The sequence below is a fragment of the Bombyx mori genome, chromosome 17, assembly GCF_030269925.1.
Source record: "Bombyx mori chromosome 17, ASM3026992v2".
Lineage (NCBI taxonomy): Eukaryota > Metazoa > Arthropoda > Insecta > Lepidoptera > Bombycidae > Bombyx > Bombyx mori.
Window position 1 is genome coordinate 9586970 of NC_085123.1, and position 144179 is coordinate 9731148.

The 144179-nt window shown below is 39.2% G+C and overlaps 1 protein-coding gene across 2 annotated transcripts; it reads left to right on the top strand.

Annotated features, from left to right (window-relative positions):
- The first annotated feature begins 13006 nt into the window (after positions 1–13006).
- Positions 13007–60906, top strand: LOC105842483 (uncharacterized). 2 transcript variants are annotated; one of them, XM_012695843.4, is made up of 6 exons: positions 13007–13422; positions 49745–49911; positions 51965–52148; positions 54336–54475; positions 57645–57867; positions 58409–60906. In XM_012695843.4, the coding sequence occupies exons 1-6, from the start codon at positions 13374–13376 to the stop codon at positions 58489–58491; spliced, it is 846 nt and encodes a 281-aa protein (XP_012551297.1). In that variant the 5' UTR covers positions 13007–13373; the 3' UTR covers positions 58492–60906. The 2 variants fall into 2 exon arrangements, with proteins under 2 accessions (XP_012551297.1, XP_012551298.1); XM_012695844.4 differs by having other exon boundaries at positions 57645–57863.
- Positions 60907–144179: the final 83273 nt, after the last annotated feature.

Sequence of the window (144179 nt, forward strand, 5' to 3'; positions counted from 1 at the left end):
TGAAGGATGAATTGAGAGCGCAGATGAGTGAATTCACGCCCTACCTCATATTAGTGATCACCAGAGCCAATAGAAATAACAATGTAAATGCCACATTCCACATTAAGATATGACATAGTATTGTAGAACGGTTGTATCAGCCTTTAAATAATATAGAAATAGGCAGAATGTTGGTAACCGTAATCCCTGTAATTATACATTTTTTTAATAAAACTACAAACTACTGACTGAATTATATTTTTATGAAGCCGATTTTCACTTGTATTGAATTAATGGACGGGTCTGAAATTTACCCTATCACTAGTACTTAAGGCAAGATCAAGGGACATAGTACCTCCCTTATACTTCGTAACCTGGAGGTCTCATGAGATATAACGGTATTCGGCTTAAAAAAGTAATGCAAATCGAGATGGACGACTGGGAAATAATAGCAAATAAGGCGAGGAGAGTGAATTCGCATATCGATTCAACTAGTTCGCTTCTATCTAGTTTTTAAAAATGCTGTTATTTAGATTCTTTGACGTCATTATAAGAGAGAGAAAGAGACAGAATACACTTTATTGTACACCAAAACACAATTTACATTCAAAAAACAATCAAAAAAGCAGATACATTTGTACAATAAGCGGTCTTATCGCTAAAAGCGATCCCTTCCAGACAACCGTTTAATTTACAGAAATTCTGGAAAATATAAAAATATAGCAGGTATGTTGCGGTGTACTATATATAGATAATACATTATTATAGAAAATATATACATACAATCAACAAAAGGCTTTGATAGGCTTTATATAAGGATATAAGGCTTTGATGGAATGATTGATTTTATATATCAACAGGTTTTATTAATTCCTCATGCGTGGTAGACATAATCGTTGCCGAATTAAAAATAACACAAATCAAGAAACTACTCACTTTTCAGCAATTTAACTTCAGAGTAAGGCGGATTAAGAAAGTAAGTATCGATTAACCCGGACGGCCTATTTGTATCGAATAAATCGAGCACGATTAATCCGAGCCAGTCCCACGAAATAGCTTGTATTCCTAATGAGGGAAAATTTTAATCGCCCGGCTTTGGATGGAGCATGAAGAGATTACTGATGGTCCTAACGCATTTAAAGTTAACGCCCGGGAATATAACATTAGATCAAAGGGCCAAAATTAAATTCGTGCCATTGCCTGAGATAGCGAGCGTTTATTTAGTTCACGCGTGAATATAAATTATACTGGTCTTGCTATGGACAGTGGAATACTGAATTGATTGAAGCAGCTGTTTCGCTAGTAGGGTCCAATTTATAAAATATGCAACTTATATAATAATATAAATTATCAAAACTTACAACAACAAATGTGCATGACTATGGTGGTTAAAATTCTCTTGAATATTATATAAAGGCGAAATTGTTGGAAACATCTAAATATAATATTGAAAACCGAAATAAAATGTGTAATGTTGAATATACGCAAGTTTTAAATTATCAATCTGATTAAGGGCGGTAGGAAAGCGCGATATAGAAGCAAGTGATAAATGAAGATTCCGTTCTTGTTGTTCGATAGGCTTCCGATGACCATATTATTTCGCTTCGCCTAATCCGAAACATGCCCTGATCCCAGCGACTGTAATTTCACGTCTGGAATGTTCCTTTCTCTTTACGTTTGGAATGTAAATTTTCCTTGTCCGAACAAGAACTTTGTTCAAACTCCTTTTGTCTTGATACAAGGTAAGATAACAAGAGATTCAATATAAACAGTGCCAATGTACTTAAACAGCGCCTAATTCCAATTTGGTTATTTCTCGGTTCAATTCATGATTACACAGAAGGTTCATGATACGTCCTTTATGATGTTAGGATATTTCCAAGAACAACTGAGAGAACCTTCAATTAAGGTGTGACAAACCAATTACTCGGGTTTTGCGTATTGGAAATCGTAATACTAATCAACGAAGAAAATTAAATTTTAGTAACACGACAATCGCTCATCTAGAATGGCCACTGCCAATATGTCATATTTTAAAAATACTGTGTTAATGCTTCTAGTGTTCCAGAATTGTATTTATCGTATGCCAATAAGAGCTGAAGCCAGTAATGACGATTTGAAGAAAATGTTTAATTATTTCAAAGAAAAGCACAATAAGGTGTACAAGGATAGCGAAAGTGAACAACAAGCAATGAAAAATTTTGTTGACAACATCCATATGATTGATCAACTTAATGAAAATACTTTAGATAAAGATGTAGTGTATGCTGTCAATCAATATGCTGACATCAATACCGATGAATTTCAGAAACGTTATGCTTTGACTTTAAGACCATGTAAGATAAAAAGTAATTTAGTAATTATTCATATTAATAATATCAAAACCTCTTTAATAGTATTATCAAGGTATTTTTTTCTATTTGGAACGTGTCGCGTAAAACACTAAATTTCTAACTTCACTGTTCTAAAAATGATATCCAACTGCTTGCCAAACTTAATTCTAAGTATAGCGCGGATGTCTTGCCGACAGCCGGAGTTTCTTTCGTAAAATGCAGTTTTCAAATGTAAGTCATAGTAGATTCGACAATTTTATTTACCAATAAAACTCAATGGTAATTGTTTTTATTTTTATTATACAGATTTAAACCTAAGGAACCACGAAGAGTCGTTAAGAAATAAAATTCAAGATAAAGTGACAGTTGATTTAAATAACTTGTATGATCTAGACGAATCCGAAGATTTATATGAGGAATACAAGAAAAAGTTTAATAAAACGTATTCTAAAAAAAGAGACAAATTACATTATTACAGATTCGTTAAGACTTTGGTGGAAATCAATAAAAAACGTTTCACGGGAGATCGTAGCACGATTTTAGATGAAAATGCAGACATTTTGAAAGAACCAAACAAATACGTTTTTTAAAAAAAATAAAAAAAAACTTTGGCATTATATTACTACAAAATGGTATTTCATTTAAAAAGTTTGAGTAAATTGTCTTTTCAAACGTTGTGAATTACGAACAGCAAAAATATACGATAAGTCTTTTTGGAATTCACGGAGGGCGCTCAAGACAATTTATACGTAACATACAGCAAGCTGTTTGCGGGAAGAATTATAAGGAGTGTTTTGTTGTAAAACGAAATAAGAAACCGGTCCGCGATATGTCTACTAGCGTTTTCTTAGACTGCGGATTTACAAGGATGCATAAACAAAGACACGCTTGGCTCTTCAAACCTTTTAAAACTAAATTCAGAGACGTTAAAATAAAGTTTCGTGAATTAAGCTGTCATGTTATTTAGGTCAAAAACATCCTATCCGTCACAGAAGCTATATCACTGGCAGCGTTCCAGTTAGCATTTAGATTGGGTGAAGGATAACATTCAACGAGAGTTGTGGATATTAATGTTGCATGTACCCACATATTTCAACCCCAAAACTATCTAAATTAGCCAAATTAGACAACTGTATGTTTACAGTTTTATCGTGAAGTCATCATTAGCTTTTTAATATTCCATGATTAATATAAATAGTTGTGGATATTAATGTTGCATGTACCCATGTATTTCAACCCCAAAACTATCTAAACATATTAGACAAGTTTACAGTTTTATCGTGAAGTCATCATTAGATTTTTAACATTCCATGATCAATATAAACGAATAAAATGCTATTAAAATTCTAGGTATAAAACTGAGGCAATGAAATTCAGATTGCTATTCTAAAATTAAAATTCAGCTCTTGTCCACGTACAGATTACGGCTATAAAAACGTTATGTCCTCTAGTTTCTAAAAAGCGTGCAGCAGTTATGCCTGATCCCACTCAAGTGGGCGCTGGATTGAAAGCTTTACATCGAACGTTATTCAGCCACTACGGAATTTCTCTTGGGATGAATCTATGTTTTAGATAGCTCGAACAACGTACAAACGTCGTTACGTTTAGTATCTTCACCGTTTTTCGGTATCGCTCCTTCGAAATATCTAACGGTCGTGCCCTGGATCCTTATGAATATGCGCTCGGAGGGAACCAAGCTTTCGCAAATATAAACATGTCTATTCAATTTCGTTTTTCAATTCGTTTTATGTTATTTGGTTTTTTACTTACACTCGAGCACTTTCGATTTTTACAAATGTTTTTTTCCAGTTTTATATTTCGATGCCTCCAATGAACACTACATAGGCGGCACTGAAAATTTCGGGAATTAACGAAGTGACACAACATTACTATTTAAAAATGTATTTATTGCTTTTCGAAGTATTCTCCGCGAAATTTGACACATTTTTCCATACGATGGAACCAATCATTGAAGCAACCATTCCATTCGGAAGTTGGGGTCTCCAAAATGGCCGTTTTGTAGGCGTCCACAGCTTCTTCAGGTGATGAAAATCTCTGTCCACGCAATTCATTCTTTATTTTAGGGAAAGTATAGAAATCATTAGGGCTTAGGTCGGGGCTGTACGGCGGATGGTCTAATAATTCTATGTTTTCTTGATCTAAAAACTCTTTTGTTCTGTGCGCGGTGTGAGAACTCGCATTGTCGTGATGGAGGATGATGCGGCGGTTGCATTCTCTTTACGGAGTTCAGAAACGACCTGTGGCAAACAAATGCTAGCATACCATTCTGCATTAACCGTTCTTTGTCCCTCAAGAGGAATAGTCGTAACATGGCCGGTTTTGGAGACAAACGTGGCCACCATTTTTTTTGCAACACTCTGTGAACGAACAATTTTTGTTGGCTATAACTCATTTTCGAACACCTAAACTCGTGACTGGTTTTTTGTTTCGGGTTCGTACGCATATATCCAGGATTCGTCACCTGATACAATGTTGTATACAGCATTTGAGGATCCTGCGTGGAATCTTTCGAGAGTTCTGACGCACCAAGTAACGCGAGCCGCTTTTTGCTCTTCACAGAGCGAATGCGGTATCCATCGGGAAAACAACTTTTTTACACCTAATTGTTCATGCAAGATTATTTGTATTTGACTCATGCCAATGTCTAAAGTTGCCTGAATTTCGCGGTATGTCACATGTCGATCTTCCTCAATCAGCTTACGCACAGCATCAACGTTTTCTTGGGTGACTGCAGTTTTTGGACGACCTTGACGGGGATCATCACTGAGCTTGACACGTCCACGTTGAAACTCAGCAAACCAGCGATAAATTGTGGTTTTGGATGGGGCTTCATCACCAAATGCAGAAATCATCCGGTCAACACGCTGTTTTTGTGTTATACCACTTCGAAAGTCATAATAAATCATCGCTCTTGAATTTTCTCGAGTCAATTCCATTTTCTCATCGACTAAACAAGTTTGACAAAACCTCGTGACAAGACCGAGAATCTTTTTTGAAATAAATAAATGGTATTCGATTTTTAAAACCAAGGAGTTTTCAATTAAAAAGATTTTAATATGACAGGAACAGTGGAAATATTCCATTCCCGATACTTTTAGTGCAGCCTTCGTACTCTACCTCAACATTTTGAAATTTTCGTTTTTCACGCAAATCGCTTCACTATGTTAAAAGTATTACAATTAATCATTATTGATGGGGTTCGAAGCAAGAGTAAATCAGCTAGTTACACAAAAAAAACCATCAATATATCTGCAATAATAAAGATTTTATCAACTTTTTTCGTTTAAACGCTCCTCCTGTAAACCTAAGAATTTTTGGAGTTAGCGTAGTGTTCATTGAAGGCATCGATTTCATTTACGAGACATTTATTAACAGTAATCCGCACTAGATATTAAAAAATTTGAACTTTTTGTTTTATTACACCTGAAACTAGATTACAAACTCAGATCGCTTTATTGGCCGATCTTTGACTTGAGTTTGATTAAATAGCCATATCCGGATTCTATAGGGAATATAGTACATAATTATCTACATATATACGCAGATTGAGCATGCTGCATTCCATTCCCTTCTGGCACGTTATTAATTTATTTCTTATGTTACACGTAAATTTCCACGTTTTTTTTTATTGCCCTTGTAGGCAGACGAGCATACAGCCCACCTGATAGTGAGTGGCTACCGTTGCCCATGGACTTCAGCAATGCCAGAGGCAGAGCCAAGCCGCTGCCTACCGCAAAGCCTACGTCTGGCAAGCGTATGCACGATATTTAATACGACGAAGTAAAACTTACTACAGTATCGATGAAATAACATATCTATCGGTATATACCTAGTTTACAGTATCAATCAACATCAAACAAGATAAATTGGAGTTCAGCATCGAGTTTTAGTATCAATTCGATTTTGAAATTTCTAGTTCAACTACAATAAAAGTTTGAAGACGCCGTACACCGAAATCTAAAGTTTTACTTGGTTTTATCGTATGACCCGACGTGGTCGGATCGCAAACTAAGTTAGAGGGTTCAATAATATTGAAATTCAGTGGCCTTACACCGTACGCAGTCTGAGAAGGTTACTTCAAGACATATTTTTCTATTTTTTTATCACTTAGCTGGGTGGACGAGCTCACAGCCCACTTGGTGTTAAGTGGTTACCGGAGCCAATAGACATTTATAACGCAAATGCACCACCCACCTTGAGGTATAAGTTCTAAGGTCTTAAGTGTAGTTACCACGGCTGCCCCACTCTTCAAACCGAAACGCATTACTGCTTTACGGCAGAAATAGGTGGTGGTACCTACCCGTGCGGAACACAAGAGGTCCTACCACACCTACCTCGCAAATTGTAATTTTGCGGGTTTCATTTTTAATACACGATGTTATTCCTTCGCTGTGGAAGTCAATCGTGAACATTTGTTGAGTACGTATTTCATTAGAAAAATTAGTACCCACCCGCCTGGGATTCGAACACTCTATTTGTATCCATACCAGTGTCATAAGTTTATTACTTACAGAAGAAACCAATTCAACAATTAATAGATTTTAACAAGTTGATGGAGTTTTTTTTTACTTCATGAGTAGCATTGATTTCGGCAAGAACTTCTCTCCACAGAGTTCCTTGAGCGCTATGATATGTCATTTTCAAACGAGATTTGAAGGGATTCCTTAGCGATTTGCAGCGGCTCGGCTGTGCCCTTGACATTGCCGACATCCATGAGCAACGTTCACCACTTACTGCATTCTCGTCTGCCTACAAAGAAAGTTTTTACTTTCCTGCCCCTTTTTGGAAATATAAAAATATAGACGGTGTGAAAATATGAGTTTAGTTCAAGATTTTCAAAACATAGGAATAAACTTGTAATATAGTATTTCTTTTGGTTTTCGCAAGCCGCAGACTTAATTAAAACTATAATAGTTTTACGGCTTAATCTTGGCGACTGAACATCGTCTGTGTCCAGGATAGCTGTGAAGTATTCGAAAGTAATATAATTACAATAAATGCGAGATTAGATCGTAAAAGGTCTTAGGTTTTAAATTTAATTAAAGTTGGCGCATTTACGTTGTAGATGTCTATGGGCTCCAGTAACCACTTAACACCGGGTGGGCTGTGAGCAACCATCTAAAAAAAAAGAAAAAAAAGTTTAACTATCCGTTAGTTGTAATTCGTAGTAGCTACCTATTGGAGCCAGTAAATAATCTCGCATATTTGACTCGTGTAGAGATTTTCTTAAGATTAAATCTGTTTTCAAATCGATTTAGTTTGTGTCTGACGACATTGTGAATTGTATAAAGTTTAGAACTAGTTTCACTAATGATCTAAGTTAGGTATCTCCTATTCAGTGACTTTGAAATAAAATCTTACCATGTAATCGTATTGAAACTAATTATGTTCAGAATTCGAGGACATTTTGAAGTTTAGATACTTGATACTGTTTTAAAAAATAAAAAAGATTATTGGAGTAAATTATTATTTGTTATTTTAGTTTATGATGATCAATTTGAAGAAACCGTTGTAGAAGAAAATGTTAAATATGGAATTAATAAGGCACAAATGGCTGAAGAAAAAAGATTCAAAACATCAAACAATCAGTTAATAGCAAATAGTACAAAGAAAACATTAACGTAAATATGCTATCTCAATTTTTGTTTGAGTTTGTGTGTTATTTGTGCAAGTGATGAATTTTATATAATGTCATGAAGAGGTCAACAGTCTAGACAGTCTAGCGTTTAGAAATATTTTTAAAGAGAGTTTCATGCTATTTCCGGGGGAACTTTTTATTTCACAGCGTAGATGTTGTCTGTACCCTTTATTAGTCAACATAATGTCGAAGTCTAAATTTTATTGTATTATTGACTGTCCGCTCTTCAAGCTGGAGCGCTTGACTGCTAAACGCAAAAGAAAAAAACAGTAGAAACTCTACTTGTGCGGGTTTACGCCTTAGCACCAGTAATTGTTGGATCTCGTTAATGTTTTTTATTTGAAATGCACCATGCTTATCGGAAATTGAGGTTACTTTTCCGGAAACCGGTCCTAGCGTGACAACAAAAGAGTACGGAGTTTAACTCAATTAAGGAAGAAAACGTAAACATCATAAATTCTGGACTCTTGACATTATTTAAATGTGAATAATATGTTGAAAGTTTGTTGAAATCAATAGGTTCCAGAATGGTTGTGGTCAACGGACACCCAATTTATACTATACTATACTATATAATTTCATTTGATGATATTTTAAAACACTTTTTCTTTAAATACATAACTTGAACCTAATTTCCCAATTTAAACATATAAATTAGTGCAGCGACGCATGGTCAAGCCGTGTTGAAAATGTCACATAGATTGCTCTAAGCGTCTTCTTTTTTCCCTATCTATTAGCTTATATACCCTTTCCTTTTTGGGGGCAGTAGACGAACCTCATGCGAAGTATCTGCGCCTGAGGGATGTGCGTGGTATGTGGGACTTGATAGACTGCAGATGTTGGGAGCAGAGCGCCCGGGCCCAAATATATTTTGAAGCCCTATCCACCAAACGACTCCCCTTGCATTCTCTCACCCGACGTCCGATCTCAGTCCGGGGTCAGAACTCGGGAAGAGTAGGGGTGTTCTCGCAGTCAACACTACAACCAGACTTACGGCGGCACCCCTAGAATGCCCCACCGACGGGTCGTCGAGGCGATAGTCGGTGCGGTATCCACAGATCGCCCTGACAGCAATAGCACACTGCGCGCGTCGCCAAATCCTGTTCCTGCGAGTCAGGACGTGGCACCATACAGGGAACCCTACAGTGCCATGGACCTCACTACAATGCGCCGGTAGCCTATGAGGCTATTCCAGCAACGCCCAGACGGATAGGTGGAAATCAACCTTAGGAAATTTGCACAACACTAAGCCTAGCAAGATCCTCGCCGAATCTAACACTGTATCGGAATCGCGACCCATTTATAAGATCAAAACGCTGCCTCCGGTACTTGTATTTATTTAGAAGTCGCCGTGCATTTGGGATTTTATGAGTACTAACATTCGTATAAAGTACAGTCACATAAAACAGCTAAAGCCTCCTTTCCACACATACCAATGATACGAACCGAGCTCCGAATAAATCCCTTTTTTCTTTCGCCCGATCAAGAGGTCAAAGTGCTAACTTTTTGTTATTTGACACGTATGAAATTTCAGTGTTATATAGGTGCGTAAAGTAGACGTAAGTTTACGAGGGCCCGCGGCTTGCAAATATGACGTACGACGAATAAATTACTTTTACTCCTTTTTTTTTGTTTTGGATGTTTGTCTCCGCGAAGTTTCAACGGCGACAATTTTTTTTATCTGTTTCTGTATTGTTTGTTTGAGTTCTGAAAGGAAATATTGCAGTTTGATACGTTTTACCACTCAGTTATATTGGGCTTTTAACGACTTGATATCGGTCGAGATTAAAGGTATTACTTCGGTTTTGGCTTAGGATCCGAAATGCCTTTTTTCGGATCGGATATTAAAGGCTAAATGTTAGCTTTTGCATATCTTACAATGTATTTTATATATGTTTTGTAAGATGTTCTTATATGTTGTTTTAAAATATTGCTAGTTACAAGGAGCCGTAGTATTAAGAAGAACCGGTGGAATCGCCTTACGCGGCATTTTATATTTTTGATGGTGTAGACAAACAGATGTTTTAGAATCCGCCTGTTGTTTAGTTGTTATATTATACCATACACTATGTATATAGTTTATAGACTAATACAATGTATTAAAGCAATTCATAATGATATGATATAACCATGTTTCATCATGTTATGTTCATATTCAATATTCACCATGTGAATTCTATAATAAACAATTTTTTTATCTAAGTAAATTCAATGTTTATGTGTGCAGATTTTTAGCCAGTTGTGTAAATATAATAAAATAAAATAAAAAATTATGCTCGAAGTCCCATTAATAAAATCTAACCTTAAAGCCCCCCTTGATAAAGAGTTGTCCGGCCAATCATATATTATATTCTAAAAACAGCACATCGCTACACAGAAGTGAGATAATGAAAAGTTCACAAAAACAAAATTTTACGAATACACAAAACATCGGCTAATTATTAATTAAAATACACAAAGTAATAATGTTACTCTAAGGCTTGTTTGATACGACTCAAGCGAGGAGCTTGAATGCTATTTTATAACGACTTTTTAGCTGATAGCACATTCAAGATTCGAACTACTTGAACAAGAATAGAGTTGGCAAACAAACCAGATTATGAACTGTACTGAGATTTTTCAACTGCCCGCATTGTCTTTGATACAAAACCATGCAGACTTACACTCACTAGTATATTATTAATTGGCGTAGTATTTGGCGTAATTGTGTTGATGATTTAGCTGTGTTTACAGATACCAATTTTCTAAGCAAAAACTTTGCTATTATAGAAATTAACGCAAAAATCCTTAAATTATTTAAAATTCCAGAATCCCTAGTAAGGCATAGAGTGAATACGCACCGCCATCTGTCTATTTTTGCCGCGAAGCAGTGGTGCTTTCGATTTGAAGAGTAAAAGAGCTAGGTGTCTCAAGGTGGTTGGCGGTATTCATGTTATGAGGTCTATGGGCTCCAGTAAACCATTAACTGAAAGCGGGTCATGGCCTTCCCATATAGTTATTGGAGCCCATAAATACCTTGAGAGATGAGGTCGAAATTGTTTGCTTCTCTGTGTTTAATTTCAAGAAATCATTATTAATCAGGTTATTCCAATGTAAAAATACTTACTATAATGACAGTTGTTTTTGTAAACGCTTGGGAAATTCCTTTATATGCAATAATTGATGCACACGTTAGATGAACCTAGTATAAACCTCTACTACTACTACTTTTCGCTCACGGTGAGTAATGAAATTTCGTAAAACCAACAACACATTTCGTAACGTTCACTTTTCCTGTGAAGAATGTTCCAACATCGTAATGAATAGATCGAATAATGACAAGGGTTTGACAGTCAAATTTGGTACAGGATAATAACATGGATGAAAAATTTGACATTTCCATAATTTGGTCAGGAATCCTTGGTTTTCTTAGGCATTGTAATAAGGTGTCAGCCTATATCCGCCGCTGGACCTCTGCCAAGAACCAAGCAACGGAATGTTTTAAATCTAAATGAGTTTGCTATTTTGTATAAATACGGAATTTCGTCGTCGGCTGATTCATAAGTTTGCTTCAATTCTGTACCGTGATTTACCTAAAAAACGATACAAGAAAAACAGAATTGTACTGGAGTGTAATGTTTATGATATGCTATAACACGTGTATCGGAATTTAGCTATGTATCGAATTCTATTATACTGAAGGAGGTAATATAATATCATCGATGATATATTTAGCGTCGATAATGTACAAAATGCATCGAAAACCTGCTTTTTTTTTTTTTCCACAGGAGAAAATCGCCGGATTCCCACACGCACGGCAGGTGGGGTATGTGGGAGTCGAACCTCACCAAAAACTCCTGCCGCTCACAGCCGGCGCCCTACCCCGGACCGGGCGGGAACCCAGTCGGAGCTATTGAGACGGCGGGACAGGGTTTACGCAGAGCATATATCGAAAACCTGTTGCCTAACACTGAGAATTCTTAGCAAGTATTACTGGTGGTGGGATGTCTTATGAGCTCCCACGGGTAGGTACCTCCATCCTTTCTATATTTCTGCAGTGAAGCAGTAATGCGTTTCGGTCTGAGGGGTCTGGCAGTCATTGTACTGTAAAAAACAAAGATTTCGAAGTGATGTCTTAAGGTATCTGGCAGCATGTGCATTATTGATATTTACGGATTACGCTTAGCATCAGATCGGCCGTAAGCTTGTTCATCAATCTAAGCAATAAAAAATAATAACTTGAACGATGACATAGTACTCGTTAAGCACCGAGAATAAAGCAGGCAATATGATGAATAGTATGTGGCAGAAAACCATCTCTGAAATAGCACAATAGTTAATCAATCGCAGTAGCCAATCAGAGTTGACCTCGGCTTTAAATAATTCTCTTGCATTAATTCCTCGGAGCACCACCAATGCCAAAGGATAAGACGTCCGGTGCATTCGTATTTAGCGATGCAACGGTGTTCGCATCCCGCAGGCGGGTACCAATTTTTCTAATGAAATGCGTACTTAACAAAATGTTCACGATTGACTTCCACGATGAAGGAATAACATCGTGTAATAAAAATCAAACCCGCAAAATTATAAGTTGCGTAATTACTGGTTATAGGACCTCTTGTGAGTCCGCACGGGTAGGTACCACCACCCTGCCTATTTCTGCCGTGAAGCAGTAATGCTTTTCAGTTTGAAGGGTGGGGCAGCTTTTGTAACTATACTGAGATCTTAGAATTTATATCTAAAGGTGGGTGGCGCATTTACGTTGTAGATGCCTATGGGCTCCAGTAGTCACTTTACACCAGATGGGCTGTGAGCTCGTCCACCCATCTAAGCAATAAAAAAAAAAAAGCCAATACGACACTATTAAGAAATAAATAAAATAAGAAAACGCGTTTATTGTCCACAGAAATGCCTTTAACAACTTTTCACTTTAGATTTACCCAAATAAACTGGATCTCATTTTATCAATTGTCAAAGTTTAAAAAACTTAATCCACTTAAGGACCCTTAAAGGGGAGTGCACACTGCGCATGACTTTACCCTAGCGGGAAAACCAAGGACATTACGCGGGCAGACAGAGCGGTGTTCGAACGCTCCCTCATCGTATCATTCAAACATGAAACGCGAAAGCGGCGACTTACGTCCGATAACAGACAACTTTTAAATTTCGAACATAAAACTTGTGACTAAAAGTGCCAGTGTGTTAAATTACAAACTCTTTGTTGAAGTGCCAAATATGTGAGAGACTAGTTTTGTTAGAATCGTTTTTGGAGCAAATTTAAAATCTTATCTTTTGCGGGGTTGATGACTTTTTGAACTCATTAACGTAAAATTTAAATAACAATGTTCTCGATTTAAAGAAATCATTCTCATTCTATTAAATTAAGTATTTAAGAAGATAAAATTCGTTATGTGAAAGAGGAAATGATGGAAATCATCAAAATGAAGTTCTCCGCGTTGATTGCATTGTGCGGTAAGTGAGATTTTTTTATAGATTAATTTTAATAATATTGTAAAATTATAGGGAACGATACTCAATGACTGACATGATTGCTATTAATACTTAAATTATGAAATTTAATTAAACAAATTATTACATTGTTTTACACGTTTTTATATTTCTTTGTTTTGTTTTTTTGTGTTCAAGAAGTTTTTATTATTTTGTATAAAAATATTCACATTTTCTGTGATTGTACTTAAGGTGATTTAAAAATGTTAAATCCCATAATTTATCTATTCAAATTATTTAAACACACACACGCATACAAAATAAACAAAATTACAATCTCATTAACAACTGGTCATTTGCAATAATGACTGAAATAAAATGAAAGTTGAGTAAAGTACTCATTTAATTAAATCTACCAGAAACTTTTACGACAATGCCTTAAATTCTACAAACAAATTCAAAGTCGGCGAACAAAAAAAATAACTTTTCTTTTTTTAAGTCTTCATAATTACACGGTTCCATGACCTTTCTCCCTTCCCTATAATGTGGCGTGAGATTTATGGTTATGTCCACAATAAATGGTCCGAAGTTATTGTAGGGGCTGCTATGACTGGGCAGCTGGATTGTGACGTCATACCTTTACTAATCCGAGCTCGTTAATACACGGGACGAGAGTATCGGCCGGCCTAAAGATACAATCTCCGAGCGCTGTACCGGAATAGCTCCAAAGTTCGGAATTTTGATGTTGAACAGAATTCAAATTTGCTTTTACTAAAGTACACAAACTAAAATCTTGATTTTTGATTATCATAACAAGCTAACGAAAAATATTGTAATGACTGATAGATAGAATTGAGTTCAAAATATGTTTTTTGGGTTTTTTTATTTAATACTAGCTGACCCGACAGACTTCGTAGTGCCTCAATCGATAAATAAGAGACCAAAACTTTTGTATAAAATACACTTAAAACAAACAAAATGAATCCGTCCGACGGGGGACACATCAAAGGAAAAACAAAATTGTTATTTTTATTTAATTTCGAGCATTTTCATATTTATATACCTTTTAAACCTTCTCTGGACTTCCACAAATAATTCAAGACTAAAATTAGCCAAATCGGTCCAGCCGTTCTCGAGTTTTAGCGAGACTGATGAACAGCAATTCGTTTTTACATATATAGAAGATAGAAGATTAGCAGCTTGAATTTCATTTTGCTAATAGCATACAATTTTAAATTAAAAAAAAAAAAAATATATTGAACGTTTGTATATATTTATTATAAAAATTATATTTATTATTATTACACAATTATATTTTATTATCGCTATTTTATATTAGCTAACAAATGAAGTAGCTATGTTTATTTTTATATTTCTATATCCAAAATTGTGTACGTAGAACTAAGGCCCACATAAAGCGTATTCCGAGTAAACATTATTCATGAAATTTAAATACGCACTTCGACGAATATAATTTCCGTAACGTAAATCGATAAAACAAAAATTTATGTTAATGGAGGACCAGCCGTATCTTCGCCCATCTATATTTACCCTTGAAATAAAAATAAAAATCTATACGTCTTTATTCGAGTGGAACGATTTCTGGGTAACGCTGCGTATTCTATAAATACTAGAGGTCCCGCAGTAGTCGAAATTCGACTATAATTAATTGGAATTGTAAGTTTTTTCACTATTATGATTGTATTTTATACTTCTATAATCACAAATTTCGCCAAGACTACACTTTAAAAAATATTAACAAAGACAAACAATATTTAATCTATTCTCAATTTGACAACAGACGTCAAAAACAAAAGTTTGACAATAAATAGTTTGCATGCGTGTGTGCGTTAAATACATGGTATGTAGTGTGCGTAATATTTCCTTTATTGATTTAATGTATCTTTTATGCATTATTTTAAGAAAATATTAGCATTGTGCACTTCTTCTCTGTATTCTCTATAAGTGTGGAAGATTTCATACTCCTCAGTCCGCGCAATTTTCCTAAAAAGGGATACAAAGTTTCTGCTTCACGTATTAATATATAGAATAGTTTAGTGCGGTCGAGGACCTCTCTGTTCAACCCTCCTAGTGTTGTCTGTTCGGTCGAATTTATCCTAAAAAGGTTAGTGCCTATAAAATCTCGGCTAATAATTTAGATTCGGCTTCGCCTTACCTTCCCTCGTGAATCGTTACTTTATGCATGTACTAAATTTTACGTTAACAGTATTCGGTGTCAACGTTTTGTGAGCGATTGCTATTTATTAGGGATCGCAGGTGGTTAGAATTTTGGGTCCGCGAACGAAATCAGTTTTGCGTAAGCTGAATAATGTTTGGTTTAGACGACTTAACTCAATATTATAATAGTTCTGATGTGATCTCAGTACTAGTGTTCAATACCGGAAACTTGCCCTTGTAGGCAGACGAGCATACCTGGTGGTGAGTGGTTACCGTCGCCCATGGACTTCAGCAATGCCGCTACCTACCGTTAAGAACTCTCCACAAGCCACCACAAGGCTTTTTGAAGTAACATAAAATGGAAATTTGGTTTCTTCTAATTAATCTTTTTTATTGCTTAAATGGATGGACAAGCTCATGGCCCACCTGATGTAAAGTGGTTACCGGAGCTCAGAGACATCAACAACGTAAATGCCGCAATCCACCTTGAGACATCAGTTCGAAGGTCTCAGTTTGAACAGTACAACATCTGCGCCCACCCTTCAAGCCGAAACGCATTACTGATTCACTGCAGAAATAGGGAGGGTAGTGGTACCGACCCGTGTGGACTCATAAGATGTCCTACCACCATAATACCTTGGTTTTAATGTTTAATGCTCAATGTTATGGATATTCATATTTCATTTATAATATATTCACGTCGTTCGATTTTCCTCTGACATGTTATATACGACAATGAAAAAATACATTTAATACGGTATATTATCTACGATAATACTTTAGAGTGGCTTTAGGGTTATAACTTTTCCTCCCCACCCGTTTTGTATTCCCCGAGATATTTCATTAAATTCGGTTGGTTCGATCCGAACCCAGCGCCTTCGTGGCAGCCTAGGGCTGCGGAAACCAGCACGAGGTATCCGTCGAACATGTGCCGCGATTCGCGGCGCCCGGAATGGGTAAGGATTAGTGATAATGCAAATCGTTAGCGTAGACCGTCACATATGAGGGTATCGTCCCGTTCGAGAAGCAACCAAAAGTGACAGATGTCAAGTCGCGAAGGCACCGTCAAATCGCGATCCGTGTTGCCATGGTAAAAATTCAAATACCCACGGATTGGTTTCGAACACGGTTAATAATGTGAATCCAGGAAGAGTTGTTTAGTTCTCCGAAATTCGGTCGGTCGTTCTATGATATGTACGGTAAGCTTTGTCACGGCGCGATGGGCACCTTAATCTACTTTATCTGTGTACTTATACTAACAGAAATAAGTGAGGTAAAAAAAGGCTTTACAAATAAGCACTTTCAATTTACTAGCATTAAATTTACTAAATTTACATATTTAAAGTATTCGACGAACGAAAACGTTCGCAAATTCTTTTAATACACCTTGTGGCGAAGAAATAAAATCTTTTTTTTTAATAATCTTATTATTCTTTCCAAATTTTGTTTATTACATAAGAATATTGCATTTTGTAAATATTCTTACGGATTCGACATTAGCATTCGAAGTCACGGGTGAGAATATGGCTACTGTATAAAAAAAGAACATATTCTCTGTAAATTCTAATCAATGTCGGCTGGAGATAAAATTATTTAAATTTCAGTTAATATTAAAGTGTTCGTTAACACGTAATAGATAATTCTGCATAATTCCTTTAAAATATTGGCGCCTGCTAACGAGGTTTCAAAACCGGCATAGTCGTATCGCTTAACATAAGCTTAATATGCTTTCTATCTTTTATAGGTCACAGCGACTTCATAGAATTCATATTAAGAAATGTTTTATAATATTGACAATAATATTCCGTAGGGTTTTCTATAGAATTAAATATGGGGAAGTGCTTTGAGGAATTATTCGAGATGATCCCTCCATCTCCTTTTTACCATTATACCTAAGGCACCGGAGCAGAGTTTATCCATGCTATCTGGAATCGCTGCGTTCGTTGACAGTGCGTTTCCAGAAATCTTTTCTGCCACCTACCATTCGGTTCTGGAATGAACTCCCCTCCACGGTGTTTCCCGAGCGCTATGACATATTCTTCTTCGAACGAGGCTCGCGGAGGGTACTCAATAGTAAGCAGCGATTTGGGTGTGCCCCTGGCATTGCTGACTTCCATGAGCGACGGTAACCACTTACCTTCAGGTAGGCCGTATGCTCTTTTTTTTCCTACCTATGCTGATAGCCTTGAGAGGCTATTTCAGCTTCACCCTAACGTGTGTAGGTGAGCTCGCGGGGCTCAAACCGGAGTGTTGCTAACACTGACCCTAGCAAGAGTTCGCGGAATCTACCTCCGGATCGGAATCGCGACCCACTGAGAAGATCCGGCGAGAAACTCAGTGGGCTGTGTCTATGGGTTAATTCGCTTGTCGAGCCCTTCGTCGCAAGCGACGGGTTCGACGAGGACGGTGACCGGTGCTTGTGGTGCCTAAAAGCACCGTTAATGGATCGGGAGGACATGCTCGTCTGCCTAAAAGGACAATACGAAAAAAAGAATTCAATATTCGTAGAGTCGAATTTTGAAAGATCATTTAGAAAATTGATACACACATTTATTATATCACGTACCACCACACCACGTACTTGGACAAAATGAGAGAGCGAAAGATACAGTAGTAAGTTAACTGACAATTGAGTCAAATAATATTTTTTTAAATAGGTGAAATTGATTACAAGCATGTTTCATATATATTTCAAAACCTTATTATAACAAAAAAAAACCTTATCGTAATTATCAGTTTGGAAAGCACTAAACGTAATAATATATTATGTTACAGTATCCCCATGATGATCTGTTTGTGACGTTTGGCAATGGCTGAACGTCGCGAGAGATAACGAAGGTTTGGACGGCAGCCATAATTCACACCCACCAACTATTTTATCACCTATTATCCGAATTAAGAGAATACTGTTTGATTTGAGAGATTGGGTACCCCAATGTTGGGATGCCAATGAATGATATGTCGTAGTGATAGTTTATCACCCAATAATATAGTTATAAAGAGACATTCAATACATGTATACACGTGCTTAATGAAGATAAGAACAGATAAGAATAACGTATAACGAATTAGACGAAGCCAAAGCAACAAAATAGTGACGGGATTCAGTAAAATCAAATTTACAATAAGCCTAGTTGGATAGTGAATACAACAAAATCAATTAAAATAACTTTCTTGTCTCAAATCCCATGGATATTACAGTATAGAAATAGAGACAACAAGTTTCCGATACCAAGTTTGCTCTCGTTGGCTCAGAGGTATTTATAAGTTTCAACTTAGGGTTTTCGCGTACAATATAAATTTGGACCAACAATTTTATTAGCTGTTTTTATTGGCGTACTGTATACGTAAATAAGAACTGATAACTCGACAAATTCGATGATTATATCCTATAAATAAACTTGATATCGTACAATACCTACATGGGCTTTTTATCAATTTTGAGATAGATGAATTATAAAAAAAAACTAATCGAATAACTAAACTAAATAACGTGCAAACTTCATATGGCATTCCTAATAATATTGAATGAATTGAATTAAAACCTTCGTTTTCTATATAATGTGTAGTTAGTTTTAAATCAGTTCCAGTTGCAATCTATTAATAAAATCACGATCTATGTCACAGAGTCTCGAATTGCAAACTTTGACTTTTGAATTAGCTATAAGCTTGAAGTTTTCGAGTCCTTTCGAGCAGAGCGGGTAGCGCAGTTCATCATTATTCTTATTCAGAATTTAAATTTTCTGAACTGCTGCGACATAAAATATGTAATGTAGTTTTCTACATGATTCTGCATAGTTCTATTTGTTTTCTGTTACAAAGATTTTGTCACGGTTTTGTGAACAGTTCATTTGTCCGAATACATGTTAGCATGGTTCGGTTCGATTAATAGTTTTTAGCGGTTGTTGACATCTTAAATATTTTTTATTTTTTACTAAGTACATACAAATAACCTAAATAACTAAGAATCCTAACCGTACTTTTTATGTTTTGAAAGAGTTTAATTGAAATTTTTAAAATTTTTTTGAAATTTTTAAGAGTAAATAATTGGTTGTAAGCAATCAACTAATAGACAAAGGTTGAAAGAAATTCTTATGAAGGCGGGTACCAATTTTTCTAATGAAATACGTACTCGACAAATGTTCACGATTGACTTCCACGGTGAAGGAATAACATCGTGTAGTAAAAATCAAACCTGCAAAATTATAATTTGTGTAATTACTGGTGGTAGGACCTCTTGTGAGTCCGCGCGGATAGGTGCCACCACCACCTTGCCTATTGCTGCCGTGAAGCAGTAATGCGTTTCGGTTTGAAGGGTGGGGCAGCCGTTGTAACTATACTGAGATCTTAGAACTTATATCTCACGGTGGGTAGCGCATTTACGTTGTAGATGTCTATGGGCTCTTGTAACCACTTAACACCAGGTGGGCTGTGAGCTCGTCCACCCACCTAAGCAATAAAAAAAATAAAATAAAAACTAATTTAACACTATTAATATCTACCACACAGAATCTACTCATCAGTCTCTGATTTTGTTCTTATTTTCGCTCAGCGTTTCTCTGGAACAGATCGTTTTAACCGATATGACCGCCCATTGTGCTTCTTTATTTTAATCCTGTTAATGTGTTTTCTTCTCTTGGTCTATAATAGACTGCTATAGGTTAGCAAAATCATTACCAAACTTAAGTTAATTTTTTAAAAACAGAGAATATACTTTATAGCACACCAAAATAAAATTAGCATTGAGCACCAGTCGTTAACAGGCATAATTGTGCAATAGGAGATGTTATTGCTAGAGGCAATCTCTTCCAGTCAACCGTTTTTATCAAGAAAATTTCTAAAGTGATTATACTTACCCTTACATAATTATACATAGCAGATATAACAGGGATATTGCAGTGTACTATTATTGACAACATTCAGAGCGATCGATCAAAATACACCGAAATTTTATATTTTATTTTTTCTATTACGCGGAAAGTCTCATACACGAAGGTGTGTGTTGTAGTGAATTGTCATTATAATAAAGTGAAAATTTTGAAAACTTGATATTGTTGTTTTCAAGGTTCGTAGACATGTTTAAAAATCTATTTATTTAAGTTTACTAATATCAATCTATCTATATGTATAAAAATGAATTGCTGTTCGTTAGTCTCACTAAAACTCGAGAACGGCTTGACCGATTTGGCTAATTTTGGTCTTGAATTATTTGTGGAAGTCCAGGAAGGTTTAAAAGGTAAATAAATATGAAAATGCTCGGAATTAAATAAAAATAACAATTTTGTTTTCCCTTTTATGACTCCCCGTCGGACGGATTCCTTTTGTTTGTTTTAAGTTTATTTTACACAAAAGCTTAGATCTTGTATTTAGTCTTGTCTTGTGGATTGAGGCAGTACGAAGTCTGCCGGGTCAGCTAGTATTAAATAATTCTTCAATGACTATTTTTATCATTTCGTGAATCAATTTCTTTTGACTAAGTTACAATATTTGAAGTTGTAAAACAAATAACTAAAAGAAATATACATAGTAAGTAAGCGTCTACTGGACTTTAGTGTAATTAAATTAAGATAGCGTTTAATTATTATAAAAAAAGTTCTCAAAACATTAAAAAACTTTACATTACACTGAGCATTTAATTTTATCATCCGGGTTATTATTTTAAATATTTTGAATATAAATTGTCTTCGATTTCAATACCATTAGACTAGCACACTAGAGACATTCATCGGCTCCGACAGAGTTCTCGAAAATTGCTACCACAATTTTAATATAGCATTGAATGTTAAAGACAATCCACAATAGTTTAGCTTCTTTGTTTTGTGAACAATAGGAGTCGATAGCCGAAAATCAATCAAAACTATTCATCCAACATGCGAACCGATTCTTAGACTATGACTAAAACATATTCTGAATGAGAATCTAACGAGGGATTTGAGTACAACCTAAATAACAGATCTCGAGTCTAGTCTAGATGCCGCAATGTAGTTCATACGGACGAAAGCGGCAGATGAAATTGCGCGGACAAATCTACGTCGTCAGAATTTATTCAAGCGTATAACACGATAAAGCTAACCAAATAAAAAAATATTTTGGCGTATTAGCAAAATTGAGGGATTATCGAAGTATATATTTACAATACACAATAACCACAATCGGCTTAGATATAGTGATGTAATTACAAATTTAATCTCGAATCGCGAACTCGAAACAACATCCGTTGGTTGACAAGTTCGTAAACGTCTTCAAATTAATTTCCCATTAAAATTTGTCGATTGTCGTAGAAATTAAACGAAGTTTGTCGTTTCTTGACAACGCGAGATGGCTGGCTCTCGGCCAACTGTTATTTTATCTTGACTTCGTTCTTTATGTAGCGAACGAGTAACAATTTGCTCTAACAAAACAGCGCCACCAAACGTAATAGTTATTTATCGTGAAATTAATTAAGCGCTGCCCGATCTTATGTTTACCGAAGGCAAATTCCAATTGTTTTATTGAGCGTCTATTATTGCTGTCGTAATGGGTGATATCTTAATAAACTAATTCACAATTAAATAAAGGTATTTCCAGCATGATTTTAAATAATTTCGAATTCTCCGTTCTTATTAGAGTTGGGCTGTATTGTTATGTATTCAAAAAGGTCGCTGAAGATAATATTGCTTGTTAAGTACAAAATTGAGTTGAATTGTTTTAACTTATCTTGTGATATTAGAGCCCGCAATTGTTTGATTGAATAAGCCGTGAAGAGCGATGATCATATTATCATGAGCTTCCGCTATTGTTTCATTGAATAAACGGTGAATAAAGTTTGTAGCGGTTTTGGTTGCAGCATTGTTATGTATAATATTGTTTTTGTCTCTTCAAAACTCTTCGAATACTATATATATATATTTTATCGCTTAGATGCGTGGACGAGCTCACAGCCCACCTGGTGTTAAGTGGTTATTGGAGTCATAGACATCTATGACGTAAATGCGCCATCCACCTTGAGATATAAGTTCTAAGGTCTCAAGTATAGTTACAACAGCTGCCCCACCCTTCAAACCGAAACGAATTATTGCTTCATGGCAGAAATAAGCGGGCGCGGACTCACAAGAGGCCCTACCACCAGTTGTTCACAGTTAGTGATCACAAATGACTGAGGTATTATTTTTCGATTTTTGTGCTGACCACAATTATTATTAACGAAGACAAGCGAAAAACGATTAAAATTATTGTAACACGCTAAACACTGCAGACCGTTCAAAATAAAAATAACGATACAAAAGAATTGACGCCAACATTTCTGTTATTTAGCTCGTTTTCGTAGATGGGTAGGAATTGTTAATTCCGTTGAAGCGAATCACATAGGAAGCCACGGTCGCGTATAGACAAACGCCGAGACGTTTTGGCATTCTTCCAGGCTACAATTGTTCTTTACAACGGCCATCCACCACAATTATTTTTGCTAGTGCACCATCAGAAACTCCGGCCACGGATGAATAGACGTGAATAGCGTGCAACTGACGTACGCATGTAACGAGGGTCGATTCTTTTGCTGAAGTCATTTGGAAATTTTGAAGTACGGTTCACTATATTTGCCATTCTGTCACCAGATTCATGCCTGTCGCATAGCATCCGTGAAATTAAGATTCTAATACATATATTTGTAGTAAATATTAAATATTCAAGTACTATTTTTTGTTTAAAGTATTTATGTAATATTTAAATAAGTAAATAGAAACTACACCTGGATGTAGTTAAAGTGTTTATTTGTAAATAATGGGAAGTTATGTTACTGATGTCGAGATGCAATTATAATTTGAGTGACTTAGTAAAAAAATGTAGTTATCTTTTTAATAAAACAACTGAATTAAAAACTTGTTAATGTTTTGTAGAACAAAGCACCAATGTTCGAATTTGAATACTTAACATTCGCTTCAATATTATCAAGTAATAAATCACAACAAAAACTTGTTTACTTAGCTTAAAAGTAAAAAAATTAATGCTACAGATGTTTGAAGTAAAAATCCTCGCAGCGTATGAATTGTGTTTATTCACGGAAACGTTCGTAGTGCTTACATCACCATAACAAAGGAGCATGTGTATGGCATCGCAAGACGCGGTAGCGAGCGCCCGCTGCTTTGTGCAAAAACCCGATGATGGATCGGGCCATACAATCTTATTATATGTGTATCTTTTGTGCATGCGTTAATACAGTTTAGTTCATTCAGCTACGTAAGTAGTAAGTACATAATAATATGCATCAGAGTTCTTAAGCTATTGCATAGATTTTATCGCGGGCCTTGAGCGCGGCCTAAGAGCCGAATCACGAAATTCCGTAACGAAAAAACCTTCTAACACATTCACACGTTGCGCTTGTGTAGCGTTTAAAGTGAGAAGTCTAAACACCGATATATTATGTACTATCAAAATATGTGATATAATTTCGTGGGTAACACAACGATAGTGCGATTCAGCTTTTGCGTCAAGCGACATCTATCGGTGACAAACGGAATTGTAAAATAGAAAATTATATCTTATTAGAAGGCGTTGGGCGTGCCATTTTCTATCGCTTAGTCGAAGAATTTTATTACTACCGTTGATTCTGGGCGAATGAGAGTTAGAACTAGCATCCAAAAGCGTGTCTCTATCCCATGTAGCGCCCTCTAGTGAGTGCGCGGTCAAAATGGAATACTCACAATGTAGCAGATTCCTTAAAAGTTAGCCCACTGAGTTTCTCGCCGGATCTTATTTTATTGTTGTTTTAATATTAAATTATTATTGTCGATTTATAATTGCATAAGTTGATAAAAATGCTATAACACGTCTTTTTTTTGTTTGACCATCTATAGCTAGCCACCTCAAGGGGTTCTCTTCTCCGAATCTGTAGGTGAGCTTTCGGAGTTTGGTCTGAGACTTTGCTAACATCAGTCCTAGAAACAGCAGTGCTTCGCTGAATCTACCACCAGATCGGAATCGCGGCTCACTGATAAGATTCGGCAAGAAATTCAGTGGGCTGTGTCTGCGAGTTCAGAGTAATAAAAATAGAATAGCAGAGAATACTTGCGAACAGAAAGGCCTTTAATGTCAATAAAACCAATCCTGTTCTAATAAGTACTGTACTCATATCCAGAGATGCGACTATGCCAAGTATTAAAACTATTACCAATTTTTCGAAGTTAAGACGTACCTAAAACGTATGGACCAACGACTTTCATGATTAAGGATTTCATGTAACAAAAACGAAGCCTGCAAAATATTTAACTATTGCGCTGTTGTATTCTGAGCCCCTTTTTTTTTTTTTTTACGCTGGGGAATCCATTTACGGATACCCGGTCGAGAGGGGTAACGGACCGGGTTATGTCGGACTCCGGCGCCTCCTGAGAGGAAGAAGGGGAGAAGAGAAGGACCGAGGTCCTTCACCTCCCCCAATTTCTCACAGGAGACTACGCCTTGAAAAGGCGCGCGAAGCACTTGCCCCGCAGAACGACTACCGACTAAACCCCATCGAGCCCCACCACTCCGACTCCACGAAACCCACGGTACCGCACAGTGCGTGCCGAAGGCTCACCGTCGCCGGTACCCATCCTGTTAATAGGACGGCACTCCATCCCCGGGAAAATCCCGCAGGACGTCATCTCGGAGACACACCGTGAGCGGTGCACAGGAGCCGCCACCTTGCGCCGCCTCACCACCGGACCAACAGCCGAGTACCGGGCACCCCCGCACCCGGCACCTAACGGCCCCTACAGGAGATGAACGGGAGCTTCGCGCCCGTGCCGCCCACTCCGCCTTCTTCGCTGAGAAGCCGAAGAGGGATCCCACTCCCTTTCGCGCTCCTCAGCCTCACGGAACGCCATGACCAGGTCGCAAAACCTGGTCATGGCCTCCCAAGAATTCTGGTCCTCTAGCATGCGGGCGATGACAGCCCGCAAGGAGAGGTCTCTCCCCAGCACCGCGATAAGGTCTCGCCGCGAGCGCCCCCAACGCGGGCACGCTTCGAGTGCGTGCTGAGCGTCATCGTCCGGATACCCACACTGGTGGCAACCCGAATGTGGCTCTCTCCTGCAGACCTTCCACAGGTACCTCCCGAAGCAACCATGCCCCGAGAGGACCTGCGTTAGGTGGAAGGAGAGGACGCCGTGTCGTCTATCTGACCATGCCTCCAGCACGGGCACCAGGGCCTCGAGGGTGCGTCGGCGAGTGACTGAAGTTTGGCCAAGCTCCTCCAGCAACCGCTCCCTCCACTTGGCATACGCCAGATGACGCGCAGCACGCCTCCACCGACCGTATTCTGAGCCCCTACTGATAAGTACAATACAATAATCTGGGCTGAATCATGAGTTGTGATTCGATATGCTGGATAACCGTTACATATTACTTATGAGACTTCAACCATAATATGGTATGTCTTAAGATGGGTGCAATGATTCAACATTTAGAGAAAAATAAGCCCATATTTAAATTTCGATCATACTATATGCTTCGTGAAGTTTCTATAAGTTCCTAAAACCAAGTTCATGAATTCGAATTCGTTGTTATTTCGAGATCACAGTAAATAGAACGAATCTTCTCTTGTGTTTTTTTTTTACTTTAATGAAAATGAAAATTTTATTTCATACACTTCAGTCGATTAAGTTCAATATAATAGTTAAAGTCGTAACTTAAATTATCAAGTGGTAATAGCAGTCTTTAGGTATTAAACGTGAGTGCAGTTTCCTATTATGCGATGGAAGGCCGAAATCTCAATGGTTGTTATCAACTAGCTTTGGATTATTGATAAGTTACTATTATTCCCTACGACGTTCCCATGGTTCCCATTAGATTAAAACCAATTTAAATTAAATTTTAATTGATTTTAGAACATGGCGTCTTCCTTCATCATGGAGTTGTTTAAGACCTCGCACTTGTCGTAAGATTCAATCCATGAAATGTCGCATAGCTTGATACATATACATCGAGTCTTTGTGATACAAGACCACGGATCGACATAAAACTCTTTCATCGAAATTCCCAATCAACCTGTATTTGTTAATTAATGGCGCCCTACTAATACACCTTCAACATGCCAAATCGGGGGCGGAAATTCTTCTTAGAGCACATCAGTCGGCATCAATCTAACCTTTCGAAACCCTTCACGATCATCCCGACCATTAGTCTGTCGTAATTACTTCGGCCCTTGTAAAATACTGATGCTATTCACTCGATGAAGTCAGCCACACCGCATAGGAATTGTCAATTTCGCTTAATGGAACGATAAGTGCACCTGTCTATGGCGCTGTAATTGGTTTTTATTTGCATTTAATTAATTACTTATTAATCGCTTTGGCCGACCTACAGTTGCTAATGATCTTTACGCCCAATGGTAAAATTACCTGTTAATGAGATGTTGTTTGACATAGAAAGGGATCGGAATGTTAACTTTATGCAGCGCGTTGCAACTTTATCCTTTTTACCAACGAGTACATCTCGTTTGAACAAGCTTGGGATTGGGAATCGAGTAGGTATGTTTTAAGTTTTATCGAAATTCGTCAAGTGAGCTCGAGAACTTAGGAGTCTACGGTTAGCGTGATCTTGTTAGCTATGTATAAATTAACATTAATAATGGTAGGGTTGACGGTTGTGATTAAATTTAATTAGCTATACCCCGAGTCTTAGAGTCTTTCACGCGACAGAAAAATGCAGTTGAGTGTGCGTTGCTCTAATTTGCTAATATAGTCACCTACCCTAGAGGATAACTCGCTCGGTATATTTCTTCCGTATATTTGTGTTGAGCGATATATTTATACTGGTGTTCAAATCTCGCAAGCAGGCACTAATCGCGACATGAAAAAATTATAAACTTGCACAAGTACAGGTGACTTGTCATATTGTTCATACGGGTAGATACTATGATCCTGCCTATATCGCAGCCTCTCTATTTTGCAGCAAAGTACGCGTGTGCTCACAGGACGCCTCTTGCAGGGGTCCAAGTTGAGTAAAAGCCATACTTGGCTTCACTTCTCCAGCGATAGCCAATCGATGCGGAGAGGGATGAGCTCTCCCTTTCTCGTACTGCTGCCTCCTTCTGCAATTGTGGATGGACTCAAAGAAGTCGAGCATAGCCTTCTATTCTTTATTATCTATTCTTATACTTCAGTATATATAATAATTCTAGAACTCGTTGCTGCCCAGTATTGTAGCCACCTACTATTTGCGCGACGTTGCGTACTTTCTTGAGGAGAAATATATCATATTATCTGGAACCGCTGCATTCATTTACAATGCGTTTCCAGAGATATTTCTCACCACGTGTCATTCGGCCCAGTAATGAACTTCCATCCACGGTGTTTCTGGAATACTCTCGCTATAACATGTCCTTTTTTTAAATAAAGCTTTAAAAGAGTCTTCAGTAGTAAGCAACGGCTTGACTGTTTCCCTGATATTGCTGATATATAAACACGACCGTGACTATTTAGTCTCAGGTAAGCCGTATAATCTTCTGCCTACAAGGCAACAAAATTATTAACTTTAGCGTATTCAACTAATTTTCACTATCACTACATAGTATAAAACAAAGTCGCTTTCTCTGTCCCTATATCCCTATCTATGCTTAAATCTTTAAAACTACGCAACGGATTTTGATGCGGTTTTTTTTAATAGATAGAGTGATTAAAGAGGAAGGTTTATATGTATAATAAAATCCATTAAATAGTGGAGAAATCAATAATAAATTCCATTTTCCGAAGCAAAGCGAGGGCGGGTCGCTAGTTCTATTATAATCTGTTTTCAGGATCAAAATACTATAATCAAAATAATCACCCACAAATCAGTTCGATATTAACTGAATGTTTCAATAATTACGGAAATTCTTTACTGCTTTCCAATTAAGTTGTAACATAACTTAATAATCATTGAAGCTTAAATTATTGACCTCAAAATTTCAATCACGTACCTACTTTTTGTAATTTACATCCAACAGGATATTGAAGAGTCATGTAACCGGACCGGTTCTTTTTCAAAAATCAATGCTTCGGCAATGAATGAATTCGTCACGAACCATTAGCATTCGTTTCATTATTAATTTATTTTTCCTCGTTCCGATAAATATTGAATATTCCGTAGATTAAAAGCCAGGATGTGATTGATGTTTGAATGTTCGTTTTTTAAAACGTATTGCATATTTAGATTATTTGTAGGTATGAAAGTTGATAAGAAGCGTTTCCTTAACGATTAGAAATTTTGAAAATAGGTCATTTTTGGAAAAACTAATGTGATTGTATATTAGACACATTAAGCATTCTGCTTACGCGTATCAAACTACGATTCAATATTCAACCGGATTATTTTCAGCTCATGCGTCACAATATTATAAACGTATCAACATTTTTTTTGCGACTGGTGTTTTCGTTAGAGTTTTAAGAAGCTTCTATTTATTATGTTACGTTAATTTTATCATTTTATGTACTTAAAATGAGACAAGCACACTCTCTAGGCTTCGACGCAGGAGCTCTGCTCTAAGATATCTCCATAAGGTCTGATCATAAGTTCTTCAGTCCTCCACACAACTTCAACTTTACACCTGAAACTACAACCTAGTTTTTTTTTATTGCTTAGATCGATGGATGAGCTTACAGCCCACCTGGTGTTAAGTGGTTACTGGAGCCCATAGACATCTACAACGTAAATGCGCTACCCACCTTGAGATACAAGCTCTAAGATCTCAGTATAGTCAACGGCTGCCCCACCTTTCAAACCGAAACGAATTATTACTTCACGGCAGAAATAGGCAGGGCGGTGGTACCTACCCGTGCGGACTTAAGAGGTCCTATCACTAGTAATTACGCAAATTATAACTTTGCAGGTTTGATTTTTATTACACGATGTTATTCCTTCATCGTGAAAGTCAATCATCAACATTTCTTAAGTTCGTATTCCATTACAAAAAATGTACCTGCCTGCGGGATTCGAACACCGGTACTGCGCCAGATACGAATGCTTCGGATGTTTTAACCCTTAGGCCACGACCACTTCAAAAGTGGGACAGGGAGCTCAAATCTCAGATATAGAGGGGTTGCTTGGGTTTGGTGCTAGCAGGGGTACACGACGACACAGCGGGTCATCTGATTTAGTGGTTCATGTGATTTACTAGCGTTCCTCTGCTTTCTTGTCCAAAGCGTCCGAGAAAAGATCAGTCATGCGCAAAAGAAAATTATTTATAAATCACCAACACACACATTTCCGGATATTTAGACCCATGTATACAGATTCACACATTACCACCGCTATACTCGTAGGTACAGTAAAAATAGCCAACCTCGTCAAAAAATAAACATTTGGAATCAAAAACATATATCTTTTCAATGTGAATCCAGACAGACACATTTAATGGTCGTATGTGTAAGGGCTAGCAATATTTTCCCACTTTCTGCCATAAATAATTCGAAAATTTAATTTACTATAACGTGAAGTTGTACGCGACTTTGTTTGTTTAATCTTCGGGACGAAACGTTTTAACCCAATGTTAATGGATTCAGCAGTCATTTTATCGAGGTAAATAAAATAGTAATTCAAACGTATACAAGACTCGAGTCAGATTAAAAGTTTCTCTGATAAAAAACGGTGCACGTGCAACTTGGTGCATGTGAAAGATGTGAAAACTCTTTTGTGGTTTTTTTCATTTTTGATCCTTAAATCAAATGTCTCTTGTAATAGGGAATGATGTCTATAAGAGAAATGATCTAGCTCGGTTTGTCCTTTCCCTCTCTCCACGGTCGAGTGGTTCGCGAGACGCTCTGTCTATTTTCTCACACTCGCTTTTCCTAAATTGTATCCTTTCTCTCTAGCCGTAACGAATCTCTCGCGAATTAAATTTTACTCTCAGCGCTCCGAAAAAAGATTCACTGCAATAAATGTAGGTTAGTGGCCAAATTTAAAACAACAGTAGAATAAGAATATTGTTACTTGAGAGTCAGTGATGACAACACTCTCAAAAAAAAGGACGTGTGGCACTCGGGGACTGCCGCGGTAAAGCTATTGCAAAGCATTTTTTATCAACTTATGCAATTACAATTAGACAATAATAATTTAATATTAAAACAATAATAAAAAGAAGACCACGCTATTTATAAATATTAACAAAAGCAAAACATTAACTGTCCCCTTCACACTCATAAGCTAGACCGCGTGAGAGAGAGATGGGCAGACTTTTCATGGTGCTCATGCAGTGCGACGTCACGCTGCGCGCTTATTCACAAACACTACACCAGCGCAACGTGTGAATGTGTTGAACGCGAGCTACATAGTAGGCGTTGTGGGGGTGTCAGGTTATTTTCGTTACGGAATTTCTTGATTCAGTCGCCGCGCTCAAGGTCCGCTATAGAAGCTATGCAATAGCTTAAAAACCTCGTAACCGAAATTTAGTTTTAGTAATAGCAAAACTACAGACTTCACAGTGTGCCACCTCGAAGACTTATTTGTACTCGTATAACATCTGTCAAACAGGAGGGGATAACTGCTTCGCTGTCTAAACAGGCAATATGGCGTGTGGGCTTAGAATGTGCCCTACCACAAGTAAAACGTTAGCTATTTCATGTCAAATGTATTCACGAGTGTTCATAAATTATAAAAATTCAAATTGACATTAAGCACGATTATGCTTACGATAAATTGCGTAGTCAGTTTGCCAATTTATAAAATTATTTACATTATCAAAAATATGGGAAGAGCAAAGGGATTTCTGATTAAGACCCTCCCACGTAGTCGGTTACTAGATGTCACAAACGCCCCCGCGTTTTCATTGTTTGAACAATGCTTTGAATAATGAAATGGTGTTCTAGTGTTAAGGCTTTAATTAAGACATTCGAATATTGTTGTATATTTATTTATGGTGACCTATATTTTTTGTACAATCTCGCATTCTTTTTTGTCACTAAATTATTCCAGACGTTTCAAACACTACAATTTACGTAGTCACTAATTACTCTTGTAATAATACTTATAATAATAAAAAAAACTCAAGATTAAGGGTGCATTTTCAGTGCTCGAGAGAATCGTCGCGGCCCGCATCGTCCGACACCTGACCGAGATGGGTCCCGTTCTTTCGGCGGAACAATACGGCTTCAGAGAGGGCCGCTCGACGATAGACGCAATTCTGCGCGTGCGTGCCCTCTCCGACGAAGCCGTATCCCGGGGCGGGGTGGCGGTGGCGTTATCCTTAGATGTAAGGAACGCCTTCAGCACCCTGCCCTGGTCGGTGATCGCGAGGGTGCTGGAGTATCAAGGCGTCCCCGCATACCTCCGCCGACTGATCGGCTCCTATCTTGAGGGCAGGTCGATCCAGTGCATCGGACACGGTGGGGCGATGTACCGCTTCCCCGTCCAGCGCGGTGTTCCGCAGGGGTCTGTCCTGGGCCCCCTGCTGTGGAACATCGGCTACGACTAGGTCCTGCGGGGCGTCGTACGGGGTCCCCTCCCCGGGCTGAGCGTAATCTGTTACGCCGACGACACGTTGGCCGTGGCTTTGGGGAGGGACTACCGGGAGTCTGCCCGTCTGGCGTACGCAGGCGTGGTACATGTCGTCACAAGGATCCGACGGTTGGGACTCGAGGTGGCGCTCGACAAAACCCAGGCCCTGTTGTTTCATGGGCCGGGACGAGCGCCGCCTCTGGGTGCCCACCTCGTGATCGGAGGCGTCCGCGTCGGGGTCGGGGTGACCGGTCTTCGGTACCTCGGCCTCGAACTGGACGGTCGGTGGAGCTTCCGCGCTCACTTTGAAAAATTGGGCCCTCGACTGATGGCGACGGCCGGCTCTTTGAGCCGGCTCCTTTCAAACGTCGGGGGTCCCATCAGGTGGCGCGCCGCCATATGCTTCTTGTCAAATCTCGTATCTACAACATTATGGACACACAAGATACCGTTATTATGCTAGGAAGACAAATTACTGTAACACTGGAGGAAAACCGAAGATTTTGTTTTGCTCTGGCTTCAACATCATTGAAGGATGAGCTCACTAGGCTCATTTGCCCTAGCAAGAGCAGTGCTTCGATAAATCTACTACCGGATCGGAATCACGACCCACTGAGTAGATCCGACGTGAACTCAGTAGGTTGTATCATATGGGCTTAGTTGCACATCGACTTCTTCATTGCAATTGCCGAGCTGGACGAGACCGATAACAGGTGCTTGGAATGTTTTAAGCCACTGAGAGCGGATTGAAAGTATCAGAGAGAGCATTTTTGGGGCGACGGCTGTTGTTTGCTGTCCCGTCATCTGGGTCAAGGGTATAATTTACAACGGCCACGATAAGAGGGTTATCGTGTCTTGTCACTTTTTCGGAGAAGTGTTCTGACGCTGTCTTCGGATATGTACTTACGGATCGATTTTAAATCCAAGTCTTCCCGAATATTTATATTTCCATGAAGCTCCTAAGGCTATCCGGCAGAAACGAGATGGTATTGTAAATTGAAGAGAAGGTAAGGAAATTATATGAAGGAAAACAACATCAAAAATTTTGGTGTTAATAAAAAGATGACGGGGCTTAGAGGCGTGGCAGGAAAATGCCAAATAGATTTAAGGAAGAAAAAACGGCACAAATAATCACGTTCGTGTGATGTTTCTCTAAATCCAAATCAGCTTTTTTTATAGTAGAAATTTCTGTAACTCTATAGACTCTTACACTTACTTACTTACTAATTACAGTAATAAAAAAAAAAACTGTTTGTTCGAATAAGAAAACAAATAGAATGTAGAATTGCCTTGTATCTACAAAATTCATTTAGTGTGCCTTTAGTTAAAATTCGATTCCTCGATAAAATTGTAAATGCGAAGTTGCCACCTCTTTCTTAGTTGTTGTGTGGTATTTATTATGGTTTAGATTGGTGAACGAGATCTACCCAGTATTAAGCGATTACCGGAGTCAACAGGCATTATAACGTTGAAAATGCAGTTATATTAGTGCTGCTTCTAACTGAAGCAGCACTAATATAACTGCAATATAACTCCGGAAGGAGGGACGCCCTGCGGACTCACCTGCGGGGTATCGTCCCATCGTGTTGCTGGACGAGGCGGGAAAACTGCTCGAGCGGGTGGTGGCCGCCCGCATCGTCCAGCATCTGACGGGGGTGGGTCCCGATCTGTCAGCGGAGCAGTTTGGATTCAGGGAGGGCCGCTCGACCATCGACGCGGTGATGCGCGTGCGTGCCCTCTCTGATGAGGCTGTCGGCCGGGGCGGGGTTGCACTGGCGGTGTCTCTTGACATCGCCAACGCGTTCAACACCTTGCCCTGGTCGGTGATCGCAGGGGCGCTGGAGTATCACGGCGTCCCTGCGTATCTCCGTCGGCTGATCGGGTCCTACCTCGAGGACAGGTCGGTCGTGTGCACCGGGCACGGTGGGGCGGTGCTCCGCTTCCCCGTCCAGCGCGGTGTTCCACAGGGGTCGGTCCTTGGCCCTCTCTTGTGGAACATCGGCTACGACTGGGTCTTGCGTGGCGCCCTAAGCACTCCTCTCCCGGGTCTGAGCGTAGTTTGCTACGCGGACGACACTTTGGTCGTGGCCCGGGGGAGGGACTTGCGAGAGTCTGCCCGTCTTTCCTGCGCGGGGGTGGCCTTCGTCATCGGCAGGATCCGAAGGCTGGGTCTGGAGGTGGCGCTCGATAAATCCCAGGCCCTGTTGTTTCACGGGGCCCGGAGAGCGCCGCCTCAGGGGGCCCACCTCGTGATCGGAGGCGTTCGCGTCGAGATCGAGGCGACCGGGTTGCGGTACCTCGGTCTCGTACTGGACGGTCGTTGGAGCTTCCGCGCTCACTTTGAGAGATTAGGTCCCCGACTGATGGCGGCCGCCGGCTCGCTGAGTCGGCTGTTGCCGAACGTCGGGGGGCCTGACGTGGTGGTGCGCCGCCTCTACACGGGGGTGGTGCGGTCGATGGCACTGTACGGGGCTCCCGTGTGGTGCCACGCCCTGACCCGCGACAACGTTGCGGCGTTGCGACGTCCGCAGCGCGCGATTGCGGTCAGGGCGGTTCGTGGATACCGCACCGTCTCGTTCGAGGCGGCGTGCGTACTAGCTGGGACGCCTCCCTGGGACCTGGAAGCGGAGGCGCTCGCTGCGGATTACGCGTGGCGATGCGATCTCCGCTCCAGGGGGGAGCCGCGTCCTGGCGCGGCGGAAGTTCGAGCGCGGAAGCTTCAATCTCGGCGTTCCGTGCTCGAGGCGTGGTCTCGCCGCCTGGCGGACCCCGCCTACGGGCGACGGACCGTCGAGGCGATCCGCCCGGTCCTCTCGGACTGGGTGAATCGCGACCGAGGACGTCTCACCTTCCGAGCGACGCAGGTGCTCACGGGACACGGCTGTTTCGGTCGCTACCTGCACCTCGTCGCCCGGAGGGAGCCGACTCCGAAGTGCCACCACTGCAGTGGCTGCAACGAGGACACGGCGGAGCACACGCTCGCGTACTGCCCCGCTTTCGCGGAGCAGCGCCGCGTCCTCGTTGCAAAAATAGGACCGGACTTGTCGCTTCCGACCGTCGTGGCTACGATGCTCGGCAGCGACGAGTCCTGGCAGGCGATGCTCGACTTCTGCGAGTCCACCATCTCGCAGAAGGAGGCGGCGGAACGGGAGAGGGAGAGCTCTTCTTCCCTCTCGGCGCCGTGCCGCCGCCGTCGGGCCGGGGGCCGGAGGAGGGCGTTTGTCCAGCTCCAGCCCCTATGAGGAGGCAGTCTCCTCCCGGTGATGGTCACGGGGCGACCTAAGGGGGTTGAGGCTGCGCCGCACGCTACCGTCACTCTAGCGCGCTGGCACCAGGAGGACGGGACGGCGCGTCGGCGGCTGCGGACTGCGATGCGGTCCGCATTTTCGTCGTCGCTGTCGTCGCCGAACATACTGTTGAAGAGCAACCCGGTCGGCGGTGTATCGCGTTCCGACCCGGCAGGCTGGTTCTGGCCCAGCGGGGTATCCCGGAACACCAGCGGCACTGCCCGGGCGGCCTGGTAGGGCCGCCGTACCGCGGAGACTGACGTCGTTGGTCGTCGACTATCGCCTCGACGACCCGTCAGTCGGGCGTCCTCGGGGTGGCGCCGCGTGTCTGGTTGTAGTGTTGACCGCGGGAACCCCCCTACTCTGAACGGGTTCTGACCCCGGACGGAGATCGGACGTCGGGTGTAAGAGTGCAGGGGAGTCGTTTAGTGGGTGGGCCCTAAAATCCTTGGGCCCGCGATCTGCTCTCAATACCTGCAGATCGTTGAGTCTCACATACCCCGCGCGCCCCCTAGGCGCGGGGACCTCGTAGGAGGTTCGGCCCCCGGCCCGAAAAAAAAAAAAAAAAAAAAGTGCTGCTTCTAACTGTGTTAGGTAGGCGCTGACACGAAGGATGTTTTACACAGAGAGTATAAATATGTACTGCTTTGAATGGTTTATTGAAGATAAGTATGTACACAAACAAACAAGAGACGTACGTAACAAGAGTGGTACGGTAAAGAATTAACATATAGGAGTAGCAAAGCACTGACACGAACGATGGGTAGCACAGCGAATATCGATGTGTACTGCCCTCAGTTTCTTAAGATTCCGAAATGTTGAACACTAATAGATGATTGCCTGAATTCATAAGCGACAGCGATTTTGTTGAATTGTAAGGCGGTTGCCCAAGTAGTGGCGAGTAAGTGAGTCGCCACAACGTGAATGTTTACTTGCTTGCATAAAATCGTATTATACAATGACTATCCTACTCTTCAAACCAAAATGCCTGAATAGTTGGCGGCAGAAGTAGACCGAATAGTGGTACCCTATCCTACCCTTGCAGGCTTACACTACATCCCAGTAAGTCTAATTACGCAAATTTGTACATTTTCTTGATTAACTTCTCATTACACGATGTTACACCTTCATTGTGCTTAGTACACATAATGTACTTTGAAAAATAATACTTCAATACTTCTTTTATTGATTATACTCGCGCATCATCCATTGCAAAATAAAGGCAATTTATATAAAAACTTTTACGATAGTCCTATTAATATTTTTATAAAGTTTTAATTCAACTGAATGAATCGTGCCTGATAAACAAAGGGTTATAGGTTAAGAGTGCAAAAGATAAACTCAAGATGATAGACTTATTTCTTATAATTTATTTCTCCGAGCACAAATTTGATTTCTTAGGTCCGAATAGTCTGGCGAATGGAAGAAAAACGGATTGCTTAGCGGCCAGTTGCCGTGTTTATTGAAAAAAAAAAGGTTTAAAACAAACAGGTGCTATAACTATGAATATTGAAAATAAATAGTTAAAATTTTAAATTTTATTAATCTTTAAGAATACTTCTTTTATTTTTAATAATATTAGCTATTGCTCAATGCCATCGTTCATATATTATATATTTGTGGTATGTGGAAATAAAAAGGTTAGAAGATAAAACTATTTATGCTGCAAAATAAAACAAAAATGTCTACAGATAATTGCGGCAGAATTGAGTGCATTTATGCTCTCTATATTAAGTACTCTTAGATCTTATCGCAGTGGACTTCTCGAATAGCAAGTAACAAAAATAATGTTCTCTTTGTAAATATATGTGTGTGAATTGGTCCGTAAAAATTTGTGTGAACGCCGATAATGTATTATATGTGAGGCGAAAAAATCAAAGGCCGTATCGATGATCGCTCCAAGAAGGGAGATTTTTTTTTTTCTTTCTTGTGTTCAATTATTATTAGTGTATTTTTATCGAGATTATTTCTTATTCGACATTTATGTTCTCGAGTTCTATATAAGCTTAAATTTTTTGAAAAATAGTAAACAAGACTCAGTTTTGAATAGCTATAAAATCGTGCTATAAAAAACAAAACTTCACCGAAAACTAGCTCAATGTTTATGACATTACACTACTACACTACGTAAATAGTAAGCCAAAAAAATCGCTTCCTAAAAACAAAATAAGTGCGAAGCAGAGAAAATTACTGCACTGTACAAAACTGTTGTCTTCGCTTTTTGTGTTATGAATACAGCGTAATACCGACAACAAGGGCGTATAAAACGTTATATAACAGTAGTGCAGAGTTGGATCGAAGCCAGCCTCTGCTACAATACTCCTATCTTTTCGCTGTCGATATCATTTGAAATAGTCATAAAATTTTTCACCTACAAACGTTACGATGGAAAAAGGAGGAAAAAAAAAAGCATTCGGATATCGCTCCGTGAAAAATATGACTGGCGAATTTTGACGATTTACATATTTCACATACGGATGAATGCGTACGTTTTATCTGTTTTTTTTCTCCGCGATCGAAAATCAATCGATGGAAACACCCTCGGAACGTAACTATCAATGAGATTAGATTTTTTTAACAACGTCTTAAGCATAACAGTAAAAACGTCTTAAATATGGCTACCTCAAAGTGTAATTTTTTGTTGTTTCCGAAAACAACATATCCCAACTGACAGAAGGAGGTCACAGACACCCAAGATTTCAGCAAACCAGGCCCAAAACCAAGCCAGCGTCTAGAAATTTGATTGTTACTGGAGTTCATAGACATCACAAGATAAATATCGCCACCCACTTTAATATTTATGTATTATACTAATGTATAGTATATGTACCTTATTTTAATATGTCTAAATACCATCGTGAATTTTTAAATTGATAATCAGCTGAACAAGCTCACGTCCCACCGGGTGTTAAGTGGTAAGCGGAGCCAATAGACATACGTGAATTCCACCGCCCACCTTGAGACAAGTACCATAAGTCTCAATTGTGTAGGAAAACGGAGTTCCTACTCTTTAAATTAGAATGCCTCACTTCTTCACGGCATGATCGTACCTACTCATGCGGACTCATAAGACACCTTACCTACCAGCAATGGAATAAGATCTATCTTTCGTCGTTTCAACAAACACCAAATTCATTTTATAAATTTGGATTTTATTGCCCAAAAAAGTAATAAACTTGAAAGTCACTAAAATATGTACCGCATGTGACTCGCCAAGACCATTGTTCCGTCTGAATCATTCATTTGACACGACTAATAAAAGTTAAACAGCCTTGTTCTAATTAATAGCCGTGACCAGCAATTATTATGACAGATCAACATTTATTTTTATTTAGTGTCATGTTCGCAAATTCAGCTATTATTGTGACTGTCACTAAGCGTAAGATTCAATATAGAACAACTTTAGGTATATGGACTAATAATTTTTAATATTGTTTGATCTTTTGTACAATGTCTTACCCTAAGAAAAACCGCTATAAATTTGTGTTGGAATTGGAAAGTGTCCCGGCTCCCCCCAAATCTACAGTAGCAAATTGAACTAACTACGACTATTAATTATTAAAACGAGATAAAAAAAATGAAATTAATTTCACATAAATCAATTTGATATTAGTGCGGAGTTATAAAATTATTTTGATTTCATCGGTCCTTGGTTAAAGGCGGTGTAAATAACCTTCAGAGATTCCATTACATACAAATAAACATGTTTAATGAATAGTAAACCAAGCTAACTTGAAGTCGTCGTGGCCTAAAGGAAAGACGCCTGGGGCTATCGTGTCGAGCGATGCAACGGTGTTCGAATCTCGCAGGCAGATACCAATTTTTCTAAATACATACTTATTTAACAAATGTTTACGATTGACTTCCACGATGAAGGAATAACATCGTGTAATAAAAATCAAATCCGCAAAATTATAATTTGCGTAATTATTGGTGGTAGGACGTCTTGTGAGTCCGAACTGGTAGGTACCACCACTTGACCTATTTTTGCCGTGAAGCAGTAATGCGTTTCGGTTTGAAGGGTGGGACAGCCTTTATACTGTAAAAACTGAGACCTTAGAATTCATATCTCTAGGTGGGTGGCGGCATTTACGTTGTAGATGTCTATGGGCTCCGCTAACCATTTAACACCAGGTGTGCCTTGAGCTCGTGCAAACATCAAAGCCATAAAAGTATATAATATATTAACGCGTGTCAAAAATGATGAAAGTAAACCTGAAATCACTCTCAAGCTTCACGGAATTTTCGATCGAAAAAGTGTCCTACCTAATGTGTCATTAATTCGATGTGTTGTCAAAAATAAATTAAAAAATTCGGTCCATTATGGACCCAAAATACGTAAGCGTACTGATCAGTCTTTTAAAATATTGCTGGTGCTGTAAATGAGAGTGTCGCCGAAAATGACAATTCGCAATCGTTCTCAGTAATAAAACACAAAAAAAATACACTAAAGGGGATTGCCCACTCTCCATAGTGTGCTAGGCCCAAGATGGACATCAAATATTACTATAAAAATGTACTGATTCAAATTCTTAAATGTATTTGATATCTAAAAAATATATTGAAATTGACGCCACTATTATAAAAAATATAATAAAAATAAAAACTCGTTTTGAGGTTAATTTTCTATATAAATAAGTGTCGGATTGTGAGATACTTCAAGAACTTTTCTTTTCTTAATGTTTAAGATGTTCCTAATGTATTTTTATCCAATAGGGTATAAAAACACACTTAATTCTTTAAATATCTATATTTTCTTCATCTTCATACACAATTAGTATCATCTAAAAATAGCAAAGGAGAGTATATACACGGTTTTAAATCTCGGTCAGGGTAAAACCACAATTCACACAATGTTTTTTAGTCGTAGTATGAAACGTTATTGATAAAAGTAAAATAAATCGAAGAAAAATCAAAACACATCCATTTTGTACGCAAGCACAACACCACAAGCAGCAAGCGAAGTATCAGTCAGTCAGATTAAATTCAGTGTTGTCAGTATAAAGAAAAATAATTACATGAAATTCATATATCATTTATTTTTTTAAATAACCGATAATTGATTTATATCTTAATCTTTTTTTTACGAGTACACATTATTTTTTATGTTTTTGTTTTAGTTGTACATATTTAAATAACAATACTAGTAAAGTTTTTTTTATTGCTTAGATGGGTGGGGGGCGAGCTCACAGCCACCCTGGTGTTGCTAAGTGGTTACTCGAGCCCATATACATCTACAACGTAAATGCGCCACCCACCTTGAGATATAAGTTCTAAGGTCTCAAGTATAGTTACAAGTTAAAGTCCAATGGGTATGTCTTCGATGTTATTTTATGTGCATAAAATCCATTAAAATCGTTTGATTAATGATAATACTTAAAATGATTTATTTATATGTTTTATTTATATACTCAAAATATTTACTTCATACGTAAAAGGATTTGAAGCTGGCAATATTTTTCCCGCAAAAATAAAAATCCTTGTTTTTTCAATAGAGTTACTTTTTTTAAACTACTTATTGTAAACTATAGTGGCGCTTATTTGCAAGAAAGTAAATGCATATTTATTTATGACAAAATTAATGCACTAAGTATTTTTTCTATAATCTATTGTCCGCTTTGGGCCTAAAATGGGCCATCCCCTTTAAATAGTACTCTTATACAGATTTTGGGCGTCCTTCGCGAGATTTCTCACTAACACTAGTATGTCCACGCTGGAATTCTAAATACCAAATTATAATATGCGTAATTACTGGTGGTAGGACCTCTTATGAGTCCGCGCGGGTAGGTACCACCACCCTGCCTATTTCAGCCGTGAAGCAGTAATGCGTTTCGATTTGAAGGGCAGGGCAACCGTTGTAACTATACTTGAGACCTTAGAACTTAAATATAACTTAAATATAACTTAACTTAGAATCTCAAGGTGGGTGGCGCATTTACGCTGTAGATGTCTATGGGCTCCAGTAATCACTTAACACCAGGTGGGCTGTGAGCTCGTCCACCCATCTAAGCAATAAAAAAAGGCCTCTTCTAAAGTTGTAGAAAATTATTGCACGAACATTTTCCTTAGAAAGATTCATTTTCGTACGTAACCTGACAGATTCCGATCGACGCTGTGACTAAACAATAGCATTAATCCTAATACTGTCGACTGTTTTGAGACTCAACATTTAAACGCATTCGAATATAGAACAGTTCCAAGTTCAAAATTTCCGGGAAATATGGAAACGACAGAACTTAAAAAACATGCCTAGTTTTGAGACATTCTATAACAAATTAAAATTATTTCTGTCGAAGCTTTTTTTATTTTTTTTTTATTGCTTAGATGTGTGGACGAGTTCACAGCCCACCTGGTTGTTAAGTGGTTACTGGAGCCCATAGACTTCTACAACTTAAATGCGCCACACACCAGCTATGCGTGAAAAACGAACAATAAACATATATTACTATATATCCCTATATTACTATATACCCCTATAGGGACATATAGGGATGTGAGCGTTATAATTCCTTATATATGACATTATTAACTATTATTAAATGCTATATTAATATATTCATGCATGAACGCAAATTAAAAAAATATCTTAAACGGTAATGCGTTTGTATGAGCCAGTTTACCATCTTAAGTAATTTAGAGGAATACATCAAATGATTTGAAATGCGTTGGTAGAGTGGTAGGGTTGTTATTAAAAATCTCACTAAGTTTCTCGCCGGATCTTCTCAGTGAGTTGCGATTCCAATCCGGTGGTAGATTCTGCGAAGCACTACTCTTGCTAGGGTTAGTGTTAGCAAATTCTCTTTAGTTGAGACCGTGAGCTCACCTATCCTTCCGGGCGTAGCTGGATTAGCCTCTTGGGCTGCCAGAGAATAGGTAGGAAAAAAAATACAAAAAAAATGAAAACAGTTTTATTTTGAATATTCACCCCAACTACGGAACCACTAATAATTAACTTAAATTCTTTTTGCATTAATTAGCTATTTCAGTTAACGAGACTAACAATTTACCTAAATTAAATAATTAATGTATGTATGTAATCCAGTTAATTATAAACGTAATTTAAAAACTTTGTGTAAAATGAAACCGATAAATATCAAACATACTTATCTGATGTACAAACACGACTTCAATTAGGTTAATTACGTATACATATTATAGCAAATTTTATCGATAAAATACAAACTGTACCGTTGGTTAGTTGTCGCAAAATTAGTTTATCAGCCAACTCCCTTAGGATTGTACCTAGTCCGTAACACACGCTAACACGTGCATTCTAAACTGTCACCTAGGACACAGCCATACAGATCGAATTGCCTTGGTAGTGTAACTGTGTCGGACTGCATTTGCCTTTTCTGGAAATGCGAACCGTCCACAAACCTAAATTACGTCAGTGTGGAACTTTCTCACCGAATGTCGTATTACGAAGGGTAGATAACAATTCTTGTTGTTTTGTTTTGTAATAATATTTTTGAGTTGATAATTTTGGTTCTTAGCGACTTAATTGCATTATTTTTAGAAATATAGTCACGTTTCACTGTGACAATCACTTAATCAACGAAAAGCTCATGGGAAATAACAACGTAGCAATTTTTGTGTAAAACAAGTTTGTAATTAATAATATTCTCGAATCGCTTAGATCTAATAAGGTAAGAAAATATTCTCAAACATTAATTTCGTGCTCAGAATATCATGTAAAAGCTGAAATATGTAGACATCGTACACATTCCTGAATGCCCTTCAATTGTATTTTTTTTTATTGCTTATGTGTATGGACGAGCTCACAGCCCACCTGATGTTAAGTGGTTACTGGAGCCCATAGACATCTACAACGTAAATGCGCCACATACCTATATCGGCTAATTCTAACGAAACATTTCTACGTCATCATTCAACCCTTTAAAATTGTAATTTAATATTTAACTAGAGCAGGTATAACAACAATATTATAAATAGCCTTGTTAATAATTGTCTCTGTGGATTAATAAAAGTCATTCGAATTAATGAAACTGTTACTAACAATGAATATTCAAGAGTCGGTGACTTCGAAACTTCTCGATATTTCGAATGCGGAACATCAAGCTCGATGATCGCTGGCAGTGCTCATCGTGAAGTAACTTAACCGAATTACTTAAAGGGGACCTTCCATAATTATTATTCAACCTTTATCCAAAGCAAATCAAGTAAATTTGTTCCGAAATTACTTTTATTAAAACGTTTCTTTTCCTTCGCGGGGAAGCAAAGTGCTAAAGTAGAGTAAATGGACCGGAATTTCCGTTTCACGAATAAATTATATAAGGATATTATAGTAAATAACTCTTTGACGAGGCTGCGGTACGAATTCTCGGGATATAGAAAGAAATGGTCGATAAAATGATAAAATTTTGTAAATAGGGAAGGTTGTAAAGTGCTTTTCGTTATGAAGGGAGTAATTACAACAAACCAAGATTATTTTGTCAAGTTAAGCTTGTCAGTGAAGTCGGAAACTTTGTTAGGACGGCCCGACCCTTCGAACTTTCCAGTTTTGGATGTACTTACACAGTAACTTACTATAACAACAGTTGCGATTGACTTTTGGTTAGGCGACTTTATGATTTTATCATTTTTAGTACATGCCCACTTGTTGAAGATAAGACTTGAATTTAACTAGATAATATTTAACTTAGTATTATCTTCTAAAAATGGATTCGTTTATTCGACTTATTATATTTGACTGGTGGTAGGACCTCTTGGGAGTCCGCACGGGTAGGTACCACCAACTTGCCTATTTCCGCCGTGAAGCAGTAATGCGTTTCGGTTCGAAGAGTGGGGTAGCCGTTGTAACTATACTGAGACCTTAGAACTTATATCTCAAGATGGGTGGCGCATTTACGTTGTAGATGTCTATGGGCTCCAGTAACTTCTTAACATCAAGTGGGCTGTGAGCTCGTCCATCCATCTAAGCAATAAAAAAAAAACGAAATTTTGCTAACGAAAATGAAGATGCTTCGCAGCAAGAAAAGGCAGGCTGGTGGTACCTACTTGTGCGAGTATACAATACGACTATTAGTTTAACGGTAAGTAGCGACTTGGCCAGGGATCATTGCTGATGTCCATGGGCGACGGTACCCACTCATCATCAGGTAGGCCGTATGCTCGTCTGCCTAAAAGGGCAATAAAAAAAACACGCATGATTAATTATTCATTTTCCGACTATGATTTTTCTTCAACGGTGCCATCCCTTATCGGTAAGGTTTGTGAAGTTCTTATACATAAGTACATGTTTTCTGTGAAAAAATTATATGTACACCGGGCATTATATTCTTTAAGAAACGACATCTACGCAGTTATGGCAACTGAAGAATTATTAACAGGAAATAACACAAGTGTTTCATATCCGATTAGTTATAATATTAATACTACTTTTTTGTTGTTGTTGGCTGTATAGACAGATAATGTTTTTAGGTAGTAAATGTATATGAAACCTGTATCGGTGGCGGGTAGTGTCATGGTAAAATATTGTACCGAAATAATCTTAAATGGGGTTTTTTCCTTTGGTCTAAATTAAGAAATTCTGCTTAGATCTACTGAACTTCAATCATTTTTTTTTACTAACAATCACGCCACGTTAACTGGTCCCGTGATAAGTTCGTAAAGAACTTGTGTTACAGGTACCAGATAACGGAAATAAATGTAAGATTTTTTATTATACACATACATATATTTAATACTAGCGACCCGCCCTCGCTTCGCTTCGGAAACATTGAAACACACATGAAACCAAAAAAAAAAAAAAAATTAAAAAAAGTAGCCTATGTTCATCAGGGACAATGTCGGCTTCTAATGGAAAAAGAATTTTTCAAATCGGTCCAGTAGTTTCGGAGCCTATTCGAAACAAACAAACAAACAAATCTTTCCTCTTTATAATATTAGTATAGATACATCCATAACCCTGGAAAAGACATTTATATGTACCATACAAATATCTTCCCTTGGCGGGATTCGAACCCGCGAACACCTTGTGTAGTGACCATGTCACTTACCACTACACCAGACGGCCGTCATTGAGAATAGTTTGTCGTAATTGTTTCAAATAGCAACAAAACCAGCTTGTTCACAGTCATTGCTTATTTTTACTGTTCCTCTTCTTACTTCTAAACGTTTTCTCTGGAAATAGCACGTGTGTGTAAATGAGTTCGTTTCTCTGATCGTAAAAAGTTATTACACGCTTTCTTGAACCTCACTTCCAATTAAATATTACTGAATCGCTCGAAAGGAATGTGTGAAACATAGAATTCAGGACAATACCTAATGTTCTGCGAGAAGATTCAGGCATAATAAAAAAAGAAATAAAAGGAATTGTAAATGAATAATAATATCGGTGTATTTAATTTTATTACTTACGCTTTTGGATGAGAGCCGTTGGCTATATGTTAGAAGGCGATTAGGCATTTTAATCGTTTCAAAATAATGCTTTGTGATACAATTAATATAAATATTTGTTCAGAAATCGTGTAATAATTTTTAGGTTAAAGTGTGAACTCCTCTTTCGAAAGCGAAGCGGTCTCTTTAAAACTAAAGAAATAATAGTGGTGAGCATCTGTTGGTTACGCCTCTGATGTTGTCCACAAGCGACAATGACTACTTAAAGTCAGTGAAGCTGATATTTTAGTTGTCTTGGCAATAATAGAAGAATCTGCGTCACTCGAAATTCGAACACCAATCAAGTGATTTATAGCAAAATTATTACAAAGGCTTAATTTTATTTGCTATGTTTTCTTTATAGACCCTTTTTTGTTATTATTCTATTATTATTAATATTAGCCTCAAATAATAAATAGTCCACCTATTTTCGATGAGAACCTAGCTAATCTTTTGTGATGTAATGATGTCGTCGTCGATGAATGAAGTCGTCGTGGCCTAAAGGATAAGACGCCTGGTGTATTCGTATGTAGCGATGCGACTGTGATGGTGTTCGAATTCCGCAAAAATGATAACTTGCGTATTTACTAGTGGTGGGACGTATTGTCAACTCGCATGGGTACGCACTGTCTTGTTCTGCCGTGAAGCAGTAATGCGTTTCGGTTTTAAGGGAGGGGCAGCCGTTGTACTGTAAAACTGAGACCTAGAACTTATGTCTCAAGGTGGGGGCAGCATTGTTGATATTTATGGGCCGCGGTAACCACTTAACACACAAAATAAAATATAATTATTTAGGAGTATGAATAATGTCGTTTTCAATTCTATTTTCAAATTAACTTCACGTATGAACTTTTCGACAAAAACAGTTTTAATTTTCACTGAACGCAATAAATTGTTCAGAAATGTTTTATTCCGCACCTAATGTATTACTTGTTGGGTCTATTGTACTGAGCCTTTTGTATTCAAAATAGTCTAAGTACGGTATTCATGTAAATTTATAACAGCAAGCCACACACACGTACATACATGCGTGTATTATATATTAGTGATTTGGTCGAAATTAATAAGGAAACTTTAACTGACTTAGACGATTAGATGCTTAATAGCATTTTTAACAATAAAACAACGGTACGGTCGTCTGGTGTAGTGGTAAGTGACATGGTCACTACACAAGGGGGTCGTGGGTTCGAATCCCGCCAAGGGAAGATATTTGTATGATAAATATAAATGTCTTTTCCAGGGTTACGGATGTATATTAAATATATGTATGTGTATAATAAAAAATCTTACATTTATTTCCGTTATCTGGTACCTGTAACATAAGTTCTTTACGAACTTATCACGGGACCAGTTAACGTGGCGTGATTGTTAGTAAATATTTATATTTATTTATTTATTGATGAACCAGAAGACTGGGAGGTCCACCCACTGTTATGTGGCTCTACCTAGAGATACGAGGTTGAAGTTACGAAAGTGTTATCTATACTAATATTATAAATAGGAAAGATTTGTTTGTTTGTTTATATTGCATTGGCTCTGAAACTACTGAACCGATTTAAAAAAATCTTTCACTGTTGGAATGAATGCCACGTACGCTATCCCCGGTTGACATACGCTATATTTATTATATTTTCAAAAAAATTAATGATCCTTACTGAAACTCCAATAATGTAACTCAATGTGTAAAAGAATTACCTAAAATTCTTTACATCACGTGCACTACTAACCAAGCGAAGCCGAAGCGGGCCGCTCGTACTTTATAATAAGAGCTCCAATAGTTCTTAATTTTGAAAGGTGGATTTTCTCTTCAAGCATATCTCGACTGTTTTTCTGCAGAAACTGGTAGAATAACTGTACTAGCGCTGGTCATAAATATATCCTACTGCAAGTATAAATTCTAATATCTGTATAAATTCCGCACGTTTGATTTTTATAACTGAAATTTATTAATCGTGGGAGTATTTCCTGAATACATGTTACGTGTGTGTTTTAATAGGTAAAATCGCTACCAGCATCAAGATTAGAGCAATGGTATAGTCGCAGAGCGAGATATGAGTGACCCGATCATCTAAACTGCCAGCATGCGGTTGTTTCTTTCAAGATTATTAAGTATAATCCACACGGGCGTCATTGAATTCCATCATTATATAATGATATGTTAATGAACATTAAAACAGATTTAATTCAAAAAATCCCCTTTAAAAACGGACCACAATAATAAATTCATATTTGTTATAACGTATTTTTGACGTGATATTGACCTTAATTAAGATACACTCGAGCTGAACGTCAGATGTAAATTTTGAAATGTTACATTTGGGAATATTTTTCAGAATACAACGTTGATTACTTGACAAAGTGCGGCTCTGTGTGTTTAGGTTCTTGTTCGGTTGTTTTACAGAATAATATGATTCGATCGAATGTTTGCGTTATAGTAATAATAATAATAATAACCCTTCCCAGTCTTCCCAGGCGTGGCAGTGTTTAATACATAATAATAATATAACTCTTTATTAAACACCACATGTACAGAGTAAGCATATAAAACAATAATAGTCGGTGACATAAATTAGCGGCCTTATCGCTGAAAGCGATCTTTTCCAGGCAACCTTGCAGGGAGAGGAATAAGTAAGCTGGACGGTGCTATATGTTACTAAGCTTACATAAAAATAAATACTTATATACACAACATAAATACTATACAAGATAGACTTACATACGATTAAATAAATACTAAAAATATGCAAGTAAATACAAAATAAGGAGCAACTTGTACGAGTCATATTATTGTGCAAGATAGTGCGGTGTTAATTTGAACTTGCAAATTTCCGGCGAGGACGATTGTTTGATGCTTAAGGGTAGTGCATTCCATAAACGGATTGCTTCAACCGTAAAGGAATGGTCATAAAATTTAATGACGTCCCGTGAGCCGATAACTTCAGTATTGTGTGCTTGAAGTTTTACAAGAATAAATACGTAGCCGTTATATGATTATTTTGTACGTCTCTTCGCTTGTCGGTTCTGTCAAGACCCTTTTCTCAGTCAGACGTGTTAAAATCGACGCTTCTAACTTAACTTCACGGAAATATACTTTCGTTTATATCACTTATTTTGATTCCGCAGAGCAACAATCGGTCAATAGTAGTATAACCAGTACTGATTATATAGCAAGATTATATAGCAGTTGAAATAGCAAAATAATAAAATAATTTCTTTGTCTGGTAGTAGGATAACCTCTTGTGAGTCCGCGCGGGTGGGTACCACCACCCCGCCTATTTCTGCCGAAGCAATAATGCGTTTCGATTTGAAGGATGGGGCAGCCGTTGTAACTATACTGAGACCTTAGAACTTATATCTCAAGGTGGGTGGCGCATTTACGTTGTAGATGTCTATGGGCTCTAGTAACCACTTAACACCAGGTAGGCTGTGAGCTCGTCCACCAATTTAAGCAATAAAAAAAATCTTGATCCTGTTTCGTTTTAGCTGTGTGTTATTCAGTAAGCCCGCAACGTAAATTGAACAAGACTCGTGGCTAACAAACTCGCTTTAGTTCAAAACTATATTTGACGCAAGCTTATAAGCTTTACCTAAAATTGTATTTGACATAAGTCTGTAAGCTGCACCTAGAATTGTTTTGACACATGTTTAGTTATAACTTAGTAGGCAATGGAATATACACAAATGCGCGCAGATGTCGCGGTCGCAATTTTATATGTATTTATTGATGGTTTTTGAGCAATAAATAATACCTACTCAATATCCGATCAGTTAGATCTTAGACTAAAAAATAAAACTCTTTTTGGTGTGGTAAATGACGTAATTAAAAACTGTGAGGAGGTAAATGATATTTATTTCTTTAGGTTCTGATTTTTTTGTTTTCCTACGATACCTACACTATTTGTTGTATGAATTTTCAGACTGTCATTTTGTTCTTGGACGACGAACGCGCATGCTCGGGCACTTGTAACAGACATTAATGTCTCATTATAATATTTCAAACCTAGGCCACTACACTCACAATGCCGCTAGTGTTAAATTGAATCATGTTTTGTTCACAGCAATAACATCGGCGTACGACATCACACAGCTGAAGGTGCCGCTGTATGCAGATCCCCGACGTGCGGCCGAACTGAGCTGCCATTTTCAAATGGACGACGAAAAACTCCACTCCGTCAAGTGGTACCGGGATATGAACGAGATTTTCCGGTACAATCCGTCTCAGAAGGTGCGTTAAATTTAATTGAATATGCAATTTCGAAAAGGGCACATCTCTGAAAATGTAAACTGTTTAGGACATGAAAAAAAACTGTAATTATTTTCTAAAGCAGTGTAAAATTTAAAATATTAATTTTGAGATATATTTTAGTGTTAATTAGCAATTGAAAATTACTGGAATTATTATAAAATGGGTAAGCCTCAAAATTACATGTATATGAAAAAACGTATTTGACAAAATATGCGACATGTGCCCTTTTCGATATTGCATATTCAATTAGCCTTGTCACATGACTGTCAGTACAGTTTCAACGCACCGAAACTGATATTGTGATTCTGCGCATCGCTTGCTGTCTACTGAAAATGTATTCTGCAATGCCTTTTGGATAATTTTACGTTTAATTGCGTAAAGTTTTTGGAACGAAGTTCTTTATCGGACGATGTGGAGGGGTACCCTAATCGGGAAAAAACGTCCGTAACGTAAGATTTTTATTAGTAATGCATACAGTGTACGACTTAACTTTGTAATAACGTACAAAAAATAACATATTTTTTTATCATTCATTGATCACGATCTCAGAGCGTTCGTTTGCGCAATACACTAACTCTTATGCAAACATCCGTGAATGAATTGTACCACAATAAGTTCGCACGTTACTGAATGACCGTGGGTTGTTGCGAAATCTCCAGTTTTATTTTCTTTATACCTCGAATAGAACTTAAAATGAATATTTTTATAATAAGGAACTTCGTTCCTATCCAGTGTCCCACGACACCACACATCTTTTTTTTTATTCCTACCAACATTTGGGTTTTTTTATATTAAAATAAATACGGCTTAATGTAGTGAATCTATGTCCAAGGTTAAATCTGGGTTGGTTTGAAGTTAGCATCGGGCAGCCCGAAAGCTCTTCGAGAGTTCGCGTAATTCAAATTGTGACCTTTAAAAATGGCGACATCAAAACTTTACTAAAATTTGGTCAATTTTTTTTAGAAGATTTAGATCAAGAAAATTCTTATTTTATTTAACAATGAATTTTCTAAGTTTTTTAAGAGATGTTGTAATTATGGTGCTTATGAAAATCATTTGAAACACTTGTATTTATTAACTTATTACTAAATTCGAATGATTAATACCACTAGATAATCAGAGTAGCGCACGGCCTAACTGGTTTTAATTTATTACCAGAGCACTGAGGCGCGCAGGCTAGGTAATAGCAATTTTTTAATCCGTATTAGCCAACACAGATTAAAAACAAGCAACAAAAAAAAAGGTTTTTTTAATTGAAATTTCAGCTTGAACATATTTTATGTCCAACCTAAATTACAGTAAAAGTCTGGCCTTGAGAAACGAAATAAGTAGCTCTTTCCGTTTGGAATTTCGAAGTATTTCTATTACACCAACTCCAGTGGAAAAGGGGTAAAGTTGAAAAGTATAAAATAGTTGGAAATTCACACCATTCAGCTGAAGAAATTTACAGTCTGCAATAATTGTGACGATCTACGCTTTATACGTGATTGTGGTCTGGAAAATTCCTTTATTAAACTACAAAAAGCGTAGTTATGTTTTTATTATCTGTGCTTCTATTCCTTTATCTATTTATCACTACATAGTATAAAACAAAGTCGCTTTCTCTGTCCCTATATCCCTATGTATGCTTAAATCTTTAAAACTACGCAACGGATTTTGATGCGGTTTTTTTTAATAGATAGATTAATTGAAGAGAAAGGTTTCTATGTATAATATGATCCATTAAATAGTAGAGAAATAAATAACTTAATAATAAATAAATAAATTTAATAATCACAATAATTTAATAATAATTAATAAACCAATAACAATTTCTGAAGCGAAGCAAGGGCGGGTCGCTAGTAATGAAATAAACTAAGTTTTTCTATTGGCTGGCAATGGATTCGTAAGGAACTAGGATTTTTTTCTAATTGTATTTTATTTCATGCATGTGTTTTTGTAACTAATACACAGTTTTGCATTTTTACAACCTTTAATCTTTTGTTCTATAGCAGCAGTTTTAAAATGACTGAGTATTATTCATTGTTCTCAGCCGCCAATACGACTGTTCAATATAACGGACATCATGGTACAAGGCGGAAAATGTGAGGTAGACTCTTGCATGGTCCGAGTTATGCCTCCACCCATAGCTACGAGAGCCGCATACACTTGTGAAGTATCAACGGAAGGGCCAAAGTTCTTTATTGCGAGAAAGACAAAACATATGACTGTTGTTGGTGAGTCGTTTTTATTTGGTTATAAAATTTAGTCATTTTATATTTTTAGATAAAAAAAAATTATGGCTTAGAACGGTGGACGAGCTCACAGCCCACCTGGCATTAAGTGGTTACTGGAGCCCATAGACATCTACGACGTAAATGCGCCACCCACCTTGAGATAATAATAATATAAGTTCTAAGGTCTCAGTATAGTTACAACGGCTGCCCCACCCTTCTACTATCCTCCTAATGCTAAGTCATTATCGAACGTTAAAGACATTGCATAATTTGAATTTTTATCTATCGCACCCTTCCGACCGGAATACATAATTGTTTCTGCCGAAATAAGTCGCATGCTTGCTGATAACCATGCTAATCATCTAATAAAAAACTGGTTTTTAAATAAAAATTACTAATAACGTTCAGGAAAATTTAACCTCGTAAAATTACTTTTGATTATAAAATAAGCACCCAGTCGAACCAATGTTTGAATACAACCACTACTTCTTATAAATAAAAGAAAAAGAAAAATATAACGATTTATCAACAGTTTATTTGATTTTCTGCCATGTCCTCGAAAAGTTTTATGATTGTGTTTACCCTACTAACAAACGTAGAACACAATAAACAAAACTCTATTGTTATCTAAAATATTTCCCTAACAATATGTCCTAATATTATAACTATGTCTCACATAGTCCCATGTATAGCAAAGTTCTACACAAAGGACATTATATCTCGATTTCTATTATTAAAGCATCCGTTGGGCTATTAGTACACAATACTGTCGAACGGTCACTGAATGACCCTATCCACATTATTTCCCGGTCCAAGAGGCTGTTTAGATTAAATCAGCGACGTTTGCATTCGAGTCTTGAAATATTTTGTTGATCTTATTTGTGGTTTTGTTATTTCTGGTCACCGTCCAAACGTTGGAAATAGTAATGGTAGAATTATTCTTGTTCTATTCTATACTATTACTGGTGGTAGATTGTGAGTCCGCACGGAGAGATCTAAATGCAAAACATAATTGTCTGCTTGAACTAGGTTAAAAATCTGCATGCTATTTCTGAAGAGATACTGCTGTGGGCTAAAACGAAGGATATTTAGAACATGTTAATTATGCAAAAGAGAGTTAGTTATTCGAACCGTTTAAAATATAAAATTCGAATTTCACTTCGGCGGGTTTTGACGACAGTTGATATGCTGTATCGTAATATATTTATAGTAGTATCATGTACGTCCATTATAATTTTAAAATGTGAAATTCGTTTAGTAAACGAAGTAACATACATTAAAAAATAATGGATATCAAAGTAAGCCGGATAAGCCTTTAAATCGCCTATACAAAATTAATAACTCGCTCCTTGGCCGGGGTATAATTTATCACAGTAAACTTCCCACTGGTATTTTGGATTTTAGAGCTTTCAGAGTTTTAAAATAAAAATAAAAAGAGTTTGAATAGCGAAGACGTATTAGTCAGCGATTATGTGAATGATAAAACAGCTTGGGTTTGAAGTTGTCCTCTACACAAAATAATACTGAACAGATCTTTAGTCAATGTAGACTGGTTGTAATATTACATATCACACGGATCCATGTTAGCAAAAGAGCAAGTCCTGAGTTTCTTGCCAATTTTCCTCAGTGATGAGCATTCCGGAACATTACAAGTCATGACGATTTGAAGGCACCTACTTATACAAAAAAAAACATATTGATTGTTACATTTTGATGTTCAATGTTAATTTTATATTCAATTCAATCATTCTTTTTCAAGATTTCATAATACTCGTACATCACTAGCCAACCAAGCCATAACCCGTAAAGCCACATTCACATAATGAAATTTTCACTACTATAATTTTCGCGATGTCTTGAACACAAACAGTTTATAACTTTTGCTGTCGAGTGTACTATCGGACTAAAAGTTTAGTGTACCACAAAACCAAACTGCACACCGCACGGGCTCACAACAAGTTTTATCCGCGCAATTATCTCGGGTAAATTTGAGTCGACATCGACATTAAGACGGTTGCTCAACAATAGTACCGTAGCTTGGAATAAACGGTTTAATCAACTTAAGAATTAAGGACAATATCGAAGAAGGACGAGGTCTCTCGAGCGAATCATCATCAAATACGAAACTTAGTAATGAACTTATGATACCTAGTTTCTGTAATTTATTCAAAACTGCTTTTAATTTAGCCATACCGGAAATGGATCCTGTCATAATTGGAGCTCCGAAAGTACTGAAGCCGGGGGAACAGATATTCCTAAACTGCACGTCGGATTACTCGTTGCCACCGTCCGATATTAATTGGTACATCGATGATGAGTTTCAAAAGGTTAGTACTACACAATTTCTCGTCTAATAACCAGGGTTATTCGATTGCTTAACGTGAACACGATTGGATTTGTGATAGGAAAATCGAACGCTAAACGATTGCAACGCAATTTGACTTATGGCTTCATTTCGCAAGATCTTTTTAACGATATACTTACAATCTTGAGTACGTTTCTTTATGTTATATTTAGTGTTGTATTAATATTTTTTTTTAAAATTGTACTAAATTTGAAATTTTGAAAAAAGTTACTGCTCCTCAATCTAAATTTAAAAAAGCATTTAATTAAAGATTAAAAGGCTGATTTTCAACTAACAGACAACTCACGAACTTTCGTGGTAGTTTAAATTTTTAACAGCGTTTGAATACTAGGCCACGCCGTCAAATTATATGTAATACAATACATTTCATTTTTAATATTAATTAAGGAACGAGGCTTTTGAAGGTAATGCCGAACGTTTTGTAGTCGTAGACATGAGAGTTAACATAATTTTATAACATTTTTAGCTATTTATTTATTTCTACATTCAAAATTTTAAGGAGAGGTTATCGTAAGGAGGACGTACAAAAAAAATCGCATTACAACCCGACAGTCATTAAAATGGCAACGTTTCGTATTTTAGATTTTTGATAAACCGCATATTTATTATTTCTTATACAGATTTTTATATTCCTAATGGTGGTTCCATGCATTCGTATAATTATTATAATTATAATTACAGAGTTAATTTAGGTTACTAGTATTCCACAATATATTTAAGGAGGTTTTATGTAATTTTGACAGCTGTCAGATTGACATTTGCGGTGGGGTGGTATGTTCCGGCCTGTGTGAGTCATCGTCAAACACCGCCGATATCGAAGCACAATCCACTCAGCAGATAGCTTGAGTTGATTCTGTTTGCTCTCGTCGTACACGAGTTCAATTTGAGAGGATTAGGTAGCCTATTCCGAGATGTGATCGAAAACCATGAATGGATGTGTTCATGTGAAATTATTGGCCCGATTTTTCGGATTTTTTTTTCATGGAAGGGAAAAGAATGGAAAAGTCGTCGTGGCCTACAGCCGCTGTTGTAACTGTACTTGAGACCTTAGAACTTATATCTCAAGGTGGGTGGCACATTTACGTTGTAGATGTCTATGGGCTCCAGTAACCACTTAACACCAGGTGGGCTGTGAGCTCGTCCACTCATCTAAGCAATAAAAAAAAAAAAAACTTTTCTAAAGTTCGCTAAAATAGATTTTCTTTAGCAACAAATGCCCTGCCCAAGTCTCTTGATTGTAATTTCAAGTTAAAAATATTGATGGTACTCCAAAATATATATGTAACATAAATAAATCGAAGTCATGTTAAGTACAAGTCAACTTTATTCAATTATTATTTATACAAGTCAATTTTGAAGTCGTCGTGGCCTAATGGATAAGACGTCTGGTGCATAAGTGTTGAGGCGATGCACTGATGTTCGAATCTCAGGCGGGTACCAATTTTTCTAATGAAATACGTACTCAACAATTGTTCACGATTGACTACTACGGTGAAGGAATAACATCGTGTAATAAAAATCAAACCCGCGAAATTATAATTTGCGTAATTACTGGTGGTAGGACCTCTTGTGAGTCCGCACGGGTAGGTACCACCACCCTGCCTATTTCTGCCGTGAAGCAGTAATGCGTTTCAGTTTGAAGGGTGGGGCAGCCGTTATAACTGTACTTGAGACCTTAAACTTATATCTCAAGGTGGGTGGCGCATTTACGTTGTAGATGTCTATGGGCTCCAGTAACCACTAAACATCAGGTGGGCTCTGAGCTCGTCCACTCATCTAAGTAATAAAAAAAAATTTATATATATATATATATAATAACAGCATATTCAATCTCTGCGATATTCCAATTTCCATCTGGCTATGCAGTTAACTTGTGCTTGCAAAGTATTATGAGTAGTCTGTTTCTAGTGGAGGACGTTGGCGCCATTGTGCGGAGTACGTTTGCTTTGTTTGGAATTACGGTAGCTCATTGTTAACTGACTTTAAGCAGTCGAGATACTCTTTAAATCTTCGCTAATGGCCTTTTAAAACGGCCTATATATTCTACCCAAAATGGGTTTCCTTTATTCTCGGCAATAAACCTTGAAATGTGTATATATTTAATATAAGTCTAAATAAACAGGCCCACCACGGCAAGTGGCAACTGGCCGTTGTATATTATGCATTATCTGCCAAGGAACACGAAGCGAACCTTAAATGTTTTGTTAGGGGAACCCTTATTCATTAACAACGAGCTCAGATATTTTGTCAATGTGAATTTTCCAGAAAATACAATTAAAAATGACGTGGATTCATACAACACAAATCGAATGATTAGACAAAATAACGGGATTTTAGTTTCGTTCGTGGAAATGAAAAATGTTTTTTTTTGCTTTAAAACTTCGTAGAGTTCTTTTCGTAAATGCAAAAGGCAAAACACATTTTGAAAAACAGCTTTTTACGTTTTTCGTAGTAATCTGATTTAATATGTCGCATAATATATTACATTGATTGGATGCTTAGGAATTCCAAAATACGTAAATAGAAAAACAGATGACAGTGCATTTAAGTCGTATATGAAAATTAGCACAAATTTATCGTAAACCACGGTAATAAATATGACAAAAACAATATAATACGGCCTAATCCCTATATTATTATATATATATTATTATGTACATCAACTTACACTATAAAACTGTAATACTCATCGGACTAAATCTATATATATAAAAATAAATTGCTGTTCGTTAGTCTTGCTAAAACTCGAGAGCGGCCGGACCGATTTGGCAATTTTGGTCTTGAATTATTTGTGGAAGTCCAGGGAAGGTTTAAAAGGTAGATAAATATGAAAATGCTCGGTATTAAATAAAAATAACAATTTTGTTTTCCTTTGATGTGTCGGGCGGATTCCTTTTGTTTGTTTTAGTTTTATTTTATACAAAAGTTTAGGTCTTTTATTTATCGATTGAGGCACTACGATATCTGCCGGGTCAGCTAGTCACCTTATAAATAATCCAAAATAGCTTTTCTATATGCTACATACAAGTGACAAGCAAAATATGTCTTAGAGAATTTAGTATCATACATTTTGTGGAAGTTTTATTTATTTGCGTTTAATAAATAAAGGAGTCCAAAATTCTGTTCTTTAGCCTGAAGCGTGGCAACGGACGGAACAGAGTGCGCCCCAGCCTGGAGGTCTGCGTCGATCGTGGCGCGTACTCCGATTGCGAGTTCCACCGACGGCAAGCGGCACGATCAGAGTGAGATGCGAAGCGATCCTGCTTGTCGAGCCGCCGGTCGTGCGAGACGCCAATATCATCATCACTATACATTCTCGTACGCAACCTTCAAAATACGTCTCGAATAGTGTAGGTAAGTCAGATTTAGTATTTTTTTATTGGTGTTTCTTTTAAAACATACGTTGACTGGAACCGCGTTACGTGAAATTAAAATATGGCAACACCTCATAATATTAACTAATAAGCCAAATCAGTATTTCTGTTAGTAATTGAACAGACGAACTTCATTGTTGAATTTTTCATCGGAGCTAATACAACATCACTTGACTGTCGTCACCCACCTTTTGGTATGAGGTCGAAATCTATAAGTGTGCTATACTAGTAATCATCCTACCCTCAAAAACGCAGACATGATAAGTATAGTCAGAAAACTACTACTATAAGTGAATCATAGGATTCTGGTGACAATGATGGTAGATAGCGACACGTAGTCACCAGTATATTAAAATAACCCAGTACACTAATAAGATCGTAAGGGCCAGACCTTATAAAACCCAATTCCAAATGAAAACCTAAATAAAATTTAGAACGGCTAGAAGTTGAAAAGAATAAGTAGAAAATTGAGAAGAGAATGATTTGTATAAATGATCATTGAACAAATTTTTTTTTTCCAGGTACTAATAAATATTTGAATGAAGTGTTACTGCTCACTATAATATGGACTATCAAACATATATTGAGGTTTGTTCTTATCTAATAAGATTCAAATTGGAGTAAGTTGTAATTATAATATTAATTGTAAACTAAACATATAAATGTCAGTAGATACAAACAGCGTAGCGTTACAAAAAAGATTATTTGTGAAATATTATGATTACATCTGAATGTTTTTAGTTAGTGGTATTATTTATTTACTCATGCATTCCAAAATTCATTTCAAAAAAATAATTAATAAATAAACGTGCGGAGTTTAGATTCCTGGCTTCTTATAGATATATAAAGATGTCAAATTTTCCAATATAAAAAAGTGGATTGTTATTTTCTATTGGATGAGAGCTTTAATTGTACAAAACGAAGTTTTGTTATAATTTCATGTAGAACATTTGTGAGAACTGAAAAAAAAAACATGTTTATTCTGTGATTCTAAGTTGTGCGTGAGAAAATCCTTAGCTTTTAAAATCCTTAAGATCTCAATTTCTTAGATTATTTACTTCGGATGATACAACATAATAATATGAATTATCGAATCCCGACAATTTCATACACAGCTCGCGTCCTTGTTACACCAGCAAGTTGTTGACCCAAGTTTTCAAATCACGACGTGATCCGTGATTTGTGTTGAAAATCATATACCTATTTACATATAAGGGGAGCGTTAAACATAAGAATACATTTGAGTTTGGATAAGAATTTTTATATAGAAATGTAAATTTTGAGGAGTTTCCGTTAAAAGTGTTGTTTAAGCTTTTAAAAGTAATATTTAATTATTCTTCTTCTAAAGAGGTAAAATTAGAAGAATACGTGCTCAATGAATGATGAATTGCCTACTATGTTATTTTTTATGAGAAAGAGTCCCTGAAGTTTTAACATACGCACCAATGAACCCGTTATGTTAAGGGAATGCTCTCGACAAAAACCTTAATCAGTTGATGTCGTGCTTTAGTTAAGAATATTAAAATATTTCATTAAAGACATATAACTTGCATTGGGCACTCCTCATTTGATAGAACGCGGAGAGACATAATAATGTGAATAACGTTTAATTTATTAAAAAAAAAAAACACTCATAAGATTTCATGTAACGCTACGCATTGATGTAATTTCAAATAAAATCTATAAATACCCCATAGAATCTTAAATTGATGCAATATGAAGATAAAAATTATTTTTTGTACATTCTGTATTAAATTTTAGCAATTAGCGAATTGCTGTTGATTAACAATAAATATTAAAAGCATAGAAAAAATAATAAAAATTCAAAGAAATTAATTGCATTTTTTGAAAATTACATTACATTCATCCGTAACTTTTAATGTAATATTGCGAAACAAATTCACAGCAGCAAAATTGAAACAAATGAATTGTTACTGAATGTTAATGTAATAACAAATTGAATATAAATTATCTCTTGAAGCATTTTACTAACACAAATACACAACTTGGATACATACAACTACACACGAGAAGAATCGGTGGAAAAATTTATTTCTTTGCTTCTAATACAAAGTGTAATTATCACCAATCATTTCAGAATCCCGAAGAGAACCGCAATTTCGTAGCTTTTCAGAGTGTGATTAGTTTCGTAAATAATACTCAGACAACAGAATAAGGTAGACGTTGTCGAGAAATACATGATGTCGTCCATATTGAAACAGTTATGAAAGAATTTATATTAATGCAAAAAAATACCAAGCTAATCAATTAATGATAAGTTTCGAAAAGCACACTAAGCTGAACAATCGAGCCGTTTCTCATTATTATTTTTAATCAAATGTTTTCAATTATACTACACAAGAGCCTGGCCAGAGCCACGAGACAGTTGTGCGTACTGGTTTGAGGGGTAAAACAGTATTTATATAATAAAGCTTGAGCTTCCTACCTCTCGTCTCAAGGCTGGGTAGTTATGGGCCAACACAACACCAAATGCTACAGACCCAGGTAGACAAAGCAGGTATCCTTGGCTAGGGGTGCTAAGCGAGGAGGTTTCTCACTCTGAAGAGCCACTCACTTGTGGCTTGGGTAGTAGAAATCGTCACCGGTGGCGATATACCGGGAAATTATAATATTATGTTCCTTTAGGTGTACATTTTAATCCTTTTAAAATATATTTATTTTTGATATTTTTTTGCTGAAGTAAATAAGAGTCTGGGAATATCTAATAATCGTTTGAATTAATTGAAGATAATTTAAGGTTAGATGAATTAATTCTTCGGCTGCTAACGTAATTAATTAAACTTACTTTACTTTGTTACGTCTACCTTAATCTAAGCTTCTGACGAATAATATTATTATTCATAGGCGTTAATCTATGGCTGTGTTTCACTTAAGATAATGTCAATTCTTTGCACGACATCATCTATAACTATATTGTACAGTACACGAAAGGTTTATTTGTTAATTAATAAGTATTGTGAAAATAAATGGGAATACGTAAATAAAATTTCGAAAACTATACTTTTGTTGTTTATTTTACCCTTTAAATTTTTTGCCATTTAAACGTATGGTACAAATAGAGGATTTTTCCTATGAGTTAAGAATTGTTGTACCGAATGTAATAATCCAAGCAAATTATTTCTTACTTGTTTTTCATAAAACAGATCTTTGAATTTAATTTGCTTAGGAAAATAAAATAATGAAAAATGAAGGAATTAAGTTATTCTGCAACAAAGCAGAACGAAGTACGCAATTCATTAGTGTACAACCATAGAGGTTACAGACTAATTAAATGGTTCATAGAATTTAATTAATCTTGTAAATTAATTTTCGTAATAGCCGAAGCAAAATACAGAAGCTCTGGACTTTATTAACGCCTTTATTATTCTAATTTTAGATATAATTAAAATTTCAAATTTAAAACGAGTCGTTAACTTTTAAAAGGGTTTTTTTTTGATACGAATAAACTCCATGACCTGAGAATATTTTTTTCACTCTTTGCCCATCTTCAACCATTCGATTTGACTTACCCAAATAGTAATTGAGTATAAAAATAGTCAATGTATTCTACGTGATACCGGTATTGGATTATGTTTGGTTATTACGTAGCATAATTAATTGGATGGCAGCACACTTTCTATCCGTTTGTAATATTTCCTTTAATGTTAGAATGTGGTGAAATACATTAGTAGTGTTTTAGTAACGTATTAATTTAATATCTAACATATTACAACTTAATGTACATGTGTTATTATATATGCTAACGTCAAGTTGAGATGAGAGTTAAAATAACTGTTGTATCCTACTGATTCTGGTTCGAGCTTTAACTTTCATAAATCAGAAATTTTGTTGTATCTATAGAAGCATAATAAGCAAAGTAAATCGCGGATTCCGTCAAAAAAAAACAACATAAAACAATTGTAGTCGATAATTTCGAGGAATATAACCCTGATACGTGATAATCGAAGAAGCGACGCAAATAAACATGAAAACCAGCGTATAGACTGGATAAAAGAATACAACACGAATCGACGATAAAGTTAATATATTCATACGGCGTAATTATTTTTGCCGAATATTCCTTTAGCTTTATGTTTACAGGGGGAGCTAGGAGCTTTCCAGAAGGCTCGTAATAACGAAAACGACTAACTCTCCGAGGGGCGTCGTGTAATTTAGTCGCTGCCTCTCGGATCATATTATCCGTATTCCTAATACAAATGATCCGTACTTCCGTTGGGACGTGCCAAAATGGGTAAATTAAAACGGAGTAGATACACTTCTGCTTGAAAAATTCGTGCGTACTATATAAAAGACCGCAGAGTTTGGCGAGGTCTGGCCGAACTCCAGAATGGAGTGGCTTGTCAACGAACCCACAATCGCTGAACTTTATCAGCTACAAATAAAAGAAGCGGCATTGAGTGCTACGTTTGAGGAGTGCGAATAAATTTGGACCAATTGCGTAAATGGGTACAGGGGAAAAAAAAATCGGGAATGAACGTATTTATGGCGTTTCGTCTTCTCGCATTAAAACTGTATGATTTCAAAACTTACAAATTTTACAGATGAGTGTTTTAAAGGTTTTCAACATGTGATATTTTTAATACTAATCATCTTTGCAACATTTATTTTATATTTTTACCAGTTACATTATCTGTCTTTTAAAGCATTTTAAGATAAAATTATGTATATATTTTGTTAATAGCAGTCAAAACATAGGTAAACTAAAAACAATGTATCTAATACTAAGCCACGCTCTTTTGACAGTATTTATGAGAAAAATACTGGTGATACCAAATGATTCCGCATATTAGTTCAATTTTGAATATTTTTGGAAATTGTACACTTTTATTGCGAAAAGACGATTTATGTAACGCTTGTCGGATATCAACGGGTATTTTGACAGGTGCTGTCCTTACTTTATATACCTGTGAGTATGGCGAGTATGGTGAAATATTAGTCTAACTAATTTTGTTTTCACATTGGACAGAATAAATTGTTATTATTCTCGTTATAAGGTCAGTGCTCTTTTGAATTCGTACTTAATTCTTTCAACATTACTTTCGGACCGTTTAAATAAACAAAGTTCAGCAAAACATTAAGACTTAACGATCTAAAACAGCATTTAACACAATTTGACATCGTTTATTTAAATACCGCTCCAACATTCATTGTTGCAGTAGAGGTGGTTAGCGTCCGACAATACACGTTGAATATTTGTGAAATACTTGAATATTTGTGAATTACTGGTGGTAGGACCTCTTGTGAGTCCGCACGGGAAGGTACCACCACCCTGCCTATTTCTGCCGTGAAGAAAAAAAGGAAAATAGTAATTTGTATGACCTTATTGTTACTATTTTAAAGAAGTTCTTTGACTTTTTCGTTCATAAAATGTATGCGTAATTAAGACGTTATTTCACAATGTTACTGACTGCTATTTGAAGAATACAAAACAACTACACGTTAGATAAAGTTTTACGATACACTTTTACACTCAATGAAAATTACGAATGAAGCACTGTGTAGGTTGGTGCCCATGTTGGCTCATACTATATCTTATCACTTGTTGTAGTCCTAGGGTATTATAAGTCATCGTGGCCTACAGGATAAGACGTCCAGTGTATTCGTGTTGAACGATGCACCGGTGTTCGAATCCCGCAGGCGGGTACCAATTTTTTCTAATGAAATACGTACTTAACAAAATATGTTTACGATTGACTTCCACGGTGAAGCAATAACATCGTGTAATAAAAATCAAACCCGCAAAATTATAATTTGCGTAATCACTGGTGGTACGACCTCTTGTGAGTCCGCACGGGTAGGTACCACCACCCTGCCTATTTCTGCCGTGAAGCAGTAATGCGTTTCGGTTAGAAGGGCGGGGCGTTGTAACCATACTGAGACCTTAGAACTTATATCTCAAGGTGGGTGGCGCATTTACGTTGTAGATGTCTATGGGCTCCAGTAACCACTTAACATCAGGTGGGATGTGAGCTCGTCCACTCATCGAAGCAATAAAAAAAAAGGCATCGAATATTATTCAACAACAAAGTGAACGAAAATGTTCCGAATAAACACGAACATATTGGATGACTCATAAATTGTGAGAATGAGGAATAGCAGAGACGAACATTCGCAATTCAGAGCCTCTCGACTCGAATAATATCCGTGGCTTTATGCAGGTCCCTTTTAAATTAGAATAAGCAAAATGAAAAACGGATAAACAAAACACAAAACGCAAATTACAGGAAGCGAAAGAAACTAAAATGCGGCAGGGCTCGCTCGGGCTTGAACTATAAAATATTTGCATCCAAACGAGGCCAGAGCAACAATAAGATAGAAATGCAAACTCTTGCCTCGAAATAATGCATACTGACGCTAATGGTAAACGCGCACTTATTGTAACTGAAGCTAAACTAACTTTAAAATTAGCTGTACAGAGGTACAAGTACCGAAAATTGCGATCTAATATTAATAAAGGTTTCATTTTCTTCATAAAGTTTACAGGTACAGGGCTACAAAATAATATTATACATACATTACATGAACACAGCTGTTGTTTCTTACACGTACAGAAATACTAAAATTGTTGCAGTCTGACAAACTAATTCAATTGTCTTTTTTATTTTTTTATTGCCCTTGTAGGCAGACGAGCATACGGCCCACCGGTCAGTGGTTACTGTCGCCCATGAACTTCAGCAATACCAGAGGTAGAGCCAAGCGGCTGCCTACCGTTACAACCGTACAAATTCGGATACATTGAAATGTAAATGCTATTTAAGTTTTTTATAAAACATATTTGCTCTCAATACCGTCGTACGTTATAATGACATTTTAAAAATAATGACATTCAGAATTCACAAGTCCTTAGCTTGCTTTTGAAGCATCGAGAGAGCAAGCTTTTATTGTGGGGATTTCACGGCACTCGAGTATCTTGTAAAGTATTCGAATGGAAGACAGTAAAATTCAGCCGAATTTAATACGACGAGAGTCCCGGAGGAGCGTGTGCAGGGCTCTCGCGTTGTGGACTGATATTGTGAAACTTTTCTTCGACGCAATCTACATAAAAAATGAGCTGAGGGTTCGCGGTGACCCGCCGGTAAATGAGAGCCTTTTGAACTGTTAATTTTGTTTGCATACGAAATGAAATCTGGCATGAAAGTTATTTGCGCCTTGATCTTAACGGAGGTCTTTCCTTGTATGACCCTCAAGCGGTTTGCTCAGATTTAAATTAAGATTTTGAATTTACATTAAAATATACGTATGGTCCGGGCGGTGTGACGAGTGGTTCTCAAGCTAGAACCCGCAATGTCAAGACTAAGAATAAACAACCATAGATTAGACACTCAATAACATTGAGTCATTCCTGAAAGTGAAATAGTTTGGTAAGGCTCGTGACACTGAACTGATATGTAAACGAAAACATAACATTATTTTGATACAAAAAAAATACAAAAAAAATTCTTACCACATGCATTGTAATACAATCGAAAAAAAGCTGAAATGTGCGTGACTAGTTTCCGTACGTTCCGTGCTTAGTAATAACTGCATTATGTGATATAATGTTTACTAGTGGTAAATATAATATTATGGCCAGTCACTATCTCTAATAAAGATCTCTGGACTAAATGTGCCAATCTCCTATCGCGCAAGACATTGCTCACCGGAAATGGCGTTGAATAAGTCACAGTTGGCAGCAGAGTCTACGGAGCATCGATCGCCTTTGAGTGGGAATCGCGTGGCCGGAGATTATCTGGTCGCCCTGTACACACTTGAAGACGCACCGTGAAGAGTGAGATGAGGACTGCCGGCCTGACTTTTTTTTTTTTTTTTTTTCCACAGGAGAAAATCGCCGGATCCCCACCCGCGCGGCAGGTAGGGTATGTGGGAGTTGAACCTCACTAAAAACTCCTGCCGCTCACAACCGGCGCCCTACCTCGGACCGGGCCGGAGCCCAGTCGGGGCTATTGAAACGGCGGGACAGGGTTGACGCAGAGCACATTACATCCATCCCACCGTCCCACGGACGCCGGACCGGTGGCCACCAGCGACACGACCACCGGTTCCCTCGTTCAGCGGGCCGAGAGCCCGCTTTGATGGCGCCGCGTTACACCTTCCCCCAGAGCGGTCGGGGGAACGCGGTCTACCATCACCCGGCTTCCTATTGCGGGTGAACGTGCAGAGCACGCCACCCCACGTCTGGGTCCCTCCCCGCACAAAACGGGTGGGACCCCTAGCTCTTAGGGGGCCAGGTCACGGATACGTGCCGGCCTGACCTGGAATAATGTTACAGAGCAAGCGCAAGACGGTAAAGTGTAGACAACATATTATTATGAGGGCCCTATGTACCAGCGTGGTGCCCTAGGACTACAACAAGTGGTAAGATATAGTATGAGCCAACATGGGCACCAATCTACACAGTGCTTCTGTCATTCGTAATTTCATTGACCAGCTCTATCGGTTATTTTAATTAAAGACAAAGTAGCAATACCTACCATAAACGGCTCTTCAATGCACTAATTAGTGTAAAATATTGCTAGACCATATAACAAATAACAGTTGTGAGTCTAGCAACTCACGTATGACATGGTCTTAATAATTAAAATGACCGGTCACCTCTTACTATCAAACCAACCATAATGTTCATCTAAAGTAGTCCCGCATTCTGGTTTGAAGGATGAAGAAGTTGTGATTTGAGACTTTAACTTCAAGTTCTAAGATCGATAGTGGTGCTCATGTTGTTATGTGATCGGGTGGCTATCTAACACGAATGAACCATTGAGTACATACATTATCTTCATCAGTCCACTGACATTTACTAATGGACATAGGCCTCGCTATATTGGACGGTCTTGCGCTGCCCGCATCCAGCGGATTCAGGATCTTCAGCATGTCATCATTCCCTTTCGTGAGAGTCCTACCCACGCTCTGTCTTCCAGTGCACTTTACTAACTTTATTAACTACGTACATAATCATGTGTGTAAATGTGTCTGTAAATAAAATGTCAAGATCTCATATGACCCTAATTTGATGAGTCCTTAAGTTGTTGCTTTTAGTAGGCATTAGTTAGTGACTTCACTAACTTAGTATAGAGCTTTATAATGTAAGTTTAAAGTTGAAGCCGCGGGTTTCACGAGTCGCGTAAAATAAACAAAGTTCTCGTTACCAAGAGAGCACATCGCTAACTTATTAACAACCGGCCAAGTAGTAAACGTGGGCGACGCTCTGCATAATACCTTAATTCTGATACTCTTGTAGTTTCGGGAGGCTTATTTTTACTGTCCTGGATTTGTGAACGAGCCCAGTGCCCATCTGGTGTTGAGTGGTTCGTGGAGCTCATAGATATCAAAACATAAGTGCCGCCAGACATGAGGTCGAATTCTCAATTTTATCATGTACTAGCTGACCCGGCAGACTTTGTAGTGCCTCAATGGATAAATAAAAAACCTAAGCTTTTGTATAAAATAAACTTAAAACAAACAAAAAGAACAAGGAAGGAAGGAAAAGAACAAAAGGAAGTATGTATATATAGTTTGATATATTATGTATTAGTGTTTTTTATTTTTATTATTGTTATTGTGTATTGTATCAATAAGTAAATTGATTAGATTGTACTCTTCTACCCTCTCATCATCGCTTTCCCTCTTTAAGAACGGTTAGCTGGTAGATAACTCAATTGTTGAGTTAAGCTCGCCATTCTATAACTTTTCGCAATTACTGTATTATATTTACACAGTTAGTGTGTGCAATAAAGAATAAAGAAGAACCCGTCCGACGGGTGACACATGAAAGGAAAAACAAAATTGTTATTTTTATTTAATTCCGAGTATTTTTATATTTATCTACCTTTTAATCCTTCTCTGGATTTCTATAAATAATTCAAGACCAAAATTGGCTAAATCGGTCCAACCGTTCTCGAGTTTTAGCGAAACTAACGAACAGCAATTCATTTTATACTTTTTTTTTTATTGCTTAGATGGGTGGACGAGCTCACAGCCCACCTGGTGTCAAGTGGTTACTGGAGCCCATAATCATCTACAACGTAAATGCGCCACCCACCACCACTTATATATATAGATCATGTATTTTATTTTATATTATTGTCCCACCCGTCTACTCCGATCACATAAACTCGATGGAAGATCATCCAGGATATTTTTGTTGCGCAGTAATGAAATAAAATGTAAAATTTCCATATTTTTTTATTGCTTAGATAGGTGGACGAGCCCACAGCCCACCTGGTTGTTAAGTGGTTACTGAATCTAATAGATATCTACAGCGTAAACGCGCCACCCACCTTGAGATATAAGTTCTAAGGTCTCAGTATAGTTACAACGGCAGCCACACCCTTCAAACCAAAACGCATTACTGCTTTACGGCAGAAATAGGCAAAGTGGTGGTACCTACACGTGCGGACTCACAAGGTGGTTCTACTACCAGTAATTTTATTTTAGTTTGATTTTACTTAAGCACTACTTTGTATGTTTATTTATGAGGCCAAAGGAGATTTTGATCGTCTCCTTTTAAGATTATTCTCGGATTATCCTTTGCAGATATTTATCTATTGTAAGCTTAAAAGTAATAATAAAATATATTTTTTCGTAGTTTGTCTTTTTCTCAGGTTTTTCTTACTAGTTTCCTTGTATACCAAGGAAATATCGTTTTTTTGTATATTTCTCCTTATTTTATATTTTAAAAAACCTTTAGATTATTCCATTCCCATAAAAGCATAAAATATTATCAGTATTTAATTAGGCATAGGCAAAATTGTTGAATCAGTTTTTTAAAGGATTTCTGGCCTAACAGACACAAAGCCCGATGAACATTCGTTTCGAATGATGTTACGATGCTGGAATTCGAAGGTTCTAGAAGGTATTATTTAATGTAAAGGCGAACCTTGGAGCAGTAAAGAAATACCCACAAACTGTTTAACTATGAGTGTTAAGACGTAGTATAATGGACATGATGAAGATGAAACTATTTAATATAAAACGGTGTCATGAAAGCAAAATTCAAATCTTGTGAAAGTTATTAAAATTTTGCGAAACATAGCTAGCTAGCTGTCTTGAAGCAGATATGAAATCAAATACTAAAATTTTTGTAAATTTTGCGCGAAGAAACATTGCATTAAATTTTTTTTTATTGCTTACTTGAGGTCAAGGCCCACCTGATGTAAAATTTTTTTTTTTTTTTTTTTTTTTCCTACCTATGCTTAAATAGCCTTGAGAGGCTATTTCAGCTTCGCCCTAACGTTAGTAGGTGAGCTCGCGGGGCTCAACCGGAGAGTTGCTAACACTGACCCTAGCAAGAGCAGTGCTTCGCAGAATCTACCACCGGATCGGAAACGCGACCCACTGAGAAGATCCGGCGAGAAACTCAGTGGGGTGGTGTCTATGGGTTAGTTCGCTCGTCGAGCCCTTCGTCGCAAGCGACGGGTTCGACGAGGACGGTGACCGGTGCTTGTGGTGCCTAAAAGCACCGTTAATGGATCAGGAGGATCCGTAATGACGTGCTTTGGGCGACGTCGACGGTTTACCATTCGGTCTACTGGGTCGGGTATGTAATTTCCAGCGGCTACGATGAGAGGGTTCTCATGTCGTGCCGCCTTCTCAAAATGGCGCAGCGATGCCGACTGTAGATACTTACTAAGAGAGTCGAGCTCCAGGTCATCGTGGAGATCCACATTCCTAAGGAACCATGGCGCTCCGACGGCTATCCTGCAGAATCGTGATTGAATAACCTGAAGGGATTTCAAGTGGGTACGGGCTGCGTGAGCGAACACTACGCTTGCATACGTCATGACGGGGCGTATACAAGTTTTGTAGAGAGTTACCTTATTGCGGAGGGACAGTTTGCTTCGACTACAAAGCATTGGATAGAGTCGTCCTAGAATAAACGTGGCGCGGTCGCGTACCGTTTTTATATGGGGACGGAATGTCATCCCTCTGTCGAGGGTGACGCCTAGATATTTGACCTTCGAGACCCACGGTATGGGCTGGCCAAAGAGAGTGATGGGACTAACGGCGGAGGTGTTTGCGCGCCTACTACGGAGTGGGATGCTCGAAGTGATGTTCGGAGGGCGACCCCTTTTGAAGAGCACCGCTGCGCTTTTCGTGGGGTTGATGTCAATTCGCCACTTCCGGAACCACTGTCCCATGGTGGCTACTGCGATCTGGAGTCGCCGATGAAGCAGCGACATCTTCCTACACGAGTAGTAGATAGCCGTGTCATCGGCGAAGAGCGCTAGATGGGTCTCCGGAGACCGGGGTATATCATTGATATACAAACTAAATAATAACGGGGAGAGCGCGGAGCCTTGCGGGACTCCGGCAGTCAGTTGACGGGGACGAGAACGAGTTCCCTCTACTCGATATCGAAACGAACGGTTCGACAAGAAGTCTCGTATGATGAGCACGAGTCTGTCTGGCACTCCCATGTTGTACAGTTTGTAAATTAAACCGTTGTGCCAGACTTTGTCGAACGCCTTCGCGATGTCGAAGAAGAGGGCGCCGGTCGGGATTTGTTTACGCCTATTTAGTCCTATCAGAATGTGCTCCGTGAGGCGGTGCACTTGTTGTACGCACGAGTGTTTTGAGCGGAATCCGAACTGTTCGTCTATGAGAATTTTGTTCGCGGTAACAAAATCCCAGAGGCGTTTCCTAAGGAGACGTTCGTAAATTTTTCCTATCGTCGAGAGGAGACTAATCGGACGGTAACTAGAAGTTTCGTTTCTCGGTTTGCCCGGCTTATGTATACCGATAACGTCCGCTTCTTTCCACACCGCGGGAAAGATGCAGTGCGTCATAGCGGCATTTAAAATTGTAGCCAACATTGCTATCAGTTGGACTGGCAAAAATTTTAGCGCGCGGTTGTGGATGCCGTCGGAGCCTGGTGCCTTCCTAGGTTGGAGGTTGTGGATTGCGTCTCTAACTTCGTCAGTGGTAATGGGGGGTAACGCGTCCGAGGGCGGCAGGGAAGCTCTGCGCTCGACCTCCCTGTCGACTAACTCGGTGTGTTCGGGGTCCGCGTGTTGAGTGCTGGTCGTGCACTGCTCACGCAGTGCATCGGCCAGCAGCTCAGCCTTGTCATCGTCATCGAATGCCGGTGGTTGGCCTGAAGGGCGTAAGAGGGGAGGCATAGTAGCGGTAGTTTCGGATTTGAGAGTCCTAGCTAGTCGCCAGTATGCTTGGTGGGAGGGCGCGAGTTGTTCTAAATAACTATGCCAATTATCGTTACGCGCGTCGCTTAAGCGGGAGTGGACTTCGCGTTGTAGACGACGCATCTGAGTCCGGTTTGAATGCGTGGGAAGACGATCGTAGGCCCGGATTGCCGCGTTCCTGACTCTTAAGAGATACCTAAGATCGGGGGACAGTCTGATGCGGTGGAAGCTGTCCTCCACATCGACTTCTTTTGAAGATCTAATGATCGCGGAAGAGATGTGATCGGTAATGATGTTTATGGATTCGACGGTGTCCTCGGGGGATGGATTCGAATCCGGGCCGTAAGGGAGGATTGGCGGAGCGGCGTCGGCTAGGCACGTGCCCAGCTTATTCCAATCCACCATGGTCCTCGTAACAGTGACTGGGTTGTGAGGGCGACCGAGCTGCATAACGACAGGTCGGTGGTCTGAGTCGAGCTCTGACATTGCTTCGATGGAACGCAAGCGCAGAGTTACGTTCCTAAGCAATGCCAGGTCTATAGTGCTCGGACGGAGCGCGATGTTATACGGATAACATGTTGGAGTTGGGGGACCGACTATTTCAAAGGTGAGGTCGTCTATAAACGCGTCGAGACGCCTACCGTTAACGTTTGTACGATGGCAGTTCCACCTAGTGTGGTGGCAATTTAAATCGCCTGCCGTAGTCTCCCGTGCCGAACAGTGACTCGATGTCACTGCTCAGGAGGGGCTTGTCCGGGGGGAGATAAACGGATGCGATGACGATCGGCTGGTGTCCCGTCAGCGAGATACGGCACACTGACGCCTCGATATGTAAGAGCGAGGGAGTATCGAGAGGGACAACGTGCAGGGCCCGTCTATAGTAAATGGCAGTCCCGCCTTTCGAGGCGGTGAGTCTGTCATTCCTAACCATGACGTAGTTCGCGACTTTCGGGTCGCGACGCGAGGGCTTCAGACAGGTCTCCTGCACTAACAAGATATCTATAAGATTGTCGCGGAGGAATTCGAAAATTTGATCGCGTTGCCGCGCGAGTCCGTTAGCATTGTAGAATGCTAACGTAAGGGAATACGGTTTTTCTCTACCCTTTTGCGCCATTGATTACCGGTAAAGATTTTATAACGTACGCGACACGGACTCGTAAACGTCCATGTGATCGAAAGCGACCGCGAGCCGCTGTTCGGGGGTTACCGACCTACGGATAGCGTCAGCGAACGATCGCAGACGAAGTTCACCGCGGTGACGAAGTCGCGCACGAGCGCGAAGTCGTTGGCGGCAGAGGGTTGCGGGGGACGGAACGCGGGCGCGGGGCGAGGTGCGAGCAGGGGCTGGGGCGCGGGGCGTGTCACGAGCGGGGGCGGAGGTGCGGTTTTCGTTCCCGCCTTCGTATACGGCAGCGGTTTTTTCCACGCCGAGACCGTGGGAACTGCAGCCGGCAGGAAGGCGGGTTTCGGCACTGAAGGTGCCAAAGTCTTTGGGCCGACGGTTCGCGGAGCCGGGTGGGTTGGACGTTTTCGCGGAGGATGTTAAATGATAACCGGAGCCCATAAAAATCTACAACGTAAATTCCAGCACCTACCTTGCGCCAAGATTTGTAAAGTATCAGTTTTAGCAGTACAACAGCTGCTCCAATCTTTAAACCGAAACGCATTACTGCTTCATGGCAGAAATAGGCAGGATAGTAACACCCAAGACGTCCAGTAAGTTACAAATAATAAAACTTTGAGAATATAGCATTGCACAGATCTCGTATTGTAAGATTTGATTGGTCATTAGTATTTACTTTTGCTTTTGCAAGTCGTAGATAGAATTAAAATTACTCTTACGTCTAACCGTGAGCGACCACGAACAATGTAAAGTATTTTAAACGTCGCAAATAAAAAACAATGAAACTAATAATAAAATTAATCTACCGTAAAAATGGTTTTTCAGTTTTAAGAATGAATCGCAGTGCTCAGTCGGTTACAACTTACTTAGTACAATTTATATCATCTATATTTGAAAATAATAATATACTATTTTTTAAATACAATCAATCACTCTGTGCTATCTTTTCTTTCCTATGATATGAAATATATCCACATGGCATAAGAATATATGCACCTAGGACTTGAATATCTTTAAAAAGAAACGGACCCCGAAATCAAGAAAAAAGTATCACTTAGTAAATATATTACATAGTAAAGTATCACTAAAGTATCACCTATTATTCATTGTGTTGCTCCATAAAACAGAACCTATTTTCGTCTCGGACAGCAAATTCATATAGAAATTATTTTCCTCGAGTTCTGAACTCTGAACCAACATACAACTGAGCAAGTCAGTTATTTCTTGCTAATTAACGAATGCAAGTGGGGAGAGCATTGTTCTTGTTTAAGAGGCTCACAGTTGAGACATACACCAAGTTTAGTTTAATTAGGTTTCGTGTTGAAGGAACTTAAATGACTTTCGTTTTCGCGAAATATAATATAGAAAATGGAAAAAACGTAAATGAAAATTGTTAATAGTTGAATTTATTGTTAATGCAGCCGGAGGAATCTTAGGATGCTACTACTAAGGTGTATTTACACAAAGCTTAGGATCTATTTACACATAATATTATAAAGGTCGAATTTTCAGTCCATTGTTTGGCCAGCCGAATTTCAAAGCCTATTCAATAACTTACAATAATTATTTAGACAGTAAAATTTTTATTGAATAAACAGCAAATTATTTTGCGTTAGTTTACAGGTGATAACCAGCCACATTCCACATTGACTATAACTGATTGTATAGAAAAGACAAATTCGTTAAATCTACTTGACCACCGCTAATTATCTTTAGTAGTATAACAAAAATCTTCCTCCATACCAACCACAAAATACACGAGTGCCAAAAAACCTTTTTCATTATTACTATTTAACCTTGTTTGCTCAAATTTGAGCCTGCAATACAGTTGGCAAGTAGCAAGCAAGTAGCAGTAATACTATTATCTGTTCTGCCATTGATAATTCTTGTCAATTGAATTCTTTTCTCACTTTAGTAAAGGTGATACTCATCTTGCTATATATACTGGGTTCCGATAACAACCTATCCTCAGATGGGCCGTGAGTCCATGAATCTAGACAAACAGAAAAATACAAAGCATTTGCAAAAATTGCCCTCAAACATAACAATCTATAATGTGCTATTTTATTAAAACAAATGCTTTCCATAGAATAATTATGTAAAGGGTGCCGGCTACAAGTGCCCATTTTCATACACGAAATCATACAATGCCCTTGTATTTGTTGTTCAAGTGGCGAACGTTCGATTGCTCCATACGGCCAAATTAGATTTCGGCTGGAAGGTAAAGTTTCCTCTCAAAACAAAGGGCTAACGTACAATACGATCAAATAAACATTGCTCTCTTTGCTTTTGTATTGAAGACATTCGAGACTCGAATATTCGGTTTGCTTCGGTAATGCTTTCCGTTTGAGTTTAGTGCTTCGATTTTAGAGAATTGGTTTTTCTTTGTAGCCTACGCTAGCAGCGAGCTAGCCTGTTAATATTCTCCCAATAAATAGAATACATATTTAATTTTCACATTACTTAAATTGTTTACTGGTAGTAGGACCTCTTGTGAGACCGCGCGGGTGGGTATCAATCACCACCCTGCCTATTTCTGCCGTGAAGCAGTAATGCATGTCGGTTTGAAGGGTTGGGCAGCCGTTGTAACTATACTTGAGACCTTAGAACTTATATGTCAAGGTGGGTGGCGCATTTACGTTGAGGATGTCTATGGGCTCCAGTAACCACTTAACATCAGGTGGGCTGTGAGCTCGACCACCCATCTAAGCAAGAAAAAAAAAGTTTTTGTCCAGTTAATTCACGTTTAAAACTTAATTTAAAAAACGACTGTAAATATAGCTAGCTGCCTTTTCAATGTTTATTTCATAATTTCTTATAGCACAACATTAATTTATTTACTCCAGCCACCCGAAGAAAATTTGCCACCACTTAAAATTGATGTCATAAAATCTAGACAGAACTCTAGAAAATGAAGCGGACGCGGTTCGCGCTCCAATATAATGCAACTGGGTCAATAACTACTTCCAGTTCTTAAGGGGAAGGTCAATCAGGCTTGGCTCTTAATTGAGTCGAAGGCTGTGACTGTTAAATCAGTTAAGGCGCGGTACACTTCAGAAAACTTTCCGGAGTCAATCTGCATAAAAATTAGATGGGAGCCCTTGAACGTTGGCGCCGATTGCGTTATTAATCCGCTTTGTTTACGTAAATTTTGTCTAAAAATAACTTTCGTAACAACTTTGATGGTACAACTTTTAAACGTCTGACTTAAATTTGTAAATTGTTGTAACGGAACAAATTCTATTGTATTTTGAATGGCATTAGACATTTTAGATAGATTATTGAGAACAAAACTGGTCGTGCGATATCGGCCGTTTTCATATTTTTTAAATTTATTATTTAAAAGGTTATTCGAGCTCACGAGTAACTTGGTCTTAAAGTGGGGTAGGGTGGTTTCTGGGTGCCATAGACATCTATATTTTTTATGTTCTATTTCTGACTTCTTTAAACTTATAATAATTATTTAGCACAATATTATCAATTATTAAATTTAGTAAACGCAAATAAACAATCTTCTCCGGTATGTAATCGCGAAGTAGCTGCTTTTGAGCTTAGGTCTTAGGTCTCCTTCGGAAGCGCTCGGGCAGTTTCCCAAATCGCAAATCGTTAGCAAATCCCACCCCTCCTGGTTGAGCCTTTGCTCGCCCACCTGTCCTGGTGAAACCGGGAAAGACCTCCGGCCACCAGTACTCCTTCCTTCATAAAAATAAAATAAAATAAGCAACATCATACCAGTATAAAATTTATTGCGTGGTGCTTTAACACAGAGATATCTACACAATAGAAAAAATCCATAGTTAGCACTGAAAGAAATTTTAAATCCTTTATTACATTTATATCAAACCCTGCCCTCACTTCGCTTCGGAAAAATTTAATTTTATTATTGATAGCTGAGTCCCGCGATGCTACCCGCAGTTATTGTCGTACCCCGAGTGACGCCACGGGGCGAAGCTAGTCTAAAAAAGTAGCCAAAGTTACTCCTTATATCATCAGATACCTATCAGTGAAAGTCTGGTAAAAATCGGTTCAGCCGCTCTAGAGATTAGCCGGAACAAAAAGACAGACCGACAGACAGACAGACAAAAATTGTAAAAAATGTTATTTTGTACTGTATGTACCGTAAAATAATATATATTCATATGCATGTAGTAAAATGCGGTTATTTCCATATTACAAACAGACACTTCAATTTTATTTATATGTATAGATAAGAAAGAAAAAAAAATACATACTATAAATTTTAAGAATTCAAGTGGTCTAATTCCGCTTGGTTTTTTATTCCTACCTATGCTGATAGCCTTGAGAGGCTATTTCAGCTTCGCCCTAACGTTAGTAGGTGAGCTCGCGGGGCTCAACCGGAGAGTTGCTAACACTGACCCTAGCAAGAGCAGTGCTTCGCAGAATCTACCACCGGATCGGAAACGCGACCCACTGAGAAGATCCGGCGAGAAACTCAGTGGGCTGTGTCTATGGGTTAGTTCGCTCGTCGAGCCCTTCGTCGCAAGCGACGGGTTCGACGAGGACGGTGACCGGTGCTTGTGGTGCCTAAAAGCACCGTTAGTGGATCAGGAGGATCCGTAATGACGTGCTTTGGGCGACGTCGACGGTTTACCATTCGGTCTACTGGGTCGGGTATGTAATTTCCAGCGGCTACGATGAGAGGGTTCTCATGTCGTGCCGCCTTCTCAAAGTGGCGCAGCGATGCCGACTGTAGATACTTACTAAGAGAGTCGAGCTCCAGGTCATCGTGGAGATCCACATTCCTAAGGAACCATGGTGCTCCGACGGCTATCCTGCAGAATCGTGATTGAATAACCTGAAGGGATTTCAAGTGGGTGCGGGCTGAGTGAGCGAACACTACGCTTGCATACGTCATGACGGGGCGTATACAAGTTTTGTAGAGAGTTACCTTATTGCGGAGGGACAGTTTGCTTCGACTACAAAGCATTGGATAGAGTCGTCCTAGAATAAACGCGGCGCGGTCGCGTACCGTTTTTATATGGGGACGGAATGTCATCCCTCTGTCGAGGGTGACGCCTAGATATTTGACCTTCGAGACCCACGGTATGGGCTGGCCAAAGAGAGTGATGGGACTAACGGCGGAGGTATTTGCGCGCCTACTACGGAGTGGGATGCTCGAAGTGATGTTCGGAGGGCGACCCCTTTTGAAGAGCACCGCTGCGCTTTTCGTGGGCTTGATGTCTATTCGCCACTTCCGGAACCACTGTCCCATGGTGGCTACTGCGATCTGGAGTCGCCGATGAAGCAGCGACATCTTCCTACACGAGTAGTAGATAGCCGTGTCATCGGCGAAGAGCGCTAGATGGGTCTCCGGAGACCGGGGTATATCATTGATATACAAACTAAATAATAACGGGGAGAGCGCGGAGCCTTGCGGGACTCCGGCAGTCAGTTGACGGGGACGAGAACGAGTTCCCTCTACTCGATATCGAAACGAACGGTTCGACAAGAAGTCTCGTATGATGAGCACGAGTCTGTCTGGCACTCCCATGTTGTACAGTTTGTAAATTAAACCGTTGTGCCAGACTTTGTCGAACGCCTTCGCGATGTCGAAGAAGAGGGCGCCGGTCGGGATTTGTTTACGCCTATTTAGTCCTATCAGAATGTGCTTCGTGAGGCGGTGCACTTGTTGTACGCACGAGTGTTTTGAGCGGAATCCGAACTGTTCGTCAATGAGAATTTTGTTCGCGGTAACAAAATCCCAGAGGCGTTTCCTAAGGAGACGTTCGTAAATTTTTCCTATCGTCGAGAGGAGACTAATCGGACGGTAACTAGAAGTTTCGTTTCTCGGTTTGCCCGGCTTATGTATACCGATACCGTCCGCTTCTTTCCACACCGCGGGAAAGATGCAGTGCGTCATAGCGGCATTTAAAATTGTAGCCAACATTGCTATCAGTTGGACTGGCAAAATTTTTAGCGCGCGGTTGTGGATGCCGTCGGAGCCTGGTGCCTTCCTAGGTTGGAGGTTGTGGATCGCGTCTCTAACTTCGTCCGTGGTAATGGGGGGTAACGCGTCCGAGGGCGGCAGGGAAGCTCTGCGCTCGACCTCCCTGTCGACTAACTCGGTGTGTTCGGGGTCCGCGTGTTGAGTGCTGGTGGTGCACTGCTCTTGCAGTGCATCGGCCAGCAGCTCAGCTTTGTCATCGTCATCGAATGCCGGTGGTTGGCCTGAAGGGCGTAAGAGGGGAGGCATAGTAGCGGTAGTTTCGGATTTGAGAGTCCTAGCTAGTCGCCAGTATGCTTGGTGGGAGGGCGCGAGTTGTTCTAAATAACTATGCCAATTATCGTTACGCGCGTCGCTTAAGCGGGAGTGGACTTCGCGTTGTAGACGACGCATCTGAATCCGGTTTGAATGCGTGGGAAGACGATCGTAGGCCCAGATTGCCGCGTTCCTAACTCTTAAGAGATTCCTAAGATCGGGGGACAGTCTGATGCGGTGGAAGCTGTCCTCCACATCGACTTCTTTAGAAGATCTAATGATCGCGGAAGAGATGTGATCGGTAATGATGTTTATGGATTCGACGGTGTCCTCGGGGGATGGATTCGAATCCGGGCCGTAAGGGAGGATTGGCGGAGCGGCGTCGGCTAGGCACGTGCCCAGCTTATTCCAATCCACCATGGTCCTCGTAACAGTGACTGGGTTGTGAGGGCGACCGAGCTGCATAACGACAGGTCGGTGGTCTGAGTCGAGCTCTGACATTGCTTCGATGGAACGCAAGCGCAGAGTTACGTTCCTAAGCAATGCCAGGTCTATAGTGCTCGGACGGAGCGCGATGTTATACGAATAACATGTTGGAGTTGGGGGACCGACTATTTCAAAGGTGAGGTCGTCTATAAACGCGTCGAGACGCCTACCGTTAACGTTTGTACGATGGCAGTTCCACCTAGTGTGGTGGCAATTTAAATCGCCTGCCAGGATGACAGAGTCTCCCATGCCGAACAGTGACTCGATGTCACTGCTCAGAAGGGGCTTGTCCGGGGGGAGATAAACGGATGCGATGACGATCGGCTGGTGTCCCGTCAGCGAGATACGGCACACTGACGCCTCGATATGTGAGAGCGAGGGAGTATCGAGAGGGACAACGTGCAGGGCCCGCCTATAGTAAATGGCAGTCCCGCCTTTGGAGGCGGTGAGTCTGTCATTCCTAACCATGACGTAATTCGCGACTTTCGGGTCGCGACGCGAGGGCTTCAGACAGGTTTCCTGCACTAATAGAATATCTACAAGATTATCGCGGAGGAATTCAAAAATTTGATCGCGTTGCCGCGCGAGTCCGTTAGCATTATAGAATGCTAACGTAAGGGAATACGGTTTTTCTCTACCTTTTTGCGCCATTGGTTACCGGTAAGATTTTATAACGTACGCGACACGGACTCGTAGACGTCCATGTGATCGAAAGCGGCCGCGAGCCGCTGTTCGGGGGTTACCGACCTACGTATCGCGTCTGCGAACGATCGCAGACGGTCGAAGTTGACCGCGGTGACGAAGTCACGCACGAGCGCGAAGTCGTTGACGGCAGAGGGTTGCGGGGGACGGAACGCGGGCGCGGGGCGTGTCACGAGCGGGGGCGGGGGTGCGGTTTCCGTTCCCGCCTTCGTATACGGCAGCGGCTTTTTCCACGCCGAGACCGTGGGAACTGCAGCCGGCACGAAGGCGGGTTTCGGCACTGAAGGTGCCGAAGCCTTTGGGCCGACGGTTCGCGGAGCTGGGTGGGTTGGACGTTTTCGCGGAGCCCTGGGACATCCACGGTAGTTCGCGGGGTGCCCCTGCTTAAGGCATAGGACACAGCTGGGAGGTTCGGTCGCGGTTTCCCTATCTCTAACGCAATCTAACGTAGCGTGATCGCCGAGGCATTTCACGCAGCGGGGGCGCGCGTGGCAATTACGCGCTGAGTGGCCATAGAGTTGGCACCTGTAGCACTGCCCGGGAGTGCCACGCTTATGGGGGCTTCGATCGAGATCCCGGATAGGGCGCAAATTGTCGTGAGACATGCGATCTTCTTTTAGGCTTTTATATTATAGGGCTGTTTGCCCCGCCCGCTGTGTATCCGGTGCACACTAACTATCGGGAGGGCCTGAGCGGTCAGATCCTCCTTTATGTAGTCGATGTCGAGTTCTTTAGCTCGCGGTCCTCCTGAAGAGCATAGGTGTGGAAACCTATGTTCTCCTTTCGGAGGTATGCTGAGAGGGCCCTATGGTCGCCCGGCGTTGCGACCTTTATCTGAATCCCATGCGCGACGTTACGCGCATGGGTATAATTAATTTTATTTGCCTAAAGGGCCTGGGAAACGCGGTTCCACGCAGTTTTTTCCTGGAGAATCAGCGGGGGCGGGGCAGCTACTTTAGGAGCGGGCGCGGGTTTGGGGCGCGGCGGTGGGGTTACGCGGCGAGCGGAGTCCGACTCCGGTGTCACGACTACCTGCGGGCGGGAGGCGGTCGCGGATTTAGTCTGCTTCGTCGTGGAGCTCCGGGACTCCACGGCGCGAGTACGCTTTTTACCGCGCGTTACGGTTTGGAACCCATCCGAAGTTCCAGGCTGAGGGCTTGACGCGGATTCGAAATCCATCTCCGATTCGGTATCGGAGCCTGAACTTGAAACGATCGAGGTCGCGGCGGACGTAGCGCGTGATGACGTAACCGACGCGGGCGCGGGGGTGGGGGTAGCGCTAGGCGCTTCGTGAGTCGCATCGTGGGAACGTGCGCTCGAACTTGACGCGGCGGCGGGGGGCGCGCGGCGTGCCTCCGAGGCACGGTTGAGAAACGCGGCGACGGACGCGGGGGGGGAGGGATTGCCACGAGCGGCCCTATAGCTGAGATACTCGGCCCTAATTGACGGTTACCTATCCCGGAGGAACCCGACAATGTCCCTAGCACTTTCACTGTCACACACAAAATCTTCGCTCATCTTCGGTCTTCTTGCCCGGGGGGGGGCGGCCCCGGGACTTTTGTTGAACTCGCCGAAAGGCGAGGCCACGGATAGGATTTGTAACCCCCCTGTGCTGCAGGACAGCAAGGAGCAGGGGGGGGGAATGCCTATGCCGTGAAAACGGCAATCGGCGGGGAAAAGGAAAGGAACCCGCTCGGGCTGTATAGTGCTACAGCAGGCAGAATCGCGAGCGGGGGTCTAGTCTTGAAAAAGACTGTTGTTTTGGGAAGGGTTAGGAAATCGCTAGCCTGTGAGTGCCACAGGAAGCCTGATCGTAGCGATTGGTTTTGCCTTGAAAAAGGCAGTTGGTAAAGGGTGGGTTCGCGGTTACAACACTTTAGCGCACAAAAATGGACTCCGAGACGCAAATCGCAAGCGACCAACGGATCGGCACGTCCGCACTACTGAATTGTAAGCACGATGTATTCACGGTCACTACACTGTCGAGCACAACTGTGAGTTCAGAGACGCAGCTCGCAAGCGGGCCACGGATCGGAAAGCACGTCCGCGCACGACCGAGTCGTGAGCGAGAATGTCCGCTTGGTCATGAACTAAAAGTGCGCGTTCTGAGGCGAATTTCTGTCACGTATTTGCATTCCTGACCGAAAATTTATTACTAGCTCATTCGCAGAAGCTCACCGCAGTAAGGTATACTATAATTGTTATCTTGAACACGTTACACAGATTTTTATAATTAAATATATCTATTATCTTTTAGTTACATCTATGGAATAGGATTCAATATGCCAATAATAATACCAAGATTTGCATTTACATGAGCTCTCAACAAAGATTTTACGGACGGCGGTCTCTCTCCTATACTGTGTTTAATATAATATGACGGTCTAGGGGTAAAGCCATTTGTTCTGTGGATGATCATCCCTGATAATACAAAGTACTAAAAATATATCCAAATTAAATTATAGTTTATATATACAACCAGAGTTTCAATCTAATGAATCGTGAGTGAAATTTAAATTGAGCATATAAGGCTTAATTTTATAAGACACTTTTCATCCAAATTGATATTAAATACTTGCAGCTCTAACTAAAGAACATATTTGTATCTATTTTTTATTACTTATTTTAAAAAACGAAATATAGGTCTTCGATTTTAGCTGCGCTTAGGGCAGATATGACTTTTAAATTGTATATTCCTATATCCTTTATGTTTGGTACCAAAATCGACTTGGCGGTGTAAACTTCATCACGTTCTCTTACGCTGTCATGCCTCATACACGCCACAGCTCTCGAATCTCTTGTGTATGCCGTCGTGTATGATAAACATTTCATTTCTACACCAAGCGAGTTGTATACTCCATGTGTATTTGCGTTATATCACTTCCTTTAGATGACGCATTTTGGCACATACCGCCCGGCCTTGGAATAAACATGGTATTTCCTGAGGGCTATGACAGATCCTTTTCCAAATCAGGTTCGAGGTGAGTTCTCAACGGTAGTCCACAGCTTGGCTGTGCCCCTGGCATTGCTGAAGTTCACGAGTAACGGTTCTTTATCGGGTGGACCACATGTTAATCTGCTTAGACGGACAATAAAAACATATTATTAGGTCCAAGTTTCAAATGTATCGTAAAACGATTATTCCACTTAGAACCAGAACGAATGACTGCTCCACGGAATGAAGTAAGTAGGATAGTCGAAACCACCAATATAAATACGGACTATTACAATATAACAAAATAAATAACAAAAACTAAATAAACTATCACTTTTGTCCTAGTTTTAAATTCACTGGCTCATTCATATTTTTTGTATTTTATGACCAATACGCCCGGGCTATTACTTATTAAAAAGCAATTTAAACACACGACTTCAGAACGTTATTGGAAAACGAGCGATATCGAATGGATTTTAGATGCAGTTTCTACGAATTTTATGCAAAATTGCCGTTTTATGACCGCTTATCCAGTTTCAAGCGCATTCTAAGGTTGTAAAAGATCTTCCGAATATGATTCCACCATCTTATCTTTAACTATTGATCGATACTGGTAATTCTACCTTTTATATCTGTACACTCTACAGTACGTAATCGTAAGTATTTTGGTGGTTATAATTTTTACATTAGCGGCTTTTGGAAGGAATCTTCAGCGGTAGGCAGCGGTTTAATAGTTAGTGGATGGTTAATTTCCAGAACCGACAACAGAAGATCGTCAAAAAAAGCTTCAGTATCTTAAGTTAGGCGATCCAATGTTTTAACTTTGGGTCCGCGGCCTGCTCTCAACATCTGCAGACCGTCAAGACAAACATACATCGCGTCCCCCTAAGCGCAGACACCTCAGATGAGGTTCGACCCTCTGCCTGAAAAAAAGGCGGTACAATATTAAAACAAAACGTATTATCCAACTGCTCCTCGGATTATTTATTTTATTTATCAGTTTAAATTACAGAAAATTGTACTCAATCCCCATTATTTTAGGGCATACATTTACGAGTTTTATTACAAAGAAAAATCCCGTTTAAAACGATGTCCCCGAAGTAACTTAATGCTCTCCTAAACGACCGGCAGGCGTGTCATAATAAAACTTCATGAAAATATGTACGTGGAACTTGCCTTTTTGTCGTAGAGGCGACATACTCTTGGAGTCAAGAATTCTTGCCAAATTAAGTAATCGTGTAAGTGTCGACGCCTACAGACATCGCCCTAATTTGGTCTTCTGACAAATTGGCTCAGACAATTCATTATAGCAACGAGTATTGTGTTGACAACAGCGTGAGTTGTAAAAACGATGTAATGTGCCGTTAGAGGGAAAGGATATTTGTTGATTTCGTACTGTTTTCTTGGTTTTACTTCCCGATAGCAGTAAAACGAGTTCGGATTAATATTTATTTAACAAAAAACACGTTTTATGGATTCGCGGTTTGTTAGTTTTCTTGGGTCATATCAAACCATTTGGCTATTTGTAAATATGAGGATTCGACTATTCTTTCAATATGAAAATTGGTACCTTTAACTTTTTACTCACCTGCTATTGCTCATCTAGTGTTAGGACCTTAAAACATGAGATCGAAGTCCAAATTGAATTCAACACGGTACCCATGCTTTGCAACAAAAACAAGCGGGTACTGGGTACTTACTTATCTGGGGCGTAAGAATTTGAATTAGAAAATAAAAATTAACTAATCAAGTTATTTGCTAATGCCATTTTTCATATTACTTATGCTCACCATGCTTGATATTATAGTGTTGTAAGTATCAGATATTTATTTACTTTAATTTTTAACTTTCAAAACGTGGCTTAATATTTCTCACAACATTACATAAGTTAATTCATTTCTTTTGTATAGTCATTTTTAAAAGTTAGTTCAGACGCGTACTATTTTATTAACTTAGTTTTTACTGGTCGGGAGTAATAAATTTTTTTGTGACCTCATTAAACAACATTAAGCAACCACGTAAAATTTGTAAGGAATTTAATAGATGCACAAAAAGATTGCTTTTAGGTTTCATTATTGATTTTTCCCTTTCTTTTATATTACCAACGCTTAATTTTTGAAAGGAAGACTTTAAAGATATTTAAAAAAGTATTATCTTTGAAGCCCGCCTTTTACGGAAACTGTAAAGGTTTTTTTATTTCATAAATAGGCAGTGAGCCTTTGTAGAATTTAGAACAAGCTCCACATTAATCCGAAAGCGTGTTTTCTATTGCGCTTATCGGAAGTACTTTGGGACAACGCGCTTACAGAATTAACTGCCTACCTACCCATAGCTGGAGCATTTACATAACAGTACGGAGGTTTCATTGCTGTATAAGGAGTTTCTTGAAATTAGCGAAAGGCCCGAGGCAGTCCAGTTGAAACAATGTTGATTTTTGTGCGAAGTAATCATGTTAATAAAAAGCAGTGTAAACTTGGGAGTTACTTAGTCTTACTGGGCCTTGTTCAAGTTTTACTTGTTTATTCTTACGAACATACAAATTTTCCTTGTTTATGTTTCTCAAACGCTGATTCCTCGAGTCAGTTTGAGTCATCAGATTTATTAGAGCGTCTGTAGTCTAAAACGGTTAAACGTCCGATATAGTTATGGAATAATGCCACCCTCAAAATTCGATAAGCTTGTCTGACAGTGTGAGCAGTGTACATTGACAATTTTTTGAAACCTATAATCCGATAAACAAAATAACGTTTTTGATTTTGTGAGACCTTGTTGAAAGTACAGTTCTACAGTCATAGTTCTCTATTTATGCCTAATTCTGCCGTGAAGTAGTAATGCGTTTTGGTTTGAAGGGTGGCGCAGCCGTTGTCTATACTGAGACCTTAGGACTTATATCTCAAGGTGTTTGGCGTATTTACGTTGTAGATGTCTATGGGCTCCAGTAACCACTTAACATCAGGTGGTCTGTGAGCTCGTCCACTCATCTAAGCAATAAAAAAAAATTGACACAGAGGTTTTTATAAAAAATTGCTTTCTTGATTTAACTTATTAATGGAAGTAGCAACGATATTTTCTTCCGAGACGTCAAATTTGTAAATTAAAAAACTATTTTTCTTATCCTGTAATTACTCTCTATCGGACTAGTGCCAGGTCAAAGATAAAATCTAGACAACGCCTATATTAAAGGCGCTAATTTAATTTATTAAAATACGCACTGGCGACACTTCAGTCATGCTCACTTTTTTATAGTATAAACTGAATTTTCTGTTTCGATAAACTAATCATACTCTTTATTGATCTAGATACTTCGAGCTCACTCACGACTTGTCTAGTTTTAAATGATTACTGGAGCAAAAATACATAACTTGAATGCTTTGAAACATGAAGTAGAACCTCACTTGTCATATATAGAACGACATACAATTTACTCATTACAATCACTAAAAATTACCGTCCGCTAGACTTTAAGGTCGGCATAGATATTCCTATTCTGACATAGGCGTTAAGAATAAACTAAGAACGGATTTTACCCAGAATAATGTTTTATTTATCATTCCGTACATGATCGTTGCTACTGGTAACTTATAGACCAGAGATTTACACAAGCGACTATTTACATCCGGAAAATGTAATGTATTTAATTATTTATGAATAATAAATACAACTCGGGTGAAGCCGCGAGGCAAGTCTAATATTTTTTAACGCTAATACTGGTGCTTTGAATCACAACTAAATAAGCAAGATGATGAAACCTACTACTGTGAATTCAAAGCACGATCTGCCACATCTTATACGCAAATCCATACTGAACAATCGGCAAATGAAAAATCATTTGCACCAATATCGTTATTAAAATAATTGCCATAGGTAGGCTAAATTGTGTTAACTTTAAATTTTAAAAAAAGAACGCAAATTTCTTTAGAATTTTCACTACTTATAACTTACTTCTTCCCAACGCTTCGATCTACGCTAGGCGATTTTGCTCAAAGCAACCGCTATGAACTCCGTCTCGATAATAAACAGGACATACACATTTATTTCCTTTAGTAACACACATTTATAAACATACATTTACTAAGCTAAATTGCTCCATTTCGGCCGCAGTCTTACAACTGTGCTAACCCTTTGGATCACTGAGAAGTTTGTAATTACAACTTCTCCATTAACGAAGTGCTAAAATGAGTCGGAAGAGATATGGAGTTTGCCAAATCAGATCCAACAAAACGAACTCGCGTTCGGTGCTTTCAGTTCTCTGACAAGAATAATAAGTAAAAATGAATACTCGGTACGTTGATTAAATTGTTGAATCCTCGGCTGAGGACAATGAACTTGCTCGTTTGATAATTACGTATCAAAAGAACACGTCTATTTTGAAGTGTATGCTTGTTTATGTAACTTTGAAATGTCTGCAAGTTTTTTTTTATTGCTTAGATGGGTGGACGAGCTCACAGCCCTCCTGGTGTTAAGTGTTTACTGGAGCCCATAGACATCTACAATGTTAATGCACCACCCACCTTGAGATATAAGTTCTAAGGTCTCAGTATAGTTACAACGGCTGCCCCACCCTTCAAACCGAAACGCATTACTGCTTCACGGCAGAAAAAGGCGGGGTGGTGGTACCTACTCGTTCGGACTCACAAGAGGTCCTACCACCAGTAGGAGTTTGTGTGTTATATACTTTTATTCTTCATTACCGGCAACTGAGGTAGCAAATTAATTGTCATACATAATGCGTGGCATAAATCATAAGACTGTGATGACAAACCTCCAGTCATTTTGGACATTCATAAGAGCTGGTGTCAATATTTCACGTTTCACGTCACACAGACAGTATTTCAGGTTTACTAAACGTATACAATTTGGATCTTAAAAATAAAACATAAATAAAAGTGGGACATAATATATAGATTCAACCCGTAATCAATCTAAGCGATCACATCTACTTTCCTCTTTACTGTATTAAACTGTTATTGTACATTGAATATCCATGGAATTTAACACTTCGAACACAAATTCTGCCGAAATAAACAAAAGAATAGATGTCATAAAACCGGAGCCTTATTGATTGCGGTAATAAAAATAATCATTGTAAACACGGAAGGGCTATAAAAGGTCAGGCCTAACACCTGAAGTTAACCCTACGACTGCGACCGCATTTATCTGCCCGCTGTATTTACCTAGAGACCAAGTTTTTGTGACGGATTGGCCTAATTTAACATTCTGGTCCCCCTCACCATACGCCTGGCCGTGAGACACAACAAAAGTTTTACAGAAGGTTGAGTTTTTAATTAGAAAACATTTTAGCTTAAATTTTGATGGATTTTTTGGAGCAAGCTTTTTTTTATTATTTATAGTAGAAAAAAACACTTGAACAATAAAAATAACACTTGTCAGGGCTTCTTGCTTATTATTCACGTCTGTGGTAAGTAAAACAGCAGATTTCGTTACAGAAATATCATACATACCACGAGTATAAATAGTGCTGCAGTACGTCAGAGGTGCTTCCAAAAACCGGCATTGTGATGATCCCAATACTATAAGAAAAATGAATTCTTACCTGAACACATGCGCCCGTCATATTATATATTATTATAATATTATATACTATCAACGATATCCCTAGTGGATTGGCATAATGGTTGGAGTTTCTGATACTTAGGCGATGGATGCATCTTTCTCTCTGAGTGCGCTTTTTTGCTTTCACTAATATATAGATAATTTTTACTAAGATATTATGGGGCTTGACCGAAATAAAAGCTCAGTAATCAGATCTTGTGTACTGAGTACTCCAAATTTGCTTTAATTTTTGGCTGGCAATACTGTTAGGCCAAAAATTAAAGCAAATTTGGAGTTGATGTAATCTGTCACGTAACGTTATTTACTAAAGTTTATTTTTTTAAATTTATTTAATTAGTTGTACCAATAAAGTGACATTTATCAGGTATCTGTACCGACTTCTTCTTCTTGCCCTTTTCCCTAATTACGTGGGATCCGCGCCGCAAGTCCTTTTCATCATGCTGCATGGTATTTAGCATAGGTTTTACAACTGGCCGCCTGCCTGTCATCAACTCTACTCGAATCCGTTTCTTCTTGGTTTCCTTTATTTCATCCATTTTACGATCTATGATTTGTATTTTATTATTAAAAACATTTATGAGACTAAAACTTAGACTTTCAAATTCAGAAAAGATAAAAATATCTGTACTGTATCTGTAATGACGTGTAATATATCCCAATTGTAAATATAATACATATAACAATGCAAATAGTTTTAAACGTAATAACGTAAATAAATAAAAAAGATTGATTAACTATACAAATTCGTATTCATAAAGTAAAGGGTTGCGACAATAGTTTCCTTCGATTGCCTGCCAGGCGTGCTTCAATTGCGCACCATGTGTGATCATCGCCAGAAGAGTGTAAAAATAATTTTAATAGTCCTGGTAATTCTACGTTTCAGAATGGAATGCAAAAAAGTTTCGATGCAAATTTAGGCAGGATCGTGGTACTCGTTCGTACGGACTTTTTTCCTACCAACAGCATACACATTGTTATCCACAGACACAGCCTCTGAGTTTCTCGCCGTATTTTCTCAGTGGTTCACAATGCCGATCCGGTGGTAGGTTCAGCGCAGCACTGCTCTTGCTAGGGCAGATATTAGTGATTTATTTGCGACTGAGCCACGTGGGCTCGCCCATCAACTAAGAAGAAATCAGGAAGGTGGTAGGACCTCTTGTGAGTCCGCACGGGTAGGTACCACCGCCCCACCTATTTCTGCCGTGAAGCAGTAATGCGTTTCGGTTTGAAGGGTGGGGCAGCCGTTGTAACTATACTGAGACCTTAGAACTTATATCTTAAGGTGTGTGGGCGCATTTACGTTGTAGATGTCTATGGGCTCCAGTAACCACACAAATATAAGCAATAAAAAAAATTAAAAAACACTTATGATATCTTAAGCGATCTTAAGATATCTTTAATGCGATTTACAATAAGATCAATAAAAAAATCGTATTCGAATGCGTGCCCTACAACGCGACGTAAAGTCTCGCATCGCCGAAGTCCGAGATGCCAGATGGTCTGATTTCTTAGAAGGACTCGCGCCCTCCCAAAGGTCTTACTACCGCTTAGCTCGTACTCTCAAATCGGATACGGTAGTAACTATGCCACCCCTCGTAGGCCCCTCAGGCCGACTCGCCGCGTTCGATGATGACGAAAAAGCAGAGCTGCTGGCCGATACATTGCAAACCCAGTGCACGCCCAGCACTCAATCCGTGGACCCTGTTCATGTAGAATTAGTAGACAGTGAGGTAGAACGCAGAGCCTCCTTGCCACCCTCGGATGCGTTACCACCCGTCACCCCGATGGAAGTTAAAGACTTGATCAAAGACCTACGTCCTCGCAAGGCTCCCGGTTCCGACGGTATATCTAACCGCGTTATTAAACTTCTACCCGTCCAACTCATCGTGATGTTGGCATCTATTTTCAATGCCGCTATGGCGAACTGTATCTTTCCCGCGGTGTGGAAAGAAGCGGACGTTATCGGCATACATAAACCCGGTAAACCAAAAAATCATCCGACGAGCTACCGCCCGATTAGCCTCCTCATGTCTCTAGGCAAACTGTATGAGCGTCTGCTCTACAAACGCCTCAGAGACTTCGTCTCATCTAAGGACATTCTCATCGATGAACAATTCGGATTCCGTACAAATCACTCATGCGTTCAACAGGTGCACCGCCTCACGGAGCACATTCTTGTGGGGCTTAATCGACCAAAACCGTTATACACAGGAGCTCTCTTCTTCGACGTCGCAAAAGCGTTCGACAAAGTCTGGCACAATGGTTTGATTTTCAAACTATTCAACATGGGCGTGCCGGATAGTCTCGTGCTCATCATACGGGACTTCTTGTCGAACCGCTCTTTTCGATATCGAGTCGAGGGAACCCGCTCCTCCCCACGACCTCTCACAGCTGGAGTCCCGCAAGGCTCTGTCCTCTCACCCCTCCTATTTAGCTTATTCGTCAACGATATTCCCCGGTCGCCGCCGACCCATTTAGCTTTATTCGCCGACGACACGACTGTTTACTATTCTAGTAGAAATAAGTCCCTAATCGCGAAGAAGCTTCAGAGCGCAGCCCTAGCCCTAGGACAGTGGTTCCGAAAATGGCGCATAGACATCAACCCATCGAAAAATACTGCGGTGCTATTTCAGAGGGGAAGCTCCACACGGATTTCCTCCCGGATTAGGAGGAGGAATCTCACACCCCCGATTACTCTCTTTAGACAACCCATACCCTGGGCCAGGAAGGTCAAGTACCTGGGCGTTACCCTGGATGCATCGATGACATTCCGCCCGCATATAAAATCAGTCCGTGACCGTGCCGCGTTTATTCTCGGTAGACTCTACCCCATGATCTGTAAGCGGAGTAAAATGTCCCTTCGGAACAAGGTGACACTTTACAAAACTTGCATAAGGCCCGTCATGACTTACGCGAGTGTGGTGTTCGCTCACGCGGCCCGCACACACATAGACACCCTCCAATCCCTACAATCCCGCTTTTGCAGGTTAGCTGTCGGGGCTCCGTGGTTCGTGAGGAACGTTGACCTACACGACGACCTGGGCCTCGAATCAATTCGGAAATACATGAAGTCAGCGTCGGAACGATACTTCGATAAGGCTATGCGTTATGATAATCGCCTTATCGTTGCCGCCGCTGACTACTCCCCGAATCCTGATCATGCAGGAGCCAGTCACCGTCGACGCCCTAGACACGTCCTTACGGATCCATCAGATCCAATAACCTTTGCATTAGATGCCTTCAGCTCTAATACTAGGGGCAGGCTTAGGGACCCCGGTAACCGTACTCGTCGAACTCGACAAAGAGGTCGACGTGCAACCTAACCCATGCATCAGCCCGCTGAGTTTCTCGCCGGATCTTCTCAGCGGGTCGCGATTCCGATCCGGTAGTAGATTCATTCGCGAAACAATTGCTCTTGAGTTGTTAGGTCTCCTTCGGAGGCGCTCGGGCAGTTGTTAGCAAATCCCACCCCTCTTGGCTGAGCCTTTGCTCGCCCACCTGTCCTGGTGAAACTGGAAAGGCCTTCGGGCCACCAGTAAACTTTCAATCATAAAAAAAAAAAAAAAAAGATCAATAAAAAATATTACCCTATATGACCTTCGTTTTCAATTTTGTTTTGTGGCAACAATGTCGCCTCGTCTCTCACGTTAATTGTGTGGTGGTTCTCATTACATTAACACAACTATTGTCTTGATTGTTCCTGTTGACGAGCTCGGTAAAATATATAGGCATTGTTAGCGTCTCATTGGAGACGTATTATTTCGACTACATTTTACGTCTTTTCATGAAGTTTTCACTAAAAGCCACCAATTTTTTTTATTTTTTTTTGCGCTGAAGGTAAATTATATCTACACTCCTCCTGATTGTTAGAGGCATTTACCGGTAATGGGATTTCGGAGAGCAAGGATAAGCAAGAGGCAGGGGAATTTGTTTTAGGTCCTGGTACGTGGTGAATTAATATCTGAAGAGGTATTGTAATTGTGCACTTATAATAATAATAATAATTAACCAAACCTAACCTCACAGTCACAACCTAAAAAAAACAATAGCAGAAAAAATACACAAATATACAGACCTTAAGGATGAAGCTTTAAGAATCTGGGAACAACAAAAACATTGTCCCTCTAGTATTGTCCACAACTGGTGTTATTCCAAAACATATACATCATGGTTTTAAGCTCCTTGACCTGAAACCGAACACTTACATACTTCTTCAAAAAGCTGCTATATTAAACACGTGCAGAATCGTAAGAAAGTTTCTGCAAATAGATGATCAACCACATAATGCAATAGTAGAACACACTTAATTAGCCAACCCCAAGAAACCGTGACATTTACTTGAGCGAGTCCATAAATGTCACTAAAGTACTACCAGCGCAAGTTGAGAAGGTAAAAATTTCAATAATAATAATAATAATACAGAAATCAGTTATCCTCGATACTGCACGCATTGTGAAGAGGTTTCTCACTCTGGAGTCCTAACCACTGGTGGCTTGTGTCGTAGACACCGCCATCAGGGGCAATCTATTTTTATATAGTGTTTTTTAAAAATTGTATTTTTAATATATTTTTTAAAAAATATAATATAATTAATAAGATTTTAAATAAATGTACATAATAATAATAATAATTACCATTTATTCCAACCCTAAATCTCAAAATCGTTCAAAGAAACAAAAAATAAAAGAAAAATAACGAAGCTTGAAGAAGGTTATTGGTCTAGAGGAACTTCTTTATTTATTATGTAATTTGACGAACAAACTCATGGAGCACCCGATGCTACTGATTTCCTGATTTCCACCACGATTGCCACCACCCACCATCACCATCACGAAGTCTCAGTTGTCCTGTATAACAGCTGTTCAAACTTCATACCGGAACTCTTTGTCGAAACAGGCAGTATGTTGGCACCTAAACAATAGACTTATAATGCAACCAAAATAACAAAACTGTTAGCAGCCATCAGTATAGTAATGATGAAAAGTAGATTAGGGAACCTCCTTAAAAAATTCTAAGGTCATTCCTCCCGGAATATTTTCAGAAACCTAGAGGCCTCCAATAGAAGTTAGCTTTTCACGTATGTTTTACGTTTAGTTAGAGGACTTATCGATCAAACCGGTTATCTATTAGAAAAATACGGTTACAATCAATTTAATAGTTAGTTATTTACTGGTGGTAGGACCTCTTGTGAGTCCGCACGGGTAGGTACCACCGCCCCGCCTATTTCTGCCGTGAAGCAGTAATGCGTTTCGGTTTGAAGGGTGGGGCAGCCGTTGTGACTATACTGAGACCTTAGAACTATATCTCAAGGTGTGTGGCGCATTTACGTTGTAGATGTCTATGGGCTCCAGTAACCACTTAACACCAGGTGGGCTGTGAGCTCGTCCACATATCTAAGCAATAAAAAAAAAAAAAAAAGTTAATTTTTTACAAATCTCCAGCCCAACTGTATGCATTACGGTTCAAAGACGAACTGAACGTGATTACTTAGTTCGCTAAACTAGAATCTCGTGCAAGCTGAGCATGAAAAAAGTGGACCAATTCAAAAGTAAAGTAAGTAACTTAACAGTTTTGATTGAAATTTCCCTGGGTATTTCATTAGCATGATATCTGAAAGTAACCGCGACATAATTAATTTTAATTAAATACTTGAGTTACACTTAAACGGAACGCTCTTTTTCATGGTAGACCGCAATCACGTACAGGGAATACCACCGCCTTCTTCTTCTTTTTTTTCCTGTCCTCATCTCACATTATGTTTGGTCGTCAGAGCATATCTTCTTTGTCCACTCATACCATACCATTCATCCTGCTTTATTTGCCACCAAGCACTAATGCGTTCGATGAGAGCACAATTAAGACGTCAACCTCATATCTCAAGATGATATTATTATATACGTTGTGATGATCATTCAATTTCCACAATGCCCTTCATGAAGCAAAGGATCGTAGCAGTTGGAGGGAAATCGTACGGGAGAAACTGATGCAGCGGGAAAGTCTCGACCCTCAGTAATGAGGAAAACGACGCGAGGAGGAGGAGGATGATCATTTAATAGAAAGTGACCCGCGGCTTAGTCCGTCTACATCATTAAAGCTTATACTTACTTATAAGCGTTACTTATAATACATTCAAAATGCGATTTAATTACTTAGATGTAGGTTCGACAATCTATATATATAAAAATAAATTGCTGTTCGTTAGTTTCACTAAAACTTTAGTACGGCTTGACCGATTTGGCTAATTTTGGTATTGAATTGTTCGTGGAAGTCCAGAGGCAGTTTAAAAGGTAGATAAATATGAAAATGCTTGGAATTAAACAAAAATAACAATTTTGTTTTTCCTTTGATGTGTCCCCCGTCAGACGGATTCCTTTTGTTTGTTTTAAGTTTATTTTATACAAAAGTTTAGGTATCTTATTTACCGATTGAGGCACTACAAAGTCTGCCGGGTCAGCTAGTCACTTATAAAATTCGTATTTTATTTATTTCTGTAATCATAAGCAGCAAAACGAATTGGGAGCTCCTATAATAACAACAATAATAATAATATATCGATGCTATATTTCCAATAATGCAATGCTATTTTTTCAAGGGTAGGACTCTGCGAACAACAGTAGTCGATCATACGCCATTTTTAATTAAATTCTAGTTGTGTTAATCTACGATTTCAAATTGAATAGAACTTGATCTCAACTAAAAGGACTCCCGGTCTGCTTCCCGTTATAAAACTTTAATTGAAATATAATTCTTCGATAACGGGTAAAGTTTTCTTTTGGCTCATGCCTGTTCGAGACAAACCCATTAACTTTGCATGCTCATATTTCCAATTATATTATTGTCGACGTTTCGTGTCTCGTTCCAAGCGTTTGTTCTCTCGCACACACGAGTTTCCGTATTATGCTGAAGTTTTAATAATGTATGCTTGGATTACTGGAATGTTTGGAGCGTACAGAGCTCGTTTCTCTTGATGCATTTTAAATTATTTGATAAGCGATGAAATGCTTAGAAAATTATTCTGAAAATATTGAATGCCACTTACTTTTACTGGTGGTGGTAGGACCTCTTGAGAGTCCGCGCGAGTAGGTAACACCACCCTGCTTATTTCTGCCGTGAAGTAGTAATGCGTTTCGGTATGAAGGGTGGGGCAGCCGTTGTAACTATAACTGAGACCTTAGAACTTATGTCTCAAGGTGGGTAGCGCATTTACGTTGTAGATGTCTATAGGCTCCAGTAACCACTTAACACCAGGTGGGCTGTGACATCGTCCACCCATCTAAGTAATAAAAAAACCAAATTCCATCGTCCGTCTACTACTAGACCTGAATACTTCTTCCTCGAAAAATCATATTCAGCTACGTTTAGTATGCAAGTTTTACTATTGAAACACGATCGTAAAATACTTAGAGAAATCAGTTGAATATTCTCCAGAGAATCCTATAGTGGAATTTTATGATAACAGATGAAAATATATAGTATTGCTTTTCTAAGCCGACTCCATCCAACTATAAAGAAATTAAAATTCCAAAATTGTTGAAATGTGTTTGTTAGTTTGTCATTTCTCAACTGAGTAACGGGTAACGAATTGACGTATTTCAAATACGTAGCTTTCACGCCGGCGAGTAAAATGAGCTATATTTTGATTCAAAAATGACATTGAAAATTAAATTTGAATGTACACATAGCCACGTGTATGTTTAAATACCCATCACTTATCTGTGCCATAAACCCGCAGGTGCACGTGCCTACTTCTAGTGCGAAAAAAACATCAGCTCAATTGCTATAGCTAAGATAACAGTTAATAAATATTACAGTGCAATTGTGACTTCTACTTTTTTCTATTCTATTCTATCAGCCCATGGACGTCCACTGCTGGACATAGGCCTCCCCCAAGCCTCGCCACAAAGACCGGTCTTGCGCTGCCTGCATCCAGCGGATCCCCGCGAACCTCAATAGGTCGTCGGCCCACCTTGAAACTTCACCACTTCATTTCACTTCACCACCACTTCTACTTTAAAATGGGGATATCCACGCTGGGGTAACCATGAGTTCTAATGAAGCAAACCGTTTCTCATTACCACTAGTAAAAATGAAACATTTAAGTAAAAAGCACTGTGTGTGGTTCGCACGTTAATTTGTCCGGTTAGTGAATTTGAATTTTTAAATTCGATTACATTTACCAATTTATCTCTCATTATACCGTATAAAATTTAGCAATGAAACTACTTTATTTGCGGTTCGAATACGGCCATTAATATTTGAGCTTCAATTGTGCTTTGTTTTGCTTATCGGCTAATGTAAATAATTGGTGTTGCCGATCTGGATGTTGCGTGCCCACGAGAACCGGTTTATTTGTTTTCAGTACTCTATATTGAAATTTTATTTAAACTAGCGATCCGCCCTCGCTTCGCTTCGGAAACATTAAAAGACACATGAAACAAAAAAAAAAAAAAAAAGTAGCCTATGTTCATCAGGGACAATGTCGGCTTCTAATGGAAAAAGAATTTTTCAAATCGGTCCAGTAGTTTCGGAGCCTATTCGAAACAAACAAATCTTTCCTCTTTATAATATTAGTATAGATACTACTAGCTTTTGCCCGCGACTCCATCCACGTGGAATAGTTACTTTGGCATAACGCTAAATTTTACCCCCACTTAATTTACGTGGAAAGTGAAAAAAAATTTGAATTATAGAATGTTAAGGAGCTATTTAAACCCCTATTTTGAAACATTCCTTATTGGTGCTCCACTTGTATTGGCCTTACCATGGTGTTATATAGCTTATAGCCTTCCTCAATAAATGATCTATCTAACGCTGAAATAATTTTTCAAATCGGACCCGTAGTTCCTGAGATTAGCGCGTTCAAACAAACAAACTTTTCAGCTTTATAATATTAGTATGCACAGACACCAAAGTTTCACGAGGGATTCACGAAGCTGCGACTGGATTGATAAGCGTTCTTCGGAGATTCTTAGCATACGTTTCCTTCCAGGCCAAGCCCTCGTGTTCGTCTGCCCGTCCTGCTGAATCAGCAAGGCCTCCAGATTCACCACAATCCTTCCATTCCTAATAAAAATGACCTCTTCTTTTCTGCCTATATTTGGTAGGTAGGTTTAATGGTAGGCAGCGACTTGGCTCTACCTCTGGGATTGCTGACGTCCATGAGCGACGGTGACCACTTAGCATCAGGTGGGCCGTTTGCTCGTCTGCCTACAAAAGCAAAAATATATATTTGTAATTGAAAACTTTGTCCGAGCATACAAAATAATGTTTTGAATTAACCGTTCGTATTTCGAGGAACATATATGGAACTTGAATAAACAAACACACTTACAGACGTAATTTTTAAGTACAATATTTATTTTAATAAAAGACAATTCGCGTTTATTTGTACTGTACTACCGTAAATTAAAAAAATATACTACTAGGTCGTCACAAATTCGGTAGACGATCCTTTTAATTAGATTTGATTATATTTTTTCAGCTTTATTAATACCATACATTGTAAGTCGTCGTGGCCGAAAGGATAAGACGTCTGGGGCATTCGTGTTGAAGCGATGCCCCGGTGTTCGAATCCCGCAGGCGGGTACCAATTTTTCTAATGAAATACGTACTTAACAAATGTTCACCACGATTGACTTCCGTGGTGAAGGAATAACACCGTGTAATAAAAATCAAACCCGCAAAATTATAATTTGCGTAATTACTGGTGGTAGGACCTCTCGTGAGTCCGCGCGGGTGGGTACCACCACCATGCCTATTTCTGCCGTGAAGCAGTAATGCGTTTCGGTCTAAAGGGTAGGGCAGCCGTTGTAACCCACCCATCTAAGCGATAAAAAAAAATACACCATAAAGTCTAATATAAATACCAACAGACTACAGAGTTTAAAATAAACACCGTTTTGCATGTTAACAATTCCGACTAAAGTTCTCATTGTACTTTAATTACAATTTTATGAGAATATAAATTTTTCATGGAAAACGCCTTTCCTTTCGTTTGTATTAAAATATGAAAGATAAACCATAAAAGCTTGTTTTGTGTTTTCAAACATTTCAGTGTTTTTTTTTTTTTTTTTTTTTAAATCAATTAATTTTTATTGAATAAAAATGAACAGTATTGGTGAAGGCAATTCTACTGAACCTAAACTCGTCGAGTTTTGTAGTGGATATCCAACTTCCCTACCCGACTTTCTCTGTAGGTTCATCATCAGAGCCGCTTGATGATACGACAGATATCTACGACGATAATACCTACTTTTGCGGTAGGCATCGGCTTGGCTCTGCCCCGAGCATGGCTGAAGTCCATGGGCGACGGTAACCACTCACCATCAGGTGGGTGTATGATCGTATGCCTACAAGGGCAATAAAAAAAAAAAAAACGTAATTGTATCACTCACTAGCTTTCCACAGTTTCACGTGAACTAAACTTTATATCGCTTAGACGTAAAATCGTACTGAACAATAGGATGAAAGGATGAATGGTAGCTCAAACTAACTATACTTCCATTACAAATTTTGTGTAAACCGATTCAGTGGTTTCGCCGTTGAAGCGTAATAGAAAGGCTTATATCATTTTAATTATAAGTAAAATATTAACATGGATTATTCAGATCACATTAAGCATGCTCATGTAATGTGTTGCAACTATGTCAGTGCTTAAATGCTGCAAGCCGATACCAATATCTCGAAGCACGGGTAGGTACCACCGCTCTGCCTATTTCTGCCGTGAAACAGTAATGCGTTTCGGTTTGCAGGGTAGGGCAGCTGTTGTACTGCACTGTACTGAGACCTTAGAACTCATGTCTCAAGGTGGGTGAGCATCTTTTACGTTGTAGATGTCTATGGGGTCTGGTAACCACTTAACACCAGGTAGACCGTGAGCTCGTCCACCCATTTGAGCAATAAAATAATAATAATTTTTTTACGTAACACGTGCATTTTTTACAAAAAAAAAGAAGATTGTATTTTAGAAACCCGGTATATTCATACTGCAAATTTATTATGCGTTCAGGCATTGGGTGAGTCGCCATTATGCTATTCAAACAACATTTCCATCTTATATTTCAATTTAATTTTATTGCTATAGACGGATAGGCCAGTGGACTTAAGCCCACCTGGAGTTAGACGATTTACTGGAACCCCAAGACATTACAGCCTCAATACCGGCAGCTACATTGAAGTTTAAAATGGAAATAAATAAAATCTAAATGAAACAAATAATCTAGTATTTTTTTAAATTGTTTTATTGCTTAGATAGGTGCACGAGCTCACAGCCCACCTGGTGTCTATAGACATCTACAACGTAAATGCACCACCCACATTGATTGATTGATATAAGTTCTAAGGTCTCGAGTATAGTTACACCGGCTGCCCCAGCCTTCAAACCGAAACGCATTACTGCTTCGCGGCAGAAATAGGCAGGGTGGTGGTACCTACCCACGCGGACTTTCAAGAGATCCTACCACCAGTAAACGACAAGTACAAGTTCTGCCCTAATTGTCAGCTGATTTTTTTGTTTAGGTTTTGATTTTTTGAAAACCTCGCACTAGTCACGTTCAATAGTTTAAACATTTCATAACCTCTTATGTGCATAGGACTTAGTTGAATGCTACGAACAAATAATTTATTCGTAGGTTGAATGTTCATTTTTGAATGAATATTATAAGTATGTATTTGCATTGAGCTAAGAAATACCTTAAAATGTATTCAAACATTTATACAAGAAAAGCGATATATTAATATATTTTACCAGTTAATCCATTCAAGGGATAAAGCAGTAAAATAACAATATTTTCTCCTTATTTCATAAACCTACCGCGTCAAGTCGGACGTTTGAAGATAAATAGGGTTGTTCTTGAATTTATCATGTTCTTTCTCCATTTAATCGTTTTTATGTATATACTCGTTTTTATGAATGCTTTCCAAACTGCTATTGCGAGTGTTACCCAATGAGCATGGAGGGTATCTATAAATAAGTGGTTACTATCACTATGGAAAGATAGACAGCTTTTTCTTTTGGGGGCACATCATTAAAGTACTGCTATTTCATCATTTTTTTTTATTGCTTAGATCAGTCTTTCTCAAAGTGGGCGATAACGCCCCCTGGGGGGCGTTTGAAACCTAGAGGGGGGCGTTAAGGGGCCCAGGAAAAAATGGGGGGCGTTGATGTGGGTTAGGGGGGCGCTGTAAAATTTGTAATTTCATTTACTTTATAGTATTTTAAATTTTACTAAAATTAAAACTCACCTACTACACTATAACGAATAATTAGTTTATATTTCTACCCTGTAGGTATGATGTTATAAAAACTTAAAATAATTAACATAGATTTCGTAGGATAGCCCACACACCGTACGCAATCAAGTTGTAACAAGTTTCTGCGGAACATGATCGATGATAGTTAAAAAATTAGAGCAATTTTACCTTAATTACATTGCACCAGAAATTATTTTAAACATTAGAAAAAAAACTACCATGCAGAGTTTTAAAATATTACACATACGTAAACTAACACAAATTGAGGATTTCTTTACTTTCTTTCTTGTTTTTAACATAAGGGCATTTTAAAGCATTTTCCTAGCATTTTATAAGAAATTACTGATGTAAGAATCATAATTTTTATATAAAATGGAAATGCGTATATAATTATTGTTCAAAAACTTGTCTTAGATTATTATTTTTTACAATTTACCTATTACCGTCCAATGTCAAATAGTATAATAGTATAGTAAGCCTAAACAGCTAACTTATTGTAAACATTGTTTACTATTTTATTTCCATATAATAATAGGTTGGGGAAAAAGTTTCTTCGCATTTTTTAAGAAAATTCACAACATTTTTTAATATAGTTTATTCACATTTAACTAAAGTATGTCGGTACCATTTTGTTCGATAACTTTTTGCCATCTTGTAGGTGATCCCATTGCTATAGAAATTTTGGGGCTTCTGATCAAAATACCGCGACAATTGGTTTTGGCAGTCCTCTCGTGATGTTAACCTGACACTGCCTAAAGAGTTCTGAAGAGACCGAAACAGGTATAAATCTGAAGGTGCAAGGTCAGAACTATACGGCGGATGCATTAACACCTCCCAGCCAAGCTCTCTTAATTTTTGCTGAGTGGCTAAAGATGTGTGAGGTCTAGCGTTATCGTGATGAAAAACGACACCCCTTCTGTTGATTAATTCCGGCCGCTTTCTCTCAGCTTCTTGCTTTAATCTCATCAGTTGTTCGCAGTAGAGTTCAGAATCGATGATTCTACCTGGTGGTAACAGCTCATAATGTATAATGCCCTTCCAATCCCACCACACACACAGCATCACCTTGTGGCGAGTTAACCCGGGTTTCACCAGAGTCTGTGAAGCCTGACCGGCCTTTGACCACAACCTTTCTCGTACGTTCTTGTCGTACGTGATCCAATTTTCATCACCAGTTATTAGCTTCTTCAAAAATGGTTCGGTTTCATTACGTCGTAATAAAGAATCACAAATGAGTACACGGTTCATTAGGTTTCTTTCAGTGAGCTTTTTTGTGTACCCAGTTTTTTTCAAATGCGCCATAACTATTTTGTGATCAATTCCCAGTTCTTCCGTTACGTTGTAACTACTGATATGCCGATTTTGCCCCACTTTTTCAAAAATGGCATCGATTTTATCCGTAATAAGGCGGCCAGAGCGACGTGCGTTTTTGACATTAAAATTTCCGAATTGAAAACGCTTAAACCAAATTTGCAAAATGCAAATTTTTTTCACGGCTTGCGTTGCTTTTTTGCCTTTTTTGTAGTAAAATTTTAAAATGTATCGAATATCTTCTTAAAATAAATAAAAATCACACATCTTCCTAATTTTAATTTGGAATTATCTTCTTTCGAATTTAAACTTTTAATGATACCAAAACCAGCCAGATACAAATAGTATAGCCAAAGAGATTTTATTACAAGTTCATACATTTTTAAGCTATTGCATAGCTTTTATCGCGGGCCTTGAGCGCGGCGACCGAATCATGAAATTCCGTAACGAAAAAAACCTATCACCCCTCACTCCGCCTACCATGTAGCTCGCGTTCAACACATTCACACGTTGCGCTTGTGTAGTGTTTGTGAATAAGCGCGTGGCGGGATGTCACACTGCATGCGAATAATGAAAAGTCTGCCCATCTCTCTCTCGTGCGGTTTAGCTTATGAGTGTGAAGGTTTTGCCTTTATTAAGGTTTAATGTAGCGTGGTCTTGTTTTATTATTGTTTTAATATCAAATTATCATTGTCTAATTATAATGTCATAAGTTGATAAAAAATGCTATGCAATAGCTTTACCGCCGCAGTTCCCGAGTGCCACACGTTTTTTTTTTGTCAGGTGGAAATCGCCGGACTTCCGCCCTTCACTGGGGATGGAAGGCGGGGCATGTCGGAATCGAACCGACTAAAACCTCCTGTCGCTCAACAACCAGCATCCAAACGTCGCATGAGACAGAGCTCATGAAAAGGCAAAGGGGGAAAGTGAAGTGCTTAGTGCGGAGCACATCTCTCCCATCACCCTCCCCCTCGGGATGCCGGACTGGCGGTCGTCGGCGCCACGACCACCAGCCCTCTCGGTCGGCAGGTTGTCCGAAGCCCGCCTAGATGGCGCCGGTTAGAATGGTCTATCCTACGGAATACCCCGCTGGGTCAGAACCAGGGTGGGTTGGGGATACCCGGCCTTCCATCACCCGGATGCTCATACGTAAAACGTATGCAGAGCAGCTTGCACATCGTCTTCTTAGGCCCCCTTTGCCAGTCCCCAGGCCGACATGTGAGGGAGACCCGAAACACTTAGAGGGCCAGGGCTTGGGCGAGATCCGCCTCCCTGGACCCCGCTCGACGGGGGCGGGCCTGTGCATCTCTCACGCGCCCCGCCGCCTCCTTTTGCGAGATGGTGCACTCGCAGAAGTCGAGCATCGCCTTCCACGACTCATCGTCACCGAGCATCGATGCCAGAACACTCGGCAACGACAAGTCGTTTCCTATTTTTGCGACGAGGACACGCCGCCACCCCTCCCATGCGGGGCAGGCGACGAGCGTATGCTCTGCCGTGTCCAAGTCGCAACCACAATGGTGGCACTCTGCCGTCGGCTTGGCTCCGATCCGGTGTAGGAACTCACCGAAGCAACCATGCCCAGTGAGTACCTGCGTGAGCCGGAAAGTGAGGCGTCCTCTGTCACGATTCACCCAATTCACAAGAACCGGGCGAATCGCCTCGACGATCCTACGACCAGCTGAAGGATCGGCCAGCCGCCTGGACCATGATTCCAGCACGGACCGCTGAGATTGGGCCCTCCGCGCTCTGACCACACTGGGGCTGGGACGCGCCACGCCCCGGGCACGAAGGTTAGCCCGCCACTGATAGTCAGCGGCGAGCGCCTCCGCCTCCAGGACCCAAGGTGGCGTCCCAGCTAGTACACACGCAGCCTCAAAAGAGATGGTGCGATAAACACGGATGATCCTGACCGTAATGGTGCGTTGCGGCCGTTGCAGCAACTTCGCTACCCTCACGGCCAGTGACTGGCCCCACGCGGGCGCCTCGTATAAGGCCATTGACCGCACCATCCCCGTATAGAGACGGCGCGTCACCTGGTCAGGCCCCCCGATGTTGGGAAGAAGCCGGCTTAACGCGCCGGCCACCCCCAACAAACGAGGGACCAGGTTCTGAAAGTGAACACGGAAGGTCCAACGACTGTCCAGAATGAGGCCGAGGTACTTCAACTGCACTCCGACCCGATACGGACGCCTCCAACCACGAATCATCGACAGGCGGCACTCGTCGGGGCCTGTGGAACTACATGGCCTCAGATTTACTGAGTGTCACGTCGAGGCCCAAACTCCTGATTTTGCCGACGACATGCGCCACCCCAACGGTGGCAAGACGAGCAAACTCAGCAAAAACCCCCCCGGGACACGACCAGCGTGTCGTCTGCGTAATAGATTACGCTTAGGCCCGGGAGGAGGGCACCTCTCAGTACCCAGTCATACCCGATATTCCACAAAAGGGGGCCGAGCACCGACCCCTGTGGAACATCGCGCACGACCAGGAGCCTGTGCACGATCCCACCGTGTCCAGTACACGTGACCGATCTGTCCTCCAAGTAGGGAGCCACCAGTCAGCGAAGGTAGGGGGGCACTCCGTGTCTTACCAGGGGCATTTTTTTAAATAAAAGAACACTTATTGCGGCATAACTATAATAGTTAGACATATGCTGTCGCGACACTTTTTGTAAATAATAATGTTTTCTACAAAGTCGTAGTATATTATTTTATTCTATCATCAATAGTTTTCGTAAGTACGCGACGTAAAGAATATTTTAGGAATTTTTTTTTACACCTTGGGTTAAATTATTGGAGTTTTAGTAAGGATACCTAATTTTTTTCAAAAAAGATTATAGCCAAACAGTGAAAGAATTTTTCAAATCGGTTTAGTAGTTTCGGAGCCTATTGAATACAAACAAACAAATCTTTCCTCTTTATAATATTAGTATAGAATAGTATAGCTATTAATTATTACAAATAATAAAAACGCTCACTTAGGCGGCGGTTTTTATTTGAACCAGTTCTAAATTTTAAACTAAAATTCTATGAAAAATTACCCATATTTATCTATACGAAATGATATTAATTTATTTATCGTAGTTTCCTTCCTTCTTGCGTCGATAATCCTTAGTGCTGAGGGTCGTGGCCTCCTCTAATAACTTTCTCCTGCATCATCTTGCGCCATTCCTGCCTGTCCTCGGCTGTGTGGATAGCAACGTGGACTGAGATATTGAGAGTGGAGCGTATTTGGTCCGACCAGCGCATTGGATTTCTGCCTCTGTGCCTTCTCCCGCATACCTTGCCTGTTACCAGCAGCTTTTCCAGATTGTCACCTCTCTTTCTGGCGATATGTCCAAAGATCTCGAAACTTCTCCGCGCGCATGTAGTGCTGAGGTGCATTGGAATCTTGAGCTCGGTAAGAATGGATTCGTTGGTTCTGTGTTCTGTCCAACGAATCCCGAGCATTTTCCTCCAGCACCATATCTCAAACGCGTCGATGCGTTGGCGATCGGCTTTCTTGAGGGTCCAAGTCTCTGCGCCGTAGAGAAAAATGGAAAAGACGAGGGAGGTGACGAGCTGCTTTTTGGTATTCCTCGAGATGTTTCTGTCCGCCCAAACACGGTCCATTTGGGACATAGCTCTCTTCGCCATACTGATTCGCCTTCTGAGGTCCTTTTCGGAGGATCCATTACTAGCTATGACGGAGCCCAGATAAATGAAATCCTCTACGACTTCCAAGTTTAGCTTATTCGTAGTTTAATAAGTTATTATTGTTAGCAGTATTATTTACTAGTCGAAATATAATTTTTTAATTATCTTATGATGAGAATCTTATATTAATGAGAAAGATATTCAACAATAATAGTTTCGTTCTAATAAATTAGCATAGTAATAGTACAGTGAACTAGTCATTTATTTTGGTAATTCTGAATTTAAACAAACATATTGATGAGAAGAATTCATTTTTACTTTGTAAATTTGTAAATACACGCTCTGTAGCAATGTACGGACATATAATAATATGAAGAAACAATAATAGCATCTACAAATACATAATTATGTACTACGTGGTACTACATTTACTAAAATTAATACAACATTTATTAATTAAATTAATGAAATTGTGATTTTAAAGTTTTAGGGGTGTATAAAAAATGGGGGGCGCTGAAAAATAATTGATTTTCAAAGGGGGCGGTAAAAGAAATAAGTTTGATAATCACTGGCTTAGATGGATGGACGAGCTCACAGCCCACCTGGTGTTAAGTGGTTACTGGGCCCATAGACATCTACAACGTAAATGCGCCACCCACCTTGAGATATAAGTTCTAAGATCTCAGTATAGTTACAACGGCTGCCCTACCCTTTAGACCGAAACGCATTACTGCTTCACGGCAGAAATAGGCAGGGTGGTGGTACCTACCCGCGCGGACTCACAAGAGGTCCTACCGCCAGTAAATTATGCTATGGATGTTGTTTATACTGTTCCATAGGCCCTTATCACATAACTACTATCATCATAACCATTTCAATTTATATCATTCATTAGCACAAATGATAATGGATGATTGAACGCTGACACCGTTTGATAGGAGCAGAATTTACGTCATTAAGCTGCTATTACATTGATTTATGGTTTAATTTACTATTCAATAGGCGAAATTGTTTCCCAACGCAGTTTAGGAAGTCACTTAACGTACATACTGTGGCTTCAATATGAGCGCGTTATTATCTTATTGCATTAAGAACTAAAAATGTTACGTTTATTACTATGTTAACGAATGAAACCTAAAATTCGTCTAATTATTAAATTAACAAACTAAAACCATTAGTTAGAAAAGGTAATTTTGCGTTTTTGTGTTCCTCAAATTCCTCTTAATTTCTTCACTTATCCCTAAAAATTAACTCCGTTGAAAAAAATTTGTGAATCATTTATCAGGGATACCAAAGTGAGAAGAAAATTGTTAAAATATTTTTACTGATTATTATTTACAATTTTGCAACAAAAGCAGATGTGTAACTAAAGGGTAGAGCCATGACAATATTATTATATTCGAAACTGTAACTGTCCGGTCTCTTTCTTCCACGAAACTGCCATACATTCCAGTGTGAATGATGTTTTTTCCATTGACCTACACGACGACCTGGGCCTCGAATCAATCTGAAAACATATAAAGTCAGCGTCGGAACAGTACTTCGATAAGGCTATGCGTCATGATAGTCGCCTTATCGTTGCTGCCGCTGACTACTGCCCGAATCCTGATCACGCAGGAGCCAGTCACCGTCGACGCCCTAGGCACTTCCTTATGGATCCATCATATCCAATATCCCTTGCATTAGACACCTTTAGCTTTAACACTAGGAGTAGGGACCCCGCTAACCGTACTCGTCGAACTCTGCAAAGAGTTGGACGTGCAAACTTTTCTCGCCGGATCTTCTCAGCGGATCGTGATTCCGATCCGGTAGTAGAATAATTCGCGAAGCAGCTACTCTCGAGTTGTTAGGTCTCCTTTGGAGGCGCTCGAGTAGCTGTTAGCAAATCCCACTCCTCCTGGATGAGCGCTTGCTCGCCCACCTGTCCTGGTAAAACTGGAAAGGCCTCCGGGCCAACAATAATCTCTGCAAAAAAGAAAAGAAAGATGTTTGTTCCATTATATTATAATGTGGTCGAAATCGCAATTGTACTGATAAACCAATCTAATTGAAACTTTGACCTCACATATCAAGGTTGGAAGTCACTTCCAAGCCTCCGATAACTACAAAGCTCGTCCATTCATTTACTGCAAACAAACTTTCATCTCATCTCTTAAGGATGACAGCAGAATCCACTTCCAGATATTTATAGGCTCCATGGACCACTGACATGAAATAATCAAGAAGACGAAGAGTAAATATTTTATCAGAACACATTCGCTTGCTCGTTACAACAAGTCCCTGAATATCGAGTCCCTAAGTCTTAAAGCAAACAATTGATGCATATTTATAGTCCGCGCCGACCAGATCTAATATGTAAAGCACTTGTCTATTTGCAGGCTCTTCCGTTGATTACAATGGGCCGAGTTACATAGGGGCTTGTAAGGTGGAATTCGGAATTCGGAAGCAACGTTACCTGCATTTAAATTGTAAAGCAAACAGCGCAGAACAGAACGCCCGAACAAAAGGAGTTTCGTATTTCGATTATGTTATGAAATCGTGACCCCAATTCAATAGACCATTGATTTTGTTTCAGAAACAAATACCATGTTATCGAAAAGCATCGCTTAAACATTAATTGTTAGCAACCGGATCCTTTATACGTTTAATGGTTTTTATGGCTTCATTTTTCTTTTTGAGTGTGTACAAAATCCGTATTTTAGTGTATTGCTCTTGGTTATTTGGTTAAGGCGTGTTTTTTTTTTAATAAAGCGATATATCCATATTATCTTGAAGTACTCTATTTTCTTTGGCGTGTATTTGTATAATTACATTAACTTATAAAGATTAAAGGCTCCTTGTGAGCACACACAGGTAAATAACTTCCCCCCACCTGTTTCTGCTGCAAACCAGTAATGAGTTCCAGTTTGAAGGGCCTGGCGGCAATTCATGTCTCGAGACGGGCGACGCCTTTTACGATATTGATGTCCATGGGTTCATGCAGCTATTTAAGATCAGGTGGGTGTGTAAACAAAAAAAGGAGCATGATAGGTTTAAAAAAAAGAATTGTGATCAATGTTTACCAAAGACACGACAACATGCCTACATCTTAAATTGTACACAGTGGTACCTACATTAATTATTTTATTTTACTCATCTACACAAAGCAGAAGCAGGGACTTTAATGGAACAAATCCAGATTTGGGTATACAGCTCAGCCTATCATTAAAAGACCGCAACTGGTTCAAATTAGGTCATTAGTTTCAACAACAAATTTATTTTAATAATAATTTATTTTTCATTGACGTTAAAAAGTTTTTTACGATTCCGATCCGGTGATAGATTCAACGAAGCCCTGCTCTTGCTAGGGCTAGTGTTAACAAGGCCAGGTGAGCCACGTCAGTTCACCTACGAGTTCGTACGTAGTTGGAATAGCCCCATAGTAGCCAATTAGGTAGGGGGAAAAAATATTTCCACAAATATATTTTATTTTAGTTTTCAGTACATGAAACGGGATAGGTACCCGTCAATTAGGGCCGAGTATCTCGAGTTTAGGGCCGCTCGTAGTAATCCCTCCCCCCCCGCGTCCGTCGCCGCGTACTTTAAACGTGCCTCGGAGGCACGCGCCGCGCCCCCCGCCGTCGTATCAAATTCGAGCGCACGTTCCCACGATGCGGCTCACATAGCGCCTAACACTACCCCCACCCCCGCGCCCGCGTCGATTACGTCATCGCGCGCTTCGTCCGTCGCGACCTCGATCGTTTCGAGTTCAGGCTCCGATACCGAATCGGAGATGGATTTCGAATCCGCGTCAAGCCCTCAGCCTGGAACTTCGGATGGGTTCCAAACCGTAACGCGCGGCAAAAAGCGTACTCGCGCCGTGGAGTCCCGGAGCTCCACGACGAAACAGACTAAATCCGCGACCGCCTCCCGCCCGCAGGTAGTCGTGACACCGGAGTCGGACTCCGCTCGCCGCGTAACCCCGCCGCCGCGTCCCAAGCCCGCGCCCGCTCCTAAAGTAGCTGCCCCGCCCCCGCTGATACTTCAAGAGAAGACAGCGTGGAATCGCGTGTCCCAGGCCCTTCAGGCCAACAAAATTAATTACACCCATGCGCGTAACGTCGCGCATGGGATTCAGATAAAGGTCGCAACGCCGGGCGACCATAGGGCCCTCTCTTCATACCTCCGAAAGGAGAACATAGGTTTTCACACCTATGCTCTTCAGGAGGACCGCGAGCTCCGCGTAGTGATACGCGGAGTCCCCAAGGAGTTAGACATCGATTACATAAAGGAGGATCTGACCGCTCAGTCCCTCCCGTTAGTTAGCGTGCACCGGATGCACAGTGGGCGGGGCAAGCAGCCCTACAACATGATCCTGGTAGCTCTAGAACCCACCCCGGAGGCCAAAAAGAAGATCGCATGTCTCACGACAATTTGCGGCCTATCCGGGATCTCAATCGAAGCCCCCCATAAACGTGGTACTCCCGGGCAGTGCTACAGATGCCAGCTTTACGGCCACTCGGCTCGTAATTGCCACGCGCGCCCCCGCTGCGTAAAGTGCCTCGGCGATCACGCCACATTAGATTGCTCGCGAGTTAGGGAAACCGCGACCGAACCTCCTAGCTGTGTCCTATGCCTTAAGCAAGGGCACCCCGCGAACTACCGTGGATGTCCTAGGGCTCCGCGGAAACGTCCAACCCACCCGGCTCCGCGAACCGTCGGCCCAAAGACTTCGGCACCTTCAGTGCCGAAACCCGCCTTCGTGCCGGCTGCAGTTCCCACGGTCTCAGCGTGGAAAAAGCCGCTGCCGTATACGAAGGCGGGAACGGAAACCGCACCCCCGCCCCCGCTCGTGACACGCCCCGCGCCCCAGCCCCTGCTCGCACCTCGCCCCGCGCCCGCGTTCCGTCCCCCGCAACCCTCTGCCGTCAACGACTTCGCGCTCGTGCGCGACTTCGTCACCGCGGTCAACTTCGACCGTCTGCGATCGTTCGCAGACGCGATACGTAGGTCGGTAACCCCCGAACAGCGGCTCGCGGCCGCTTTCGATCATATGGACGTCTACGAGTCCGTGTCCCGCACGTTATAAAAATCTTTACCGGTAACCAATGGCGCAAAAAGGTAGAGAAAAACCGTATTCCCTTACGTTAGCATTCTATAATGCTAACGGACTCGCGCGGCAACGCGATCAAATTTTTGAATTCCTCCGCGACAATATTGTAGATATTCTATTAGTGCAGGTAACCTGTCTGAAGCCCTCGCGTCGTGACCCGAAAGTCGCGAATTACGTCATGGTTAGGAATGACAGACTCACCGCCTCCAAAGGCGGGACTGCCATTTAATATAGGCGGGCCCTGCACGTTGTCCCTCTCGATACTCCCTCGCTCTCACATATCGAGGCGTCAGTGTGCCGTATCTCGCTGACGGGACACCAGCCGATCGTCATCGCATCCGTTTATCTCCCCCCGGACAAGCCCCTCCTGAGCAGTGACATCGAGTCACTGTTCGGCATGGGAGACTCCGTCATCCTGGCAGGCGATTTAAATTGCCACCACACTAGGTGGAACTGCCATCATACAAACGTTAACGGTAGGCGTCTCGACGCGTTTATAGACGACCTCACCTTTGAAATAGTCGGTCCCCCAACTCCAACATGTTATCCGTATAACATCGCGCTCCGCCCGAGCACTATAGACCTGGCATTGCTTAGGAACGTAACTCTGCGCTTGCGTTCCATCGAAGCAATGTCAGAGCTCGACTCAGACCACCGACCTGTCGTTATGCAGCTCGGTCGCCCTCACAACCCAGTCACTGTTACGAGGACCATGGTGGATTGGAATAAGCTGGGCACGTGCCTAGCCGACGCCGCTCCGCCAATCCTCCCTTACGGCCCGGATTCGAATCCAACCCCCGAGGATACCGTCGAATCCATAAACATCATTACCGATCACATCTCTTCCACGATCATTAGATCTTCAAAAGAAGTCGATGTGGAGGACAGCTTCCACCGCATCAGACTGTCCCCCGATCTTAGGAATCTCTTAAGAGTTAGGAACGCGGCAATCCGGGCCTACGATCGTCTTCCCACGCATCCAAACCGGACTCGGATGCGTCGTCTACAACGCGAAGTCCACTCCCGCTTAAGCGACGCGCCTAACGATAATTGGCATAGTTATTTAGAACAACTCGCGCCCTCCCACCAAGCATACTGGCGACTAGCTAGGACTCTCAAATCCGAAACTACCGCTACTATGCCTCCCCTCTTACGCCCTTCAGGCCAACCACCGGCATTCGATGACGATGACAAGGCTGAGCTGCTGGCCGATGCACTGCAAGAGCAGTGCACCACCAGCACTCAACACGCGGACCCCGAACACACCGAGTTAGTAGACAGGGAGGTCGAGCGCAGAGCTTCCCTGCCGCCCTCGGACGCGTTACCCCCCATTACCACTGACGAAGTTAGAGACGCGATCCACAACCTCCAACCTAGGAAGGCACCAGGCTCCGACGGCATCCACAACCGCGCGCTAAAATTTTTGCCAGTCCAACTGATAGCAATGTTGGCTACAATTTTAAATGCCGCTATGACGCACTGCATCTTTCCCGCGGTGTGGAAAGAAGCGGACGTTATCGGTATACATAAGCCGGGCAAACCGAGAAACGAAACTTCTAGTTACCGTCCGATTAGTCTCCTCTCGACGATAGGAAAAATTTACGAACGTCTCCTTAGGAAACGCCTCTGGGATTTTGTTACCGCGAACAAAATTCTCATAGACGAACAGTTCGGATTCCGCTCAAAACACTCGTGCGTACAACAAGTGCACCGCCTCACGGAACACATTCTGATAGGACTAAATAGGCGTAAACAAATCCCGACCGGCGCCCTCTTCTTCGACATCGCGAAGGCGTTCGACAAAGTTTGGCACAACGGTTTAATTTACAAACTGTACAACATGGGAGTGCCAGACAGACTCGTGCTCATCATACGAGACTTCTTGTCGAACCGTTCGTTTCGATATCGAGTAGAGGGAACTCGTTCTCGTCCCCGTCAACTGACTGCCGGAGTCCCGCAAGGCTCCGCGCTCTCCCCGTTATTATTTAGTTTGTATATCAATGATATACCCCGGTCTCCGGAGACCCATCTAGCGCTCTTCGCCGATGACACGGCTATCTACTACTCGTGTAGGAAGATGTCGCTGCTTCATCGGCGACTCCAGATCGCAGTAGCCACCATGGGACAGTGGTTCCGGAAGTGGCGAATAGACATCAACCCCACGAAAAGCGCAGCGGTGCTCTTCAAAAGGGGTCGCCCTCCGAACATCACTTCGAGCATCCCACTCCGTAGTAGGCGCGCAAACACCTCCGCCGTTAGTCCCATCACTCTCTTTGGCCAGCCCATACCGTGGGTCTCGAAGGTCAAATATCTAGGCGTCACCCTCGACAGAGGGATGACATTCTGTCCCCATATAAAAACGGTACGCGACCGCGCCGCGTTTATTCTAGGACGACTCTATCCAATGCTTTGTAGTCGAAGCAAACTGTCCCTCCGCAATAAGGTAGCTCTCTACAAAACTTGTATACGCCCCGTCATGACGTATGCAAGCGTAGTGTTCGCTCACTCAGCCCGCACCCACTTGAAATCCCTTCAGGTTATTCAATCACGATTCTGCAGGATAGCCGTCGGAGCGCCATGGTTCCTTAGGAATGTGGATCTCCACGATGACCTGGAGCTCGACTCTCTTAGTAAGTATCTACAGTCGGCATCGCTGCGCCATTTTGAGAAGGCGGCACGACATGAGAAATTACATACCCGACCCAGTAGACCGAATGGTAAACCGTCGACGTCGCCCAAAGCACGTCATTACGGATCCTCCTGATCCATTAACGGTGCTTTTAGGCACCACAAGCACCGGTCACCGTCCTCGTCGAACCCGTCGCTTGCGACGAAGGGCTCGACGAGCGAACTAACCCATAGACACAGCCCACTGAGTTTCTCGCCGGATCTTCTCAGTGGGTCGCGTTTCCGATCCGGTGGTAGATTCTGCGAAGCACTGCTCTTGCTAGGGTCAGTGTTAGCAACTCTCCGGTTGAGCCCCGCGAGCTCACCTACTAACGTTAGGGCGAAGCTGAAATAGCCTCTCAAGGCTATCAGCATAGGTAGGAAAAAAAAAAAAAAAAAAAAAGTACATGAAATTAAGAGTTGTGGCTGACTACAGCCTGAACAAGAATAATAAACCGAAAAATTTATGTTCGCATGCATAATTTTTCGGAATCTTACATAAAATTAGACGAAATTATTTAATAGAGGTTTGGTGCGTGAATGCTTAGTGGGAGGCATCGTTTTGGGTGTTGCTGATATCAGCATATCAGCATTCATATGAACGATAGTTGGGTCTTAAACTGAAGTAATACGGATCTTATATGTTTTGTGAGCTAATCCTGTTTTTTGGTAGATTATGTGTGAATATTAAATTAATCATAATAGATGTCTCAACAGAACAATAAACCAGTTCGAAGCTTTTAAAACGGGCTAAGGAAGATTTAAAAAAATTGGCCGAATGGCTTTTTGAGATTCGCTTGACCAAACAAGCTTACAGAAAATTGAAGATCAAATCAATTTAAATCAGTTACTGTAACAGAATTTTTTTATCTCTTATTCTCTAGAATTTATTTAATATTAAAGAACCAAAAAGTACTTGGCGTCATGCGTCAGTGACAAATAGGACGATGGTATCTACTCTGGCGGGCTCACTATACGACCAGTGATTATGCAAACTGTACAATTCCTGCCTAACTTTTAATTTAACTGTAAAATTATAAAATTCTGCATCATAGTGTCATGTGCGATGTTTGTTAGTCAGTTAGTGTAAAAAATTTGTAGAGCATTATTTCAGACTAATTTTAAATTTTATATTTGTTATTAGTTTTGTACTCCGATATAAATAAAATTGTAACTCGGCTGTGAGCGCACAGGAGTTTTTGGTGAGTTTTGACTCCCACATACCCCACCTGCCATGCGGGTGGGTATCCGGCGATTTACTCTTATGAAAAAAAAAAACATATTAAATTAAAGCAAAATTTTTAATTTAACCAACGCACTCATATTCATATTTATGAGCACTTTTAAATTTACTTTACCACTTATTCAAAAAGCAGTTTTAGCACTTAGACACACACACACACACCAACAATAAATTCAGGGTTTGCTTTTTTTTGCAAATTTGTCTTCATTTACGAAATTAATATTTAAATTAAGTATAATTAGAAGTAGAACAGATTTACATTACAGATAGTTGACCAAAAATATGTTCAATAAAACTCTTGTATGAAGCACAATTTCAAACCTAAGCGATTTTGTCATTCACATATTCTCTGGCTGAAATGGATATCCATATAATGACTAATCTACATACATAATATTGTCATTATATTTTCGCTTTAGAGAAAGCGGTATAAACTTGCATGAACGTCAGTCACGATTCTCGAATGTTCGTTTTCATTCAACTTGTTCATTCTAGAAGAAGATTAATTAGTTGGCTCTTCCTCGTTGCATTGTTACTTTGAGTCAAAGCATATTTCTTGTTTGACTACTTTGAGTTTTGTAGTGTTGGTAACGATTTTCCTTTTAATTAAACCATTGCCTTTTATTAGCATTATGCTTATTTTTGGTAGATTATTAAGAATTTTCACTGATGAAAGGAAGTTTGTGAATTTGACCATAGCTGTTTTTGTAATGCTCTTAATGCAATAAAGACTTGTAATATGGAATTACCTGATTACCTAAGAAACACTACATAATTACCTAATTAGTCATAGCTCCTCCTGCCACTAGTAATTATGTAAATTGATAAATTTCCGACCTTCAATTCTTCTTTTTTTTATTGCTTACATGTGTGGACGAGCTCACAGCCCGCCTGGTGTTAAGTAGTTACTGGAGCCCATAGACATCCACAACGTAAATGCGCAACCCACCTTGAGATATAAGTTCTAAGGTCTCAAGTTTGTGAATTTGACCATAGCTGTTTTTGTAACGCTCTAAATGCAATAAAGACTTGTAACATGGAATTAGCTGATCACCTAAGAAACACTACATAATTACCTTATTACTCATAGCTCCTCCTACCACTTGCAATTATGTAAATTGATAAATTTCCGACCTTCAATTCTTCTGTTCTTCAATTTTATGCCATTGTGCTTGACTGCACCGTTCTAACGGTAACTTCACTTGTAGACTAGAGCTTTGTTGGTCTTCTTCGTTTAAATTTTAAACATATAAACATATCATCTAATGAAATTAATTTGTATTCATTTTATGCACCATTTACTCAACCAATAAGCTATGCAGTATGTAGCGACGGCTGAGACTTCTCATCCGTACTATCACTTTCGCGTACTTAGTAGTAAAGTTTTCGCTTTGGAACCGGCGAAGTTGGCGCCTCGACGTGGCGGTATTTCCTTGCTAATTAACGAGCTGCCAGTAGCTGCATTGTTACGTTCATCTTTCGCTTCGTTGGACGGGGTAAACTTTCGGGTTTCATAATATAAGTCTTATTGATGGAAGCCAAAACGTTAAGGGAGATAATCGAAACGGGCGAATGATAGAATTTTTCACACGTTTCGATGTGACACGAAAACTATTTGGTATATCAGACAGCTTATTGAATTATTTTTTATGATTAATTGTGTTAGTTTTGTTTGTTGCTAATGTTTGTTTTGTTAAAAGAAGTAAACAAAAAAATAATAATAAAATCAATCTCATTGGTTTGCACAAACAAAAATGTTGACTCGTTACAATCTCGTTCGAATTATACACATAACATTTGTCTATTTATTTATTTATTTTTTCTTCGATGGGTGGACGAGCTCTCAGCCTACCTGGTGTTAAGTGGTTACTGGAGCCCATAGACGTCTACAACGTAAATCCGCCACCTACCTTGAGATAAGTTTTAAGATCTCAGTATAGTTACAACGGCTGCCCTACCTTTCAAACCGAAACGCATTACTGCTTCACGGCACCAGTATAACAACATTATAATTAACAACAATACGATGAGTTCGAAGACTATTATATACTGCAATAGAGTGTGTATGAAAAACGCAAACCCTACATTTTACGCAAGGAAAGACAGATTAAATTGCCAAATCTGACGGCTTAGAACGCATACAGATGTAAAAATCAAATTAATGCAATAACTGTAAATTTAATGAATACTATAAATATTGAAGCACGAAGCGCAAAACAAGCTTCTTTAAAATAACACAGTAACGAGTGTAAATTCGCAAAGTGAACTAAATGCACGCCAATCTACGTATCCACCGATTGCGGTCCGAGCTAATGGTAGTTACATGCCAATTCCAGCGCCTTCTTCGAGCGAACGGAGTGAAGTTGAGAGTCATTAACTTTAGTAACTTTGTTACTTTAGGTCCGATGCAAGAAGGCAACGTCTGAACACCATCTGGTTTCGAAAATGAACATAATAGGATAATGAGGGACCCGTTCGCTCCCACGCTGACGTTCGGAAAATGTTTAGCGAAAATAAACTCGCGCTCCGGTTTGTTATTTACGTTTATTATGAAAGCTACTTATTAGATGCCTTCGTTGAGGTAAAAACAACATGATTCTCGTATAACAAGCTCGAATGAGGCACTGAAATTCTGTAACAAATTTATTGTTTCATTTTTCTATAATATAATACATACTTCACGGTTATTTTTCTCTGATCTTATTACAAAATGATTTGTTCTGACGCTCGAAGATAAAATATTTGTAGTTTTATTAATAAATTCAAAATTTTCATATTTAAAATTTTATCTAATTGAAATGAATATGAGTAACACAAATATAAATTCACAAGACATTTTTATTGCCTTCGAATGCAGACAGACGACCATACAACCCATCTGACGGTGTAAGTGACTCTACAAGTGACCGTAGCCACTTGGCTACGGTCACTTGTAGATAACTTCAAATCGGTTTGAAGAACATGCAACCGTGTTCAGAAAATACTATAGAGGGCAATTCATTCTAGAGTCAGATTGTTTATGGCGAGAATTAATGAAAGCACTTCCTAAATTAACACAGGCTGAAAAGATGACTTTAAAACTATAATATCTTTTTGCATCGATGCGTAAACTAACTCACGGCGCACAGGTGTTAAATGATTAACAGAGCGTGGACCCAAGGTATGAGTTACCCATACCCACTAAACGAATCCCATGCACTCTCGCCCAAACGTCCGATGCCTTCCCGAGGTCAGAACCCAAGTGGGGTAAGGGAGCTATCGCAGTTAATACGGGAATCGATGGACTTGATGAAGTCGAGTATTGCTTTCCAGAATGTGTCGCGGCCGACGACGGTCGGCGACCATTCCTCTCTTATGACCGTGACGAGAGCGGCACAATGTATACTCCGCGGTGTCCTCCTCGTCGCGGTCGTTGCAGTGGTCGCACCAAGCTGTCGGATCAGTCTGTACACCGCAAGACCAGTTCGTCAAACGGCGAGACCATGCCACCATCACGGACCACCAAGCCTCCGCGCTTGAATCAGTCCGTTGCTGGTATGCCGCTCCCCCTTAGAGGGGACGTCGCTACGCCACACGTAATCCGCGGCGAGCGCGTCGAAAGAGACGGTGCGGTATCCGTGGATCGTATGGATGGCAGGGCGACCACGTGGTGTTTTTTTTATTGCCCATGTAGGCAGACGAGCATACGGCCCAAATGATGGTAAGTTGTTCCGTCGCACATGGATGTCGGCAATGCCAGAGGCAGGGTCAAGCCGCTGCCTACCGTTTAATACTCTCCAGTTTGAAGAAGAACATGTCGTGCTCGGGAAACACCGTGGAGGGTAGCTCATTCTAAATCCAGATAAAGCAGCAAAAAAGATTTCTGGAAACGCACTGTGGGTGACTGCAGTGACTCCAGGTAGTATGTATGAACTCTACTCCGGTGGCGGGCGGTGCGATGATAAAAGCGAGATGATGGTATCGTCTCAAATAATTTCTGAGAGCACACTCCCCAGGAACATACGGTACAAAATACAGAGGGAATTGAAGTCCCTTCGCAGACCCAGAGATTTCAAGCGATTCGTAAGAATAAGATTATCGACAATTCGAACGGCTCCCTTCTATATGGAGTCAAATGGAAGTAGCTGGTATTTAAGAGCACCGGCCCAGAGGTGGGAGCAATACTCCACGCGAGGCCGGACCTGTCGTTTATAAAGCAAAAGGTGGTGGCCGATACCGATACGTTTTTTTTTCGAGCAGGGGCGATCCTACTGTTAGGTCTGTAGAACGCGCGAGATATGTAGGACTTGGTGGCCGCAGATGTTAAAGACCAGGAGCAAAGGGGAGGTAAGGCCCACCCACGTTAGCACTATACCATACATAATAGTTTTCATCAAATTTGTTATGTCTGTATGTAACATCAGAAAGTCCAAGTGTAATTGTAATCGATTTTGAACACGCAGGAATTTATCGAATTTATTTCATTTTATGTAGCCATCTTTACGTAGTCATAATTTTGGGGGTATTGTTTATATTCTCGGATTATATTTAATTAATTTATTTATTAAATATTAGTATTTACTTCATCAGCGTCGGAACGGTACTTCAATAAGGCTATGCGTAATGATAATCGCCTTATCGTTGCCTCCGCTGACTACTCCCCGAATCCTGATCATGCAGGAGCCAGTCACCGTCGACGCCCTAGACACGTCCTTACGGATCCATCAGCTCCAATAACCTTTACATTAGACGCCTTTAGCTCTAATACTAGGAGCAGGCTTAGGGACCCCCGGTAACTGTACTCGTCAAACTCGACAAAAGATCGACGTGCAACCTAACCCATGCATCAGCTCGCTGAGTTTCTCGCCGGATCTTCTCAGCGGGTCGCGATTCCGATCCGGTAGTAGATTCATTCGCGAAGTAATTGATCTTGAGTTGTTAGGTCTCCTTCGGAGGCGATCGGGCAGTTGTTAGCAAATCCTACCCCTCCTGGCTGAGCCTTTGCTCGCCCACCTGTCCTGGTGAAACTAGAAAGGCCTTCGGGCCACCAGTAATCTTTCAATCATAAAAAAAGTATTTACTTCAGATTCCGCGAGTCGTGAAAATAATTTGAATTAATTTGACGGTTTGATCTCCATTGTTTTTAATATCATTAGATCATTTACGACGATTCTTTTTTTATTCCTGATCAATACTAATAATTTATTGACATGTTACTTTTTTACAAGCTGGGAATCAGCTAGTTGTATATATAAAAAGATCGTAATGGTCATTTACCATGGAAGCCTTTTAGTTACAAAATATTAATCTACATAACTTCCCACATATCCTCCTTACATAACATCAAACGTGTTTCAAGTATATTAGGAACATCATCTAACTACTAACAAAGTTTTAGAACTTGCTAACAGATATATATGGTACGTATTACCACGTATGCAGTGCGTCTAATTAACAATCCATCCGATGAACTTGTATTTGACTTCAAACAGCTCTAGTAAAGTACTTTATATGTTTGATTATTTGCGGCTGCAATTAATTTATGAGCCATTTGGTGTTTAATTAATTTTGTATGAGCGATATAACGTTGCTTTCACCGAATACTGGTATTTTTCTGATATCGGAACGCATAGAAAACAATACGCGGATACCGCCATCTTTCTAAAGACTTAAACAAGAATTGAAAGTTTCGTTAAATTTACAGGTCTCTTACTCTACAAATAGATAAGATCCTTCCTCCTATAGATCCTATAGATTACTTTGCAGTATGTCCTAAACGAAAGGAGTGCATGTAACACTTAGCATTGGGTGGACACGGGTTGAAAAAGAGATGTACTGCTTATTTTTAAATTAAGATAATTTGTCGTAGTTTATACTGCATTCGATTTGAATATTATGAAAGGTGTTATTCGGATTCAATAGTGTATATCTTAACACCAGTCTATAATAGGTTTACGAAGAAAATATACTAAACAATTTGAAAAGTGTTCACTTCCTCAAAAAGGCTTTGGAATCGTTCGTAGCTTAGAGAATAAGACTCCTAATAGATTCGATCAAACGACGCGGCACTGTGGGGCTTAATTAAGTTTTCTAAATGACTACGTAACTAAACATTCTTCAAGAATAACTTTTTTGAATTCTTTTTAATATATTGGAGAGGGTCATTAGTTTGATAGCTAAGCGAAACGCAGCACGACTCCCGAGAGATGGCAGTATGATTGCACTATCGTCAGTATACTCGGTTAACTTCGTGCTATGACTATGCCTAGCTGATGAAGGCGCGTAGACGCGATCACACTAACCAACCAGCCTTCATGAAGATCGGTGCCTCCGTCCTAAGAATTGTAAATCGTTTTCGTTTGCTAATGCCAAGAGAAGATTTCTAAATTGTTTTAAGATTTTTAAGACAACAAACGTGATTGGTGTACTCGATATTTCTCTTACCTCGATCACTCTATTCCCCCACTACAAGAAAAAGGTGCGCGTGCAACTTTGTGCATGTAAAAGAAGTTTTTTTTTTATGTTTGAGGTTGATATTGGCTCGGAAGCCTTTCCAGTTTCACCAGGACAGGTGAGCGAGCAATGGTTCAGGCAGGAGGGGTGGGATTTGCTAACCAAAGATTTGTTACTGCCATCTACAGGAGGAATAAGAAACTAATAATAAGCCATCTAGTGGCTGACGCCCGTAAGCCCAGGTTCGCGAGACCACGAAACCGTTTCTTACTCTCGGTCTTCTTAAATTACATATTTTCTCTCTAGCCGTAGCAAATCTGTCGCGAGTTAAATTTTACTCTCAACGCGCCTAATAAAGTCTCACTTCAAAGATAACGAATTAGCAGAAATTTAAATTTGGATGCATTTTTTGCATACATTGAGATATAATACGGTAAGCCAACCTACGATTTTAAGTGAGGCTACTGTAACTTATATACATCACAGCATGTATATGTCACTCCTTTACATATTAATCGCAATTTTATTTTCTAAACACTTTTTTAAATAACTATTTTTTTTGTTTCATTAAGATAACGACACTAGTTAGATTTTGTTTCAAAAAAAATTGCCGAAATTGATTCCGTTTTAGGACTCTAGTTTAACCCTTGAAAAAGAAAACACTGGTCTATAATTGTAAGCCGTAGTCCTATTGGAATAAAACTCCGTAATTGGGTTTGTCTCAGTCAAATTGCCTGGCTCTGGTCTGACTGGCGTCATTAGACCTCACTCCGACATTTTATTGAAAGTAGACCTTTAATTTTATTTAGTACACACTAGCAGACTTTGATATATATTTTTTCGTTTTGGAAGCTTTCATGAAATTACTAAAAACAATTTTGTTCGTCTGATTATTTTTCTTTTGTAAAACTGAGACGCATTAAGTGACTTATAACCTGTGTGTAACCGAGCTAATTCTCTTGAGAATAAAAATATTATACTAGATTCCAGTATTGATTCTGGTAGAAATAAGTGTAGAACATAGCCCATGTAGGCAGCTGTTTAGCTATGCCCTTGCCGTTGCTGACGTCTTTAAGCAACGTTGACGAATAGCATTTTTGTGAAAGATATTTTATATATTAATTTTGTTTTTCCTAGCTTTTCCCACATAAAAACGCGAAAAATTATAGTTGAATCTAGTTTCATTTCAGTATTTTTATAATTTTGTAAAATATTTCTTGTCCATTTGTTAGTAGATCTGAAAGTAAAAAAACATTGTCGTGCATACGACGAAGTTCTTCTATTTGCTTAGATTCTGAAAAAAATTATTCAGTTTTATCAAAAAACGAGTACATATTTATTATATTATATTTATATTTACTTAATTCACTAATACTAACTTTTTTATTGCCTTTAAGTTAACTAAATAAATTTAATTCGTGTATTCAAAGTTCGTTTTTACCGCAGTATTTTCAACAGTTTCAAATTAAAGATCTTGATAAACTTTAATCTTGATAAGTACCTCGATGAAAATTACGTTCCCCTACCCACGGAGAGCTTCATAACGTCAGAATAAATGCAATGGTGTCACCGTCCGTATGCGACCGGCCATTTTAGAGACTCGTACATTTTTAACGTTACCGGGATCTGGGTCCCCGAGACTGCGCCGTCAGAGTGAAGTAGACATTGTAGGAACGACACTCGACGTCTTAGTAAACCGCTAATGGGTTTTACTTTGTTTCTCATATAGCTCAACCTTTAAGCCATTACAAATTTGAAGTATCGATGTGTTTGCCAAATTTAAGTGCTTTACTAACTTTAGATTTCGAAATGCTAAAGCCGCGTTTGTAATAATGTTATAACTGAAAGTGATCCTAATGATAAATACATGTAAAGCATTTAGTTTAGGTTTTTTGTTAGTGTTGATTAGTGCGCGATTCCGACGTCTATAGACATCATAACGTGAATTGAAGCACTGATCTTCGAGTCCCTTTTTTTATTGCTTACTTGGGTGGACGATCTCACGATCCATTTGGTGTCAAGTGATTACCGGAACCCATAAACATCAAAATCATAAATGCTGCCTTTTGACATAAGTTCTAAGTCTACAGTAATACAGTTCAAACCGAAACGCAATACTGCTTCATGGCGGAAATATAGGGTGATGGGAAGGGATATAGGAAACTACTATGATGGGCTCACAAGACACCCTACCACCAGTAATAAATATTTATAATATAGTATTGTAATATTTGTAATTATTTCTTAATGGCATCTACTCTTCAAATAGGAATAAAAAGGTAAGATAGTTTTACGTATCACTAGTTCTTGCGCAATTTGTCAACAGGATTTCAGCTCATAATCACATCATTCGATACAGAAGTACATTATTTGTTATTTGCTTTCTCAACAGCGTCTCTACTTAATACGAAATGAAAAACAAATCGTGTTCAATTGCTTTGCAATGTCTTTTGGACGTAATTACAAAAGGATTCTTGAAACGAGGCCAGGTATCGAAGAGTGAATTGGAATGGAACGCGTTGCATGCTATCTTTGATTTAATCGAACAGACCGTTTCAGTTGGGGCAATTCTACATTTTTGCTCCGGCATCGTCAAGATCTGGTGCGACATCGCTTGATTAATTGCCGTCGACGTCTTCGTTCCCCCCTCCCCCCTCCCGAACTGATTGATTACATTGTAATCTTGTTTGTGACTTGACTGATGTTGGGACTTGTATCTGAGACGTGTTTTTCATATTATTTTTTTCGTGATAATTAGCTGTTCCGGTCCGTTATTTATTTTTACAAAGATTTATCGTTATCCGGGCATTAAGCTCGGTTTTTGGTCGGTACAGGTATTTTGACGCTTGAAAAAGATGAACATAATATAATTTTTTGGGCAATGGACTATAATAATTTCAATTATTAGTAATAGTGAAAAACTACAATGAGGTAATGAGGTCTCCTTTCAGCGGTTGCTGGTGCAAGGGAAAGTCGAGCAAAAGATCTCGTGGACGATCTCCAACACAATGGATCGACCTCATAAAATCTGTGACTCACTCCAACATAAATGATTGCTCTCACTCTGCTAAGCATCGTGCCACATGGCATCGCATCGCGAGAGCGTCGGTATCGCAGGATCCGACTGAGGCATGACCACGACCACTTTGTCAAGAGTGTACGACTAGGAAGAAGAAGAAAAACTACAAAGTAATTAGTTCCTTACCGTCTTAGTATCTTATAGATGCAGTCATGGTCTTAATTATACTGCCATCACGACTAAAATGTGTTCCAGTTACAAGAGTTGTACCGTAATAAGATTTTCACTTGGACTTCACATCATCACAGGGTAGGTAGTGGCATTGTTCACGTAATGATATAGGTGGTAATTGCCTAACGCCAAATGTGTAGTAAGCTCGTAATAACGACTGGAACAAGAAAAAAATAGAGCGACAAAGATCGGAAAGGTGTAAAAACTTTTGTATTGAATATATAATAACAATAATCAAAGTTAATAGATTTTGGCGTTACCTTAAATTTTATGTGGAGGTTGTTGTTCTCATAAATGGAAAAATGACATCATATACTAAGAAAGTATTGTTTTGATATTGTGAAAAATAAATGGTGTAGCACAAGTACCTTATTTTTTCCCAACGTAGTTAAAAATTAAATTGCCTTTGAAGATTAAATGTTGAAAAATAATTTTATTTAAGTGATCTAATATTTTTTTTATAAATTATCTTACAAAAATCTTTCAACTAGAAAATAGGACGAGACAGACAGATTAAAATTCAGTAGTTTTTTAAAAGCTTTTCGCTATACTTAGAATTCTGGTTGATTTTTCATCGTCTGTGTTAACTGATGTTATTTACTGTTCTATTTGCTATGTTTAATAATATATAAAAATATTCTGACCGCTCTCGACACGTATGTACACCTTTCATCCTAGATGTGTCCCCAAAAATTTTATCTAGTCAAACTATTAGAGTTCAATTGGCAATAGAGCTGGTTGAAACGGCTCATCATCGCTACGTTCACATCATACTGTCTGTTCTCTCACATATCAACTACCACTACAATTCACAACTAAAGTCTTCCCTCTCTAACCAGCTTTTTACAACATACATACAAACTAGGCACGATCGTATTATCCGGATATTTCGAAGTGAACTAAGCCCTAGGTTGACATACGCAAAAACGATGGCATAACCACATGCTCCGGTTAATATAATTTTATACATACACACATATAACCGAAATGTGAATGATTATTTTTATTCAGCTCTACAGCAGAATATGGAAGAATAACACAGCGATCGTTAGCGCTTGTCGAGAGATCGAAGAGATTTTTGAAGCACCTTTTCCTTTACCACACAATAAACTTTGCAATGCTCACTTTCTAGTAACTTTGTACAATAAAATTGTGAATTCACGTATCAAAATATGTAATGGTATTCACGTCGTGAAGTCTATCAGCTCCGCTTACCGCTCATTATCAGCAGGGTGGTGATCGATTATCCAACCTCTAAAAGAACAGAAAGACGAACGTATAAAATTTATAATATTGTTTATAAATTGCGCTTGATAATACCAATCCGAAATGCTATTCTAACCCTCAAATTGGGTTATACTTACAAATTGACATCAGGTGAGCCATTACCTCGTTTACTCATCTGAACCAATAAAAATAAATTACATTCGTAATGCGAGTTTGGTCGCGATGATTCAGCATATACAGTTACCCAATTCGATTGGGTATCTCCACGTTTTTTTCCGGTTTGTGTGAGATTGATTGATAATTTCCACTGATCTAATGGAAAAAATAACAGATTACTTCGGCAAAGTTTATTACTAGCTTTTTATACACGTGCACAGTTAGTTATCATGATAAAATAGGATTGATTAATCAAGAATTCTTGAAAAGATACAAAACAAATAAATTCACTCAAACCTAAACAAAAAAAACTTGATGTCGGAAAGTATACTTTCATACAATAAAATACAAACCAAAATACAACGAGTATTTATACAATTACAAACACACGTCATGTACCTAACTTAGGGAAATTATGATGTGAAATAAGCGTACAATGTTCATTGTAACATTAATTATTTATGTTCACTTCATTTATTACAGAGCACTTCAATTATGAACTTTTTCATTCTTATTTTGCTAGTACTATGAATTACGTTATTATTATTTTACTTTAATCTAATTGTAATCAACGTCTACCCATACGCGCCCACTAGACAGCACAACTACAGTACAATCTTCTTAATGGGTTTGCAGATCCATCACGGCACGCTTCGCCTACACTATTTAGCTCCCACACAAATGCTGACTAGACACCGCTACGGAATCCTACACTAGATATGGAGATATCGTCTACAGCGTTCCCACTAAAAGCCTATTTACATTAAATTTGGCGAAAATCCATCTCAATTTAACTTGGGAATTCATGATACTGTAAAATTTATTATTCACGAACCGTGGATGCAATTTGGTGAATATCTGAAATAAAAAAAATGTAATATCATCAAAAAACTACTTGTCGTGCAAACGATTTCATACGTGTCTCTTATTGGAGGATTTGTAGGAAGGGTATTAGTCGAATTTCCATAACCCATTCTGGTTTCAGTAACGATATCATCTTAAGTGAAACAAACGACCAGATTACAAGATCGCGAAGAAACAAAGCGTCAATTTTTTAAAGCCACTACAAGTGGGTTAAACAATAAAATTAATGATACCATGTCAATAATCGAAACGTGTACGCAAATAAAAGTCTTACGGAGTAACCGAATCCAGTAGCAGATTGATGAAAATCAACGATTTGTGGGAAACCAACAAAGTTTCCCTGACAGATTACACAAGATGAAATAAATCAAAACGTCCAAAGCTTTTACGGTACGTCGGTATATATTTTATTTATAACTCAATGAAACCTTCTGAATTAATCTTTTATATTTATTTTTCCATCAATGTATAGCCTAAGACAGACTATTCGAATACATTTTCGGGGTTACGTTTTACTTTAGGAAGTATTTTTACCTTTATGAGTTTTATTTTTATGTTAATTGTATTTTACAATTGCTGTTCAGACGCTTTTTGAGACATTTTTTTAAATTATACGAACCTATTCTATTTACCTTCATCCTAAAAGTGATTTTTAGGTGTTGAGTACGTGTTTAAAAAAAATCTTCCAAGATTTTTGAATTCATGCATTTAAATTAAATAAGGCGTCAGTCACATCATTCAGACAAATACAGACTTCAAGTAATTTGATTTATTAATGAATTATTTTTTATTTTTATAATTTGAATCTTTTGTAAAATATTGTGTTCATAATACGATTTTAAAAAATACAGACATAATAACAACCGAGAACATGCCTCGTAAGGTCATCCGGCCCCAAGTTGAGATTTCCTATACTATGGGAATCGGAAACCAATATAATTATTTATAAGTTTAAATTTATACGTATATAGATTATAAGCACTGAGATAAAGAGTAAAAAAATTTATTCATCATACAAACTTTTGCATGATGGAGCTATCGAATCTACTGTTAGCGGAGCAATCAGACGCGTTAACTACTGCACTGCGGAGACAGTCAAATAAAAAGTTAAATTAAAAGGAATGCAATTCTGTTTTCTCGAAAATTTATTCACAATAAAACTTTTTTGAACCCAAAGTATCAATAAAAATCAAACGAAACTCCAATTCGCAGTGGATCCGACAAGATAAGATAGGGTCAAATGAGGATCCCTCTCGTTTTTTGATACGGGTCTAGCGGAATAAAGTTTTTACTTTGCGCTTGCTAATATTGAATGCGGATAAACACTATATTATCTACAACAAAGGTCGATCCCGAATTGTTTCATGCCGATGGGAAAATAAACATTTGCAGTCGCTCTCTTAAAGAAAGCGAAGTTAAAGGCTTGGAAGTTAAAGGCTTGAATTAAAGACTTCAGTTTTCACTCGACCGAAAAAAACAACAACTAATTGTCTCATCGTACCCGGACAATTCACTTTTACCCAAAAACGCTACGGGCTAATTATCAAAGTCCTTTTTCCTTATCTTCCCTCGATACTTTTAGAAGCGGAGTGCCTAACACAAAGCAAATTGCTAATACCCGATAGCTCTGGGAAAGGGCGCAGAATGGCCCATTTCCTGAAGGAGCTTTATCTTTTTCTTTTCTCGTTGCAGACAGTGGAGGTTCTATAGGTATGTGAATGAGTAGTGAGTAGGCAAGACGTTCGTGGTTCCCCTAATACGAGTTTAAGTTTTGCAATACCATCTCGCTACGACGTCTCTACGTCGTAGAGTTCTAGCTACGCCGTAGTGTAATATTATTTCTAAACTATTTTTTGTTACAAATTACTACAGTATTAAAAGTAGTTATAATAAATATTATTACTGAACTATTTTTTGTTACAAATTACTATAGTATTACGTATTTTAAATCGTTACAGTATATTTTTTGTAACGGCTATCTGGATGAAATCGCTCGGAGCAATTATCGCTAGTTTAGTTTTAATTAATTTACCTCAATATACACTTGCTTTTGTAAATACTAAATATAAGCCGGAGAACTGATTAAGAATTTATAATTTTATATTTTTTGCGTTTTGTCAATTTGAACTCATTATTTTAAATAGTTAACAAATTGTTAGTAATTATTTGGTTGAGTGACAAAGTAATCGTTTGCTTGAATGAAAAAATTAAGTTCATATCTGATTGAGCGAGCTATTACAGGCAATCTTTGAGACATCAAATTATTTTATTTTAATTGTTTTACCGATAATCAAAATGAAAACCTTTGTTCAGCATAGCAAACTAGATATAGGGCTACTTCTTTCTTGATCCATTTTCCTACCTAACTGTCCCTACATCCTGTCATCGCTGTCCCGCTGTCCTCGTATCAAGTTCGTACGGAGCTTACTACGATGTACCGCCATTGCTAAAGATTTCCATTCTCGAAGAATTCTGCCTGTTTGTGAAGAAAAATGAATAAAATAATATTTTTTTGTAAAGAGGGGGGTAACTGATAGAAGTTATAGTGTTAATTGAGTCAATGTAGCTTTTTAAATAGACCAGACCGTGAGTTCATTTATCCAAGTTAGCGAATCTAAAAATTTATTTAAAATGTTAAAGTTAATTGCTTTATGTTCAAGTCTGGAATTCTCATCTAACTCATCTACTTTTGTTAAATCTTGTTCTTCTGTATCTTTTTTTTTTATTGCCCTTGTGATGCAGACGAGCATACGGCCCACCTGATGGTGAGTGTTTACCGTCGCCCATGGAATTCAGCAATGCCAGAGGCAGAGCCAAGCCGCTGCCTATCGTTAAGTACACTCTAAAAGCCTCGTTTGAAGAAGGTAATGTCATAGCCCTCGGCAAGCACCGTGGAGGGGAGCTCATTTAGGTAGGATGGTATGTGGCAAAAAAGATCTCTGGAAACTCACTGTGGATTAACGCAGTGTCTCCAGGTAGTATGGATGAACTCTACTGCTACACAGTTCTATTAAACATAAAGCTAAATATTGTAAGCAAAATTTTTACTAATTAATATTTAGGAAAGGCTAGATATGTGCAGCAACACCGTAGCTATGAGCAGAAAATAAACAAAAAAAGCTAGTTTAAGAGAGCTAGCTATGAGTGCTTTAGTCGCGCAGATTTTCCGAGAATTTCTAATTTAGCTGAGAATTCGTTCACACTTAGACGAAAAGGGTATACGTAACATTTCGCTTGCAATTTTTATATTTTTCAATGTTCCTGTATACTAACTACCATATGTGTTCTTTTTGTTTTTGCAAATAAAAGTTAACTACGAAAAAAAAGTTAAATATATTTTCATCATCATTATCATCATCATCAGCCTTTATCTGCCCACTGCTGGACATAGGTCTTCCCCAATGCCTTCCACATAATGCGGTCCTATAAATATAAAATAAATATATTTTACCAAGGTGTAATTTCCCCATTTCAATTTCCAATAACAATTTTCTCGAGACGGGAAAAAGCGGTGTAAAAACTGCTTGGTAGTATTTACACCAATCGTGTATGTATTGGTCGTCAACGTCCTGCTGAATCCACTTGCGAAATAATCAGAATTTAATATTTGAAAAAACGGGATAACCTATATTTCATGCTAAAATACCTTGAACTTCAATACTATCATTTGATTTTGCTTTGATAAAAAATAATAACTCTCGAGTTAATTTAAAACCATAAAAATTCTTGAGCGTAATAAATGTCAATATTCAAATCGACTAATCATATAATTTATTGTTTAATATAGAAAGCAGGGGTAAGGTTCGTGACAATACTACAAAACTATCCAAGAATATTGAAAATGCATGACCTACGGGCGATGTGGGACGCCTTGTGCAATAACTCTGTCGCTAAACCTCTGCTATTGCGCTGCCAGTGAGTTTTATGTCTTTGGGTTGAAATTTTCCCGATGAATACTGTTTATTTTATGTTTTGAAATATACAATATATTTTAGTAATGGCATTGTACACAATTATATGCATAAGCGAAGAATTTGGTCTATCTTGGCTTGGATTTGCGGTAGGCAGCGGCTTGGCTCTGCTCCTGGCATTGATGAAGTCCATGGGCGACGGTAACCACTCACCATCAGGTGAGCCGTGTGCTCGTCTGCCTACAAAGGCAATAAAGAAAATTTGGATATTTATATTTTTGCTGGTGGTAGGATGTTTAGTCCGCACGGGTAGGTACCACCGCCCTGCCTATTTAAGCCGTGAAGCAGTAATGCGTTTTGGTTTGAAGGGCGGGACAGCCGTAGTTAAAAGTGAGATCTTAGAACTCATGTTTCAAGGTGGGTGGTGGCATTTACGTTGTAGATGTCTGTGGGCTCCGGTAATTACGTAATATCAGGGGGCCGTGAGCATGTCCACCAGCAATAAAAATTTTTTTGTGCTACCAAAGACGGTCGTAAGCTGAACGGGTAGGGCACCAACATCCTGCCTGTTTTCACTAATAAATATTCATGGTTTTTAGTTATATAATAAGGCAGTTATTATTACAAAAGGATTGTGTTTCGCTAACAAAAACAATCTTTCGCAATAAAATATATACATATAAAGTGTCAAAATTATACCCGACGACGAACACGTGTTTTAAAAGAAATAATGTATGTATGTATAATACATTCCATATGAAACGGATTCAGATAAATCCTAGATTTGGTGAGTTGTTGAAAATATATTTTCACCAAAGTGACAAAAGCTTCTCAAACACACAGACATAAAAATAACAAATCGTTGGGTCAGCGAAAAGGTCAACGACGCCGCTTCATCTCTTCGGATTTTGGAAAAAAAAATGAAACATAATTTCGAGAATATCGTTTTATTTCTCTCTGGCAATTTTGAAAATATTGTCGGTTTCCTTTTACGGCGTTCGTCATAGGAAAACGGTTTTTATTATCCCCGTAATTGAACATACCTTCGTCTGTAGATTGAGTAGAAAGGCTGCAGAATCTCGAAGGTCTCACGCGCCCTTGAAAAGGGTCGACAACTGAAAGATTTTGCTCCCCGTGTCATATCAATCTATAAAAACCATTTGGTGATTATTCAAGGCAGTAGCGTATTTTTTATTTACATATTAAGCCATAGCCTTCAGTACAAGCATATTAAACAGAAGCCACACAAGTGTCAAACGTAATTTCCAAACGTTTGAAGTTCTAGATGAAACCAATTAGCTGATTCCCAACTTACGTTATAAGAAAACATATTTTAATATCAATGAAATTGAGTATACTTTGGTTTGTACGTCAAGTAGTGATAGAATAGATTTATTTGTTCTATGTTTTGCGTTCTCCCCGATTAAAAATGAAATGACTACTTTTGCAAAATAACTACATAGCTTCTAATTTATTAAATTAGTCAGTCTAGATTTAAAACAAAACTTGATAAATTTAGCACTTGAGAATAATATTTATGCTCTGTATTCAGAATATATCAAACATAAAACACGTGTACAATATCTTTATTCCTCTCTAACATCGCCACAGCACTTACCTCTCCACTAAGCCACTTACTTTGTAACTTCTCCGAGACAATAATGAAGGTAAACAATAACTGTTTTGATATCTCCCTCGCACACGAGGGAATTCCCTAAAAAACCTGTTCTCCCGGTTTCCTCAAACATCTCGTTGTCATATGTGTTCCCCCTACGCGTCGAGCCAACATTGTTGTCAATTCAAAACATCATTCCTTTGTCCTTCTCTCGGGCTCAGAACGTACTTGTACGAATACGTTTTGTAAGTGTGGTTTTTGACATATTATTTTTTGTACCAAGAGATACATTCATTTATTTATTCACTTTTAGAAAATAAAACTTTGGAGTTTTTGTACGCAAAAAAATAATTGTGAAGTATAATAATGGTTCGTACTGATAATGATGAGTAATTTTAAAAACTATAATAATCTTTTTGTTAATTTTTTTAACTTTTCTAATATTCTATACATATAACTAAGATTGGAGTATCTGTTCGTAATATTTAAATAAGCGCTTTTATATACGGTACATACACCCAAATTACATTTTTTACAATTTTTGTCTCTTTGTTCCGGCTAATCTCTGGAACGGCTGGGCCGATTTTGACGGGACTTTCACTGATAGGTAGCTGATGATATGAGGAGTAACTAAGACTACTTTTTTAGACTATCTTCGCCCTGCGGCGTCACCCACGGCACGACAATAACCGCAGGTAACATCACGGGACTCAGCTAGTCTATAATATAATTTAAACTACAGAAAATTTGATATGTATTTACGTAAAGAAAAACCTTGAATATTTTAAACATTTAAGACTCTTCAGTTTTAAAAAAGATTTTTCTTGGACGAATTCACTGACCTGTCTGTCGTTCATTGAAGAGAGTAGTTTTGTATTTAATAATTGCTTAATTTAATCATTTAAGAAAGAGATTAAAGGCTTTCTTAGTATATTACAGAACACGCAATCTATTTTTTTTTTATATTTTGTTCAATCATTCTAGAACATTCCATAACAGTATATTATACATATATTATGGTATATAATAGGAGAATATTTGATTTGATAAATAAAGCCTTTATTTTTGATCCGTAAGAAATAAACCAAAAAAATCTGCTAATCTAAAATAATGTAGCCCTAACGATAACAATTTGTTTTAAAACTTCCAAGAACCTCAGTTCTCATCCGTACACGGGAAAGAACTTTAGATTAACCAATATGTATGTGTCGGTGAAGTTTTTCTTGATAGATTAAATTCCCTTTTACTGACTACGCTTTCTCTCTGAAAATAGAATGAAAATATGAACTGTCTGCTGTAAATATTCAGGGTTTAATTTGTGAAAAATTGTACTTATATTCTATACAATTATGAAAAACCCATCTAGCGTGTTCGCATGGGAACATCTTTCACAATAAAGTAAAAAGTTTTTTAATTTTATTTATTGCTTAGATGGGTGAACGAACTCATAGCCCACCTGGTGTTAAGTGGTTACCGGAGCCCATAGACATCTACAACGTAAGTGCGCCACCCACCTTGGGATATAAGTTCTAAGGTCTCAGTATAGTTACAACAGCTGTCCCGCCCTTCAAAGCACTTCAAGTATAGCCGTTAACACTAAATAAATCGTATCTTCGTATGTATATTTATCCCAATAAAACAGTTCATAACCACGGGGTTACGAGTTTTTAGTATTCGATTTAATATATAATATATAAATAGTCAGATAGCTTTAAATACTTCATAGACGGAAACCTAAAAATATCCCTTAAAAAGATGAGTGATCAATCAATTCAACGGTAATTAAAGTCTTACTTTTGTGTGCATTTGTCTTCTTGCCCCATGTTATTTTTATATCATGGAAGTTATACAAGCCAAGTACGTAATTATTTAGAAAAATGTACACCTAGGAGAAGTCTTGATTAGCGTAACTTGAGTCTTATACGTAAGATCCTCTAATATGTGTAAAACATTAATATCTCAGAACACGTACATTATTTGTTTGAGAACGTTCTGTGGCGAATCTGATCTTTTTGTGCCACATTTACAATAAATAAATAAATAAATAATAAATAAATATTTACCAGCAATCACGCCACGTTAACTGGTCCCGTGATAAGTTCGTAAAGAACTTGTGTTACAGGTACCAGATAACGGAAATACATGTAAGATTTTTATTATACACCTACATATATTTAATATACATCCATAACCCTGGAAAAGGCATTTATATTTATCATACAAATATCTTCCCTTGGCGGGATTCGAACCCGCAACCCCCTTGTGTAGTGACCATGTCACTTACCACTACACCAGACGGCCGTTGGACAATACATTGACAGAGTTCATTTCAGAAGCAGTCGTACGTCGGCATGGCATTAACGGGCGTGCATTATAAAAGTAATGTGCTAGGAATTAGTGCTGCATACCTTAATGGTTAAGTCTGCGCTTTCAATAATTGCTAGCACTTATCAAAATCTAGTCCGATCACAGAAATAATAATCAGGTCATATTTTTATCTGGCTCTGTTCAAATATTAATATCAGAAGTTTAAAATCTTAAAAAAGAAGCTTGAACAACAAACCCAACTAAGAGTTAATTAACGTTCTTCTATCCTGGTGATACTGTTGAGGATATTAAAGCGAAGTTATCAAATTATTGTATTGTCACGGTCAATTTTAAATAAGGCTTGTGCATATTGTCATGTCAATCGGACGTTTTGAAACTTACGTTCAAAGGTTCCATTACGTGCAAACTAAATATAGATACTTTTTTTATTGCTTAAGTGGTTACTGGACTTAACACCAGGTGGGCTGTGAGCTCGTCCACCCATCTCAGCAATAAAAAAAGTGGTTCCTGGAGCCCATAGACAACTACGACGTAAATGCGCCACTCACCTTGAGATATAAGTTCTAAGGTCTCAAATATAGTTACAACGGCTGCCCCATCCTTCAAACCGATCCGCATTGCTGCTTCACGGCAGAAATAGGCAGGGTGGTGATACCTAACCGCGCGGACTCACAAGAGGTCCTACCACCAGTAATTACGCAAATTAAAATTTGCGGGTTTGATTTTTATAACACGACTGCTTCACGGCAGAAAAATGCCAAGCTAATAGAATCGTGTTAAAAACAAGCACGTTCTCTCCTCCCTTCCCTCCTGATAGTTATCACGAGCTATTCCGATGCGCGGCGAGTATGCAATCAGTGCCGCTGCTTCTCGCTTATTCGATTTAAGCATATTTATAAAGTTTTCGCAGAGTAGTCTTGGCTGTCAATGGACAGGGTTGCATCTCGTCGTCGCCTTCCAAGGCAGCCGCACGTGGATTCCTCCATTGGAGGCGGCTGTTGGCATTGCGAACACATTTCGTAGTGCTAGACTACTTTGCTAAGAGTATCTGACTAGGAAAAATAAAGTTTTGCCTGATTCGGTTGATGCAGTAAATAGCGCCCCTGACCACTGACTCGACCGTCGGTGGTTCGATTCCCACATTGGGCAAAAATTCGCGTTACGAACCAATTTGCTTGCTTTTTGTCTTGATGTTTATAATATACACTTAAATGAAGTATTTATATCAGTCTACGTGTGTATGGTATATCACAAAGTGCAGTGAATTAAAATTTTGACTCAGATGATCATGTGTGAATTTTTCCACGATTTTATTTATAAAGCAATTAGACCACCGCGTTCGGTGTGAAAACTCACTATATGCAATTAATTTGTGTGCTATTTAAAGGCTTTTTAAATACTGTCAATTTATACTATTTAAAAAAAAATTGCTTAAGTGGCTAGACAAGCTCAGTGCCCACCTGTTGTTAAGTGATTACCGTAGCCCACAGACATCTACAACGTAAATGCCGCTACCTACCTTGAGATATAAATCCTAAGGCCTCAGTATAGTTACAACGGCTGCCCCACCCTTCAAACCGAAGCGCATTGCTGCTTCACGGCAGAAATAGGCAGGGTGGTGGTACCTACCCGTGCGGACTCACAAGAGGTCCTACCACCAGTAATTACGCAAATTATAATTTTGCAGGTTTGATATTTACTACACGATGTTATTCCTTCACCGTGGAAGTCAATCGTGGACATTTGTAAAGTACGTATTTCATTTGAAAAATTGGTACTTGCCACCGGGATTCGAGCACCGGTGCATCGCTAGAATGTTACCGAGAATTTTGTTCATGTAAATAATAGTGAATGCTTGTAAACTGCTTTCAAATTACACACGACTTCCTGAAAAACTGAAAATCGACGTGTACAGTCTTTAAATTGAACTCAGACTGAAGCATCAATGACATTGATATCCTATCTTAAATGGACAATTTAAAAAATATTAATTTTGTTTTATCAGATGCACTCGTTCATTCACAAAACGAAAATCAAAATATATTTTAACGACGGCTATTAAAGCAGTTAATTTATGTTTCTACTTCAGGTACAAGTCACTATTATTTTAAGTCAAGTATTCAATTTTTCTTATTATAATGAACATAAACTGATTCTCTTAAGAAACAATAAATAATATTATTACATAATTGGATACTATTAAATTTGAGGTTCACCGAACGTTGAATTTCGGAGTATTAATGAATATATTATATTAAAATTTTTGGATTCCTTGGAATATTGGTTTAATAAATAATTTATACACGAAGCAATGACGAAGTTCATAAATCTCATTACTCGTCTATTTTAGAAGTTGAACATAATGAAATAAGTTCGAATTTCGATCGAATGAAATAGTTCTCGCTAATAATTACAAAGCGTTGTTAATTAATGATGAACGAAATTAATTCGTACATTGGGTGTTCGACGTTTTGTAATTTATCATTCTCCGATCAGAATCATGCGCGCATCTGGCTGATTTCAAATGTTATAAATCCTACTTCAAAATATCGACTACATTTTTGACGTAACAACGTCTTATAATTCGATGGAGCCGGCTGCACGCACGAAAAAACATGACTCATGCGGCGTTACCTCGATCTGCGGCGTTCCATTTAAGGCTTGAAGTGCAAGCGAGAGCGCGCAACGAGCGACAAAGAAGCACAATCGGCCTCCGCGTTCGGCATCTGTCTCTCTCCTACTTGAGTGAGCGATGCATCCGCGTGGACAGCTGCTATACAATAATACATTTACATGTTTTCGTCAAGTATGAAGTTCAGTGAAAAGTGAATTTGGTGTCAATTGTTTATAGCAACGATAATTGCGATAGTTGAAAAATGAAACCATTCCATCAGTATTTTCTTATGACGTTGTCACGTTCAACTATCATCAGTAAACCGACTTTACAGATAATCGATTTTTTTACTGACTTAGCGCGAAATGATTAAATCGATTTTTTTCTTTCTGTTTCTTGTTTTAAGTCCACAGAGCTCCGCGAGACATATCAGAATTGGTATTCACATGAGCAAGCTATAGTCAATGACAATGTCCTGACGGTCGAAGACTACTCATTTGTTTTATCTAGTAATGAAAAAAATTTCACAGTTTTATATGTTTGCGTAAAAGAGTCGTTTTCAATTTTGCGGCCAAAAAAGTAACGATTTCATGAATTTAAACTTTCTCTAATTATCCATTTTTTGTATTTAGGCATGTTCAGAATAAAAAATGCTTCATCACAATCAAGTCAATCACTCATTTATTGATAATATTATATAATATTAATTTATATTTTTCATTTTACGCATTTTATAATGCCAACACGGATGACAATTCAATAGGATTTTTTTTAAAAAGCTTATAAATCGTTTTTCACGTCATATAAGCAATAAAAAATAAAAAATAAAAAAAAGTTAAGTTTTTATCTCATATTCATGTCGTAATGATATTATTCATATAATTTTTTTGACATGTTACTTACTGACTACAAAGTGAAATGTAAAAGTACATACGTAAACCATTTCGCTAATCTATGATTACGCTTCCATATATCTTTGATGTTGGATTCGCACGGAATTTTCCCATATAAAATCCTAGCACGTAGGCCTTGATGATCCGTATGTTAATATCCAGTGCGATAACCTGAAACGGGCTAATGTATGTAAGATGAAAATTGAACGAGTAGGTGAATAAACTCGCTGAATACAATAATGGTAACAATCAATCATCAGCACGTCTTTAGTGATGTAAATAAAAGGCATAAATTTGGTAATTTTTTTTTTATACTGATACTTCAATACTTTCTTTTTCAGTACAACTATTCTACTTTTAATTTAGTTGTAGTCTTCAATGTAAGATTGTTTTTGTTTTTAAACTACTTGAAACAAATTACGCACCGTTACATATTAAATAGATAATAAGCACCCAGAAAAATCAAATCAATCAAATAAAAAAATAAAAATTCAACATAAATGAAAGTACACACTCGTTGAACGTCAAAAAGAAATACCACCAAATTGAAAAAAAAAACTTGGTCATCACACAAATGCTTACCCAATATGGGAATCGAACCCAGGATCTTCGGCGTGCAGTCAAGGCCGCTACAATACCACCTGACTCAGTGTCAGTCAATTATCCTTGTCATATTTTTTTAATTATTCTTTAATAAACACGCGTTCCTTACAGTAACAGTGCTCTGAGGAATTATTCGAGATGATACCGGCATCTCGTTTTTACCACCGCACCGCCCGCCACCGGAGTAGAGTTCATCCATACTACCTCGAGCCACTGCGGTCATCCACAGTGCGCTTCCAGAGATATTTTTTGCCACGTACCATCCGGCTATGGAATGAGCTCCCCTCCAAGGTGTTTCCCGAGCGCTATGACATGTCCTTCTTCAAACGAGGCTTATGAAGAGTATTAAGCGGTAGGCAGCGGCTTGGCTCTGCCCCTGGCATTGCTGAAGTCCATGAGCGACGGTAACCACTCACCATCAGGTGGGCCGTATGCTCGTCTGCCTACAAGGGCAATAAAAAAAAAAATAAAAAAAAATAACCGAAACACGAAAACTATATATGTCATTGTCGTACCGAGCAGCTGTGATTACCACGGATAAGCCGGTGAATCGAAACCGATCTACCGCATCCAATATTCCATTAACAGCTAAAAGAAAACTCCCCTCGCGAGTTCGGATGCAAGCTTCACACGTTTCTCGCCGATAGCGACGCTGTCATTGAAGCGTGAAGAACACAATGGCATATCCTCAGGCGACAGAAATGTACGTACATACGCTTTACAATATTCTTAACGAACCACTCAATATGTTTACGAACTAAAATGATTTTGAAGAGATCGGTTAATTTCAATTTAAATTTTGCTTGTATTGAACGTCTATTGAATAGATACAATCAACAGGTATCGAATACAATAAATCTGGAAAAACCTGAATGGAGCTGGAGAATGGATAAATTAAATCTAGGCTATTTAAGAAGTGTGTTAAAGCATGTACGATATATGAAACGATGTGTGTCAATCTAAATATATATAAAAGAAAGTCGTGTTAGTTACACTATTTATAACTCAAGAACGGCTGAACTGATTTGGCTAAAAATTGGTGGGCAGGTAGCTAAGAACCAGGAGAAGGTTTTATATATTATATATATAAAACCTTTTATATAGAAGAAGGTTATATAGAAGAACTTTTTATCACGTTCCCGTGGGACGTGACATAAAACGTGGTATAACAAAACGCAACTGATATGGAATAACAAAATGCAGCTGACAGCTAAACGTAATGTAGTCTATGGTTAATTATAGTAGAATTTTGAAGTTGACCGGTTGATGTGTTTGTTTCGAATTTCTATTTATTGTGCCGAGATAGGTAATCATTAAGAAAGTCATGTTGCGACCGGCACGATCAAATCTTTCCCGACGAAGCCGTAATGCAACTAGGATTCGAAACATTGCGAGTGAAAGGACTGAAGAAGAACAAGAAAATACAATAATAATAATAATAACAGCTAAAATACATGGCCAATAAAGTATCATTAAACTACTTGCTATTTTAATTTATATAATTATCCAAATAAAAAATTGACCATGATAAAATCGAAAGTCCGCTCATTTATTGCCTCTATAAGTAAGGCGAAACAAAGTTCGCCGGGTCATCTAGTTATTAAATAATATGTTTATTTGTTACTATATTATGAGTTTATTAAGAGATAAGAATCATGGAAATATTGTCTATTATATACTTATATACGATAGTACATATATGAATTTTATGGACTTTCAATTTAAATTTTTTATTTTTTTATTTTTTTTTTATTGCTTAGATGGGTGGACGAGCGCACAGCCCACCTGATGTTAAGTGGTTACTGGAGCCCATAGACATCTACAACGTAGACGCGCCACCCACCTTGAGATACAAGTTCTAAAGTCTCAGTATAGTTACAACGGCTACCCCACCCTTCAAACCGAAACGCATTACTGCTTCACGGCAGAAATAAGCAGGGCGGTGGTACCTATCCGCGCGGACTCACAAGAGGTCCTACCACCAGTGATTACGCAAATTATAATTTTGCGGGTTTGATTTTTATTACACGATGTTATTCCTTCACCGTGGAAGTCAATCGTGAACATTTGTTGAGTACATATTTCATTAGAAAAATTGGTACCCGCCTGCGGGATTCGAACACCGGTGCATCGCTTCAACACGAATGCACCGGACGTCTTATCCTTTAGGCCACGACGACTTCTAAAGTTACTGTAGTCAACTCTCACGGCTAACTCCCATGCACTTTGTATGATCACTTTAAGACGAATTTTAGTGACGCCAGCCACGTCCGTGCCATCCAAAGTCTGGCTACCGGCGACTAGTCGTAATACTACCGCCCTTTCAACCGTAGCTGGTCCGTTTATGCAATTTTAGACTTAATTAGAAAATAGACATAAATTACCTATAGATTTTCAATTGTATTTCCAGTCTTACTTAAAATTTCAACTGTAACATTAATTGGAAATGGACAAAGTTTTAATTATATTTCAGAATAAAACTAATGCTCTTAGATATACACCTCATTACAGAAGGTAGGATCGCAACTCAACAAAGAATATTGTTGCGGAGTAATTTAAACTTCGGTGTATTCTAAAGTAAACTTGAGAATTTATCGCCCTCGAGGAATTAATGTGCTTACAGAATATGAATGTTAATTAATGACTCTTGTTACATAAAACGTAGAAAGAACGAATGAGGAAAAACACAGAGGAAAATAGCACGTATAATTTATTAATTTGGACATTTCCCGTTCGCGCGGCAGCTGTAAATGGGTCGGTCTCTAAAAGTACACAAGCACCAGTGTTTTTTACTCGTGAAGCCTAGAACGAATCTTGCATTTTTCGTCCGAACAAACAGATCGTAAGACGTTGAGATTTTGCGGAAAAATAAAATTTATATATAAACAGTTTTATCATTATTACTGTTTGTTTGAGTACTTAACTAAATACTCGTATAACAAAACAATTAAACGTATTTCTGTATTTTCCATTCAAAATGAGAAACTTGTTTTAATTTTAAAGTGAAACAATTTTGGCTTAATATGTACAGGTGATGTAATTATTGAGTTCATATCACTAAAGAAAATATCAGCACAGGGAGGGATGTGATTATGACATTTATTTTCCAATACACTCATGATCCAAGGTATATTAAGTCGTAAATTATACGAGAACAATGGTTATAAACTAAATTTAATGAGGCTATATAGTAAAATGTTATAAAAAATCAGCTGTAAACATCATAAAAATACTCAGAAACATCAACCGTACGTTTCAACTCGATTTTATGATTTCGTTACGATTAGAGTTACGATTTACAGGAATCGCTCAGATACACCTGATTATGCGGTTACCAAAGTTGATAGGTACAACATGAACCCCACGAGCGTGAGATTTGAGGTATAACAATGACGCGGTACCTTATCCTTAGAACCGAAATGCATTATTACCAGCTTGGGCTCGTAATTAACATAAAAGTGGTTTCTTAACACATATATACACTTAATTATAATAATTGGTACCCATCTGAGTGATTACTGGAGTCACTCGATATAATTACATCCTGTGTGTCATCCATTAGACGACGATTTCAGAACTTTTTACTGGTGGTAGGACCTCTTGTGAGTCCGTGCGGGTGGGTACCACCACCCCGCCTATTTCTGCCGTGAAGCAGTAATGCGTTTCGGTTTGAAGGGCGGGGCAGCCGTTGTAACTATACTGAGACCTTAGAACTTATATCTCAAGGTGGGAGGCGCATTTACGTCGTAGATGTCTATGGGCTCCAGTAACCACTTAACACCAGGTGGGCTGTGAGCTCGTCCACCCATCTAAGCAATAAAAAAAAGAAACTTTCTACATTCACTCGCTGTCTATGGAATTTGGTACCATGATGGTAGATAAAAACAATTTGGTAGAAACTCGATCTATTTGTCATCAATCAAAGGGTTGTTGTTTGAAAAACACATATTTTTCATGCACATTTATTTCACAATAATGTTTCAAATAAAATTGTACACGCTCATCTAGTATTTAAAAGTAATGGTGAAATTGTAAGTTCTCTTAAAATTTCATTAAATTAAAAAGTTTGTAAGTATTAATAATTATTGAAAATGTTAACAGCGACAATTACTAAAGCATTTACTGTTTTCAGTAACTCCATTAAAACATCAAAGATATCGGAACGACCTAATAACTGTAAGAATCCAATAGAACAACATTCCGCCCCCCTGAATCCTGCCGTGAAATATGATAAAATACTTTTTTTTTTTTAAATCAACGCATTTACGTATTCAAAGCGCAGTCGTCGCAAACATTTTTGTCGTGTTGGTCGAATAAAAGTCTGGGAGGCATTCAAATCACGTGTACGATAAGGGCCACCGCTTCCCCTTGGCTTACAGTGACTTTAAAGTATATTGTAGTCACTTGCGCCGGTTATCCGGGTGCAGGGGCGCCGCAACTTGGTATTCGCCTCGTGCTCGCAAACTTCGCGGAGCACGTCTCAGCGCCAGAGGTTATTTGCATCTCACCTTTACGTTTCCCCGCCATTATGTGTCATATTGTAACATTATTTGAGTATTCATTCGGCTGTATGACTGTGACCGTTTTAGATTTGTTCTAACGACATGTTTGATCATGCTGGATATACAAAATGGTTTTGAGAATTAAAAACAAAATGAGTCATCGCAGGAGGGCAGGTGGATGTGAAATATCGATATTATTTTGTACAGGCATAGATGCATGAAAAGATAGTTTGCGGCAGGAAATTTATGAGGCATAATGAAAAATAAAATGTTTAATATTAAGGGACAGTCGCCTGAGCATGTCGACGCGTCGCCACACCGTGCACACTACTACATAATAATATAGACTGTGTATAATTGTGGGGTGGGCCAGTGAAACAGTTGATCACTTCACACAAACTTGATTCTTTATTTCGACTTAATCTATGTAACTAAAATATAAACGTCTTGCTTCTTCAGAGTTACACCGCGTTCGTCTGCCTTAGCGTCCGGCAACTACCCTCCTCTCGCTTAAGAAATAATTCTAAGTGTTCCGCATTCATTCGCCCATCTTTCTCACTTCCTAACACGTCATCTCCTATCTCTCTCACTCATTCATGCTCCATATCTGTCATTCATCCATATCGGTATGTTCCGTTCCTACATATATGTACATACATCTCATAGCTAGGCGATGCGTCGCCACGGCGTGCGTCGCCACGCCAGCAATCGGTTTTACGTGCGACTATATATGTTTCACATTAAAAAATAGACATAATAATATATATCGATCAACTCCACGATATTTGAGGTCGAACGATATTTAAATCTGTGCTCTAACATAAAATCTAAAGGTATAAAGGACAGAAAATATCGCGTAATAATTCGCGTACCCGATCGTCGAGAGTTGCGCAATAAACCGCCAAGTCTCAAAGTCGCGGAGGTGGCTATTCGAAAACTAATAAATTTTGCTGGGACGCTGAATTTATTTGATAAACGGTTGAGATAAAGATGCGGTAAAACCGAGTCTCAACACTGCGGTCAGCGTTAAAGAAAAACCGAACGTTTCCGCACATGCGCTCCTTACATACACGACGTGCCGATAAAATCGTTCCTTAGATTCCCTATAACCAGTATTTCAGAACGTAACAAAATTTACACGATCATTTATATGTATGTGTTTGCGTGAATAGTTTGAGCGGAAATCCATTTTTATTTCTTGAAAGATTACGGAGATCTCCATGTGCGCTGCTGTCTCGCGAATCGCGTCGTGAGGATAAGCTGTGAAAATGCTGCACTCTATCGATATAACAAAATAAGAAACCGTGTCATGGTAGAACTATTCGTGCTTGGAATGTTCAAATACAACAAATGTTTAAGCATTTAGATTTAAATTAAAAAAAAAAACCGGTTTAATCGGGTTTGTTTTGGGTTTTGGGTGATTTGATACCTATCTAAAATACAAAATTTTACGTAAATCCAATTTATTGGATTCCTTTTACAAGACAAATATTG

Coding starts and splice junctions, on each gene's coding strand:
- LOC105842483 (XM_012695843.4), top strand. CDS start 13,374: ATGATGGAAATCATCAAAATGAAGTTCTCCGCGTTGATTGCATTGTGC. Junction 49,912..51,964: donor GGTACAATCCGTCTCAGAAG/GTGCGTTAAATT, acceptor CATTGTTCTCAG/CCGCCAATACGACTGTTCAA. Junction 57,868..58,408: donor ATACGTCTCGAATAGTGTAG/GTAAGTCAGATT, acceptor TTTTTTTTCCAG/GTACTAATAAATATTTGAAT.